Consider the following 143,643-nt stretch of genomic DNA (forward strand, 5'->3'; position numbering starts at 1 on the left):
GGATAGAAATAGCAGCAGCATGGCCATCCAACCAACACCATTCAATGTTGTTGTGCATAAGCTTTTGGAGTGGGACTGTGACCTCACTGCAGCGTGGGATAAATTTTGACAGGTAGTTGGCCAAAAAACGCTGCAGACTTATCCGTGGGGGAAGGCATGTGTTGGATGGCCTGTTTATTGGTAGGATGTGACTTATCATCCTCTGAGGTTAGGAGATGGCAAACATATGGGACCTCTGTGACTCTGAAATTACACTTGTCAGGAATTTAACTTCATGTTGATTTCACTAATTCTAGAACCCAATTAACGAGTTCTTCTACCACTAACAACTGTCCGCTGTTCCCTTAGAACAGGTTTCATTCACCGGTACTTAGGCGGCCGTCTGGACTTATACTGGGGGTAGAAGAGGTTTACACAGATTCCCTAGGAGGACCGAAGTAAATTATGACAGCTAAAGAGCAGGTGACTGAAGCACAGTTAGTCCATCAGAAGGTTAGAATGTGGCTTTGAGAGCCGGAGGTGCGACTGAATGCTGGTGGAGTGGCTTGAGAGCAGGTAGTGTGGCTTGAGAGCCGGTGATGAGATGCGGCTTTGAGAGCCGGAGGTGCGGCTAAGAACCGGTAGTGTGGCTGGAGAGCCGGTGATGAGATGTGGCCTTGAGAGCCAGAGGTGCAGCTGAGAGCCGGTAGTGTGGCTCGAGAGCCAGGGGTGGGATGTGGCCTTGAGAGCTGAAGGTGCGGCTAAGTGCCAGTAGAGTGGCTGGAAAGCTGGTGGCGAGATGTGGCTTTGAGAGCCAGAGGTGCGGCTAAGTGCAGGTAGTGTGGCTGGAGAGCCGGTGGTGTGATGCAGCTTTGAGAGCCAAAGTTGCGGATAAGTGCCGGTAGTGTGGCTGGAGAGCCGGTGGTGAGATGCAGCTTTGAGAGCCGAAGGTGCGGCTAAGTGCCGCTAGTGTGGCTGGAGAGCCGGTGGTGAGATGCGACTTTGAGAGCTGGTAATGTGGCTAGAGAGCCGGTGGTGAGATGCAGCTTTGAGAGCCGGAGGTGCGGCTGAGAGCCGGTAGTGTGGCAGGTGAGGCGGTGGTATGATGCAGCTTTGAGAGCCGAAGGTGCGGCTAAATGCCGGTGAAAGCCGGAAAGAGGAGATCCACTTGAAACAACTGGTTCAGGAAAACACACGAACCACGCAGCAAAACTGGGAGAACTCACAGGAAACGCTGAGTCTAGCAACAGGAACCGGAAGGGCATGTACATAGATGCTATAGCCGGCAAAGCCATGAGGACGCTGCCTGGTATAAAAAGGGTGAGGAATCAATCAGCTTAATGGACTATCATCCTGTGTTCACAGTAACCCGTGACATTGTCCGGTGTCTAGGTTGCCTAGAAACCGGTGGTGCAGTTCGCACATGGGAGGCAGATGTGGACACGATGTCCGCAGTGTCAGAGAGTGAGAAGTCGTGCTGGCGACTTGTAACACTGTGGAAATTGACAGTAGACCGTGGTGACAGTTCAAGCCCAGATGATGTAAAGAGAGCCATGGGTACCATAGGCGTAAGTGTGGAGCAACATGTGTACTCCATAATACATGGGAAGTTGTCAGTAAATGACATGTGGACAGCACTGCACGTAGCATACCAAGATGGAGGTCTCGTGAGGAGGATAAATTTAAGATGTATATTATACAATACCAAGTTATGTGAATGCAGCAGTATGAGTGATTACATTGACAAAATTATGTCAGTTTCTCAGCAACTAATGTCTATTGGAATGCTAGTAGATGATGAATAGTGTTGCTGCAGAACTTAATGCCTGAATTTGACTTCCTAGTTGTTGCATGGGAGGCAAACACAGCAAAGGTAACCACAGACACAGTCAGAGCAAAGGGCCTGATTCAGACCCACTCGCGAGCGGCTGTCCGCTCGCAAGTGGGTTGATGTTCTGCACTGAGCATGCGCACGACGGAGGGAGCTCCGTCGTGCGCATGCGCCAGACGCGATGAGCGAAGGACTTTCCTTCACTCGTTGTGTCTGATCAAAGGGGGCGTGCTGTCGATGTTGATTGACAGCACGCCCCCTTTGGTGGGCGTGCCGGGGGCGTGCCTTCCTGACGGGGGCGTTCCTAAGGGAACGCCTACCGTCAGAAGCCGGCCCACTGACATCACTAGTGATGTCAGTGGGAGTGATTTTGGCTCTGATAGAGCCAAAATCACTCCGGGCCTTGCGGTTGAAAACCTCAACCGCAGGCTCCGGCTCGCAGTTTCGATGGTCGCAATGGTCAAGACCATCGCGGCCATCAAACTGCACGCTCGTATAGGCTGTGGGTGGTGACCCACAGCTATACGAGCGTCCAGGAGGACGCTCCATAGTTATGGAGGACGGCCCTCATTCAGAGTGTGCGCTCTGCTCAGAGCGTACGGCTCTGAATGAGGGCCAAAGTTACAAGTTCCAAGAACATATGCCCAGTGAATCAAGTGATGAGACTTCTGCATTACATATAAAAAGTAAAAAATTCAGAAACTTTAAAATCAAGTGCTACAATTGTAATAAGAAAGGCCACAGAGCAATACATTGCAAGCAAAATAATGTGAATCCTCAGTCTTGAGTGTTGCAGGTAACCGCAGAAGATATTGTTGGTATATCGATTCAGGTGAAATGTGGCATTTCAGCTGCAATAAGGAGTGGTTCACTACATTAACCAAATGTAATCCTATCACAATCAAAGGGATTGGCAATAAAGTCCATACAGCTACAAAAGTTATTATTATTATTGTTTATTTATATGCTTCCACAAGTGTTCCGCAGCGCCTTACAAAGTACATAACCAAAAATGTGACTAACAGTACAATACAAATACAATGGAGGACAAGGACATGTATAATATACATTGCTACATTGGTGACCATAACAGCCAAATAGGCAACAGAGCATAAGCAACCAAGTGTTAGGTGCCCTAGTGGGGAGTAAGAAGTAGATGAAAATAAAGTAAGGAGAAGCACAAGAGGGTAGAGGGCCCTGCTGGGAATACCTTACATTCTAAAGGGGAGGTGCAGACAAACAGGCATGACACAGATGGGGTAGACAGGGAGGAGGGAGCATGGAATAGCAGGTTAGGATGAGAGCTGGAATGCTTTGATGAAGTAATGGGTCTTGAAAGCCCATTTGAAGGATTGTAGTGAGGTGGAGAGTCTGATGGGGAGAGGGAGAGAGTTCCAAAGGTGGGGAGCAGCGCTGGCAAAATCTTGGAGGTGGGAGTGGGAGAACGTAATCAGTTGGCATGAGAGGTGGCATGCATTTGTTGAATGAAGAGGGCGGGCAGGAGACTGAAGTGCGATGAGGTCGGTGATGTAAGTGGGAGAGGAATGTGTGAGGGCTTTGTAAGCGACTGTGAGAACCTTGAATTGGGTTCTGAAAGGGAAGAGGAGCCAGTGGAGGGCTTGTAGGAGAGGGTAGGCAGATGTAGAGCATTTGGAGAGAAAGATGAGTTCAGCGGCAGCATTGAGGGCAAACTTGAGAGGAGAGAGATGGGAGTTTGGTTGGCCAGAAAGGAGGAGGTTACAGTAGTTCAATCTGGAGATGACCAGTGAGTGTATTAGGGTCTTAGTAGCATCCTGGGTGAGAAAGGGTCTGATCCTGGAAATAATTTTGAGATGGAAACACCAGGACTGTGAGAGGTTCTGGTTATGTGGTTTGAAGGAGAGGGAGGAATCCAGGATAACTCCAAGACAGTGCACTTTGGGGCTAGAGGAAATAGTTGTGCCATCAATTGATAGAGAAATAATGGGAAGTGAGGTTATGTGGGAGGGTGGGAAGATGATCATCTCAGTCTTAGAGATATTAAGTTTAAGAAATTGCTGGGACATCCAGGAAGATATAGCAGAGAGACAGTTGGAGATACGAGTGAGTAGAAGGGGGAGAGGTCAGGGGAGGAAAGGTAGATCTGAGTATCATCAGCATAGAGATGATATTGGAGGTCAAAAGAGCTGATGAGTTCACCTAGAGAGGACTAAAGAGGGAGAATAGGAGTGGTCCAAGAACAGTACCTTGGGGAACACCTACTGTAAGAGAATGAGGGGGGGAAGAGGAGTCATGAGAGGAGACAGAGAAGGATCGGTCAGAGAGATAGGACAGCCAGGAGAGGGCAGTGTCACATAGACCACGGAAGTGAAGGATTTGCAGCAGTAGAGGGTGGTCAACAGTGTCAAAAGCAGCAGAAAGGTCAAGGAGAATGAGTAGAGAGTAGTGGCCTTTGGATTTGGAAGGGCAGTTTCAGTGGAGCAGTTTCAGTGGAGAAAGAACAATAAGTAACAATAAGTGAGGGCAGTTTCAGTGGAGCGGAGAGAATGGAAGCCAGACTGAAAAGGATCAAGGAGGGAGTGGGAGGAAAGAAAGGTGGTAAGGCGTTTGTAAGCAATATGCTCAAGGAGTTTGGAGGCAAAAGGGAGGAGAGAGATGGGCCAGTAGTCGGCGAGAGTGTTAGGATGAAGGGTAGGTTTCTTAAGAATGGGGGAGACAACAGCATGTTTGAATGCAGAAGGGACAGTGCAAGATGAGAGGGTGAGTTTGAGTAGCGGAGGAGACGTGAAGGGATAGAGTCAAGGGGGGTGGTGGAAGGAGGGGAGGACCGGATGAGGGCCATGACTTCCTCTCCAGATACAGGGGAGAAAGATGTCAGAGTATGTAAAATGGAAGGGGAGGGATGATCTGGTAAAGGAGGAGGTGTAGTGCTGGGGGACTGGTGGGATATGATGTCATGACGTATGGAGTCAATTTTAGATGTAAAGTAGGTAGCAAAGTCAAAGGCAGAGAGCAAGGAGGGAAGGCGAGGAGTGGGTGGGCAGAGGAGGGAGTTCAAGGTGGTGAAGAGACGCTGGGTATTTGAGAATTTGGATGAGATGAGGTGCTTGAAATATGATTGTTTAGAGAGGGAAAGGACAGCACTGTAGGATGAGAGCATAAATTTGATAAAGGAATTGTATTATGTGAAATAGAAGAGGGACCGATAGCACAAGGCCAATGCCCTGAGACAACGCACAGCCAGGTACATTACCAGTGGGGTGGTTTATTTAGTAGCAATGTCAATGTACAGTCATACTCACAGTTATGCATGCATAGAGTGGAGTTTGAGCAGAGCGGAGAATACAAGTCACCAGCCTGTGACTATGTGGCTAGAGGTACAGGATACAAGGGGTATCAGCTTGCTCTGAATCAGGGCCGTACTTCTGTTTTTTTAGAGCGGCCTCCATCTCGACCATCGGGCTTGTGACAATACCCTTGTGGTAGGGTCTCATTGCCGCAAGCCCCAGAGTGCTTTCGGCACTAACATAGCTGAAAGCACCCCCACTGACATCACTTGTGATGTCAGTGGGGCCGGCCCGAGACGGTAGGCGTTCACTCAACATCGACAGCACGTGTCATGACCATCGCGACCATCTTTTTGACCGCTCGCATAAGCTGTGGGTGGTCACCCACAGCTATGCAAGCGGCCTGGAGGCCGCTCCATTTTCAGGTAGGAGGGCCCTAATTCAGAGCGAGTGCTTTGGTCAGAGCGTCCGGTTCTGAATCAGGCCCTATGCCCCAGGTGTTTTTTTTTGTTTGCAGGTGCGTTTTTTACGTTTTTTTTAAAACATCACTTAACCATGCTTGCACCCATTTTCATGTACCCCAAATTTGCAGAGACTACTTATTTTATGCCTAAAAAAAACGCTAAATGCTATTCTTCACCACTTGTGCAAAAACACTAAATAGCAGCAATTGAGAGCATTTCAGCACCCCAAATGCTTTCAGAAGGGCTATTCGGGGGTTTCCATAGTGATCCCACATGTCAGTGCATCTTTTGGGGGGTGTCAAGCTGATTTCACCAAATCTGACAGCACTTTCCCCCTGTTTGAGTTTCGCGGGGACGGGTTTTCGCGTCCTTTGCAATTGAATAGGGCGAAAAGCGGAGACGAATGCAATACTTTTCCGGAGGCAAAACCAGCGATGATGGCGGACTTTTCGCCAGCAATTGAATACGGCCCATAGTGTTCAATAATGCTCCTCGGCTATCAGTGTTATCATGAGAGGAGGAGGTCGGCCCAGCTGGGAGAAAGCAGCAGGAGGGGGGAGAGAAGACATGATGGGATTAGAGGGATAATAATATATAATATGTGAGTATGAGGGGAGAGAAGACAAGGAGAGGTGTAGTGGGCAGTGCAATTGGCAGCTGGCACATGATTGGAGGAGAGCTAGTGTGTAGGCTTAACAGTAGCTGCAGCAGCCAGTGGCGTCATGAAGTGGGAGGGGAGTTGGTTGCTGGGCAAAGGCAAGGGTGGATCATGGAGGCACTTTCGCAGTGCCTGAGTGCAGGCACCAGTGCTGTGACTCGCCTAAGCAAGGCAGAGCGGAAGGGGTGAGGCACCTGTACCCACACCGCTCACTGACCAGCAGGAGACCAGCGGTGGGAGACCCTGGCCATGGGTGACCCAGCAGACACACCACAGACCATATGAAGGGACACTGAACAGGTCATGGTTTCTGCTGGACTATTGAAGTAGGTAAGCATAACAAAGTGAGGGGAAGCTGCATTCAACAAGCGGGAGGAGGGTAGATGGGTGGCATGGTAGCCAGGAGAGATTACAGGGGGTGAAATAAAGAAAGGAGAGTGTAGAAAGGAAAAATGCAGCAGAGTGCACATATAGAGAGGCAGAAGGGGGGCAGGAGGGGGCACAGATATGGGCATCGAGAGGCAGACTGGGACCCAGACAAAGGCAGAGAGAGGTAGAAGGGGTTACAGATAGAGGCACAGAAAGGCAGATGGGGACAATGTGGAGAATTAACTGCTGGGATATCCAGTGACACATGCCTGCTCTGCGTTTCAAATTCTAGCTTTTCTGTAATTTGTGTTTCTCTGTAAATATGACAAGCTTACTGGTACTTGAATTCCATAATCTGTAGCCTTTACTTTCATGGCAATAGCAAAGCATGATACACTTCATGGATTTGGAATCCAGCTCATGTCTACTTTATTTGGTATATGTACATAGGGATTACTTTCAAAAGTTCTGAGACGCTTTACCCTTGATTTTCTTCCTGACCACGCTTCAATAGGGGTTTCATTTATTAAGGCAACTGTGGGAGAATGATTCTTCAGGTAGACTGCTGTGGACATGGCTTCTGCCCAAAATTATTTGTTTAGGCCTGTATTCTTCAGCATACATCTTGCCTTCTCCACTAATGTGCGGTTTGCACGCTCACTTACACCATTTTGTTCAATGGTGTAGGTGGTGATCAATTGATGTTCAATTGCATATTTCTGTTCAGAAGAATTCCACCTCTCTGTTTAGATATTCTCCATCATTAGCAGCTCTCAGACTTTGATTTTCTACAAGTCTCTTGTAGTCTGCGATTTGCTTTACTACTTCTGACATCTCTTTGATGAAGTGAACGTGTGTCATTCTAGTGAAGTCATCAATGAATGTTATAAAGTATTTGTATCCACTTATTGACTTGACTTACATTGTATCACGCACATATGTATGTGTTGGATATTATGTGTGTGCAGGTGTTGGTATTGCAGAGTTATATAGATACACACCAGCAGATGACTCAAAATATGAATAGCCCAGTTACTTAACCAGTGGTGTTGGTTTATTGATACATGATACAGGGCCTTAGCTAGGGGTGTGCGACTGGTGCGGACGTGCAGTGCGCAGGGCTCTGTGGGCAGCACCATTGCCACCCCACAGCCCCTGCTTCTGGCTGGAGGTTGCCTGAAATGGCACCCTGCAACCAGTATTGCTGCATCAGAGCTGCCTGTAGTATCCATTGGATGCTACAGGCAGGCACCTTGTTATAATTGCAGCTGCAGGCACTGCAGTAGTACCTGTGCCTGTGGCCCTGCCCCATCTGCGAAACATCATGATGTCATGTGCAGAAGGGGGAGGGGCCAGCACAGGGCTGTCAGAGCCCTGGTTACGGCTTTGAGATGACAGTTATAGCCGTACTCACTGTTACATGCACACTGGTGATGGTCAGAGTTTGAGCGAAGCAGGGTTCTAAATAGCTCAACAGCCATTGAATGTATGCTTCTTGCAGGTAGTGGTGCAGGATGCTGGAACAATATTAATAACAGGTAATAACCAGGTCTCTCATATAAGGGCTAAGTAAGAGACTACTGTCTCCCACCATGTCACTCTTCACAGTAAAGACAAGATGACCACTGCAAATGCTCAGTAATGATCTTGGTGCCCATCTTGGAACAGCCCATGAAAGCTCCCTGGAGGGACAGGAAGTTGGAGTCTGATCAATAGCACACTCCTCTGTCAACGGTATGTACTAATTCAAGCGGTGCTTCAGCTCTTCTTGCCGATTTTGGAAATGGCTTATGGCTTTGTTTTCCTGTTAAACAGCTTTCACATTTGGGTTTCTCTGTATCAGTCACTGACATTCCTGTGACCATCCCATGCAGTAATTTATAAATACTGTCAAATCTTCTATGCCAGAGTTCTATTGACTATGACTTAGTTGCCATCATTTTGTAGCATTGTTGTGCATCAAGGACGTACAGTATAACTGACGGCATTGGATACCTGTTGCTATTAATGTCCCTTTTCTGTTCTGTACAATGCACCTTTCTTTGGCAAAATGAACTCTGGCCTCTTTGCTCTATGACACTGATGGCTATAAGCTTTGTTCCCATTTTTGCTACATAACGCACATTTTGGATTTCTGTAACTCTAGTTCTAGTCCCAATTTTCAAGTGGACTTTACATGTTCCAACTTTAGTAGCTGTAAGCACGTAATTTCCAATTCCTCTGATTGTAATAGGATCACATGCAGTTAACTTGGTGAATGACTCTTCATTGCAACTGAAATGCCTTGTAGCACCTGAATTGATATACCAACAATCCTTTCTGTAGCTGTGACACTCAGGGCTGTTTCATTGTTACTGTGGCATTTCTTATTTTGCATAGCATTCACATTTTTCTGCTTAGATTCAAATGCTTTGTGACCTATCTTATGACATCTATAGCACTTGTACTTTCATTTTCTGAGCTTCTCACTCTTTGTGTGTAAAGTTTTCTCAGCATTCAACTCACTAGGCATTTGTTATTGGAACTGCAGTAGCTTTGTTCTTACTGTGACTGTGGTTAACTTGGCTGTGTTTGCTTCCAATGATACAACTAGAAAGTAAACTCAGGCGTTAAGTTTTGTAGCATGACTGTAGCAATCTCTTCATCATGTACTTGAACTCTTACAGACATTAGTTGCTGTGAAATAGACAAAATTTTGTCAATGCAGTCACTCATACTGCGACAGACATATATTATACAATACATGTCTCAGATTAATACTACTCATCAGACCCCCATGCTGATATGCTGCCTGCAGTGCTACCCACATGTCACTCACTGACACTAGCATTTTTGATAAAGTACACGTGTTGCTCAACACGCAAACCAATCATACTCATGGTTCTCTCTATATCATCTGGGTTTGTATAAAAAATAGTGAATCTTCCCTTCCACAACCAGACAGCAGCCACAGATAGAGATGATTCCCAAACCTCCAATGAATATATAATGAAAAAAAAGGAATTAATCTATTGGAGCTATCCCTGTATACATGTATTGTTAAGAGACACATAAGTGAGCCCAAAGCAGGAGCGCTTCCATGTTAAAAGTCCAGCAGCATAGGTAGCAGCTGAGCATTGATATGTGTATTAACCCAAAATAGAATATAGGAGGGAATAATTTAGGGTGAGATACACTAAGCCTTTGAGAGTGACAAAGTGGAGAATGATAAAGTACCAACCAATCAGCTCCTGTCATTTTTCAAACACAGCCTGTAAACTGACAGTTAGGAGCTGATTGGTTGGTACTTTATCTCTCTCCACTTTACCAATCTCTAAGTCTTAGTGCATCATAGTGTAATACGTTTTTTTTATTACAGGAGAAAGGAAACAGGAGAAGTTAATTTGAAACTGCCTTAATCTCGTCTTCATGTTCAATAATTGTATATAAGGACTTACTGCCCGTGGTCACCATTAAAAAAAATCTTCCTCCCACTGAAAAGTATTAAGCACATTAGGGAGGTCTTTAGTGTCCTTAATACGAGAGCGATTATTAAGTATGAGAGGTTGTAAGTGGAAACCAATGAATTCCAAAAGATTTGCAGTTGTTGAATCCACCCCTGAAACAACTGGTCTTCCTGGGTGACGGACAGGATCTTTATGGAAATTTGGGAGGATGTATAAAACCAGAGACATGGATTCCTGATTTATCAGGAATTTTTGCTCCTTATCCTCTAAGGTACCCTGTCCCCCATATTGATCCACCTAATTCTGGAATGTCAATAAAATGTTATCAGTGGATGGTTTAGCACTCGGCATACTCACCTTGAAAAAGACCCCATAGTTGTTGGTGGTGGCGTATTCTATATGTGGCAGCGATCTCATGCAACGGCAATGACTACAGGTGGGTCTAACACAGGGCCTGATTCAGAACCGCTCGCAAGCGCTATGCGCTTGCAATCGGGTTGATGGTGGCCCAGTGCGCATGCGAACGGAGCCGGCTCCGTCGTGCGCATTCGCGAGACCCGGATAGCGGCGGGCAAACCGTCACTCCGGGTCTCGTACCAAAGGGGGCGTGCTGTCGATGTTGAGTGACAGCACGTCCCCTTTGGTGGGCGTGGCTGCCCAGACGGAGGCGTTCCCATGGGAACGCCTACCGTCTGGGGCCGGCCCCACTGACATCACAAGTGATGTCAGTGGGAGTGATTTGGGCTCTATTAGAGCCGAAAGCACTCTTGGGCTTGCGGCCATGAGACCCTACCACAAGGGCTCTTGTCGCAAGCCCGATGGTCTTGACTATCGCGACCATCATCATGGCCGCTCGCTATAGCTGTGGGTGGTCACCCACAGCTATGCGAGCGGTCAGGAGGCTGCTCTAAAATAACAGAAGGCTGGCCCTGATTCAGAGCGAGCGCTTTGTCACAGCGTCCGTCTCTGAATCAGGCCCACACTGCACTTGAAAGAACTGATCGTTGCCAGTTCTTACATCTAGCCGGCAATTGTTTGAATGTACCACCAGTTGGATACAGCTTTGCGTGCTATATATTGTGGATTTTAAAAGGATTACTTTTGGAATTGTTTTATCTGTTTCTTTGCTCCTATATTAAAAAACTTATTAAACTATAGGTTTTCCCTCCCGTTTTCTGTTTTGGGTTAACACATATCAGTGCTGAGCTGCTAACTATGCTGCTGGAATTTTCAAGTGAAAGAGCTCCTGCTTTGAGCTTGCTTATATGTTACCACGGAAATGTGTAGGAGGAGGTGTATTGTGGAGAATTACTCTTTGGTTTTTGTGGAAAGATTGAACATACCTCACTTAAGGAACGTGACTTTACTCAATTTATATTGCCTCTTAACCATACATGTATAGATGAATAGCACCTATAGATACATTACTTTTTTTTCATTACATTATCTGGGTTTGGACTGTCACCAGGATCCACTGTTACTTTCCACAAACTTTCACGCTTTAGTTGCATCTCCATATCAAACTTCCATATGGTTTCATTCTTTGCACCTTTAAGCAGACTTGCCTACCCTCCCGGAATGACTAGGAGGCTCTGGTAAATCTGGTGCTGCTCCCAGCCACAAGGAAAGGCATACAAGTTTCCGGCAGTGCCCCCCGTACCCTTCCCGAGTAAAGGGGGCGGGATGGACGGCTGATGATGAGATTTGTGCTTAATCACGCCATCGTAGCCACGCCCATGCTTTACAATGCTGTTATTATCAGCATTGTATAGCGGGGGTTCGGGCCAGCAAAGCAGAGCAGCAAAAATCCCTGGAAATAAGGAGCGGACGCCATTTTTCCCGAGTCCCACGCATGCGCAGTAGATTCTGGTATTAAGACAGAGGGTCTCATTCAGACCCGCTCGCGAGCGCAGGATGCTCGCAAGCGGGTCGATGGTACCAAAATGCGCATGCGCACGACGGAGGGAACTCCTTTGGTGGGCGTGCCGGGGGCGTGGCTGCCAGATGGAGGCGTTCCCATGGGAACACCTACCGTCTGGGTCCGGCCCCACTGACATCACTAGTGATGTCAGTGGGAGTGATTTTGGCTCTGGTAGAGCCAAAATCACTCCAGGGCTTGCGGCAGCGAAACCCTACCGCAGGGTCTCGTCGCAAGCCCGATGGTCTTGACCATCGCGACCATCATCATGGACGCTCGCATAAGCTGTGGGTGGTAACCCACAGCTATGTGAGCGTCCAAAAGGCAGCTCCAAATTTAACTAGGACGGCCCTGATTCAGAGCGAGCGCTCTGGTCAGAGCGTCCGGCTCTGAATCAGGGCCAGAATCCTCTGCTCTGCCAGAGAGGTGGGGGCCCAAAAAGAGGGAGCACACGGGCCCCTCCTCTCGTATGCACCTGTTTTAGAGATATCCATGTTTGAGCTCAGGTGGTTAAATCAAATTAAATTATGTACTAATTTAGTCACCTGTGCTCAAGCATGGACATCCTTAAAACCTGGACTGTTAGGGTGCCTTGAGGATTGTGGGCCTGATTCAGAGCCGGACGCAATTAGCGCTCGCTCGTCCAGAAAATAGGGGTGGCTATTCAAATCAACCGTTCGCTCTTTGCGGTCTGACGCCTCTAGGTCAGAACGAGCGAACCAAACTTGCGGTCGTTTTTTTTAAAAATACGCCCCCTGGCCGCTCCCATCCCACGTCATGTCCGCTATTTATTAGATTAATCGAGTACATCGACCAGGGTATGAACTGCTCGCTATTCTTGGGGTTGGTTTTTCCTACCACAATTTTGCGAGCAGTTCTGACTATAAAATAACCCAGTGACGTGGTCAATGATGCTGCTGTTTTAATTATGCACACCCATAAAACGCCCGTTTTGACCTTTAAGCATGCCTGCATTCGGATCTCCACTCCCCGTTTTCAAGCACCTTCCCCCGTTACCACCCACATATGCCTCTTTCTGTCACTCAAATTATCAGGCATTCGCTATTTTGCGAGCACATGAATTTCGACCGCACTGACTGGTTCGCGCATGCGTATAACGATCCGTACGCACGCGCAGTTGGGCAAACATCGCTAATAGCGAACGAGCGCCCGCTTACGAACGGCTCTGAATCAGGCCCTGAGTTTGGGAGCCTCTGGTGTACTTCATATTTCTTACTGACATTATTGTGCAGCTTCTGTGCACTAATTAGCTTCTCTGCTGACACAATGCACTGGAGACACTCTGGGCCTGATTCAGAGCCGTTCGTAAGCGGCCGCTCGTTCGCTCCCAGCGATGTTCGCACAACTGCGCATGCGTATGGGTTGTAATACGCATGCGCGAACCAATCATTGCGGTCGGAAATTGTGTGCTCGCAAAATAGCGAATGCCTGCTAATTTGAGTGACAGAATGAGGCGTTTGTGGGTGGTAACAGGGGAAGGTGCTTGAAAACGGGGAGTGGAGATCCGAACGCAGGCGTGCCTAACGATCAAAACGGGTGTTTTAAGGGTGTGCATAATTAACAAAGCAGCGTCATCGACCACGTCACTTGGTTGTCTTTTAGCCTGAACTGCTCGCATGATTGCGGAAGGAAAATCCTACCACAAGCACTGCGAGCAGTTCAGATGCCTTTCGATGTACTCGATTAATCTATTAAATAGCGGAGATGACGTAGGATGCGAGCGACCAGGGGGCGTTTTTTTTAAAAAAGCGAGCGCATGTTTCGTTCGCTCGATCAGACATAGAGGCGTCAACAGACCGCAAAGAGCGAGCGCTTTATTTAAATATCCGGCCTATTTTTCTGAACGAGCGAGCGCAAATAGCGTCCGGCTCTGAATCAGGCACTCTGTGCTGTCTTCAATCTGTGTTTATGTGACTGTGTGCTGCTGGGCGTTCTAGTAGCTTGGGGACCGTGTAACTTGCATTCCTATTCCTAGCATATAAACTGTTGGAATATGTGTGTACAGGTGGTGGTGGAATAACAGAGTTTGTGTACACACCAGCAGATGACCTGAGCAGAGGCGGGCTGGGCCGGGGGGCAGGGTGCCATGTGCCCCCCTGGCCGCAGCGCCATATACTGTCCTGGGCCGCAGGCAGTCTGTGTCTCTGTGACATAGCTACACCGCGCGTGTAGTGCTGACCAGACGGAGGGCCTGATTCAGGGCGGGCGCTTGTTTTTTTAGATGCGGCCTCTTGGCCGCTCGCATAGCTGTGGGTTACCACCCACAGCTATTGCAAGCGGCCATGATGATGGTCGCGATGGTCAAGACCATCGCGACCATCGGGCTTGCGACGAGACCCTGTGGTAGGGTCTCGTGGCTGCAAGCCCCAGAGAGCTTCTGGCTCAAATAGAGCCGGAAGCTCTCTCACTGACATCACTGGTGATGTCAGTGGGGCCGCCCACAAATGGCAGGCGTTCGCATGAGAACGTCTCCGTTTGTGAAACCACCCCCCGCCACGCCTACAAAATGGGGCGAGCTGTCAATCAACATCGACAGCCGCCCCTTTTGTAGTGAGTTCCTGAGCGAGTTCAGTCAGCACCACACAGTGACAAACACACAGCCGCCGGCGTCGACAGCTGTGTGTTTGTTTTAATTAGCAGCCAATGACAGTCTGTCAAACTCTCACTGACTGCTGCGCCCACTGCCGGAGCCGGGCTGGAGATCACTCATGAGCTCCATCTTCCGTCTCCTGCAGTGGGTCATGACGTCTCTCTTTTTTTATTACATGTGTGTCTACTGGGGGTGGACCACTACTGGGGGCACTACAAGGGAGGAACCACTACTGGGGGCACTACAAGGGGGGGGACCACTACAAGGGGGGACTACTACTAGGGGCACTACAAGGGGGGGACTACTACTATGGGCACTGCATCGGGGGACAACTACTGGCACTACAGGGGTGGGACCTCCACTGGGGGCACTACAAGGGGGGGGACTACTACTTCGGGCACTACAAAGGGAGGGGACTACTACTGGGGGCACTGCATGGGGGGGACCACTACTGGGGGCTCTATATAAAGGGCAATACTGGGGGTACTGCATAGGGGTGGGGGGGACTACAACTGGGGCCACTATTTAAAGGGCACTGCATAAGGGGTACCATTATTGGGGGCACTGCATGGGGGAAATGCTACTGGGGGCACTATATAAGGGGCACTGCATAGGGGGTACCACTAGTGGGGGACTGCATAGGGGGGACTGCAATAAGGGGCTTACTACTGCATAGGGAGCACTATATAAGGGGCTTACTACTGGGGGCACTGCATATGGGGGATCACTACTGGAGGCACTACTGGAGGCCTGCATAAGAGTAATAGCAGAGGGCCTGATTCATAGTTGTACGCAATTACGAATGTATACGGAGTGGAGTGACTGTCAATAAATCAGGGCCACTGTCTTGTACTTGCCCCCCATGCTAAAAGTTGCCAGCCAGTCCTGAGACACATGGAGCGGAGTGGAGTATACAGGTTACCAGCTGGTGACTGTGGACCTCATTCAGAGGCGGTCGCAAGAAGTGATCGCTCTATCTGAATGAGGGCGGGCGCTTCTTGTTTTTTGGTGCGGCCTCCTGGTCACAAGCTAAGCTGTGGGTTACCACCCACAGTTTAGCTAGCAACCAGGGTTATGGTCGCGATGGTGATCACCATCGCGACCATCGGGGCTTGCGACCAGACCCTAAGGTTGGGTCTGGGCACTCGCAAGCCCCAGGGAGCTTTCTGCTCTGATGGAGCAGGAAGCTCCCCACTGACATCACTGCTGATGTCAGTGCGGCCGCCCACAAAACGGTAGGCGTTCCTTAAGGAACGCCTCCGTTTTGGAAACCACCCCCCGGCCCGCCTACAAAAATGGGCGAGCTGTCAATCAACATCGACAGACGCCCCTTTTGTAGCGAGCTCCGGAGCGAGAGAGCTTCTCTCTCGCTCCGGGGCTTGCGCACACGCAGTGAGGCCGCTGCGCGTTCCCAGGGCTACCCATCGACCCGGTTGTGAGCACATCGGTGCTTGCGACCGGGTCTGAATGACCCCCTGTATGTGGCCTCAGTGCAGGATGCAATCGTTATGAGCGTCTCTGAAAAGGTTGGTAAGGCATTAATTGCGGGGTCTCTGAGGAGCTAAGGGGAAGACATTCGTCTCACACTAGCAATAGGTGCGTATCCTCGTGCAGTCGTTTCACAGTCTGTGCTGTACCTACATTGAACGATCAGTCATTCAGGGTAGGCAGCCTCCCTCATCCCCGAACCTGGCCAATCTGTCATTATTGGCAGATTGCCCAGCATGTTCGGGCAATGATAGATGTCAAAAAAGACGACCAGAGGGAGCGCGCATCGCTGGTCGTTTTCGACATTAAACTGCCCGATTTATGCTCAATTAACAAGCGATTGAACGATAATGATGTCGTTCAATCGCTTTGTTTAATCGTGTAGTGGATACCTGCCTTGACACAGTGACAATATGGCGCAGTGCATGCGCAGAACTGCAGATGGCAGCCATCTTGATAAGGAATTAAAGTCTACCTGGCAGAACCAGCATGAAGTATGCACAGTAGAACTTGACATAAATGACCCCTGCTAACATATAAAGCCATTAACAAGAACTATTCACTTTTTCCAAAATATCTCTCCACTCAACCCCTCCGCACTGCGCAGGGTCTGAAATATCTCATCCACGCTCATTACCTGCTCCCATTCCTGTGTATGGAACTTTTATCAGTCTGCACCAACATTGTGTAATTTCAGAGGTTGCTCCGGGTGGCACGGCAGCAGCAATACTGGCTGCAGGGTGCCGCTTCTGTGATCAAGCCACGAGAAGCAAAGCCCCAATGCGGCAGTTAATGCTTATTCCTGCTCGCAACCTGCGGATGGAAATAATCTCTAATTGCTGCCTTGGGGCTTCACGTTTGTTGATCTCAGGTCCCTAATCGAATAGCTTCGGCCATTTTAGCCAGAAGAGACGAGGCCGTGGCTATTGGAATCTGCCCCATAAATTGCTGAATGTCCTGGAACTGCGCAATGGGCAGGGGGAATTCTATTCCTGCGACTAGGGGCGATATTGCCAACTCTGGAGCTGGCAGTGAGGTAAACTTCAGAACAGGGTCCTCCTTTATCTGTGTCAGTTTGTTTTATTAGAGTGCAGGTGTGTATTAAGAGAGGAGGGGGCCCGTGTTCACTCCCCGTCCGGGGACCACTCCTCTCTCCCAGCTGCCGTCAGCAAACTGACAGCAGCAGTAGACTCCGGGCACTTAGAGTGTGCCTGGAGTATACTGCACATGCGCAGGTCACAGGGAAAATGGCGCTGCAGCCATTTTCCCGGTGATTTCCTACTGAGCTTGCGCAAAAAGGCGTAAAAATGGCCGCAGCAACCATTTTCCTGGCGTTTTGTGTAAGCGCTACTGCGTGGTATTTCGGAGATGGGTGCAGACCTGTTAGAGTGTGTGTATAAAAGAGAGAGAGAGACGTTATGTGTGTATGTAACTATAAAGCACAATATTCTAGTGCTATATTAAATAATTATATTAATAATAATGATAACTGGATTCCTAGCAGCCAGTCACATGCCCTATTGCTTCTGAACATCCTGACAGGAGTACTCTCTGCGCATGCGCACACGTCTCCTTTTCTTCTCCCTTCCGTCAATCAAGCGCATTCCACGCCTTCCAGGGGGCGGAGCCTCCTCTTTTGATTGACATCCTCTCTCCAACAGCTTCTCTGGGAACGTCATCGTAATGTTCTCTCGCAAGGTTAAGACACGCCCCCAGATGGGCGGATCCTTCCCTGTGCCTCCCCCCTCCTCCTCTGTGCTATGAAAAAAAAAACGAAGCCGTGACGTAGCCGCTGGACGAGAAGAGAGGGGCGGTGCGGCTGAGGACTGACAGCTCGGCCGGCCAATCGCGCCACTCGATGGCCCTGCTTGCTCCAATGGGAGTGTTGCGGCCGAGGCGGCGGGGCGGAGCTGCGGGCCGGTGCGCGGTGGCGGCGGGGGACTGTGAGGAGATCTGAGTGCGGCGGCGACGGAGTCACAGCAGTAATAATATAATAATATAATAGTGCCGGCGGGCGGCCGAGCGGCCTCCAATACTCCCTCGCACCGTCCTCGTCGCTGCCTGTCTCCCTCCCCCGGCCGCCTAGGCCTCGCCGGGCTGAGGGTACGGCCTGGACCGCGGCCTACAGGTGGGTGACGGGAGCCCGCCCGAGCCGCGGCACATCCCGGGGCGCCAGGCCGGAGAGACGACGCGGCCTCCTCCCAGAGCCCTCCAGGTAACTGTTCTCACGGGCAGCTCGGAGTGCAAGCTCTGCTGCCCAGTCTCCTTCCCATGCTGAGGATCTTGCTGATGTGTGATTATTACCCTCCTCACCGGTGCTGTTTACATTCCGGGATCTCCCCTCCCCCCAGCTCTGGGTCTGACAGCCCCCCCTCCCTCATTATCTCACCAGGCTAGATTGCAAGCTCTTCAGCCTAGTCTCCTTTTCCTGCTGGGGACATACATATGATGTGTGATTATTACCCTCCTCAGTCCTGGCCAGTGCTGTTTACTTTCAGTGATCTCTGTAGCTCGTCCTCACCAGGCTAGATTGCAAGCTCTTCAGCCCAGTCTCATTCTCCTGCTGAGGATATATTTGTTATGTGATTATACATCCCATCCTCCGTCTGCACTGTATACATTCCTGGATCTCCTTTCCTCCAGCTCTGGTGTCTGACAGAACCCCCTCAGGTCTGGTAACTTGTTCTCATCAGGCTAGATTGCAAGCTCTTCAGCCCAGTTTCATTCTCCTGCTGAGGATATATTTGTTATGTGATTATACATCCCAACCCCCGTCTGCACTGTATACATTCCTGGATCTCCTTTTTCTCCAGCTCTGGTGTCTGACAGTTCCCCCTCAGGTCTGGTAACTTGTTCTCATCAGGCTAGATTGCAAGCTCTTCAGCTCAGTTTGATTATCAGCTAAGGGTATATCTGATATGCGATTATAACCTTCTACCCATCACTGTTTACATTACCGTTCTCCGCCTGTGTCTGGCAGTCTCTCCTGAGGACCCTGTAGCTTGCTCGCTCGGCTAGATTGCAAGCTCTTATGGTTAGAACCTGACTTTCCAGTGCGCTGTAGCACATGTAGCACTGAGGGTAAAGCTGATGTTTGAGTCTAACCCCAGCACTGTTTATTTTCCTGTATCTCACTTCCTCCAGCACTCTTTGTCTGCCAGTCCCCTTTAGGATCCGAGCTCGCTCTCTTCAGGCTAGATTGTAAGCTCTTCTCTTGTTGAGGGTATAGCAGGTATGTGATTATAACCTTATAAACCCCCCCCCCCCCCCCTCTCAGCACTGTTTATATTCTCGGATGTTCCTTTCTATAGCTGAGGGTCTGCCAGTTGCCTTTAGGATTCTGTAAATTGCCCTCATCGTGTTAGATTGCAAGCTCTTCTGTTTGCAAGCTATTTTCCCAGTGCAGTGTAGCACACGCATCGCTGAGGATATAGTTGATGCAGTGTTATAACTCTCTCCACATCGCTGTTTACATTCCTCCATCTCCCCTCCTCCAGCTCTGGGTCGCCTGTCCTCTCCAGTCTCTTGGCATAGCTCACAATAATCAGGCTGATCGCAAGCTTCTCTGCCTAGAATGTAATTTTCTTGTTATGTGTGCATCGTGCATGACTGAGGATGTAGCGGGGAAGCTTGTAATCCCCATTCACAGCACTGTTTACATTCTTCTATCTGGTCTCCCCCATTTATCTGCCTGATGGAATTACTGGGACCTCTCATAAGGCTGAATGGTCAGTCCTTGGTTTCAGAGTCGCATTGTAGTACTGTGTGTAAGACATGCATTGCTTGGCATCTTGCAGAGATACTATTCTAACGTACCCCTCCCCCCAGCACTGTTTACATTCCTGTATCTCCCCTCCTCCTGTTCCTGGGCTGGGGGACTCATTGGCAGTAAATGATCCAGCCTCAATCAATGAGTCTGCACGACTCAGTCTCCTAAATCATCCCCTCTATGTCCTGGGACAGTACCTGCACAGGTGATGCTCTGTGTTTATCATTTCCTACCAGGTAGGTGGATTTTATTCTAGGGTGATGTGTTTAGGGGGTTAATATCAGATTCAGCCCGTTAGATGTACTGGCAGAGGTTGAACATGTTATGGAAGCGTTCTTGCCATAATACTGAGCAAGACAGGTTTCTTTCTGGGTAACTTGCACAAATATAGGTTTTGTGGTGTATCCAGAAATGCGCCTTTCACGCCTGATCAGAGTCCCTGCGGAGCAGCACTAGTAAACATGACCTTCTGTGGCCTGAGGTTATAATAGGCTGTGTTGCTTTGTCCGTGATCTTCTTTTTCCCTTGTACATTGTTTGACTCCCTGTTAGTTTAAAAACCATGGGGTGTTACATGTGCCTGTTCCAACACCTTAATTACCAGTATTTTTTTACCTGCATGAAGCAGTAGAAACAAGCCAAGTTCTTTAGGGTTTGCAGTATCAGAATTATGTTTGATTAGTCTGGCCGCTGCCTTCTAAATGGATTCTAGGGACTTAGGGGTCTATTTAGCCTATAATATTTGCGGTCTATCACTTGGACCAAATAGTTTTGTAGTGTACATGCAAAACTTGAGTATGAACCATGGCGGGACTGCAGCAGATGTCTCCATATCTTCTGCGGTCCCACAATTTCCGACAGCATTTGCAACCCCCATAGGTCTATGGCAGGCATGGGGAACCTCAGGCCCGGGGGCCTTATAAGGTCCCCGGAATTATTTGTCCTGGCCCTCGGAGCTTTTTTCTGCTAGCCTCATCTGGCTAGCACAGTGCCTAGAATGGCACACTGCAGCCAGAATCTAGGCAGCAGTGCCGGCTGGAGCGTCTTTAGGACGCTTCAGACAGTCACACCGATGGCCTTACAGCTCCCCGGAGCATCCTCAAGATTGCTGTAATCACTGGCAATTGTGGTCCCGCCCTGTGTGACATCACATGGAGTGGGCGTGTCATGCACCGTCCCCGCACATAATCTTGTATATACCAAAAAGGCCCTCGGCAGAAAAAAGGTTCTCCACCCCTGGTCTATGGGAACTTTAATACTGTCAGATTTACCAAGCTCCGGAATACTTTGCATTCTCTTTTTAGATTGTGTTAGTCTGTTGTAACTTATGGGCTACTCTCCGCACAATTTTTTCGGGAGAAGGATCCGTAGAATCCCTCCCCTCTGGTACTTTGCTCCGACATGTACTGGCCGTCATCTGCACATGCTCATCTGGCCGAATTAGTAAGTAAAGCGATTACTTTATTTGTACTTCTCACCGGGTTGGCCTCCTATCGGAGCCCTTGTAACGGCGACTCAGTAGTAATACATTTAGGTGAATAAGGAGTCGTTATTGCCGTAAATTGCTGCAGTAAGGAATCCTTTATTATCAGGGGCCGGCGGCATCTATTAATAAATATGCCCCGATTCTGACTAGCAACGAGAGAATTGCACGAGTCCATGCGGGAGATTGTGAGTGCATGTGTATAAGTTTCTGCTGTACTTTGTGTGAGGTACGAACGTGTTCTGGAGAGAGACGGCCGCTGAAGGGGTAGTTGGGTAAGCAGTGTAAGAACTGGATAGGACGGTGTACTGACATGCGAGAAAATTCTCAAAAGTAAGAAACTTTTGATAATGTTTTCATTAATTCTAGGAGAATTTCTGAAGGCGGTTTTATGTGTTTCCTTTTGCTTTCAAAGGCCCCCTTACCTCGATTTCCGTTTAACACCCACAACCATGTCATTGTCATCATTGTAAAGTGCTGTGGCGTATGCAGGCGCTCTATAAGTAACGGTAATAATTTCCTATTTGTGATGTTTGTGGTTGATGTCGAGAAGAAAGAGTAACTGGAACCATTCTGATCAGGGACTGTTCTCAGGGTGTTCTTGAAATGTGGGATTGCCCAATCAGGGCAGGGTGTGGAGATCTGAGATACCTGGCGAATTGGGAGCTTTGCTTAGTGTGCAACGAGGTGACTAGATAAAGACGGAGGATGATAGATTGACCGTAAAAAGATCAACAATCAATTGGTCGACATGGGAAAGGTCGACACAAAAATGGTCAACTATTTTTTTTATTTTTTTTTTTGTGTTCGGTACTTACCAGAGGGTTAGGCTTTAGGAAGGACGGTCAGGGTTAGTCACTTACCCAACGGTTAGGTATAGGCATTTACCCCGACCGTTAAGGTTAGGTACTAGGAAGGATGTTAGAAATGAGAAGACCAGGCGTAAGGGTAATTAAGGAATGTCTTGTGGGAGATTACAACAATGCGCACAGGGGAGAAGGTGAATATATGGGTACCTGTACTCCAAAACAGGTAGGAGCGAAAGTAAAGGAATAAACAGGTGAGAGGACTGTGATCGTCTTGCTTGGGGAGAATATGGTTTCAACCCTGTCTGGTTCCGGGCCTGGAGGGTCGGCTGGAGTGGAGACCACCCTGTGGAAGGGCTGCTGGTGAGGCCGTGTCTGATTGTGTGACCAGCGGTTGTGTTATTGGCTGAGGTTGAGGTGGTTTGAGAGGAAGAGGTCATGGCTGGAGGTTAGCATGTTACAGACAGAGCATGCATCCCATACAGCACATTTAAAGGGTCTTCAAAGTGGCGGAAGACTAATTCTGTTTCTCTATAATGCACTGATTCAGAACTGAGAGGGAGAGAAGCTAATTGTACGATTACAGGTATCTTATTTTGTTAAGACGGGTCATTTAATTCTTCTAGTTCCCTACTGACAGATCCATGTTATTCAAGGCCTACAGAATTGTACAGTACATCTATCCTCCGTGCGCTACAAGTCGTGTTACACATACCGCGTGAGCCCTGTGCAACTCTGTAGCGCTGAGCGTATTTTTGTGCGAATTTTCCTTTCAAATGAGTCTGATTCGCAGAGTGATGTGAATAGGAGAACAGGACGCACATGCGGCTTCTGCTGATTAAAATGATATGCGTCATGCCTATATTCCGTGTGCGGGTGTATCTGCATGCGAAACGCTGCGTTACGGTGTTAGTGGCTGTGACGCTGTAACGTAGCATTTCGCATGCAGGTAGAACTGCAGCCGCACACAGAATATAGGCAGCAGCACATCATTCTAATCAGCAGAAGCTGCTTGTGAGTCCTAGCCCCATAACTCTGCGTATAAGACGCATTTTAAAGGGAAAAAGTTGCAGGGAAATACGCCCAGCGCACCTGAAGCACGCCATGGCATGTTTAACGCGCAAGCAGGCTAGATGTATGTGGACACATCTGTAGTCACTAAATCCATCCTATTAGCAAACGTTTTAACTCTTCTCTGTACTGGATTGGCAAATCTGTTGGTAAATCTCTGCCTTTCGGTCTTTTAACACTAGGGGCCTGATTCAGACCCACTCGCGAGCGGCTGTCCGCTCGCAAGTGGGTCGATGTTATGCACTGAGCATGCGCACGACGGAGGGAGCTCCGTCGTGCGCATGCGCCAGACGCGACGAGCGAAGGAAAGTCCTTCGCTCGTTGTGTCCGATCAAAGGGGGCGTGCTGTCAATGTTGATTGACAGCACGCCCCCTTTGGTGGGCGTGCCGGGGGCGTGCCTCCCTGACGGGGGCGTTCCCACGGGAACGCCTCCCGTCAGAAGCCGGCCCACTGACATCACTAGTGATGTCAGTGGGAGTGATTTTGGCTCTGATAGAGCCAAAATCACTCCGGAGCTTGCGGTTGAAAACCTCAACCGCAGGCTCCGGCTCGCAATTTCGATGGTCGCGATGGTCTCGACCATCGCGGCCATCAAAAAGCACGCTCGTATAGCCTGTGGGTGGTGACCCACAGCTATACGAGCGTCCAGGAGGACGCTCCATGAAAATGGAGCCCAGCCCTCATTCAGAGCGTGCGCTCTGCTCAGAGCGTACGGCTCTGAATGAGGGCCTAGGTTTGTTGTGCAAGTACGTTGCGGCTCAAACAGGAAAAGTCCATTTCTGTTTTGCTTTTTACTTTAAGCGATATTAATTATACGTTTCAGTGGCCCACGTTTTATTATGTGGCATCGTATTCCCCCGACACAAATGTATACAGTGTTTTTATGCAATCATAGCGTTGCAAAAACATTTTTGAGTCTATTCCTACAAAGGATGGAAGTTCTGAATGCTCTTCTTTGGTTCCTCGGTAAAAGATATTTGAATACTTGAAGTTGTGCCATAAGAAATGCCCCTGGCAACTGCGATTAAATTCACTTCAGTATTTTGTTTAAGCTTGCAATATTCATGTATTATCCAGCTGTTCAGTAACCTGAGAATAGCCAATATTATGCGGGAGCAGGAGAAATGTTTAGAAAGACAGGGGCTCCTTTTTAAATTGTATTAGATCTCTGTAAAGTCCCGGACATGCTGCGTAGTAGGTGCCATACCTGTGTTTCATGCTGCTATTTATAGTGTGGGGCATAGTATTGGGCAGCACCAGTGGTGTAGTGCTTAGCACAGTCCTGAGGCCTTGAGTTCAATTTCCGCCCAAGGCCTTATCTGTCTAGAGCAGGGGTCTTCGACCTTGGCCCTCCAGCTGCTGTGGAACTACACATCCCAGCTTGCACTGCCATAGTTTTAGCATGCTGTTATATCAAAAAGGTGGCAGTGCACGCTGGGATGTGTAGTTCCACAACAGCTGGTGGGCCAAGGTTGAAGACCCCTGGTCTAGAGTTTGGATGTTCTCCCCGCGTTTGCGTAGCTTTCCCCTGGGTGCTCCGTTTTCTTCCCACATACCAAAAACACACTGGTAGGTTAATTGGCTTCTGATAAAAAAAAAAATTAACGTGTGTGTGTGTGTGTGTGTACATGTGGTAGGGAATATAGTGGTCTATGTACTAAGGCCCTCATTCAGAGCCACTCGCTATTTGCGGTCGTTCGTTCAGAAAAAGGGGGTGGCTATTCAAATGAACCGTTCGCTCTTTGCGGTCTGTTGCCGCCTCCATGTCTGAACGAGCGAGCAAAACATACGCTCGTTTATTTGATAAAAACGCCCCCTGGCCGCTCGCATCATACGTCATGTCCGCTATTTATTAGATTAATCGAGTACATCGAACAGCGTATGAACTGCTCGCTATTCTTGTGGTTGGTTTTTTCAACCACAATATTGCGAGCAGTTCTGACTATAAAATAACCCAGTGACGTGGTGAATGACGCTGCTGTATTAATTATGCACACCCATAAAACGCCCGTTTTGACCTTTAAGCACGCCTGCGTTCGGATCTCCACTCCCCATTTTCAAACACCTTCCCCTGTTACCACCCACATACGCCTCATTCTGTCACTCAAAATAGCAGGCATTCGCTATATTGCGAGCACATGAATTTCGGCCGCACTGACTGGTTCGCGCATGCGTATAACGATCCGTACGCATGCGCAGATGTGCGAACATCGCTCGGAACGAGCGTACTGCCGCTAGCGAGTGGCTCTGAATGAGGGCCTAAGTCATGGAGATAAAGTACCAACCAATCGGCTCCTGTCATTTTTCAAACACCTCTTGTAAAGTGACAGGAGTTGGTTGGTACTTTATCTCTCTCCAAGGCTCAGTACCTGGACCCAATAGAGGGCCTGATTCAGAGATGGGCGCTAATGCAATTTTTATGCAGATTCAGCGATTGTTTGCCATTGTGTATGCATCGCCGTGCACATGCGCAAAGGCAGCTCTGCGATCGCACTTGCCGCGGAGACCCAACGCAGAGTGATTGACAGGAAGTGAGCGTTTGGGGGTGTTGGCGGGGGGGTGGCAGGCAACATGGAGGCGCTCCTGGCCATTTGTACGCCGTTACATTGGCGTTAATAAATAAGCCACTGCGATTGCATACGCAGCATGATGGCTCCCTGCGTGTCAGTAATGGTGTTCGAGTTTGCGGCCGGTCAGACCAGCCGCAAAGGGCAAAATGGGCGCTCGATGTTACCGATGTTTACGCTGGTAAGCGACGGCCTTACGTAGGTAAGGCACTAGGCGTCCGTATGCACGGATAAACATTTGAACCATAAGCATATTTTTGCAGCTGCGTTCAGTACGATATCGCAGCTGCAAATGCATTAGCCTCCATCTCTGAATCATGCCCGGAGTGCAAGCGCTTCCGGGGCAGCGACTGATGTGGATGTCTGATATATTCTCCAACTTAAGTGGTTTTAGTCGGACTTAATTAATTGAATAGCTCCAGAAACTCCTTCCCGGGGCTATTCCACATCGCGCTTAGTAATAAAACCCAGGGAGAGCATATTCTTCACACCAGATTATTACTTGAGCCTCTGTTCCTCCAGATTTGATCAGATATTTCGTGCTCCCCCTGTTAAGTTCTCCTGTGTACATATTGGGCAGTATTCGATTGTATCGCCCCCCTACGCACCCGACAGAAGCTATTTAATTGTTGCTTCTGTCAGGCACGATCAGCTGCCGGCGCACCATTTCAGCTCGCAGCCCCAGGGGGGTGCGAGTTGAAATGGGCGAAAAGTGACCTGTTTTGGGCACCCAAACAGCACTTTTCGCGATCACGCCCAGCACTTTGGTCGGGGGCAGCCATTTTACGCGGCTAAACACGACATCTTTGGGCGCGATCAACGCGAAAATCTGTAACACTAGGATAGCGCCCCGCTATCTCCCGTCACTTTAGACGGGAGATCGGGCGTGCTCTAACAATTGAATACCACCCCTAGTGTTATATACAGAAGATGTGTCCATCTGTAGCAGCGCATGTAAAAATCTGCTCTAAAGTCATTTCACCTTATCAGACCTGCAATATAAAACCTTTTATTATGTGTTCTAGAAGCCACGTTTCCTCTCTATCTCCTAAGGTTCATTTCCATATTGAAAAATGTATTTTTGCTTGTGTGTGTTGGTTCTTCTATACCACATTAAGAAGTGCATCATGGACCTATTTAGTACAAAAATCGAAATTCTTGAATTCACATCACTCTAGATGAGCTTGAAAAGTGACAGACATCTTATGATGATTTTAATTAATTTTTCTCTTCGTTTTCCTTTGTCATGTGCTTACCTTGCGCTTTTGGCACATTATTTAAATTTGTTCTATTTTTAATTAACTTTTCAAGCTTTTTATCCAACATGACACCCTCCCGCTTCCACCCCAAGTAGCAAATCTGTGGAGGAGAAGTGATGGGGATAACCCCCGTTTCGGAGCATTCACCCCTCCCATGATTGCTGTAGTTTTTATTGTCCCAATGTGGGCAATTGGGAGCTGGTCAGTTTCTTAAAACAACGGGGCTCCCCTTTTACTGGTTGAGTCCACAGGCATTACCTCCTATTATAGGCGGTGATTCCCCGTAAGCTCTGGACCCCTGCCGTGCTGCTAATTGGGGAATACATGTCATTTTAGGTTTCTGGGTTTTTTCCGTTAATGCTCTGTGGCTATATGCACTGAATTATTGTCATTGACCTTCTATGAATGAGATGATGATGATTATTATTAGTGCATAAAGAATGTTTTCAGGACTAGACAGATTGAAAGTCAATAGCTTGGGCCAGAATGTGAGCCAGCAATGATTAGAAATGATTTGCAGAGTTCACAGGTTTGATTTAGTTTAGGGGCGAGTGGGGCGAAGTGCACATATGAAGGCAGCACCTCGTCTCGCCCCATCTCATACCAGACTTGCAGATTTTTGTTGCTTCTCAGCCAAGGCAGTGGGCTCACTCACAATTTTGCCTAAGAACACAGCCATGAATACAGAATGGTACCAACACATCCTCCAAGAGCAACTTCTCCCAACCGTTCAAGAACAGTTTGGTGATGAACAATTCCCTTTCCAGCATGATTGAGCACCTTGCCATAAGGCAAAAGTGATAACTAAGTGATTCAGGGAACAAAACATCAAAATTTTGGGTCCATGGCCAGGAAACTCCCCAGACCTTAATCCCATTGAGAACTTGTGGTCAATCCTCGGGTGGACAAACAAAACCCCACAAATTCTAACAAACTCCAAGCATTGATTAGGTAAGAATGTGCGGCCATCAGTCAGTATGTGGCCCAGAAGCTGAGTGATAGCATGCCAGGACGAATTGCCGAGGTCTTGAAAAAGAAGGGTCAACCCTGCAAATATTAACTCTTTGCATAAACTTAATGTAATTGTCACTAAAAGCCTTTGACACTTATGAAATGCCTGTAATTATATGACAGTATACCATAGTAACATCTGACAAAAAGGTCTAAAAACACTGAAGCAGCAAACTTTGTGAAAACCAATACTTGTGTAATTCTCAGAGCTTTTGGCCATGGCTGTACTGGCAATATACAAATGACCTGGTTTAGCAATGTCTGTGTGGGCCAGAAAACAACTGCAATACCCAATATCCAATCGGAATCATTCAGGTACATATAACCGCTGGATCGGGTCCAATTTGGCTTGCCACGTGTTGGGCCAGACTGGACATTGATCTGGCCACTCAGCACTTGGGTCAAGTATTTGGCCAGTTCAGAAGGATACAAAAACCTTAGTCTAAGTGCATGGATCTCTGTATGAGACCTCATTAACCCTATTGTTGCTAAGCGTGACTCCGGCTATCTGTTTCCTATGCTGCCCCAGGCACGGTGTGACAGTCCCTGTTGTTTAAATGATGATTATTCAACATCTGGAGACACTGGGGGCAATTCAATTCAGAGTGCTGTTTGGGTGACAAAATGATTTCTTCTCGCACCCATGTGAGGATGCTGGGAGTAATCCAACTAAAGTGCCGGCCGCGAGGCTGTTCTCTCCCTCGTGGCCGGCGCTTTAGTCAGAAAATGCCAGTTCTCGCGACTAAACATCCAGGTTAAGTCACAAGAACCGGCATTCTCTGACTTAAGTAATTGTAGTCGGACTAAACTGCGAGGTGAATTGAATAGTTCTGGGACCAACTTCCCAGCGACAGTCACCTGGCTCCAAATTGATTCGCCCCTGTTCCATTAGGCTCAATGAAGAACGGAGGAAAAAAATATCTCAGCAGCAATTAAGCGAAAACTGGCATTCTGACCTCCGCATATAAACCCCTGGGGTAACTAGTGTTACTGGTTTTTTTTTTTCCCTGTAGGTATATTTTACTGGATTGTGATCCATATAGGTGCAGATGGGTGCTAGAGGATTAGTAGGTTAATTATATGTTCACTTTCAAGGAACGCCAGACTCAAAATGATTTAACGATAAACTGACAACGGACGTGTGCATTCGTATCCAGACTTGTTGCTGGAACACTTTTAATATTTTACTTTTCTTGTATCTGCCAATCCTATAACCCAGCTGGTTTGCAGTTTGCATAATCCTCACCCCTGAAACATTTGGCACAGCCTTGGTACTGTGTTCAGAGCTGACATGTAGTACCAATAAATTGATGCAGGCATCTATGAAGCATACTGTTATTTCTGCCAGTGCTCTCATATAACCGATGGGTTTAAGTCTTTCAGCACCTAGAAACTTACTCTGCACTTGTATTTATTAATGCTGAAGGGAGTTGCCAGGCCACCTTCTTGACTTGGATAGCCCAAAGTATCACTTACAGACTTGGAAACTGATGCAGAGTGATATTCATGTTGGTGTAGTTCATCTTGCATGAATTTAGTTGGCGGATGCCTGTAAAACTAGTTGCACGCCATGTATGCACCTGTACGGATTTTCACAAATCTGGCACTTGGCGTTGCGAAGAGGGAAGGAGCATTCTAGCGTGGCAGAGTAACAAGGGCGCGTACGCACAATTGCGAACACATGCATAAGGACACAAACTCATACGGCTGAGAAAGCCGTATTATTTTCAGGTGGTCGGGCAGGTGTGAATAGCGAATGATGATGACTGTTATTGCCATTAGCCAATCACCTGATATTGGCTGTTTGAGAACTCACAGCTGACTCTATAGCGCTTGCTTTGTTGCTTGGGTATGTTTTGTGCTTTTGAGTGTATGTATAACCAGATGATTATTGTTTTTTTTTTTTCTTGTTTTTGAGATGGGTTGTTTTCTTTTTCTGATGTATTATAAGTTATCGAGGTCTTATAGCGAATGGGTATTGTCAACAAATGGCTATAAAGTTGAGTACCTCTAGGGCCCAAATCATCAGAGAAAGTAGATTTAGTAACTTTGTTGTTATTTAAGCCCCTTTCATACTTTGGCGTACCCTCATTTTATTCAGCCACAAGAGCTCTGCAGAACGTGTATAATTACTGTAGCGTAACGGCGGCTGAAGTTCAACTTTTTTACCACGTTGCTTATAAAAATGATTTGCGTTCCCACCACATCCGCTTTCCGGCATTTCCTTTCCGTCGCCCTGTGTGAAATAAAAATCCTAACCGGTAAATTCACCGTCTTCTGTGAGACTGATCCCTTGAAAAGTCGTTTTTTTTTTTTTTTTTTTTTTATATATATATTTTTGTGTTTGATGGTGTTGCCAGTTTAAGTATTATTCAGTTCTCAGTGTTTCCACTTATGACCTCATTCACTTTTCTAGTACAAATGGAATGATTGCTTTTTGTAGCGCTCTGCCTTCGGTTCCTACAACCACAGAAAGATCACGCCATTGACGGCGAATAGATTGTGAGAGGACGAGACTGTGTGTACGAGCTCTGATGGTAACGATGTGTTGGTTATAACTGTATGACAGAGGAAGGGGGGATCATGGATGTATTAATGAAGGCTGTATCTAAAATGGGACAATTGTAACATGCCGAGCTCCATTCAGTGTGCTACTTGGGAAAAAAGTGGGTGTGCTTTTGAAACCAGATTGTTCCAAATAAATTTGTAATTCTCTCCCGTACTTTTTATAATGCACCCTTGTAGTTTTATGGTGGTTTTTGTTGTAAAAAAGTGTTTTCAGTGAGAGAAGGGCTCCACATTTACAGCCTTGCAGTGACTTGGGGGTCTTCAACCTTGGCCCTCCAGCTGCTGTGGAACTACACATCCCAGCATGCACTGCCACCTTTTTGATATAACAGCTTGCTAAAACTATATCAGTGCATGCTGGGATGTGTAGTTCCATAGCAACTGGAGGGCCAAGGTTTGAAGACCCCTGTACTAAGCCATGGAGAGAGATAAAGTGCCAACCAATCAGCATGAAGCCCACCTGCAGCGTCGCACAAAACAGCGAGAATGTCGCCTATCAGCCTGGCGTGCAGATTTTATATACTCCCAGTATTGGCAGTGTGTTATTTTAGTGTTTAGGTGCCAATTAGTCATTTTGAAGGTTGGGTTGATACAAGTAGTGCACTCCACAATCAAACTTGATGAAAGCAACCAATTTTGTCTGAAACACTAAAGTCTTAGTTTTTTTTTAGCAGTATGAAGCACAATGGCACAGTGGTCTGCATCATATAAACCAAGACCCCTATCTGTGTGGAGTTTGTATTTGCTTCCTGCATTTGAAGCAGTTTTTTTTTTTTCCACCCTCCAAACACAAAGGGGTCGATCCAATTAGCCGCAAAGGGTGCGAGTTGCCGTTGCAACGGCGTTAAAACGCTGGCAACGGACCAGCATCTCGCACCCTTCGCGGCCCGCTCTGAGCCCAAACACGCAGCTCTGTGGGGCTGCGAACAAAATTCAGCGCATTCGGGCTGCCGTAAAGTGCGCCCACTGCTACGATGACTCGTGCTGTTGAGATCATCGCGGCTAATTGGATCGACCCCATACAATTAGGCTGACTGGCTTCTACAGGCCCGCTTCCACCGCTGGTCTTACCCATACCGCATGGGGTTTGAATAACTATTTAAACAAAATGGGCCACAAATAGCAGCTTGTTTGGACACGCAAAGACCGCCAGTATGGAAAGCCATGATGTCAGTCAGAATGAATGGTCAGTACAGTTGGACGATAAATGCAGCTACGGTGTAATAGTGTTCACTCTAGGTCGTATTAAGGGCACTTCTGGGCGTGACCGAAACGGGGATGTGGCCACAAAAAAAGGGGACGTGCCCGGCACTGACTGACATGCCGGGCCGCCTTCAAGCTCTCCTGTCTCTGTGAACAGATGCCAGGCACAAACGCCCAGCATCTATTGACCAGTGGTGATCGCAGCACCGCTATTTTCCCACCTGCGGGACACTGCGGCCTGCGGGTGGAGTCGGCACCCGGCAGGTTGTTTTAGCGCAGCGCCGCCAAAATGGCAAGGCGCATTCTGTCCTTTTGAAATCTGTCAGGGCGCAGCGCCCCGCTAAAACAGCCTAGCGGGAACGCTATGTATGTGGTCATCAGTCAGTGGTGCCCTGTTGCGTCCAGACGTTGTGCCAGTACACCGAGTGGGGCTGGGATTGTCTTTGTGTGTGTGTGTGTCCCCAAATCTGATGGCGTCCGCTGGATCTCTCTGTATGGTCACCTTTTATTAGCCCGTGTTTCTAGTGTGTCCTGAAGATTACTCTATGTTAACTCAATGTCTTTAAAACGTCTAGAAAAAAATGTCTTGATATTTAAAATTATACTTCAAGAAAATGATACCAGGACTGTCATTTAGCTGATCTATTTTTCAGGCGGTACAATAGAGGCCAGAGGTCAGTGTTTGTGTGCGATGAGCATTCAGCCAATAGGAATGATTCTTTCCGAGCGTTTCCTCTGACTAATGACTGCAAACAATCGCTTCATGGATTGTGTTCCCGACAGACTTTTGATTACATTACTTCCTGTGTGCTCTCTGTAATGTCAGGACCCCTAACCCCCCCCCCCCCTCTCCCTGCCCCCCTTTCCCAACACACAGGAAAGCAGCAGTATATGGTAATAACTGCAAGGCCAGACTAATGCCTCTCTGCTCAGCTCTCTGTAATGTCCTTCCGGCATCATCTGCCTGTTTCCTCTATAATACATTGAGTGTACCAGCAATAGCGTTTGTGATCCCTTCTCTCTTCATTCAAACCTACATGTGATTTTGAGATTTAGGCCGATCTAACAGGGTCTAGACGCTACCCAACCCTGAATTAGTGTATCTAGCCTATATAAGAGCTGCTGTGTTTTTTTTTTTGTTTTGTTTTTTCAGATTAGACGTGGACTGGTCCTTCTGTAGAAGTGCAACATTATGTCCTCCATCTTGCCCTTCACCCCGCCGGTGGTGAAACGCCTCCTGGGATGGAAGAAGTCGGCCAGCGGCACCAGCGGAGCCGGCGGCGGGGAGCAGAACGGCCAGGAAGAGAAGTGGTGCGAGAAGGCCGTGAAGAGCTTGGTGAAAAAACTGAAGAAAACGGGGCAGCTCGACGAGCTGGAGAAAGCGATCACAACGCAGAACTGCAACACGAAATGCGTCACCATCCCCAGGTATGTGCCTGGGTCGTGTCCTGCATTGGTGATGGGTTCTGTATGTGCAGATGGTGGCACGGGCCACGAGTCCTAACTTGTATTACATCACTAACCTCCGCGGTCGCTGACCTCTGTACATGAACTGTAGCGTTATAGACAACCTATAGAAGGAATGAGGAGGTATTCTGTAATTACCGGTATGTGAGTGGTCATGCAGGGGCATTATAAACTTGCTCTTTGTGTCTCAGTGCAGACCTGTCCTAAAAGTGACCCGTCGCCCGTTAAGCTTTCTTGTAAATGGATGGGCTGCGTAGCTCGGCCTGCAGAATGGCCTCCTCCCAGGTTATGTGTGTGACAGATCTACACGAGGTGTTTGTTAGGCTGAGCTCCATCCATTACTGGATATTCAGTGAGTTATTATTATATATGGTGCCACAAGGGGTCCGCAGTACCGTACAGAAACAGAATGAACGAAACAAGAAACCTGCTTTTGAGAGCTTGCAGTCTAAATGGGAGGGGCAGACAGACAGGGGTGACACAGGGGGGATGGGACAGCTAGTAAGGAGCACAGAGCATTGGCTTAGCATGCGAGCTGGAAGGCTGTGATGAAGAAGTGGATCTTGAGAGCCTGTTTCAGGCTTTATAGAGAGGGGGGAAGAGTCTGATAGCTGATCAGCACACCTGGGAACCTTTGGGGGCTAGAGTCTGATAGATGATCAGCACACCTGGGAATCTTTGGGGGGAGAGTCTGATAGATGATCAGCACACCTGGGAACCTTTGGGGGCTAGAGTCTGATAGCTGATCAGCACACCTGGGAATCTTTGGGGGGAGAGTCTGATAGCTGATCAGCACACCTGGGAATCTTTGGGGGGAGAGTCTGATAGCTGATCAGCACACCTGGGAATCTTTGGGGGGAGAGTCTGATAGCTGATCAGCACACCTGGGAATCTTTGGGGGGAGAGTCTGATAGCTGATCAGCACACCTGGGAATCTTTGGGGGGAGAGTCTGATAGCTGATCAGCACACCTGGGAATCTTTGGGGGGAGAGTCTGATAGCTGATCAGCACACCTGGGAATCTTTGGGGGGAGAGTCTGATAGCTGATCAGCACACCTGGGAATCTTTGGGGGGAGAGTCTGATAGCTGATCAGCACACCTGGGAATCTTTGGGGGGAGAGTCTGATAGCTGATCAGCACACCTGGGAATCTTTGGGGGGAGAGTCTGATAGCTGATCAGCACACCTGGGAATCTTTGGGGGGAGAGTCTGATAGCTGATCAGCACACCTGGGAATCTTTGGGGGGAGAGTCTGATAGCTGATCAGCACACCTGGGAATCTTTGGGGTCTTTGGGGGGAGAGTCTGATAGCTGATCAGCAGACCCTGGGAAGCTTTGTGTCGTTAAATGTCAGCTATAATATGGACAAAGGCAGAACCGCCAGCACAAGAACAAATGTATGTCCGACAATCCCCTGCACCACAGGAGGCCAATTACATAAGCACATTAAGGTTTGTCACAGAAAGCAAGTTGACCTATTTTTGGTAAGGGGTCGCGCTATAAATTGTAGTCTGTCTTTATTTCCTTGGTCAACACTTCAGTGTAATCTCAGTACTGCAAACAGTTGAGTGATATTTGTGTAACCTGCCTTACATTTGGGCTGATGTGCGTCCTCTCAGCGCCTGCCATGTACATAACCACCTTGTTTAATACAGACTTTCTTAATAATGACTTTTATTTTCATTTGGGGGGGGGGGGGGGGGTGTCGTGTCTATTTCTATACTAGATTGTGATTACAGGTCATGTACATCTTGCCAGTTCTCAGCATTCTGTTCCATCTGATTTTTAATTTTTTCTGTCTTGTGGCCTTTATAATGCATTGAGACAGGATAATATTGGCACCTGACGCCCTTTTTTACCTGTAATTCCTCTAGGACTGCGAAGAGACACTGGGGGAGATGCATCAAGCCTCGGGAAGAGATCAAGTGAGGGAGTTGCCCATGTCAACCAGTCAGATTATCCAGCACAGCCTGTGAAATGACAGCTAGAAGCTGATTGGTTGTCTTGTGCAACTTCTCCACTGTGTCTCTCTCCGAGGCTTGATACATTTCCCCCTGTATGCTTTCCCTTTGATGTGCTTTTTATACGTTACGCTGTACTTGGTCCTCTTTTCTTTGCATGATGACCACCTACTATTAATGATGACCACCTAATACTGCCGGTGACCTACTGCTACTCGTTATCAAAAGAAACTAATTTCGCCTTCTGGCCTGAGATTCATGGGCAGGGAATTATTTTCCTTTCCATCTGCACAACATCGTTAAAGAAAAACAGTTGTGAATATATAAACTGATCCAATTATCCATCCAGTATGTGTTCTGGTTGTGCAAAGTGAAATCCTTTCCCACAAAGCATTGTCGGCAGTTAGAATGTGGACAGCATAATGCCGACACGGTACTAATACTATATAAAACATTCTAACCACGCTGGCAGTATGTCTTTTAAACATGCTGCTTTACCATCCCGTTTACATGCTATACTGCCGGAAAAGGTGAAATGCTTTAGCTTGCATCAGTGCCGAATGCTGTCCAAATTCTTAACTGCCGAAATTGCAAATGTCGACATAAGGTACCAAACCCCCGCACAGCACATGGGCAGATCTGGGAAAAATTTTACTAAAATGTCTGAATGATTCCTTTTTCTAACTTGTATGTTTTTCTTCAATTCTTAATGACAGCCATGATGTTGGTGGCCTTTGTAAGTTGGGTAAAGGCAATTAAATATAAAGCACCCCCCTTCTCCCCGGATGGTATAATGCAGCTTCTCCTCTTTTAAATTGTCTGAGCTGCCCATGATTAATGTAAGTCGGTGTGTGCAGCAAGGAGGCCGAGTGAAGGAAGTCGCGCCAGGCGTAATGCCCTCTACGGCCATGGTTTGGCAGGGATTCTGTGATGTAGTATTGGCTTGTGCTCGGTTCCCGTACTGTGAAAGAACCCAATAGAAACGGAATGGGACTCAAGCCTGGAAGGTCCCAGTGAGTGGTCTCCATTCACCCACATCCATTGCAATTGAGGGAACTGCCGTCATCTGCATGTTGAAGCTCCTATGGGTGGATGCTGTCATTTACTTCTCACACAGATTAGGGCTGGCAGGAATGTTGCTACAAACGGCAAAGTTCTCTCTTTTCCGCGGCGTGTTCTGGTGTTTAGCGTGGAGACGTTTTGCGGTTACTCTGCATCTTGCATGTGGCAGCATGACTCCTGTGTGCGTGGCCGTATCACCGTAACACTGGCAGCATTGGAGCAACGGGCACCTCTGTGGGGCTTCTCTTTGTCTTGTCAGCCTGCTGATATCTTGTATTGTTGCCTGTGTGTATTGCTCTGTATTGGTGCCGGTAGGTCATTAGTGTCTGGCTGTGTCTTTATACTCGTGGCTTTAGATCTTGCGGCCCTGTTTGTTATTTTGTACGTGCTCTCGAGATTCAGGGTTTATGCAAAGCTAGAAGACGTAGGAAGGGGATTAAATTATTGGCGATATGCGGCAGAACATCAGCGCGATGCTTTGCTGCGCACATACTGTCCTGTTACGGTGCCACTGACATTGCATGTTTTCCTACGCACTTCTGTGTGGCTAAACTTGTGATGTGGCTGGACACAATGTGCCATTCCAGGGCAGCACATCGCATCCTTCGTGTTAAATTCTGTGCATAAAGTGTTGAACATCTAGATGTATTCATGGCTGTTGTTTTGTATTGATCAATAGAAAGTATCTTTGTGTCTCGGACCATAAAGCTCCTATTCGTAGTCTGCTCTCTCGCACAGCTGTGGCCGAGCCACAAGAGCTTATGGCGGAATAGGGATGTAAGGGGAATAACGGGAGGTAACGGAGTAGATTAGGGCCTTTTTATTCATGGCAGGTTTATGAAACCATTGACTTTAATAAAGACCTTTCTGTCTGGTCCGCTTTGATTTGAAAGGGTAACGCTACTCAAATATGACATTGCCCAGTGAAGATCAACACGGCGAGTTCTGCAACTTACTGGAATATCTCCCGATACGCGAAGCGAAACTTCTGCTCGAAATCCTCTGTTGAAGTCTCAGAACTGCGCCTCTGGCTGATAGACGGGTTGCGAATACATTTTACTTTTATTAGCAACAACCAAAACCATCAGTGGGCGGCATAGTTTGCGATTCCGCAACTTGTGAGCACTTGCATGGATTTTATCGTGCACATAGCTTAAGCCGGGTAAACACTAGATAATGTATCGGTCATTTTGGGCCAAATTGGAACAACATATCGTCCACATCGTCCAGTGTACGCAGTTTTGCGTGCTCCCGTACGGCGTTCCTCACATCTTCTCATCTGCTGTATTGCACGGCAGGTGAAAAGATATCTTTAATGCTTTTGGGCAAAGCGTGAAGTGTATACGCCCAACTGGACGACCAGGTAATATGTCGTTCCGATCTGGGCTCTGAAGACGCCACCTCGGCCACTCCCATAGCCTCCATTTTCTTTTCTTACAGTCAGCTCATCGCATGCTGTTTTCCAGAAATCATTAAGATGCGAAATGCGGTCCTAATACCGACTGCAGGGATTCCAGCGCTTAGAATGCCAGCGCTGAAATTCCGACACCTGTCAGAATCCTGGTGCCAGAATCCCGACAGTAAGTATTTGGGTCAGGGGGAGGGTTGGGGTAGGGTTAGGCACTAGGCAGATGGTTGGGGTTAGGCACTAAGGGGGGAGGGTTAGGTTTAGGGTGCGGAAGGGGGGGGGTTGGTTTAGGCACGAGGGAGGGAGAGGGGGAGGATTAGGATACTGACCGACAGGTGTCTGTATCCTAACCCTGTCAGGATGCCGGCGTCGGCATTTTGTCCTCCGGGGTCCCGAGTGCCGGCATCCCTTACCCAGCCCGGAAACTCCATAGCGTCATTTGCACATCGTCTAGTGCAGTGGTGTCAAACTCTGGCCCTTCAGCTTTTGTGGGACTACATATCCCAGAATGCCCTGCCACACTTTTAGAATGTCCTAATAGCAAAACTGTGGCACTGCATCCTGGGATGTGTAGTTCCACTGCAGCTGGAGGGCCCGAGTTTGACACCACTGGTCTAGTGTGTACCCAGCTTTACTGTAGCATGATCTACGCAGTATGCACAGAGATTCCCAGAATATCTTCTCCCCATCTCATTCCTGCTCGTTAGGAAGTGGTGTAATCCTGCAAATATATATATTCTGTTTTGGAATAACTATTTTATATTTTTTATTTTACTATCCCTTTATTCTCTTAATACTTGAAGCTTTGACAAAGGCTGCTAGAACTCCATTCCCCCCCCCACATACATATTCCCTCCCATGTACGCAGCCATAGGTCTCAGTTGAGGGGATCATTAGCCGCCTCTGCGCTGTAACTCTCACTGTATTGTATGTAGCATTGCTGGTGACAGTAGCGTCTACCCGTATAACACACGCCGGTGGTTTACACCCACATAACCGGACTGTGGCTTTCTTTTGGTGACCTACTGACACAGATTTATATTCTTATGTCTAAGCAGGCAAACATCACTTCATTTACTGACTGATTACCATGGTTACTTTTATGTGTTAAGAGCAATACTCCGAAATGACTGTGATAACTATTTGTAGGTTATTTAGAGGTCTACAATGTATAGGCAAACAGACTTGCAGTGTACAATAAGTACATGTAGCATCCTATGTAATAATGCCACAAATACAGAGACAAGGCGTGACTATTATCGGACACAGGCCTTTATGAGGTATATTTACTAAAGCTTCTAAAACAGACAAGCGATGTTGTTTCCCATAGCAACCAATAGATCCTAGATATCATTTCTCTATTGTGTTCTAGAAAACGATAGAAATAATCTAATAATAATTTAGATATTTCTGTTAACACTGTTGTTGTTTACAAACAAGATATGTTCCGATAACTGTGTGTAACTATCCGGTGATCAGGGGCAGGTTTATGGTGACAAATCTTTCCACAACTTTCTAAAAAAAAATAATAATAAAAAATAAATATATATATTTATATAATGTGTGTGTGCAAAGGAAGATCACAGCACCAATTTATTACAAAACCTCTCAACTGATAATTACGGATCACTTCCATATATAGTACCTTGTTAATCTTATATAATATGCATGTATGTATGTATAGAGCACCCCCCCCCCCCCCCCCCCAATAATATGGGTGGCAGCTCAACCAGAAAAAATGTATCAGTGCTGATCTGTTACATAGGAAAAATGCTAGTTATTGTAACTGGTACTGAGCGCCTCACGTGTTGATAAGAATTTATATATGTATATTTCCAATATCGCCTATAAAAAAAGTTTTCAGTGCAAAACCTAAAGTGCCAAATGTATCAATAAAGTGCCAATTAAAATAAAGTGCAATGTGCAAACACTCTAATAAAAAAAAAAAATATTTTATAATAAATTAACATGTGTACTCTTAATACAGTGTGTACCCAGCTTATAAATATGTGCAAAAATCAGCAATCCATACAATGCATGTAAATATATAAAAAAACACAATGTTTATTTAACACAAATACACTATCCTAGTCACATAGGAATAGTCTATCTAAAATTCATAACAAACATACATATACAGGAAAAATTATTTTAAAAACCAAAATATAAAAATGAGGATAAAATTGCATATCTGGTTATACAATTGGTAAGTTCATGAAAGGGTAGAGAGCAGGAGCATCTTACACGGACGAAACGCGTTGGATGCTCCTGCTCTCTACTTTTTCATGAACTTACCAATTGTATGACCAGATAAGCAATTTTATCCTCATTTTTATTTTTTGGTTTTTAAAATAATTTTTCCTGTATATATCTAATTTTTATCAGCACATGAGGCACTCTGTACCTGTTCCAGTTAATATATATATATATATATATATATATTTTTTTTTCCCCCTTTAGGCTGACCACAAATGTCTCCTGTAGATGCTTACAAACCAGTACGAAAAAATAAGTCATGTATGTGACTATTAATTGAAAGTGATCATTTTCTAAAAAAACAGATAAGTAACAGAAGCAGAAGACCAGATTGGTATGCAGTTGGGAAGCCGGCGGACGTAATCCAGACGGCCGGCTTCCCGACTGCTTTATCCTGGCAAGAGTTAAATGACAGGCGTCTAAATCTAGATGCCTGTCATTTTACCGACGCCGGGAGACCGGCTCCTGGCTTCCCGTTCGAAGTGATGCCGAGCGCGGACAGCCGCGGGGGAGGGAGGAGGGGAATAGGTTTAGGGCTCCCAGGGGGGACTTAGGGTTAGGCACCCCCCGGGAGGTTAGGTTTAGGCTAGGGGAATAGGGGGTTAGGGTTAGGCACACCACCGGGAGGTTAGGCTAGGGGGAGGGTTAAGCACCTTTTCCCCCCCGGGAGGTTAGGTTTAGGCTAGGGGAATGGAGGGTTAGGGTTAGGCACCCCCGGGGGGACTTGGGGTTAGGCAGCGGGAAAGGGGGGGATTAGGTTTAGACATTTAGAGGGGGGATTAGGGTCAGGCACTGGGGGGAAGGTTAGGGTTAGGCACCCCTTAGGAGGGTTAGGGTTGGGAATTAGGTTAGTGAATACTTACCTTACGGATGATCGGGATTTTCACCCATGTCGGGCAGCCACTGTCGGGATTCTAACTGCGCTTGGTAAATGGAATAGGTTTCTATGTGCTATGATTAGAGTATGAACTAAGATTTGAACTAAAGATTTTTCTGAATTTGGTTGTTTTACGTATTTGCCACAAGGGGGAGTAACGATTTCAGCTTTGCGCAGCGCTGTACTGAGAATGAGTATCTGGCAGGGACTGCTGGCCCTTGTAGTACCATATGGGGGATCATGGGGGTACCGCCTTGTAAGTTTGCTCTCCATTTTACAAACACATGAATGTATAACCTGGTATAGGGATCCATTCTCTGCAAAACACCATAAAGTGGAGCACAGCTTATCACATATTTACAAACTTGTGTGACGAAGACGTACAGTATATGTTATATATACATGCAGAACGCTAGCTTTTATATTTTCTTCATAATTGGGTGCGAGGAGGGGGGGAGGGGAGAGGTCTGTGCAAGTGTATACACCAGTCATCTGCCCAATGTGTTGGGCTTGACAGCTTAACTGGGCGGGCATTTAAATTGCCCCCACCAGTTGAGCTGTAAATCACCACCAGGTCCCTGCGGCGAGTGTACGGGCAATCGTCGGGTCACCCGTACACACCAGCAGATGACCGATTATGTCTGGACGACATCATATACAGACATATGCGCTGTACACACACCGGCGATGGGCGATAGATCCATCGGTGTGTACCCAGCTTTACACTCTCGTGCAACACGCCAAGCTCAATTTTAGATAAGCTATCTGTAGGTCCACTCATACGCTGAGACCATAACATCCCCACACAGATCGGGCCCTGGTCAGATTTGAACCTATGCATTTCAGCAGTGCTGACCATCGTGCCATAAAACAGGGACATGGAAGGTGAACCACATAAAAGCCAAGCGTAATAGTTATTTTATGTTCTCTGGATGCGTTGGGGGATGTTTGGGAGTGAGAAGCTCCTGTTACCCAGTCAGGAAATCTGAGAGACAGTCACTCCGATAAAATTATAATTAAAGCTGTTCCTGTCTGTCTGTTAATTACACTTGGCATTTCTCCTAAAAAGTACAGTATATGTTTGCCGTCTCAGGTTGTGTAATCATGCCTGTTATCTCTGTTTGATTTGTGGCTGCACAAATATTTGATAAAATGCTGGGGGGTCAGCTACAATCCAGAGATTTAACAAGGTTCTAAAGCTTTTGGATCATATGGACCTTTTCATTTTGTGTTTATAGGTATAAATGTCCTCTAAGTGAAAGAACCTCATGGACATGAGGCACAGTTCCCTAGGAACCACTGACCTCAGTGAGGCACGAGGCACATTTTCCCAGCAAATGCTGACCACTCCGAGGCACGGTTCCCTAGGATACGCTGACCACACTAAGGCATGAGGCACAGTTCCCTAGGAACCACTGACCTCACTGAGGCACAGTTCCCAATCGGGTTGGGTACGGGATGCTGTCGCTCGAGATACCGGCTGTCGCTCGAGCATCCCGACAGGGTTATCATACCGACACTTGTTGTTCGATATGCTAACCCTCCCCCTCTACCTACCCTATCACTCCATCCCCAGTGCCTAAACCTAACCTCCCCCCTTAGTGCCTAACCATAACTCTCCCTCTAGTGCCTAACCCTTCAACCTAACCCTCACTCCCAACCCCGCTACTTTTCTTTGATATCTCGGTGTTCGGGATTCCGGCTCGGGTAATGTAAATGTCGGGATGCCAAACGTATCCCTTTCCAAACAACCTGTGATCTCACTGAGGCACGAGGCACAGCTGATTAGGAACCAGTGGTTTCACTGAGGCGTGAGGCTCTATTCGTTAATAATCAAAATGCACAGTGCAGGGTATAATGCTTGTTCGGGAGATACTTTTCCTGTGGGCTCATTGGAAACTACAACTTTAAATCCAAGGTGATTCTCAGTGAAGGAATGTTGCGTTTTATTCATAGGATTATTTCCTAGCATGTGCTATTAGTTACTTACATTTCAGAATAGAAAGTCCTATTAAATATTCAGGCACACAAGAATGGGGCACCGATTTAATTTAAACACGAAAGCGATGTACAGCGATGAACTATTCAACCTGCACACACCAGTCTGGCCTATTAATACACACGACTAGAAGGTTTTATTCCGTTTATTAAATCAACATCTACAAAACATACGCAGGTATGAGCTAAACAGAAACACGCTGTGCGTGCAGTGCTAATCCTTTTCACTGATATTATCTAAGGTCTCTTACCTTGTACAGGGCTAAAATATAGCTGGCCTCCGAAGGTGCAGGGGTTATCGTTATGTAATGATGTAGTGTCTGATCCTGGAAGCTGCAGCGTCTGCCTGTGTATCTGTTACCGGTATTGCTTCTGCAACTATATGCAAACGTCTGTACAAGCCCTTCCGGGTGTGCCGCCGGTCGTCTTTGGCGCAACCATCGGTCACACCTTAGAAGCTTTGCACCGGCACCCCATGCGAGGTGCAGTTTGTCTGTCAGAGTATGGCCTCTAATATGAACGATTATTGCGATTTAGAGGTTAGCACCGGCGGCTGTCTGTCCTGGGTGCCGACGGAACTGTCGCTCTGTTCGGGCGTGATAGCTGTCAGCGCCAGCATTTCTGCTCGCCCCTTCCTTTAGACGGGTGTAGCCTTTTTACGCGGCTAAACCAAGTCTAATTAGGCACGACAAGCTTGATAATGAATGGGCGACCAAAAAAACAATTGAATTACGACATTGGATGCTCATTAATTAGAGCGCCTTAAAAAAACTATTGAATCGCCCCCTTTATTCATTGGTTGGAATCCTGTCTGATCTTTATATAATGCAGGGGTTCACAGTCCTCAAATGCCACCAACAGGCCAGGTTTTTGGTTTTCTTGGCTCATGCACAGGTGAAATCTATTTTGCCGGGTCATGAGATTGGCGCTTAATTGTCTAGCACTCCTCAGAACGGTTCAACCAATAATAAACTGTTTCCAGCACCTGGTGTGATTGGCTGGCTGTAAGGGGAGCACAGGGGCCCCCCTAACTTTTTTTTTTTTTAAATATCTTTTTATTGAACAGCAATAAAACAATTATACATTGCACAATCCAAGAATTAGAGAAAATAAAATTGTCTGATAAACGACTAGTCTGTTTCTTGGAACAAACAATATACAAACTACTGTTAATCTTTTCAAACTTTTTTGGAAAATAGTACAAATATAGATTGAAATTATGTCAAAGTACAAAGAAACAAAGTACTTGAATATAATATAATGTAGAAAATTACAAATACTGTATAAAAAATCAATATAGTACACCGTATAGAAATGCCAGTAAATATACAATCAATGTCACTCAAACTATGCAACTTATAGAGCCAGTGTAAGCAGCAATTGAATTTTGAGTTAACCAATTATCACATCAACTTCGGTATATCAGTCAATCGTTGCGTCAATATAATCTACATCAATGCAGAATTACATTAGAAAAAAAAAAAAAAGGGGGGGAGAGTTAGAATAAAATGATAAAAGAAACAGAAGAAAGAAAGGTGAAATAGAAATAGAGGGTGAATCACTGACAGAAGGTGAGAGATACCTTGTCTGGGGGGATTCACAGAGAGCTACATATAAATAGCACAAATAGGGGCATTTTAAGTGATATTTCTTAGCATAAACCATTCCGTGTGATCAAAGACTTTCCATATGTTATTCTGAATCTGGACCGGTAAACATTGTATGTATGGTTCCCATTTTTTGGAAAAAATCCGTACCCCTCTTTCGATGTTAAAGATAGCCATACGTCTCTCCGCATAAATAACCTCCAGCAGCGCAATTTTCCATTCCATTAGTGTAGGTGCTGATTTTGAGATCCAGTAATTAAGGATAAGTTGTTTAGCTACTGTAACCATGACTCTCAGAGCAGGTTTCCATGGGCCCAAGGAGGACTCAGACTCCCATATTGAAAATTCTGCGAAAATAAGAGCTGCCGCATTTTTGGACAATTTAAGATGTATCGTATTATTTAGATAACACAAAATTTTATTCCAAAATCTATGGATCTTTCTGCAGTACCAGAGGTTATGCGAGAGAGAGGCATTAGAGCAGTCACATTTCACACAATTTCCCTCCTCCAGTGGCACAAAATGTCTCAGTTGGGCCGGAGACATATATGTACGATTTAAAATTCTAAGATGAATTTCTTGATGTCTCGCTGACTTAAGGCAGGGTAAAACACAATCCAGATTCGCAACAAATGGCTCCAAGTCACATAATTCGGGTATCTCTGTGTGCCAAGCTTCCGCAACTGGTGCCCAAGCATGTATAGGAATTTCAATCAGGTATTTATATAAATGAGCTATTCTGAATTTGGTTGAGCGACATAAGAGTAGAATGCGACCCATTGTATCTGTGTTAATTGAGATCCATAAAGGATTATCTAAGGATTGAATGAAATGACGTACTTGTAGAAACATAAAAAATTGTGTACGAGGGATGTCATATTTATCCTGTAATTGTACAAAGGAGAGCAAATTGCCACCCGGATCAAATACATCTTTGATGGACATGATTCCCTTTTGATTCCACATTTTAAAAAGAGGAATGTCAAGTGAAGGGGGAAAACAGGGATTACCCCATAAGGGGATGTACGGGGATGAAAAAGGATTTTTCCCCAAATGTGTATTAACCTTCAACCACGTAGTGTAAGTGTCCCAGAATAAAATATTAGAACGAAATATCTTAGGAATGTGTATTTTAGGGGTGTGTAACAAGGCTGCTGGGGCATATGGGTGAAATAATGCTTCCTCCAAGTCAGGATTAGTATAGTGATCGGTATGTAATAACCAATCAGTTATATATCGGAATATGGCAGCTTTTGCAAATGCAGAGATGCTTGGGATGCTCAGCCCTCCATTTTTTTTCAATAGGTAAGCTCGGGAACGCGGCATTCTGGGTTTCTTGTACTGCCAAATGAATTTAAAAAAGATCTGCGTAAACTTCAGTACATCCACTCTTGTTAAAGTAATGGGTAAAGTTTGTAAAAGATAGGCTAGTTTCGGGAACACCACACTCTTTATTACAGTTACTCGTCCGAGTAGAGAGAGTTTAAGATCTTTCCAATTCTGGAGTTGGGAGTTTAATCTATTTAGCAATGGAGAGAAATTAAAAGCATATAGAGAGGATAATTGAGCTGGTATAAATATACCTAAGTATTTTAATTTATGTGTTGCAATTGTGAAAAGAGAGGCTATGTGGGGATGTGTAGCTAAAAAAGTAGCTGCATCAATAGGGAGCAACTCAGATTTACTCACATTGATCCGATAACCTGCAAATGATCCAAATGTGGTAATTAGATCCAGAAGTGTAGGGATGGATCGTAGGGGATCAGATATAAAAAGCATCATATCGTCTGCAAATAAAGACAATTTACATGTTTGGTTTCTGATAGTAATACCCTTTACCTCCGTTTCCTGTCTTATTGCTATTGCCAATGGCTCTAGCGCAATTGCAAACAAAAGTGGAGAAAGCGGGCAACCCTGTCTCGTCCCTCTCTGTGTACAGAATACAGGTGATAAATATCTATTAGTGAGAATCTGAGTAAGGGGAGAAGTATATAAGGATCGTATGATCTCAACAAAAAGGGCGGGCATACCAAACCGACGCAGAGATTCAAACAGGTGATCCCAGGTTACCAGATCAAACGCTTTTTCTGCGTCTAAAGACAACAAGAACCTGGGATCACCCGTCTCGCCCATATGCAGAGACTGCAGCACCGTAAGGACTTTCCTAATGTTTGTGACAGAATTTCTGCCACAAATAAACCCGGTTTGGTCCGGGTGTATGATAGACGGGAGAATCAACTTCAACCGCTCTGCTAAAATTTTTGTCAATAATTTATAGTCTACGTTAAGTAGAGAAATGGGTCTATATGATGAAGGCAAAAGGGGGTCTCTGCCTGACTTCGGCAGAACTTTTATAATGGCCGAATTAAAATAGTGAGGGATTATTTTACTATCCATTATGGAGTTAAATACATTAGTTAAAGTCTCTGTGATTTGGGGACGTAATATTTTGAAAAACTCCCCACTCAGACCATCTGGGCCTGGGGCCTTGAACGTCTTGAGAGATTTAACAGCCTGATCTACCTCTTCATGTGTAATTTTGCCAATCAATATATCAGCCTGTGCAGATGAAATCTGTGGCATGGTGTGTGATTCCCAAAAAGCCTCCTTTTTAGTGATATCTATTGGGTCTTGGGAATAGAGGTTTTGGTAGTAACGGAAAAAGATATTCGCGATATCTTTGCCATTGAATTGTATGGCAGAGCTTTCATCTTTGAGAGCTGCAATATTATTATGTGGCTTGGTACCTCTCAGCATGTTTGATAGGAGTCGGCTAGGTTTGTTGCCGTATCGAAAGAAATGTAATTTACCTGAGTATACATATTTATCATCCATTTGAGTGAGGATTTGATCAAAGTGTAACCTGCACTCACCATATGCGGCTCTAGTCACCGGTGAGGATGAAGCTCTTAGAGCTTGAAATGCGGATGTTAAGGCCGTCTGTGCAGATCTATAAGTGGCGTCCTGTTCAGCCTTATATTTTGTCATAAAGGAGATAATTTCCCCCCTAATCACCGCCTTAGCAGTTTGCCAATATAAACCTGGGTTATCTTTATGTATTTGGTTGTTCATTTCGTAATTGGCCCAAGCAGACTCTAGCATTGACTTAAATTTAAGGGATGAGGCTAATTTTGCCGGAAATCGCCATTGGGAGTATGAACCCAAAAGGAATTTCCCCTGTACATCCACCCACACCGGCGCATGATCCGAAATAGCTATAGTTTCAATCGATGTATCGATAATCATTGGGGATATTGAGTTAGATAAGTAAAAATAATCAAGCCTAGAAAAGGCGTTATGAGTGGCTGAGTAGTACGTGTATTCCAGATCAGTGGGGTGTCTCATTCTCCACACATCTAATAAATTCAATTCTTTGGCTATATAATTTAAACCTATTTTTGGTTGTTTGGGGGAGGAATGAGAGAAAGTTTTCCTATCTAAGGTTGGGGAAGCGACCAGATTGAAATCACCCCCTAATATAATCTTAGAATCTGCAAAAGAATATAATTTGTTAATCAATCCTAAGAAAAAAGATTTATCATATATATTGGGACCATAGACATTACACAAACAATATCTAGTGCCGTCTAGCGTGACATCCATAAGAATGTATCGGCCCTCTTGGTCTACATCAGAGGAGTGAATATCGAATTGAATACCCTTGCGTATTAGGATTACCACTCCACGTGACTTAGAACCAAATGATGATGACGCCAGTACCTGGTGGTGCAGTGTGTTTAGCTTGGCGTGTTCTGTGGGAGTTAAATGAGTCTCCTGTAAATAAGTGATATCGGATTTAAGCTTATTAAGATATGTCAATATGCGCTTTCTTTTCACTGGTGAGTGAATCACCCTGACATTCCAGGTGCAAAACCTAAGGTGGGAATGCATCACAAGGTGTGGAAATTAGGTAATGCAAATAGTAAAAAAGTGTAGTATAAATGTTAATATACTCCCCATAATACCGGTTGGTGTTAGGTAGGTTCATAATAATATGAATGTCGGCTCTAGTATAAGTCATAAATAAGCTATGAAGGGCATGAGCTTCGTGATTCATACAGTATAAAGAAACAAATAAACAAATGGACATAGACATAAAAAGAAAATAAAGAAAGACGCTGATATGCAGAGATTGCGAATCAAATGCAAACATATAACCAAAACTATAGTCATTGATCTCAGCCTATTGAAAAGGAAAAAAAAAAAGACAATAGTCTTAATAATAACTATAAAGCAACATCACAAGTATATATGTAATTATAATCCTAAATCAGACTATAAACATATTTTTGAAGAAAAGGGTAGAACCTGGTAAAGGCATCAAAATAGGTATGGGACATCTTCCCGTAATCAATCATTCTGGTCCATCGTGGAGGGGTCCGAGGACTCTTTTACTTCGTTAAGGAAAGCCTGGGCGTCAGCAACTTCTGTGAAATCTTTAGGGCCTTGAGATGAGAAAATGCGAAGTCTAGCTGGGAATAAGAGCGCGAAGCGAGTCCCTGATTGGATGAGCTGAGAGCAGACAGGGGACATATTTCTGCGTGCTCTGGCAACCTCCGCGGAGTAGTCCTGGAACAAGAGGATACGTTGGCCATCCCACTGAAGAGGGCCCTTTTGTCGAGCAGTTGACCATATCAGATCCTTGTGACGAAAATTTAAGCACTTGAAGATAACAGCTCTAGGGCGTGAGATGTTAGAATCGCGAAAAGGACCTAATCTATGTGCTCGTTCTATCTCAAAATTATTCAGTTCAGCCGAGATGCCGAGTAGCTCAGGGAGATCGGTTTGAAGAAATTTAGTGAGATCGTTGCCTTTAATCGTTTCCTTAAGACCCAGAAGTCGCAGGTTGTTGCGTCTGGACCTATTTTCCAGATCGTCTACCTTGGATAGTAATTGTTGTTGTGTGGTCGACATGGTAGCAACTTGTTGTTTTAGTTCCGAAAGTTCATGAAAGTTGACTCCGATCCTGTTTTCATTTTCACGCACTTGTTGTGAGACAGAGGACATTTGCGTCTTAATATCCGCCAGTGCCCCCATGAATTTATCCGCTTGGTTTTGCAGTAGTGGTTCCACTGTTTCTTTAATGGCTCTAACTATCTCTGCATATGAGAGAGGAGCAGGAACCGGGCCCATTGTGTTATGGGTAGTAGCGGGTTCGGAACTATGTGTATGTGGCATGTTTTCCACAGAGTCTGTAGGTTGATCTGTACGTTTGCTACTACCCCTGGCTCGATTTGCCTTGGGGGTGGGCTGTGGAGCCATGAACTTATCCATGTAGAGATTGGTCTTAATTTTCACCAGGTTATGATAATACTGAGGAGTGTGTTGCTTAGAAATGGCTGTGATCACAGACAGGAGATCCTTTACATTTCAAATAATTGTGAAGTAACTTGGAAAATAGGGCTGGAGCACCATCTGGTGGTAGAAGCTGGCACTGTAACTATTCCCCAGAGTAAAGGATATGTACATAAATATTGCCAAATTTATCATCAGCTATAGCTGGGGATTCAAAAGAAGTATAGAGTTGCAAGACTTCTGTTTATAAGCAGCTGTACGTTCTCCAGTATAGGGCTTTAACTGGTAACACACAGTACCTTGTCTCCTGTATATGCAGTGTCTGCAAAATGGCGCCGTCTGTAAAAGGACCTTGAAAGGAGCCAGCGTCTGCCTTCTGCAATTATGATATGCGGTCGCGGGGACCCGTCCAGCGGCGTCCCCGTGTGTTCCCCTTGCTGCTCGCACCCACCAGCTGACTGTCTGTGAGCCAGCGTCGCGGGGTTTGGCAGTGGACCAGGCGCGATGCAGGAGGCGGGAGGCGAGGGCCGGAATCCAGCACCACGCACCGCGTCTGCAGTAGGCCGCGAGGTCCGGCAGCCCGAGTCCGGGAACCAGGATCCCGCTAGGCGATGGGAACACCCGCCTTGGGGGCAGAGATGGCTTGTGGCGGTAGGAGAGCCAAGAAGCACCGCGCACGGCCGGAGGGACTGGATCAGCAGGCTCAGTCGTAACGGAGCCCCGACTCCATGCAGCTTTCCTCCTCGGCTTCCAGGCCACGCCCCCGGGGCCCCCCTAACTTTGACAAGACACCAGTAGAGCTGAATTAAGCTTCTTGTACTGATGAAAACAAATAAACAAAATTGTGATGCTCCATTCATGTCGGTGTCCTTATTAATTCAGTGGGGTTTCTGTGTGTCGCTCACAATGAAAGGAATGGACCATTGACAGAAATGAGCAGGAACCAGCACATGGCTGGTGTAAATGCTTTTGCTAACCTCGAGTGGGTATATACACAATGCGCTCCGTATAGAGATGAATGAACTGTTTCAAACTTGTGGACTGGAATGGTGCTAGTAGCCTTCACAAAACGCACGCAGGCGCGAGAATGAACGCAAATGAGTATTGACACATTAGAATGGGTTTCATGATGTAACAAGAAGTTTTAATTTGTACACTCTGGAAATAGTCGGAGTGTTAGCCACTCAGTGTGACCTCTTAATAAAGGATTAGTACTATAAACAATAAACCTCTGCACTAAATGAAACAGCAGCAGCTAACATCTAAGGCAGGGTCACCTGTCCACCAGCAAAGCACATGACAACCCAATAGTAGTGTTAGCGTGTCCTTGGGATACTTCTCAGACCACTCAGTCTATTCAAAAGAAGAAGGAAACCATTAGTGTGTAGGCCCGTCGTCAATTTGGAGGTATACCGGGACATTCATGCCTTCTCACATTCAGTATTCTTGTATATTACTGTACCAAATACTCCACTGGTCACTGTAATACAAGAGAAAAATGCTCCTCATTGTGTAAAACATAATGTTTGGAAAAAAATTGCAAATAGCACATTTTAACCTACTACTAATGATTTTAAAACAAAACACGTTTGTAGTGTTCATTCCAGGGTCTATTAAGGGTGGCCATCGATAGTTGGCAACCATCGTCGGTTACCTATTGCACGGAGCTCAGCCCGACAGCACTGGAAATCCCGATCGTGGATAGGTAAGTATCTACTAACCTAACCCCCCTAACCCTAACCCTCCTTAGGGGTGCCTAACCCTAACTTCCACCCCAAGTGCCTAACCCTAATCCCCCCTCTAAGTGCCTAACCCCTAACCACCCCCTTCCCCGCTGCCTAAACCTAAGTCCCCCGGGGGGTGCCTAACCCTCCTGGGGGGGTGCCTAACCCTAAGTCCCCCCCGGGAGCCCTAAACCTAACCCTCCCCCCCCCCCCCCCTGCAGCTGTCCGCTCGCGGCGCCCGGCATCGCTACGATCGGGATGCCGGGCGCCGGTCTCCCGGCGTCGGGGAAATGCGGGCGTCTACATCTAGACACCCGGCATTTCACCCTTGCCGGGAAATGACAGTCGGGAAGCCGGCTGCCGGTGTTTAGGCAGTCGGATTCCCGATTGCTTCCCCTGAAATGCGGCGTGGACTTGTGTCACTATCCCTTTTCCAGCACACTAGGGGGCGTACCTGGCATCTATTCACCCAGTGGTGAGTGTTCATGCACAAGTTTTACCTCACCCCCAGCGGGACACTGTGGCCTGCGGATGGGACACGGAGAGGAGCGGCGGGCCCACTGATGTCAGTGTGGGATGAGCAGGGCACCTCCATAAGGGCGTGGTGCATTTTAGTATTTTCAAATCCGACAGGGTGCGGTGCCCCACCGAAACAGCCTAGCATGAACGCTACATTTGGGTTTCTGTATTTTTTTTGTGGCCTATACTGTTCTCTCCCTATGAATCGGACACTCCTAATTTACAGTAATAAGGTCAGTGTAACTTTATTGAAGTTACATGAGCCCTGATTTTATGTTAGATGTAAACATTAAGAGCTTTCAGTGACCACACAAGAGCTTCTATAAAGGTATTGCTATCTGTATGCCACCTGTGTGGTGCCGTTAGGTTTTTGTCCCACCTCCTAATCTGCTTCAAAAACTCTGCTACCAAGTCGTAATCGCAGCACCTTGGGGGCAGGATCTGGTAGCAGGATGTAGGCATGAGAACGCAGTCACAGCCTGCTGGCTGGCTTCCTGTTATGTAGGGATAGCAGACAATTATGCCTAGCCTATGCTTTAACCTGTACTTGATGCAATTAAGCAATGACATTTTAGGTGTTAGTGACCTTTACACACAGTGCCAGTGCGCTGTTCTTCATAGCATTCTCCTTACACCTTGATGGAGAAATACTCTTTATTCTTTGCGGTTTTAAGGTTTTTTTTTTTTTTTTTTTTTTCTTTTTTTCGTACCTTATCTACCTTACAGCTGCGATTATGTTACAGAATACAAATAGCAAGCAAAGAAGATTACTCTTATAAATGTTACTTGCACCCTTTTCCTGGAATAGTTTCTGTGTTGTACGTATCTTATATTACCTTTTTTTTTGTTTTACAGTGTTCTTTGCATATAGATTTTGTATTTGCTAGTTTTGGCTGATGTACCACACACACACACATGCGTAAGACCCTAGAGGTACATGTAACGCAGGCTACTGATAAATTGTGCCCATGTAATGATAACAGGACACACACGCAGCACAGGGCTCTGTGGCGGTGATGACTTGCTTTAGTCGGACATTTAGTGCCGTTATACTCTGCTGGGGTGACGTAAGGTGACTTATTTTACTGCTAAAGATTTTATGGTAAGTGAGTGTTCCAGGGAGCTGGCCCTGAACACATTATACTGGAGGAATACCATCTGCCATAGAATCCCTATATTATATCTGTCGGTGGTCTCCTCGGATGCAATGTAGAACGCAAGTGCTGGCTATCTTCTTGATCGGCCTTGTTATTGATAGGAATGATTATTGCTGTCTATATGACTTTGGTAGTGGCTGTATTACTATGTGCGCGGACATTGAACAATGCCTACACTCTGCTCCTTTTAGACAGACTGGAAATCTGATATACCAAACCTGTTAAAGACTCGTACCCCCCCGCCTACCCCCCTTTCTTTGGGGGCAGAACCCTACAGCGTGTGTCCGGGGGGGGTCTGTTGCCCTGTGTTTCTCTGCTCCGCTATATGTCATTTCCTCCATGCAGTCACCTGAACTATGTCTGGCAGTTGGCACCGTTACCCCCCCCGTCCCCCTCGTTATCCTAAATTGAGTGGCCGCCAGCCGAGCTCTGTCCTGGTCTTACTGTGATTTACGTGACGCCATGACGTGTGTTTTGTCACTCATAGTCCGCTTACATTGGGGAGGGGCTCTGTGTGTCACCTACACCATTGTTGTAATCCATCACACCTCCGCACCTGTATGTTCATCTTCCGACATGGTCATAGCTTACTTCCAATCACTCCTCCCTCCATGTAACCCCCCTCTTCCTTTACACTAACGATGCCGATCTTTGTGTCTTATATGTGAAGGAAGTGCTCTGTACATTTCTCCCATGTTTTGACATCATGGTAAAAAAACCAAATAACCATGCTTCCATGTTCACATCAATTTTTGTTTTTCAATTTATGCACAGCACTTGCTCTGAAATTTGGGGACTGAGTACACCAAATACCATAGATCAGTGGGATACCACAGCCCTTTACAGCTTCTCTGAACAAACCAGGTGACTATTTTGCACTCTGTCGCATAGAGCTCTCGGGGTGGGGGTGGGGGGAGAGGTTCTGGAGGGGGGGGGGGTGGGGGTCTTCCGCTGTATCGCAGGATGCTTCTTCTCAAATACATTTTAACAGCGCTTAACAAATACCTTCTGGATGTTACTTTTTGTGTTTCCTTTTTATTTCATTTACTCGCTGATGTTTTGACCAACGAAATGTTAATTTTTTTTAAGGTGTACCTGTCGCCCCCGCACAGTGGAGGCCTTGCTGCCCGGGGCCCGACCAGTGTCACTCTCAGCTGGGCTGTGATCTAGTGACGTCACCAGAAGCGCGAGGCATTCCTGTGCCTCGGTGACGTCATTTGCTTGTGAATAATCGGGCTACTTCCATTGTGTGTAGGCAAGAAGTACACTTTAATTCCGTTTTACATCAGGATGCTCATGAACCGTACAAACAGATTCCCCCTCCCCATAGTCTCAGAAGCTATTACTCAGCCCGCCATCCCATGATTCTTTTTGTCAGCCATTTTGTATTGAGGATTCAAGCGAATTACAGTCAAACGTTTCATGCTCTAAACACTACTAGTTTTATCTCTTTGGTTTGTGTTTAAGTTTTTTTTTTGTTCTTTTTTTTTTTTTTCATTTTTCGTCTCTTATTTTGTTCACTTCACAACCATTTACATCTGCATTTGCTTATGTACATATGCAGTTAGTCTTATGTGGTCCAAGTGTTTCAAAATAGATCTATAGGGGACTTCAATATCAATCTGGATTAGACTGCTTTTATGTTAATTTGTTTTATCCCCCCCCCCCCCCCCTAATGCTTTACCTTGCTGCACCTTCTGGCTGATAGTCCTGCCTGCTTCCATGCCAGTGTGTAATCCTCTGAGAGGTGTTGAGCGTAGGACCCCTCTAACATAGAGCGGATGTGGGGGGTTGATATAAGAACGGTGAATTATTACTACCCTGTGGACGGTGCTGCCGGGCAATCTGCTGCCGGCTCCTGTACAATAGGAGAAGTGTCAGTGTCTTGCTTTATGTCTTGCTTACGTCTGTTCTCCAGTGCTGCAGTCTCTCTTTGCATGATGATCCGGCTTCTTTGTACGCTTTAATATAAAACTCCGTTGCTGCCGCGCATATCTCTCTTTCCAGCGTATGTTACTTTTTATTATTCTTCCTCTCAACTAATTTTCCTTTTGCCAGGTGTGTGTGTGGAGGGGAGGGGGTCTATTTATCCCCACACCCCTGTCCCTCTTTATTCTTGGCGAATGTGAAGTAGTGCCGCTGCTTCTGTGCGCTTCGTACGATGTGATCATCTTCTATCTGGACCTCTGTGCTTATACCCGTTTAATATTATGATGTCCATAAAACTTTCTCTTTCTTTTTTTTTTTTTTTTTCTCTTTTTTTTTTAATATCCCTTCTTGTGATGTCCAGGTCACTCGATGGCCGCCTGCAGGTCTCTCACCGTAAAGGGTTACCGCACGTGATATACTGCCGACTCTGGCGCTGGCCAGATCTTCACAGTCACCACGAACTGAAAGCCATCGAGAATTGTGAATATGCTTTTAATCTTAAAAAGGATGAAGTATGTGTGAACCCTTATCACTATCAGAGAGTGGAGACTCCAGGTAAGTTGACGCGTGTCCCGGGGATAGGGAGGTATGAAGTGATGATTGTAAGAGATATCTGGGGTGCAATGGACATGCGCAGCGTTCTCCAGGAACGCCATACCGGGTTCTTAGTCTGCTACCTATAGTGTGTAACATTGGCCTGGACTCCCAAGTATCCTCCTCAGCCTCACCCTGGGGGAGATGTACTAAGTTTTGGAGAGAGAAAGTACCAACCAGTCAGCTCTTGCTTCGGCTGTGTTTGAAGAATGACAGGAGCTGATTGGTACTTTCTCTCTCTCCAAAACTAAGTACATCTCCCCCTCTGAGTATTATCGCATTTCCCATGTATTATACATAATTATGGAAAACTGATCATTATTTTTTATTATTATTACCAGTTATTTATACAGCGCACATATATTCCGCAGCGCTTTCCGGAGAATATTTGGCCTTTCACATCAGTCCCTGCCCCAGTGGAGCTTACAATCTATATTCCCTATCACATGTACACACACATACACACTAGGGGTAATTTGTGTTGGGAGCCAAGTAACCTACCAGTATATTTTTGGAGTGTGGGAGGAAACCGGAGCACCCGGAGGAAACCCACGCAAGCACAGGGAGAATATACAAACTCCACACAGTTAGGGCCGTAGTGGGAATCTAACCAACGACCTCAGTGCTGTGAGGCAGCAATGCTAACCATTACACCGTCTGTGCTGCCTTACCATTTATTTGCTTATACATGGCACAAATGGCGCTTCCTGTGCTCATCCTATTTTCAAACCGCGCGTATTGTTCAGTCGGTTTGTGCAGTTTAAATATATTGTCCATCCAACCGTTTCTGGTTCTACCCAACCATAACCTTATCAGTCTGTCTGGTAGGGAAGCTCTGATAAGGTGTTCAAACCAGCCCCCTATATCAGGGTGCCTGGAGGACTGTATTTGGGAACCACTAACAGGACAGGTTTTACAAATATCCATGACTGAGGTACAAATTAATTTACCTGTGCTCGCTCAATGACATCCTTAAAACCTGGAGCGTTAAGGTGCCTTGAGGACCCGAGTCGGGAACTGCCCTATCTGATTCATTGCAGTGTGTGTGTGTGTGTGTGTGTGTGTGAGTGAAGCTGGACAAACTGTATTTGTCTCCACAGTAAAGTTGCAGCCATAGTTCAGGTTCCAGTGAATGAAGTCGCCATGACACCGCAATCGGTGGATTATTTGCATGACTATAATATTGTGTTTGGCTAAATAAATACAGCACCATCACTTTTTGTGTTACGGCGGCTTTCCAGTTCCTGTTTTAAAGCGGCCCCGTCTCTTGCACACAACCATCTGCAAATTAAACCGATGCCTCCAACAGAAATTGTGTATGTACTATGTATGACAGTTATGGGGATGCATCTAACTCCTCTCTCCATGTCTGTGCGAGGCCGGGCGTCCTGTGCAACTGTGACTATTCCTAAGTATTAATGAGACCAGGCACAGCCCAAGGACGGTAGGAGCTCGCTCACTCAAACAGTGACCAGAAGCTGCCGGCTTTATGGTACATTGACGGAATGATCTTCAGTTTATTCCCGCTGGAACTTCTGTCCTGCCAACAGCTCATATATACGCTGTGTCCAAGGCATTATGGTCCGGAGGGGGAAGGGGTTATAGAGGGGTTTTCTACAGTAGGTTTTTCTAAACTGCATGTCGGGTACACGTTCATAATTATTACTCTCCCTTTGTGGTAAAATAACGTTAGATACATTACTACGTTTCTGTCCTTACCTGTCAGTGCCTGGGTTTCTGTATACCATCATATAGGACCGATCTGTTCCTGTATTACTAGACCCTGATTATGGGGGTGCTGGCTGCACTAAGGACAGGCTTTATTAGTTATGCTACCACTGTAATAACCGTACACATCCCTGCACCTTATGGTTACATATCGCATTTCCCCCCTGTAGTGTTACCCCCGGTGTTAGTGCCGCGACACACAGAGATCCTGACAGAACTTCCTCCACTTGATGACTATACGCATTCCATTCCGGAGAACACTAACTTCCCTGCGGGAATAGAGCCCCAGAGCAACTATATACCAGGTACGTGCTCGGCTCTCGGAGGTCTGCTAGAAGCTGTTTGTCTTTACCTAGATTTGTGCTAAACTCAAATTGATGCCCCGAGTGTCGCTCCCTGCAGTCACTGTGATGAGCCCCGCTAAACTATAGAATGACTGGGTCATGTTGTGCGCTCTGTAGGGAAATACTTTTATTGTGATTTATGTGCTGTCTTGTTGAAATCACGTCCGCTACATGTAACACTACACGTACCGCCAGCAATTACTACACAACATACATGTAACGCTACATCGGTGATCGTACCGACAGCAGTCACTACACAACATACATGTAACGCTACATCTGTGATCATAACGACAGCAGTCACTACACAACATACATGTAACGCTACATCTATGATCGTACCGCCAGCAGTCACTACACAACATACATGTAATGCTACATCTGTGATCGTACTGCCAGCAGTCACTACACAACATACATGTAACGCTACATCTGTGATCGTACTGCCAGCAGTCACTACACAACATACATGTAACGCTACATCTGTGATCGTACTGCCAGCAATCACTACACAACATACATGTAACGCTACATCTGTGATCGTACTGCCAGCAGTCACTACACAACATACATGTAACACTACATCGGTGATCGTACCGACAGCAGTCACTACACAACATACATGTAACGCTACATCGGTGATCGTACCGACAGCAGTCACTACACAACATACATGTAACGCTACATCTGTGATCGTACCGCCAGCAGTCACTACACAACATACATGTAACGCTACATCTGTGATCGTACCGCCAGCAGTCACTACACAACATACATGTGACGCTACATCTGTGATCGTACCGACAGCAGTCACTACACAACATACATGTAACGCTACATCTGTGATCGTACTGCCAGCAATCACTACACAACATACATGTAACGCTACATCTGTGATCGTACTGCCAGCAGTCACTACACAACATACATGTAACGCTACATCTGTGATCGTACTGCCAGCAGTCACTACACAACATACATGTAACGCTACATCGGTGATCGTACCGACAGCAGTCACTACACAACATACATGTAACGCTACATCGGTGATCGTACCGCCAGCAGTCACTACACAACATACATGTAACGCTACATCTGTGATCGTACCGCCAGCAGTCACTACACAACATACATGTAACGCTACATCTGTGATCGTACCGCCAGCAGTCACTACACAACATACATGTAACGCTACATCTGTGATCGTACCGACAGCAGTCACTACACAACATACATGTAACGCTACATCTGTGATCGTACTGCCAGCAATCACTACACAACATACATGTACCACTACACGTATCACCAGCAGTCACTACACAACATCCATGTAATGCTATATTGGTGATCATACTGCCAGCAATCACTAGACAGCACACATGTACCACTACACGTATCACCAGCAATCACTACACAACGTACATGTAACGCTACATTGGTGATTGTACTTCCAGCAATCGCTACACAACATACATGTAACGCTACACGTACTGCCAACAATCACTACACAACATACATGTAACGCTACACGTACTGTCAGCAATCACTACACAACATGTGTAACGCTACATTGGTGATCGTACTGCCAGCAATCACTTCACAACATACATGTAACACTACACGTACTGCCAGCAATCACTTCACAACATACATGTAACACTACACGTACTGCCAGCAATCACTACACAACATATATGTAATGCTACATCGGTGATCATACTGCCACCAATCACTACACAACATATATGTGTAACACTACATCGGTGATTGTACACTACACAATTACTACACAACATACAGTGCATCCGGAAAGTATTCAAAACGCTTCACTTTTTCCACATTTTGTTATGTTACAGCCTTATTCCACAATGGAATAAATTCATTTTTGACCTCAAATTCTACACACAATACCCCATAATGACAACGTGTAAAAAGTTTTTTTGAGATTTTTGCAAATTTAATTTAAAAAAAGAAAACTAAGAAATCACACTTACATAAGTATTCACAACCTTTGCTCAATACTTTGTTGATGCACCTTTGGCAGCAATTACAGCCTCAAGCCTTTTTGAATATGATGCCACAAGCTTGGCACACCTATCTTTGGGCAGTTTCGCCCATTCCCCTTTGCAGCACCTCTCAAGCTCCATCAGGTTGGATGGGAAGTGTCGGTGCACAGCCATTTTCAGATCTCTCCAGAGATGTTCAATCAGATTCAAGTCTGGGAACTCGCTGGGCCACTCAAGGACATTCACAGAGCTGTCCTGAAGCCACTCCTTTGATATCTTGGCTGTGTGCTTAGGGTCGTTGTCCTGCTGAAAGATGAACCGTCGCCCCAGTCTGAGGTCAAGAGCGCTCTGGAGCCTCTTTTCATCCAGGATGTCTCTGTACATTGCTGCCTTCATCTTTCCCTCTATCCTGACTAGTCTCCCAGTTCCTGCTGCTGAAAAACATCCCCACAGCATGATGCTGCCACCACCATGATTCACTGTAGGGATGGTATTGGCCTGGTGATGAGCGGTGTCTGGATTCCTACAAACATAACGCCTAGCATTCACGCCAAAGAGTTCAATCTTTGTCTCATCATAGTCTGAGAGTCCTTCAGGTGCATTTTGGCAAACTCCAGGTGGGCTGCCATGTGCTCTTTACTAAGGAGTGGCTTCCGTCTGGCTACTCTACCATACAGGCCTGATTGGTGGATTACTGCAGAGATGGTTGTCCTTCTGGAAGGTTCTCCTTTCTCCACAGAGGAATGCTGTAGCTCTGACAGAGTGACCATCGGGTTCGTGGTCACCTCCCTGACTAGGGCCCTTCTCCCCCGATCACTCAGTTTAGATGGCCGGCCAAATCTAAGAAGAGCCCTGGTGGTTCCGAACTTTTTCCATTTACGGATGACTGAGGCCACTGTGCTCATTGGGACCTTCAAAGCAGCAGATATTTTTCTGTACCCTTCCCCAGATTTGTGCCTCGAGACAATCCTGTCTCGGAGGTCTACAGACAATTCCTTGGACTTCATGCTTGGTTTGTGCCCTGACATGCACTGTCAAGTGTGTGGGATCTTATATAGACAGGTGTATGCCTTTCAAAATCATGTCCAATCAACTAAATTTACCAAATAGTGGACTCCAAATAAGCTGTAGGAACATCTCAAGGATGATCAGTGGAAACAGGATGCACCTGAGCTCAATTTTGAGCTTCATGGCAAAGGCTGTGAATACTTATGTACATGTGATTTCTTAGTGTGTTTTTTTTTTTTTTTTTATTACATTTGCAAAAATCTCAATAAAAAAACTTTTTACACGTTGTCATTATGGGGTATTGTGTGTAGAATTTTTAAGATAAAAATGAATTTATTCCATTTTGGAATAAGGTTGTAACATAACAAAATGTGGAAAAAGTGAAGCGTTGTGAATACTTTCCGGATGCACTGTATATTTAACACTAATGGGCCTATTCATCATCACAGATATCTCCTAATTACCTTCCTCTCCCGTAATGGCCGCTGTCCCCATACACTAGTATCACAGATCTCTTGCTTACCTTCCTCTGGCGGAATGTCCCGCTGTCCCCATACACTAGTATCACAGATATCTCCTACTTGCCTTCCTCTCCCGGAATGTCCCGCTGTCCCCATACACTAGTATCACAGACATCTCCTACTTACCTTCCTCTCCCGGAATGGCCAGTTGTCCCCATACACTAGTATCATAGATATCTCCTGCTTACCTTCCTCTCCCGGAATGTCCCGCTGTCCCCATACACTAGTATCACAGACATCTCCTACTTGCCTTCCTCTCCCGGAATGGCCAGTTGTCCCCATACGCTAGTATCACAGATATCTCCTGCTTACCTTCCTCTCCCGGAATGGCCGGCTGTCCCCATACGCTAGTATGGGGACAGTATTCATCAAGCTCCGAAAATATAATAATTTTGGAGTCTGACTGTGGGAGCATTCGCCATCTTAAGATGGTGTAACCTCCTGCTCCGGCATGGCAACCCGCTTCTAACCTATGGAAAGAAGGTCCGGGATGCGAAGAGAGATCCTTTCGGATCCCTCCGCCCCTGTCCAGCTCTTTCCCCAGGTCGCGCATGCGTACTCCCGTCACTGCTCCGACGGGAGCACTGAAAGGATTCGCTGCTCTGAAAAGGAGCAGTGAAGCCGCTCGTGGGGGCAGCTGATATCGCATCAGCTGTCACCGCGCCGGAGCAATGATGAATTGCTCCGGCAGCTGCGGCCAGTCAGGATATTAATTATCGGGGTCCGTTCGGACCCCGATAATTAACACGATGAATAGGCCCGTATATCACTGCTGTTACTGCCAGCAATGGCTCCAGCTCCACAACATAGACCTGTAATTGTGTGTATTATGAAGCCGCATTTCCTACAGCTACACTATAAAACACTGTAAAATGTCACATTTATGTCTAATTTGTCCATTGTGGATTTATTTATAATGAACGCTACTTAGAAACCCCCCCACAAATAAGAGGTTCTGACCTCTATGGAATAATAAAGCTGCCAGCACTATAATGTGAGCACATCTCCTGTTTATTCATATACTGGGCCTATAGCTCATCGTATACTCAGCGCTTCTCCACTGTTTCTGTAGAAACGCCACCTCCAGGATATATTAGTGAAGATGGGGAGACGAGCGACCAGCAACTTAACCAAAGCATGGACACAGGTATGAAATGCTCTTTATGATCTTTTTTTTTGGGGGGGGGGGGGGGGTCTCAGAACAGTAAGGAGTGGGTCGTCATATTGCATCAAAGCGTGTTATAATGACGGTAATTCTAAAATCCAAGACACTTACAATGGAATGAACTAGTGACCCAACTTGGTTTTCACTTTAAAATTATTGCCGCTTTGAATCTAACGGCTAAACCGCCAAATCCTCGCTGCTGTCTGCAAGTCGCAGGCTGTTAGTTACCCCACGTATCCCTTGTGCAAATGTCAATGTTTACTGTCTAGGTTGTTTATTTCCACCCTCTCCTCGTATCCCTAATCGTCCTGTATGTAATGATTTCCTGCGTGACGTGATCTCATCATTGGGCTAATTAACCTGCGTATGAACACATCCATAATAATTAAGTAAAATAAAAATGATTTAATCTGCAAATTTGTTTGTACCAGGAATATTACCTACCCCCATGCAGATATTGGTCAGAGGTGGCTTGCGGCTCCTGCCATATGATTTTATGTATTGCCGCAGTGCTGTAACCTGCACGTGTGCTGGGAATGACAGCCATGACTCTCTCCTAAGGTCAGATACTGGCCTATCGCAGGGCGCTGGGTAGAACATACTGTATAAGAGTACTTTGTTGCAGTCCGCACAGGTAATCTGTGACTTTTTTTCTGTACAGGGTCACCAGCCGAGCTATCTCCTAGTACACTCTCTCCAGTCAATCACAGCCTGGGTAAGTCAGATGCTCCTTCATTGTGTGCCAGACTCGTACTGGCTGTACATGGTATCTCCTCTCCCTAATATCCGTGCAGGTTTTCGGTATCGCCACTAGAGGGCATTACTTCAATACATAACTATATTATATTTAGTACTGCACAGGGGGTGAGTGGCATGACCTATAGCAGGAGATGTTTTTAACAGTAGTCTGCTCCATTTGTATAGTGTTTCTTTGATAGAGCTAGTCAATTAGCCCAGAGAGCTCACTATTTAGTACTGTCCCGTTGGTTTTCTGCCTTATTGAAGTATGATAGTCAAGTTATACAGTGCAATAGTTTGGCCTTTATTTTCCTGATTAAGCACAAATGGGTCTGCATGTTATTAATGATAACGTTCCAGATACCTCCCGCACCCCTGCGTATCTGGAAAGATTACGGACGGGGCCATGCAGTCCGCCATTCAGTCGGCTGTGAATGTTAGACAATGACCTGTAAGACTTTGCGTCTTGTCCTGTATTATTACGCCTTCATGCTTGTTGAGCGCTCTGTCCATTTAAAATTATCATTTGTTTCTTACAAATGCTTATAGTACAAGCAGAGCCTCGGGTAACTGTAACAGAAAGGAGCTATGAGCAAGGGTATTCTCAGACCATATATGACCTGTCTTGGTGCCTCATTCAGAGCCGGACGCTATTTGCGGTCGTTCGTTCAAAAAAAAAGGGGTGTATATTCAAATGAACCGTTCGCTCTTTGCGGTCTGTTCACGCCTCTGTCTGAACGAGCGAGCAAAACTTGCGGTCGAAATTTTGAAAAATACGCCCCCTTGCCGCTCGCACCATACGTCATGTCCGCTATTTATTTGATTAATCGAGTACATCGAACAGCGTATGAACTGCTCGCTATTCTTGTGGTTGGTTTTTCCTACCACTATATTGCGAGCAGTTCTGACTATAAAACAACCAGGTGACGTGGTCAATGACGCTGCTGTTTTAATTATGCACACCCATAAAACGCCCGTTTTGACCTTTAAGCACGCCTGCGTTCTGAATTCCACTCCCCGTTTTCAAGCACCCTCCCCTATTACCACCCACATACGCCTCATCCTGTCACTCAAAATAGCAGGCATTCGCTATTTAGCTAACTAACGATTTTCGGCCGCACTGACTGGTTCGCGCATGTGTATTACATACCGTACGCATGCGCAGATGCGCGAACATCGCTCGGAACGAACGAGCGGCCGCTTATGAGCGGCTCTGAATCAGGCCCTTGGTGCCGTTGATCTAGTGATAAAGTAATAAGTGCTAAACAGACATAGAAAGTCATAGAGAGAGAGAATAAAATGTAAGCAGAGATATAAATACGTACTGTACGCCAATTAAAGGTGGTAGTGGCTGCGTTTCAGCTGAAGGATAGTTCCAAGCAGATTCTCAGATTAAGCCCCCCCCCCCCCCACAAAATATGAAGATCTGTGTCTGCTCATTGGTGTCATTCACTGATTCCTAATGACCATAGTGGAAGACTTCACACCTTGTACTTATTCCAGGCGTATGCTGTGGTGAGGAGTCCGGTGTGGGTTGTCTGTGATCTCCGTCAGAGCGTGGGACTTGTTATGTAGTATTATATATTCTCATTGCTGGACAGTGGAAAGGGAGAGTGTGTGTGGCTTTTACCCTGTAGCCGCCTATTGATGATTCTGTTTCTGTCCCGTCCCCGTCCCCCTGCAGATTTGCAGCCTGTTACTTACTCTGAACCGGCCTTCTGGTGTTCAATAGCTTACTACGAGCTGAACCAGCGAGTGGGGGAAACCTTTCACGCGTCACAACCTTCGCTCACAGTCGACGGCTTCACAGATCCATCGAACTCCGAGAGATTCTGTTTAGGTTTACTGTCGAATGTGAACCGGAACGCCACCGTGGAAATGACCAGGCGCCATATAGGTACAGTAATAGTACTGGGGGGGAGCCGATATTTGTCTGAGTCGGCCATGCCTCTGACACATTCTTCTCTTTATGCAGGAAGAGGAGTGCGGTTGTATTACATTGGGGGAGAGGTCTTTGCCGAGTGCCTAAGCGATAGTGCTATTTTTGTCCAGAGTCCAAATTGTAACCAGCGGTATGGTTGGCATCCGGCAACTGTATGTAAGATTCCGCCAGGTGAGTCTCCTTTTGTGGTTTCTGTCTCTTCATCTGTGTTACCCCGCTTCCAGCCCTCCCAGTCTCGTCCCTATTGTCTTTCTGCTGTTCTCTGTGCCGTCCTCTTAGTGGTCGCTCTAGGATTTATTTCGGACAGGGTGCTGATAACCGAGCGTGACACATTTTTATTTTGAAGGCCAAATTTTTTTATCCAATGCTTCGCTAAAGCTACACAATGCACAGCACATATGTTCTCTGTATCTAGTTATTATACACACATGTGCCCCTAGTGTATTATATAAACCCCACATACATGTATAACACCCGAGAGCTATACAGAGACGTAATAGTGTCCCCCGTAGCTGAAGCTGTTATAGCTCTTAGGAGTTTTAAAAAAGAAAAAGTTTTGCAAAGGGTTCAGTGGTTCCTCTCTTCTTGGGGAGGGATAACCACAGTTGCAAAAGTCTATCCTGCTCACTGCTAGTTAAGCTGGGTACACACTATACTATGTATCACACAATATATCGTTCTGACGCGGATCGGAAAGTTATATCATACACATCGTATAATGCGTACACCCGATCAGTCATTCCCGGGTGTCGTTCATTGCTGTCCTGCACATCAGATGGGACGATGCAATGAACAATGTGGTATAGTTACATGCAGCATGTAACGATACATTGCGCCGTCCTACGCCGAATCGTGCAGGGAGTACAGCACTCTGCCATGGATCATCAGTCACCGTATCACTGCTTCGCACACCGTCTTATGCCGTTTACCCAGCTTTACACTTCCACATATCTCTGCTCGGTTTTCCTTGTTTATAAGAAAGGTGTGCAGGAAAATGAGCGCAGATTGCCTACTGTAATAAGCGGTAATGTGCAGGAAAATGAGCGCAGATTGCCTACTGTAATAAGCGGTAATGTGCAGGAAAATGAGCGCAGATTGCCTACTGTAATAAGCGGTAATGTGCAGGAAAATGAGCGCAGATTGCCTACTGTAATAAGCGGTAATGTGCAGGAAAATGAGCGCAGATTGCCTACTGTAATAAGCGGTAATGTGCAGGAAAATGAGCGCAGATTGCCTACTGTAATAAGCGGTAATGTGCAGGAAAATGAGCGCAGATTGCCTACTGTAATAAGCGGTAATGTGCAGGAAAACGAGCGCAGATTGCCTACTGTAATAAGCGGTAATGTGCAGGAAAATGAGCGCAGATTGCCTACTGTAATAAGCGGTAATGTGCAGGAAAATGAGCGCAGATTGCCTACTGTAATAAGCGGTAATGTGCAGGAAAAGGAGCGCAGATTGCCTACTGTAATAAGCGGTAACGTGCAGGGAAATGAGCGTAGATTGCCTACTGTAATAAGCGGTAATGTGCAGGAAAAGGAGCGCAGATTACCTACTGTAATAAGCGGTAATGTGCAGGAAAAGGAGCGCAGATTGCCTACTGTAATAAGCGGTAATGTGCAGGAAAATGAGCGCAGATTGCCTACTGTAATAAGCGGTAATGTGCAGGGAAATGAGCGCAGATTGCCTACTGTAATAAGCGGTAATGTGCAGGGAAATGAGCGCAGATTGCCTACTGTAATAAGCGGTAATGTGCAGGGAAATGAGCGCAGATTGCCTACTGTAATAAGCGGTAATGTGCAGCAAAATGAGCGCAGATTGCCTACTGTAATAAGCGGTAATGTGCAGCAAAATGAGCGCAGATTGCCTACTGTAATAAGCGGTAACCTGCAGCAAAATGAGCGCAGATTGCCTACTGTAATAAGCGGTAATGTGCAGGAAAATGAGCGCAGATTGCCTACTGTAATAAGCGGTAACGTGCAGGAAAATGAGCGCAGATTGCCTACTGTAATAAGCGGTAATGTGCAGGAAAATGAGCGCAGATTGCCTACTGTAATAAGCGGTAATGTGCAGGAAAATGAGCGCAGATTGCCTACTGTAATAAGCGGTAATGTGCAGGAAAATGAGCGCAGATTGCCTACTGTAATATGCGGTAATGTGCAGGAAAAGGAGCGCAGATTGCCTACTGTAATAAGCGGTAATGTACAGGAAAATGAGCGCAGATTGCCTACTGTAATATGCGGTAATGTGCAGGAAAAGGAGCGCAGATTGCCTACTGTAATAAGCGGTAATGTGCAGGAAAAGGAGCGCAGATTGCCTACTGTAATAAGCGGTAATGTGCAGGAAAATGAGCGCAGATTGCCTACTGTAATAAGCGGTAATGTGCAGGAAAAGGAGCGCAGATTGCCTACTGTAATAACCGGTAATGTGCAGGAAAAGGAGCGCAGATTGCCTACTGTAATAAGCGGTAATGTGCAGGAAAAGGAGCAGATTGCCTACTGTAATAAGCGGTAATGTGCAGGAAAAGGAGCAGATTGCCTACTGTAATAAGCGGTAATGTGCAGGAAAAGGAGCGCAGATTGCCTACTGTAATAAGCGGTAATGTGCAGGAAAATGAGCGCAGATTGCCTACTGTAATAAGCGGTAATGTGCAGGAAAATGAGCGCAGATTGCCTACTGTAATAAGCGGTAATGTGCAGGAAAAGGAGCCCAGATTGCCTACTGTAATAAGCGGTAATGTGCAGGAAAAGGAGCCCAGATTGCCTACTGTAATAAGCGGTAATGTGCAGGAAAATGAGCCCAGATTGCCTACTGTAATAAGCGGTAACGTGCAGGAAAATGAGCGCAGATTGCCTACTGTAATAAGCGGTAACGTGCAGGGAAATGAGCGCAGATTGCCTACTGTAATAAGCGGTAATGTGCAGGGAAATGAGCGCAGATTGCCTACTGTAATAAGCGGTAATGTGCAGGAAAAGGAGCGCAGATTGCCTACTGTAATAAGCGGTAATGTGCAGGAAAAGGAGCGCAGATTGCCTACTGTAATAAGCGGTAATGTGCAGGAAAAGGAGCGCAGATTGCCTACTGTAATAAGCGGTAACGTGCAGGAAAAGGAGCGCAGATTGCCTACTGTAATAAGCGGTAATGTGCAGGAAAATGAGCGCAGATTGCCTACTGTAATAAGCGGTAATGTGCAGGAAAATGAGCGCAGATTGCCTACTGTAATAAGCGGTAACGTGCAGGGAAATGAGCGCAGATTGCCTACTGTAATAAGCGGTAATGTGCAGGGAAATGAGCCCAGATTGCCTACTGTAATAAGCGGTAATGTGCAGGAAAATGAGCGTAGATTGCCTACTGTAATAAGCGGTAATGTGCAGGAAAAGGAGCCCAGATTGCCTACTGTAATAAGCGGTAATGTGCAGGAAAATGAGCACAGATTGCCTACTGTAATAAGCGGTAATGTGCAGGGAAATGAGCGTAGATTGCCTACTGTAATAAGCGGTAACGTGCAGGAAAATGAGCGTAGATTGCCTACTGTAATAAGCGGTAATGTGCAGGAAAAGGAGCCCAGATTGCCTACTGTAATAAGCGGTAATGTGCAGGAAAAGGAGCGCAGATTGCCTACTGTAATAAGCGGTAATGTGCAGGAAAAGGAGCGCAGATTGCCTACTGTAATAAGCGGTAATGTGCAGGAAAAGGAGCGCAGATTGCCTACTGTAATAAGCGGTAATGTGCAGGAAAATGAGCGTAGATTGCCTACTGTAATAAGCGGTAATGTGCAGGAAAAGGAGCCCAGATTGCCTACTGTAATAAGCGGTAATGTGCAGGAAAAGGAGCGCAGATTGCCTACTGTAGTAAGCGGTAATGTGCAGGAAAATGAGCGCAGATTGCCTACTGTAATAAGCGGTAACGTGCAGGAAAATGAGCGCAGATTGCCTACTGTAATAAGCGGTAATGTGCAGGAATATTAGCAGATATGGTAATGCATCACGCCTCCTGTGCATTACTTAACCGAGCAGCGTCGTTTTTTCTTTCCAACGCAGCGTCTGTTAATCTGTGTACTACCGCCTGCTGCAGTGATCCGTGGGGTCCCGCAGCCGGCGCCGCAGTTTATAAGAAGAGGTCAGGTGCCCTGGCTCTGGGTGTCACCTGACAGTCTGACTACTCTGCTTCCCATCTGAGCTAAGCTCCGATCACTGTAGTTGCGGAATGGGGCGGGCTGGCGGCTGGGCGGCCCTGTTTAGTATATATACATAAAGAAACACCCACAATTGTGCACTGACCCAGTGGAGCGTACAGTCTATAGGAGTCTGTTTACTAAGCCTTGGACGGAGATAAAGTACCACCCAATCAGCTCCTAACTGTCATGTCACAAGCTGTGTTTGAAAATGACAGGAGCTGATTGGCTGGTACTTTATCTCTGTTCACTTTAACTCAAGCCAAGGCTTAGTAAATGCTATATTCCCAAACTCACAGACAGGCACAATCACATTAACCTACCATTATGTATGTTGGTTGTGGGAGGAAACATTGAGAGAACATACAAACACCACAGACGTAGTGCCCAGGGTGGATTAGAAATGACGCAGCAGTGCTAACCACCAAGCCACTGTGCTGTTCTATATATGTGCTGCTTTTGCTGAGTTGGTTACATGTAGGGTTATGGTTCATCACTTTTATGACTAATGATTCTTTTGGTCAAGAAAATATCAGCCGGCTTTTTAGTCTGACAATCACTTATCTATATTGGGGTTAATACTTCCACTATTTATAGACTAGTTGGAACTGGGGAATTGGCTCTGACTGATTATTTATTTTGTTTGTTGATGATTTGTTTTGTAAATATGACTTAGATAGAGAACCACGTCTGCATCCACCATGGGGCTTCTGCCGCCTGAATTGTCCGTATTGGCCTCTTTCTCTTCTGCGTCAGAGTAACTTTCTTATAGACGTCACTTTATCTCTTGTGCCAGAAATGCTGCTGTTTTATATTTGTAACACTGAAATGAGTAATGGCTGGTCTGATTATGTCATATTTATATGTCTATACCGGCATAACAATGTGGCCATTATTAGGGAACCAACAAGCTGGTATATGTCCATACTGTATATTCACTGTACACTTTTCATGTGCTCTCAGACTCTACGTAGTACTCCTACTATCTGTTAAAGTCTCTTCTCCTTGCCTCACCTTGCCGCCCCTCCTCCTCTTCTCTCCTCGCCGCCCCTCCTCCTCCTCCTTCTCTCCTCGCCGCCCCTCCTCCTCCTCCTTCTCTCCTCGCCGCCCCTCCTCCTCTTCTCTCCTCGCCACCCCTCCTCCTCCTCCTCTTCTCTCCTCGCCGCCCCTCCTCCTCTTCTCTCCTCGCCGCCCCTCCTCCGCTTCTCTCCTCGCCGCCCCTCCATCTCTTCTCTCCTCGCCGCCCTTCCTCCTCTTCTCTCCTCGCCGCCCCTCCTCCTCTTTTCTCCTCGCCGCCCCTCCTCCTCTTTTCTCCTCGCCGCCCCTCCTCCTCTTTCTCCTCGCCGCCCCTCCTCCTCTTTTCTCCTCGCCGCCCCTCCTCCTCTTTTCTCCTCGCCGCCCCTCCTCCTCTTTTCTCCTCGCCGCCCCTCCTCCTCTTTTCTCCTCGCCGCTCCTCCTCCTCTTTTCTCCTCGCCGACCCTCCTCCTCTTTTCTCCTCGCCGACCCTCCTCCTCTTTTCTCCTCGCCGACCCTCTTCCTCTTTTCTCCTCGCCGACCCTCTTCCTCTTTTCTCCTCGCCGACCCTCCTCCTCTTTTCTCCTCGCCGACCCTCCTCCTCTTTTCTCCTCGCCGACCCTCTTCCTCTTTTCTCCTCGCCGACCCTCCTCCTCTTTTCTCCTCGCCGCCCCTCCTCTTTTCTCCTCGCCGCCCCTCCTCCTCTTTTCTCCTCCCCTCCTCCTCTTTTCTCCTCGCCGCCCCTCCTCCTCTTTTCTCCTCGCCGCCCCTCCTCTTTTCTCCTCGCCGCCCCTCCTCCTCTTTTCTCCTCGCCGCCCCTCCTCCTCTTTTCTCCTCGCCGCCCCTCCTCCTCTTTTCTCCTCGCCGCCCCTCCTCCTCTTTTCTCCTCGCCGCCCCTCCTCCTCTTTTCTCCTCGCCGCCCCTCCTCCTCTTTTCTCCTCGCCGCCCCTCTTCCTCTTTTCTCCTCGCCGACCCTCTTCCTCTTTTCTCCTCGCCGACCCTCCTCCTCTTTTCTCCTCGCCGACCCTCCTCCTCTTTTCTCCTCGCCGACCCTCTTCCTCTTTTCTCCTCGCCGACCCTCCTCCTCTTTTCTCCTCGCCGCCCCTCCTCCTCTTTTCTCCTCGCCAACCCTCCTCCTCTTTTCTCCTCCCCTCCTCCTCTTTTCTCCTCCCCCTCCTCTTTTCTCCTCGCCGCCCCTCCTCCTCTTTTCTCCTCGCCGCCCCTCCTCCTCCTTCTCTCCTCGCCGCCCCTCCTCCTCCTCTACTCCTCGCCGATCCTCCTCCTCCTTTTCTCTCCTTGCCGCCCCTCCTCCTCCTTTTCTCTCCTCGCCGCTCCTCCTTTTCTCTCCTCGCCGCCCCTCCTCCTCCTCCTCCTCCTTTTCTCTCCTCGCCGCCCCTCCTCTTCCTCCTCCTCCTCCTCCTCCTTTTCTCTCCTCGCCGCCCCTCCTCCTCCTTTTCTCTCCTCGCCACCCCTCCTCCTCCCCCCCTCCTCCTCCTCTTCTCTCCTCGACGCCCCTCCTCCTCCCCCTCCTCCTCCTTTTCCTCTTCTCTCCTCGCCGTCCCCCCTCCTCCTTTTCTCTCCACGCCACCCCTCCTCCTCCTTTTCTCTCCACGCCACCCCTCCTCCTCCACCCCCTCCTCCTTTTCTCTCCTCGCCGCCCCTCCTCCTCCTCCTTTTCTCTCCTCGCCGCCCCTCCTCCTCCCCCTCCTTCTCCTCTTCTCTCCTCGTCCTTTTCTCTCCTTGCCGCCCCTCCTCCTTTTCTCTCCTCGCCATCCCTCCTCCTCCTTTTCTCTCCTCGCCGTCCCTCCTCCTCCTTTTCTCTCCTCGCCGTCCCTCCTCCTCCTTTTCTCTCCTCGCCGTCCCTCCTCCTCCTTTTCTCTCCTCGCCGTCCCTCCTCCTCCTTTTCTCTCCGCGCCGTCCCTCCTCCTCCTTTTCTCTCCTCGCCGTCCCTCCTCCTCCTTTTCTCTCCGCGCCGTCCCTCCTCCTCCTTTTCTCTCCGCGCCGTCCCTCCTCCTCCTTTTCTCTCCGCGCCTCCCCTCTTCCTCCTCCTTTTCTCACCTTACCGCCTCTCCGCCTCCTTTTCTGTCCTTGCCGCCCCTCCGTATCCTCGTCTCTCCTTGACTCACCTTGCTGCCCCCTTACTTACTCACCACCCCCGCCATCACCACAACCCTGCCTCACCTTAGCCACTGCTCCTCCTTTCCTCTCGTTGCTGCCCCTTTACCCACTCTCTCACCCCCCACCACCACCCTGCCTCACCTTGCCGTCCCTCCTCCGCCACACCTTTACCTGCTCTCGCCCTGCCTCTTTCATAGCAGTCCACCTAAAAAGTTTCACTTGCACTAAACCTCTGTTTGTACCTCTTGATGATACAGGATGTAACCTGAAGATTTTTAATAACCAAGAGTTTGCTGCCCTCCTTGCTCAGTCTGTGAACCAGGGATTTGAAGCAGTTTACCAACTAACCAGAATGTGCACCATCAGAATGAGCTTTGTAAAAGGCTGGGGTGCCGAATACAGGTACATAAAGTTATCATGTGTTTGTATGGAATCCTGTCTGTCCAGCACAGAGCCGTTTGTATTGTGTGCTTCCCGTTCTATTTCCATGTTCAGCTCGTGTGAGCCTGTTACTGAGCGTTGCCAGCTGGAGAGAGAGGCCTCAGGATCACGCCTAGTGTACAGATGTGTCCTCACACACTATGGTCACAGTCACGCCAAAGAGCCCTTGCCACTCTGCTGCCGCCAGTCTCTTTTTTGCTCAAATGTGCTTAGTCGCACAAATTAAACAATCGAATGCGACAAAACCGCTTTAGTCTGCACTGATTAATTTTACGTGCGAACCTTGTACTTTTGTGCGTGAATGAGTCTGAATCCGTAGAGGAAGCGCTACGATGCGGTGCCCGCGGCTTTTTTTCACGACAATTATCTGCGACTTTGTACACATTTAGAAGTAATCCCTGTGCGGTTATAGTCGCAGTCCGGCTTCTCTGGTACAGATTGAGGGGTGTTTCGCTGTGTCTGCGGTGCGAATAAGACACAAATTTAAAGAGAACGTTGCTAGGTTACGCTGCTCGGCGCGACTCGCTTGCTGAGGGCGTCTCGCCCCTAGGTGTATGAGGACACATCATTGGTGTAAGTCACCATTTCTTTATAAAAAAGCGAATGATTTAATGTTGCATAATCTCAGTGGCCGCTTTATAGCGACAGTTACACTTTGCACCAGTTGGCTTCTGTCTCTTCATATCACCCAATAATTGGCTATTACAGTTGTCATTAATCCTCATTGTGCAGAGCTGAATCCTAATCTTACACTGCAATGAGAGGGTTGAACAGCTTTGGTAGGGCAGGGTGAATAGGTGAGTTTTGGAGTTTGGACTGATCCTGCCAAGGGAGAATGTTACTTAGATTAGGGGCAGCATGGGAGTAGTCCTTTGGGGGTGGAGCGGGGAGCAGGATCCCAGGAAACGCTGTGAGCTCACTGGCCAACTTTACGGCTCCCGTATTTGAATTTTGGACCCCTCCGGAGCCGCCAATGGTAGCGTGCAATTTGTGCAATTTGCAGAAGGCCCCATTGCTTGTTTAATAAGGAAATTGTTGTTGGCAATGATTGCTATGAACCCCCGTGTACAGTCATCGACCACACATTAGCTCCCCTGTGCTAAGCGGCTGTGTTCTCTATTGCAGGCGACAAACTGTTACAAGCACTCCCTGTTGGATCGAGCTTCACCTGAATGGACCTTTGCAATGGTTGGACAAAGTGTTGACTCAGATGGGTTCTCCCTCAGTCCGATGCTCCAGCATGTCCTAATGGGTCCCCTTCCTTTGTTCCGTACGCAGGTTCAATCTCCTGGCAACAGACTTAATACAGCTCGTCTGTCATAGTATTTGTGTGTGGTCCCCATGAACTGTTTACAATCCAAAAACAAAAAAAGAAAATCAAATACTGAGAAACAGCACTTGAGGTCCCATCACCTAAAAGCACCTTTGTTGGATAATGTTTCCGATACCATAGAGGGAAGTGCAGCGTGAAGTCACTCCTTACTGGGAAGGGATGTTTTTAAAGGACGTTTAATGTATTATTGGGCATATAACGGAGTGTCCGAATGGTTTAACAATAACATGAGTAGTCTTTACAACATACGTGTCTTGTATAGTTTAATGTGTTTTGCAGTTATACATTTTTTTTTAGATCCCCCAAGTAGGGTTTGTCTGCTTCCTTATTTTTAGTTGTTCCGAAATCAATCATGGGTTAAGTTTTGTTGTCTCCCCCCCCCAAATTATTATTATCCCCCAACGAACATATCTGTATTTTTTTTTGCCTATTTTATAAGTTGCCCTAATAACGACGCATCCGCTTGCTCATGTTCCATACTCCGTTTAGTGTTTCTTTGCAGCCGTATAGACCGAACACCGTGTCTCTGGTGCCGTCACACTCTCAATGACGGTCAGGGATGATGTTTTTAGTAAAAAAGTTTAATTTTTTTTTTTTTTTTTTATGATACAGACATGATGCACTTGTCAGTTTACAGTCCCAACACTTCAGGTCATGTAATATGAGACAACACAATGTTGCTTTTTACATTACAATCTATAGAGGAGGATGTAGGGTTTTTTTTTTTTAAGTGCATGTTATTGTGAACCCTTGGACACTACAAAATGATTTTAGAATTATATTCTACAGATGTCTGAGCTTAGGGACGGGCGGGGCGAAAGGTCGTGTAGAAAAGGGTACTCGGAATTATAATTGTACACGTTACTAACATACAGTACTTGTTCTATAGCCGTCTGTCATTTTTTTATTAGAAAAAAAAATGAGAGATCGCCGTTCTCGTCTCTTCCAAACCCCCCCTCCCGGTATATCGATTACACTAGTCGTGTACTTTGTAAGTACAGCTAGTGAAACGGTTTCGCTCTCAGAACAAAATGGTGGCCAGCGTTAGTGTTACCATTAGGCTAACAATGGATTTTTTTACACTGTTTTGTCCGTCTCCCCTCCCAACAGGCCATATTTTGAGGGTTCCCTCTTAAGGGAAACGTTGGCGTAAGTACTGACGAAATGAATTTATCCACCTGTGCATGACTAAGGAAATCCTGAAACCATGTCCTGTTACGGGCACTTGACAACCGGCGCTGAGAATCCCTGCTGTAGTGCATATACGCATTCCCAAAAAACACTGTTTTGATGGTAAAAAGAAAAACGACCATAAAACCGTAATTGGCAAAGCATTTAACATTTGTGAGCTAGTTTTACCAGTAGATTGGTGTATTGGTAGAACTCGTGAGCTTGACATAAGCTTTGTGCGTGTTGCATTTGCCGAATATGTGAATACACTAATAAAAGGTTTCATTCTCACACACGGTGACATTTATTTATTTTTGTTTTGTTTCTTAACATTTGGGTAGGTAACGACATCCATTTATCTTGTAGAACAGGTTCGAACCCATTTGCAGGACCTCTAAGACATTTCTACATAAAACCACAAGAATCGAAGTTTCTTTTTCAACCCAACTGCTAAATAATGACGTGTGATTGTGTGTGTGTGTGTGAGAGTGTGTGTGTGTGTGAGTGTGTGTGTGTGTGAGTGTGTGTGTGTGTGTGAGTGTGTGTGTGTGTGAGAGTGTGTGTGTGTGTGAGAGTGTGTGTGTGTGTGAGAGTGTGTGTGTGTGTGAGAGTGTGTGTGTGTGTGAGAGTGTGTGTGTGTGTGAGAGTGTGTGTGTGTGTGAGAGTGTGTGTGTGTGTGAGAGTGTGTGTGTGTGTGAGAGTGTGTGTGTGTGTGAGAGTGTGTGTGTGTGTGAGAGTGTGTGTGTGTGTGAGAGTGTGTGTGTGTGTGAGAGTGTGTGTGTGTGTGAGAGTGTGTGTGTGTGTGAGAGTGTGTGTGTGTGTGAGAGTGTGTGTGTGTGTGAGAGTGTGTGTGTGTGTGAGAGTGTGTGTGTGTGTGAGAGTGTGTGTGTGTGTGAGAGTGTGTGTGTGTGTGAGAGTGTGTGTGTGTGTGAGAGTGTGTGTGTGTGTGAGAGTGTGTGTGTGTGTGAGAGTGTGTGTGTGTGTGAGAGTGTGTGTGTGTGTGAGAGTGTGTGTGTGTGTGAGAGTGTGTGAGAGTGTGAGAGTGTGTGAGAGTGTGTGTGTGTGTGAGAGTGTGTGTGTGTGTGAGAGTGTGTGTGTGTGTGAGAGTGTGTGTGTGTGTGAGAGTGTGTGTGTGTGTGAGAGTGTGTGTGTGTGTGAGAGTGTGTGTGTGTGTGAGAGTGTGTGTGTGTGTGAGAGTGTGTGTGTGTGTGAGAGTGTGTGTGTGTGTGAGAGTGTGTGTGTGTGTGAGAGTGTGTGTGTGTGTGAGAGTGTGTGTGTGTGTGAGAGTGTGTGTGTGTGTGAGAGTGTGTGTGTGTGTGAGAGTGTGTGTGTGTGAGAGAGTGTGTGTGTGTGAGAGAGTGTGTGTGTGTGAGAGAGTGTGTGTGTGTGAGAGAGTGTGTGTGTGTGAGAGAGTGTGTGTGTGTGAGAGAGTGTGTGTGTGTGAGAGAGTGTGTGTGTGTGAGAGAGTGTGTGTGTGTGAGAGAGTGTGTGTGTGTGAGAGAGTGTGTGTGTGTGAGAGAGTGTGTGTGTGTGAGAGAGTGTGTGTGTGTGAGAGAGTGTGTGTGTGTGAGAGAGTGTGTGTGTGTGAGAGAGTGTGTGTGTGTGAGAGAGTGTGTGTGTGTGAGAGAGTGTGTGTGTGTGAGAGAGTGTGTGTGTGTGAGAGAGTGTGTGTGTGTGAGAGAGTGTGTGTGTGTGAGAGAGTGTGTGTGTGTGAGAGAGTGTGTGTGTGTGAGAGAGAGTGTGTGTGTGAGAGTGTGTGCGCGCGTGCGTGAGAGAGTGTGTGTGTGTGTGTGAGAGATAGATAGATAGATATATATATCTATCTATCTATCTATCTGAGAGAGAGATAGAGAGATATATATATATATATCTCTATCTCCCAAAAGTGACATCTAGGATTCTAGCCACCAGTGACTATTAGAAAATAGACTGACGTAGTATTGCTTTCATGGAGTGATACCTTGGAGAGACCTCACTGCAGTCTGACTTATTTTTGCTCCAGAACTCTTGTTTTCTTTCAAATAAATCTACACAATGTCCCCTGGGGTGTCTGGTATTCATGTAGGACTCCATCTCTGATGAAACCCTGGCAATGTACCAACAATGCAAGAACATCATAGCGGCAACAGTCAAGATCATGTGGTGTGGCTGGGTAGGAGAGAGAGATAGGAGAGAGATTGGGAGATTTACTTTTGCAACTGAAGCTTGGGGACGTTGGGCCTTAAGAAAGTAAGGACTCCAACTTTTGGAATGACTTAGTTTAAAGTCCAGCCCTCTGCATGTTTTGAATAAACTTAAGTCCTCAAACATCAATGGACTGAAATGTAAGGCACAGAGGACCAAAATTCACCAAGCGTGATGTACGAGACTGATAAATAGAAAGTAGTCCCTTTAAGCTATTGTGCAAGCTGCTGCATCATGTTGGCTCAGGTTTGTTTTGTTGAATAATGATGTTCAATCTGTAATGTAGAATTTATAAATGGAACCCCCCCCCACTAATGTATATCTCTACAATTACAGCACAGTGGGCAAAGTTATTCAAAAGTCAGTCCTAGCATTATTAAATAAATCTAGAACCAAGCACATTACCCTGGGCTGTCAGTGTCCCAAATGTAGCCATTCAGGTGTTTCATAGAGTTGGGACAATCCATTCACAGAGCGCAGTCCCATCACTAGTACTAGGTGAGCCTGGAGCAGGTACTTGGCAGTCATTCAGGGGTAGTGCTGCGGTCTATGGTAACGTGGGACGAGGAGGAAGGTTGGCATGGGTAACGAGTTCCGATGCAGTAATATTGTGCTCTTGTATATTTCCAGTGGAAATAGATTGGAAAGCCCTAAAAGTTATTTTGTATTGAAAGCATAATTTAATGAGGAAACAAAGCGATATCTGTAGGAGACAGGAAAATAATGTATGAGACAAAAGTTTATTTTTGCAGCAGCTCTGTGGAAAGTATAGGTGACGATATAAGATTTCATTGCCGCAATCACACGTTCAACGAAATTCGGTGAGCGCTACAGGCTGATTACCCTTTCCAGGACCTACAGCTTGCACCTGGCTGACACATTTAGCTGGTTCATAGTACTAATAAGCAAATCCGCCAGGTTGCGTGAACGGAAAAACCGCAGGAAAGTAAATGCTTCAGTGTTTATTTCAGTGGGGTTCTCAAAGGAGCTCCCCAAAAATGGATGCATACAGCAAGGAGCGCGTCTATCCGGTATTAGTAACTTTAATTATATGGTGCCAAAAAGTGTTTGCAGCAGCATAGCTGGTAATCGTAGAAACATTTCTCAGGAAGAGAGTATCAGTGCATGAGTACAATAGGCAATGCCAAGCTATAACAATTACATAGCATAAGCATCAAACGTTACTATAGCACTACACACGGGCTAGGACAGATAACGGGAAAAGGTTGGGCAAGTCGCCTGAGCTAGCTGGAGCATAGAGTGGGCAAGTTACTGGCAGGGATCCATTCAGTACTTTGCGACCTTGTACCCACATGCAGAGCTGGGGGCCTGGGTACTGGAGGAGGCCTGCCCAAATACTGGAGGCATGGCCACACCTATGCGCTGCAAAGAGACATGGCGTGTGCTATGGCACTACACTATATATTATAGCACACACATAATAAGGGGAATGGGAGAATTGGGGCAAATCTGCAGGGCTAGAGGAGAAAAGTATTGAGGTTTGAGGAGGGCTTGAATGTTTTAGGGGAGAGGGTCTCGCTAGGTGAGGAGTTTGAACTTGATGCTGAGGGGAACTGGGAGCCAGTAAAGCAGCTGGCAGTAGTGGAGGCAGAAGCCAGATAGGGGGAGAGGAAAATGAGATGAGCAGCAGCATTACCAATATAATATACTGGGGTGAGAAGAGAGAGGAGAAAGTAAATCTAAGCAGGAATTGTTTGCCTACAACAGCGATCTGCTTGTGCTCAGCATCTGTACAGCACACGTGCAGATATTCTGCCAGCTCGCAGTGACAGGCTGTGGCCATGAGGGGGCGGTGGCCCTGATTTCTGGTTCCTGCTTAAGCCGTTTGGGGGGTGGCATCAGTCAGAGTCCCAACAAACGAGGGTGTCGGCACCGTACTGGGAGGCATTAAGATTATTGCACAGTAGCTGCGTCCAAAGACTCGGCTACTGTGCAATAGCGTACAACGCTGAGTCAGGCCCCATGGACCCTTCCACGCTCCAAAAATCCAGAAACATCATCAACGTAACCAAAGGTCTCAGGAATGATGGGTTACACTGTCGCTGGGGGTATCCCTCCCACCTTCTGATCATTTATACGGATGTTCCACCGGCAAGAGTTTCCCCAGGACTCTTGTAAGATAATCTAGGACATTTCCACTGGATACACGTATCTTAATTAAAACATACATTGGATATGTCATATATCGTGTAAAGAGAACTTTTTGTCAGCATTTAATTTTTTTTTTTTTTTTTTAATTTTCCTTATTTATCGCTAAGCAGCTTTTTTTTTTTGTTTTTGACAGCAAATAAAGGCTTTTATGTTATTTCTATACTTGCTTACTAATGGCCTGATACAGAGGCGCATGCAAATGGATGCTAACGAGAAATGGCGGCTCTTCCTTCGCCTGTATACGGATTTGGCCACATCTACGTCACGCTACTCCTATCCATCTGCTTGTGGCAGTAGCCGCCATTGCTATCATTATTGCATTTGCACCAACCCTTTACGTGTTGCAAGAGATCAGTCTGAAATCGGGCGGATCTCCACATATGCGCACCTCTGAATAGCCGGCACATCTCTCTCCGTGCCCGTAGCACACTTATCCTAAGTGCAAACGCCCCTTTTCCCAGTTACACCCACTCAGCCGCAGTTGTCATGGCTGAAGTATGCCGGCTTCTACGCATGCGCAATTGCTAACAAATGCAAAGCGGCCTGCACGCAACTCGGAGTATGTCCCTATATGATGATTACATTTCTAAGCTAGAGATCTTTATTTTCTAATTAACGTGTGCAAAAGGCTACACTTAAAGCAGTGGCGTATCTATAATGGGTGCAGTGTGTGTGGGGCCCCCGGGTCTAGGGGGGCCCCGCACGGCACATCCTGCACCCATATTAGTTTAAACTCACATGTCCGTGGTCCCGCGTCGGGTGTCAGCGCTGCTCAGAACACCGGAAAATTACAGCCGCGTCCATTTTTCAGGTGTTCTCCTCATGCACAGTAGTGCCAGGAGTCTACTATTGCTCCGATAGCTGGCTAGCCGCGGCAGTCGGCTGCCGGCCTCTGGGGAGAGAGGAGGGGGCCCCGCACGGGGAGTGCACACGGGCCCCCTCTCTTAAAACGTCTCTGACATAAAGCCATGTATACGGGCAGCACAATGGTTAGCATTGCTGCCTCACATGTCTGGGGTCATGCGTTCAATTCTCCACCAAGGCGCTATCTGATCCGTATTTGCCTAGATTACTGCCGTGTGATCCGGTTTTATTATTAGCATCCTTCCTTTATATAGCGCCACAAGGGGGTCGGCAGTGCCTTACAAAACATGCTGGTAAGTTATTTAGCTTTTGACCATAATTAGCCAGTGTGTGCAGGCACCTGTGTATTAGGAAATGTAAAGCCCCAATGGGGGAAGGGATGATGTGAATGGCAAATATTCTAATAATACCATTGGGCACTGGCTCCTAGTAATATATGATGTATACAACAGACATACTATATAGACCTACTATCCGGGCTGGTTGACACTTAGGGGTATATTTACTAAAGTGAGAGCTTTTAGAAGTGGAGATGTTGCCCATAGCAACCAATCAGATTCTACTTAACATTTAACTAGCATCTTCTAGAAGATAATTGCTAGACTCTGATTGGATACTATGGGTAACATCTCCACTTCTAAAATTCTCACTTTAGTAAATATACCCCTTATAGCTGTATAATACAGTGATTACCATGGCAGAGTGTGTTTTATTCTGTAAGGCCCTGCTAGGTCTATAATACCAGGTGTATACAAGAGTAGTAACTACTACAACTATGTAATGACACTATGGATTATAAGACCCTCTCCACACACTTCTCAAAGGCGATCCACAATATAATCCATAATAAGCAAACAGGCTTCGTGCTGAGCAAGTCCTCACCTATAAATATTAGACGAGCATTGGTCAGACAGCGCATGAAGTGGCGAGGTCTCCGTGGGACGTTGTCAGCATCCCGACAGTCAGTATGGCGTCGGTAGAAATATAGACAGGATGCTGATGACCAAAATACCAATAGCGGCTTACCGACTGTCAGAATACCGACAGATTGCAGAGGTAAGTATTAGGGTTAGGCTGCGTGAGGGGAGGATTAGGGTAAGGGTTATAATACAGAAATCTGCCGGGGTTCTGACTGTCACTATCCCGTACCCAACCCATCTCTTTAAATGCCGCAAAAACATATGAATCCAACGTAATCGGTAACGCCGGAAGCCCGAAAGGAGGACATCCCGACAGCGGCTCGTAAGTATGCTAACCCTCCCCCGTCCGGCCCCCTAACCCTCCCTTGGTGATGCCTAACCCTAAGTGTCCCCAGGGGGTGCCTAAAACTTTAACCCCCCCCATTCCCACACCCTAAACCTAGCCCTCCCGGGGGGGTGCCTAAACCTAACCTCCACCCAGGGGTGCATAAACCTAACCCACCCGCGGCTACAACTTAACTATCCTCGGCTTACCTCGTTCGGGTTGCCGTCCTTCAGGATTTCGGTGTGGGGCTAAAGATAGACGTCGACATCAATATTTAGTCCCGGATCGGCCTTCCGACGGGCGGTAAATTAACAGCATCCCCAATCCAACAAATGGAATTTCCTTTGTATGATCACAATTTGCTGCTAGTGTATATACAATCATACCTCACACCAGTCAGACTACAGAAAGAACAATTTGAGCCTGACCATTGCTGCAGAGGCAGAAGTCTGCCACCTACTATGGGCACAGCCATAACATAAGAGCCTGCTGCTTCCCCCCACCCCCCTCTGTGTACAGGTAGTTATTTCGTTCCTCACTACTTCCTCCTAATTCTGGGGTGGGCATAAGTGGCCCTCCAGCTGCTGTGGAACTACACATCCCAGCATGCCCTGCCACTGTTTTTAGCATGACCTAATAGCAGGGGCGTATCTATAATGGGTGCAGGGTGTGCGGGGCACACGGGACCCTGGATTCAGGGGGCCCCGCACTGCACACCCTGCAACCATAGTATTACTTACCTCTCCGGGGTCCCACGTCGGTGCGGGGGTCTGGCGCTGTAAAAACTACTGGAAAATGGCCGCCGTGGCCATTTTCCCGGTGACCTGCTCATACTCTATAGACTCTGGGCGCACTCTAGTGCCCAGAGCCTATAACTCCGCCGCTGGTCGCCCACAGCTCAGTGCGCTGCCGGCCGCCGGACAGAGAGGAGGGGGCCTGTGTTGGAGACTGCACACGGGCCCCCTCCTCTCTAGAAATACCCCTGCCTAATAGCAAATATCTGGCAGGGCATGCTGGGATGTGTAGTGCCACAGCAGCTGGAGGGCTGCTGATTGGCCACCCCTGTAAATTCCTTGAAACCCAAACTTTATATTTTCATGACCGTGCACATATACATCTCAGGGAAATACTATTGTACAGTAGGAATCCCATAGTGCTATAGAGAGCAGCACACAACAGTTACACTAATCTCGGGTGCGCAGGGCCTGATTCAGAACCGCTCGCACGATGTGTGTGCAAATTGTGTAAGCAGAGCTACCGCCCAGAAATGCATTAGCGCGCCCAGTATTTCTTACAGCGCGATCACATAGTGTATGCAGACACCCACCAGCCTGTTTTAAGACGCCCACTTGTGCACATCATGTCCAGGAAGTGTATGAAACCATCGGTACATCGGATGCGATCGCAGCGCTTGACCATACCCTGCCGCAAGCACTTCGAGCACTTCACTGTAAAAACAAGCCAGGTCTGAATGAGCTCCAGAGTGCAAATATCACCTATCATAAGAGATTTAGGGTTTTTGTGCCCATAAAGGAAGCAAAGGACATTTTGTGAGCGCCGACATTTAAATGACTATTTGCCATAAAAAAACGCCAGTAAATTGGCTTTTGTATGAGACATTGCTCAGAGTGGGAGCTCATTACCCATCTGTATTAATGTGGTAACTATTGCTATTTAATTAAAGGACACAAACTAATATTTATGGGTGCACAATTTAATAAATGTATTATTGGGGTTAAGCTACAAAATTGATCTATTAGGCGGCCAATATAGTACATAATAAATAGTAAAGGGTCCAATATTTGTATATTAAATAACAGGGGCAATAATATTTTAATGTTAATTGGGGCATATTAATGATGGAAGCACCAAATATATTGCACACTTGTAGCGTTATAAGGGCCTGATTCAGAGCCGGACGCTATTTGCGCTCGCTCGTTCAGAAAAAGGGGCTGGCTATTTAAATGAACCGTTCGCTCTTTGCGGTCTGTTCACGCCTCTATGTCTGAACGAGCGAACAAAACATTCGAACATAATTTTGAAAAAAACGCCCCCTGGCCGCTCGCATCATACGTCATGTCCGCTATTTATTAGATTAATCGAGTACATCGAAAGGCGTCTGAACTGCTCGCTATTCTTGTGGTTGGTTTTTCCTACCACAATCATGCGAGCAGTGCTGACTATAAAACAACCAAGTGACGCGGTCAATGACGCTGCTTTGTTAATTATGCACACCCTTAAAACGCCAATTTTGAGCTTTAAGCAAGCCTGCGGTCGGATCTCCACTCCCCGTTTTCAAGCACCTTCCCCTGTTACCACTTAAAAACGCCTTATTCTGTCACTCAAAATAGGAGGCATTCGCTAGTTAGCGAGCACACGATTTTCGGCCGCACTGACTGGTTCGCGCATGCGTATTAAAATCCGTACGCATGCGCAGTTGTGCGAACATCGGTAGGAACGAACGAGCTGCCGCTTACGAGCGGCTCTGAATCAGGCCCTAAGTGCCTCCATCATTACTTACTGAGCCATTTGTTCCCATATGACCTATGAAGCCCAATATCAGCAAAGAAAGTCCTTCATGTAGACCCAGCCACAACATTAAAACTTCAGTCTAGCTGATCTTCCAGTAGTAAAGTGATAGCTGGCTAAAATAGAAATTATTTAGCGGAAACATAGATGGAACAAATGCCGGCAAGTGTAGTTGGCAGGATAGGATCACTAACATTGCATTTAAGGGTAACATTTCAATTGAATTACAGCAACAAATTGTCTGACTTGCATTGCTATGGGTCTAGACAGGGCTGCCATCAGAAACCTTCCCCCCACCAGCCCGGAGGTATGCTGCGGAGGTGGGTGGAGCTACTTTGGGGGTGGGGCATCAATTGGTGCATAACCAATTTAAAAATTCTCAAAGTTTGGGCTGTGAGGCAGTTGTTAGAGATGGCTGGTTGGACTGGGGTGGCGCAAAGGACAGAGAAGGCCGGCTGGCTGCCTGGCTAGACTAGGGGGTGGGGGTGCAGGGAAGACGGGCTGGACTGGGGCAGGGAAGCCAGGTTGGCTGGACTAGAAGATAGGCTGGACTAGGGGAGGTGTGGACTGGGGAAGGGAGGTCCCCATTTCCCGTCACTCTGTGGGTGTGACCATGCGTCACGCCCCCATTGCACATAACTTTGGTCACGCATTATGCCCCCATTGTCCATCACACACCCATTGCACATCACTTTGGGGGCATGGTCACGCATCATGCCCAATGACCATCCTGAAGCTGTCCATCCACCAAGAAAGGTTAATAGAGATCAATCTATCAATACTTGGGTCATCCATTCTACTAAACTCGTCCACCGATAGCAAAATGTACAGCGTGCGGCATACCAAAATTTGAGACATATGAAAAAAAGGGACCAGTGAAGACATTGGGATCATAGATAGTTACAAGGGTATACACTAGAGATGTGCGCCGACCCCTGTGTATTGGTTTTGGTTCTAATTAGTCATCAGGTTTTGGTTTTGGCACCGGTGAATCATCGGCACACCTCAGAGATTTATGCAAGTCTCCCCGTTTTTTTTTTTTTTAAATGGCAATGATATTAAAGTCTAAACCAAGCCATGGAGGCTGTGGGGGTGGTGATGCATACCACCTCTTGTCCTGTGATGCTGCAGCTGGCCCTGTGTCTGTGGGCTCAGCCGCTGGCTACGGATCTGGTCCATGCACTCAGTGACCAGTCTGCCGGGCTGCACTTGGAAGATACAGTGGAGTATTGGGTCATGTACAGCTGCGACCTACTCCACTCACTGAGGCAGAGACTGCAGTGGTAGAGGTGTATTGCTGTGCTGTGTTGGGTCACAACCAGCCATGACCTCCTCTGCTCCTTTGAAGCGGGGCTGTGTTAATACTGGCCTTGGCTAGCCGGCTTCTTCCTGAGGTGCTTCTGAGTTAGGTGGTGTGGTGTAGCATGTTGAAGGGCATATCACGGGTTGGGTAGATTCATCTATCGAATAGGATAGTGATGGCATTAAGGGGATGTAGGTGCAGGACTCATTATAAAGCCAATGGCTTCAGGCCCCTAAATAACGGTGGACCCTGGTGCACCGCCACTAGTTCCGTCCCTGCCTATTTCCATGAAAATTGCTCTCTTTCTACTTCAGGGTCCATAGGGTATCCACAGGATACCTTGGGGTATAGGTGTGACGTCAGTCGCTGGGCACCATAGAGTTAAGCTTTTCAGCCTCCCAGGATGCACTAGGGTCCCCCTCCTATACCCCGCCCCCGAGCCAAGGCACCTCAGTTTAGTTTGGTGCCTGGCCGGAGTCGGGTGCACCTGTTGGAGTGGGGGCTAGAAGAGCCCCTGAAGCTTTTTCTTCATGCAGCTGTGGCTGCACATCTGGATGAACAGCATGGACAGTCAGTCCTGACATCCATGCTGTCTTCTCTACACCCGGCCGGTACCAGAACGCCGGTACTGATCCGGGGATGCTGGTGGGCATCTGGGGTCACAGCTAGCGGTGACCCCAGATGTTCCGGACCATGGCCGGATTCAAGGGGGACAGAGGTAAGCAGCGGGGTCCCGCGGTGGGTCCCCGCTGATCACATGGTCCTAAGTCCCCAGGCAGGGGGCTCCCTGGGGACTGGCTGCAGCGTGGAGCCAGGCGACCAACCTGCGCTTCCACTACCCCCTGGGACAGCGGACCGCAGCAGAGCGGTAGCACTGTGGCGTCCCAGGGGTTAAATGCATGCCAGGGGAGCGCGCCTTCCCTGTCTCACAGCCGGCGCCTCCCCCGCTGCACACAGCCCTCTCTGCACTGTGCTGACTGGCCCTGTGTCAGCGCTCCTCCCCCAGGCCAGCCTCCTCTCTGCTCCTCGGCGGCCATCTTCTCCAACGCATGGTGAACGCTGCTGGAAGCACTGGACGGAAGCATCGTGGTCTGGGTCCCCCCGCATACCTCTCCTCCGCTGTGGTCAGGTCTGTGTATGCAGCGCTGTGTCCTACCAGGCCCTGTGTCTGTGTAGTTGAGTGATCAGCGCTGTTAGTGCAGGAATTGATTTTCTTTGCGTTGTATGTGACTGTGCTAGCGCTGCCTGTAACTTTTCTTCTCTAAACTGTCAGCTTTATTACTGTACCTGTTCTTTCTGCTAAGCCCTTGCGGTGGGTGCGGTGCTGCAGGGTGGTCTCTCGCCTATTTAATATATAATTGGTGAGAGGGGTCACATACGTGGTGCCATCATGTCTGAAAGTGATTTTCCCCTCCGGCTACAGTGTACCACGTGTAAAGTACCGTTAGCGGAGGGGGAGGGTAGCACGGAGGGCCTTTGCCGGCAGTGTTTGTCCATGGCGCGGCCTCTTACGGTTACAGCACCGGTACAGGAGCCGCCCTGGGCTTGTTTCGCTCAGGCGCTAACAGCTTTAGTGGGCCAGTTAGCTCCGCAGCCCGCGTTTACTCCGATGGGTTTGTCCCAGCAGTCTGTGGTGTCGTCACCCATGCAGGGTTTCCCACGACAATTGGCGGTACCCCACAGTCTCCCTATTTCCCCGCTCCCGGTTTCTCAGGAGCCAGCGTGGGTTAACTCCCTGACGAGTTCTGTACAGCACTTGTCGGATGTATTGCAAGGGGAGTCTGTGATGCGGCCTCATAAACGGCCGGTGGCGTCTCTGTCCGCTCCTTATGAGGATGACGAAGGGACGTCTGATGATGGGGAGATTCTGGATCCTTACGATCAGGAACCTCTCCATACTAAGGACGCTGATGCTAAGTCCAAAGTATATATTCCTGGACTTATTCGGGCGGTCCGCACAGCCTTGGTGATTGAGGACGAAGTTCCCCCAGCGGCTAAGTCTAAATATGCCTTTTTCAAAGATGTGAAGGGCGATGCCACAGTCTTTCCTCTTTCGGGTCAGTTGGTGGACCATTTAGATGAGGCGTGGAAACAGCCTGGCAAAAGATACCAGCCGCAGAGACGCCTGGCGGTGGCTTATCCGTTCGCGGATAATTATTTTGCTAAGTGGGAATCCCCTCCACAGGTGGATTCTCACGTGACCCGTCTTGTCCGTAGTGCCACATTGCCGATGCCATCCATGTCCTCCCTTAAGGATGCTACGGACCGCAAGGTGGAAATCTGCCTGAAGTCCGCTTATTCCCTTGCGGGGGGGGGGGCAGCACGGCCGGCTATGGCCATTTGCTGGGTTGCCAGAGCGATGGAGCGCTGGGCGGATTCATTAGAGGCTTCTTTTGATTCCGACTGTCCGGCCGAACAGGCGGAGTTGATTGGCAATCTCCGTGATTCGGCCACTTACATCAACGAGGCGGCTCTAGACATTAGTACTCTGGTGTCTAGAATTTCTTCAGCAGCGGTAGCTGCTCGTCGCACCTTGTGGCTGCGATCCTGGAAGGCGGACACAGATTCCAAGAAGGGTCTGGAAGCCTTGCCGTTTACCGGAGAAGTTCTCTTCGGTCCGGATCTGGATAAGATTGTGGCCACGCTGGCGGCAGCCAAATCGGCTTGTCTCCCGTCGGCCGCTGCTCCTTCTGGTTCTGGACCATCGTCCTTTCGGTCATCTAGGGCCCAGGGCAGGCCCAAACCACAGTCGTTTCCTCGACAGGCTGGTCCTAAGAAATCGGCCAAGCCCCGGAAGCAGGCATGGAGTACCAGACGTCCGGCCCCCAAACCAGTTGACAAGCCTGCGGCCTGACGGTCCGGGCCTCCCTTTGGGGGATCCCAGGGTGGGAGGCCGCCTGCTACAGTTCGCCCAGTGTTGGTCGACCACTACGACAGACACTTGGGTTCTGGAGGTGGTTTCCCACGGATACGCCCTCTCCTTCCGGCACAGACCCCCGGCTTGATTCTTCACCACGGGTCTACCATCAGACCGGAACAAGGCTACGGAGCTGCGGAAGGTATTGCACACTATGCTCCAGGCTGGAGTTATAGTGCCTGTTCCATTCTCCCAGAGGGGCCAGGGTTTCTATCCAAATCTATTTTTGGTTCAGAAACCCAATGGGTCATATCGTCCGATTCTCAACCTCAAAGCACTCAACAAGTCTTTGCGGGTCCCGAAGTTTCGGATGGAGACCCTACGGTCCATCATTCTGGCGCTGGAACCTGGGGACTACATGGTGTCATTGGACATACAGGACGCTTACCTGCATGTCCCTATTCTTTTGCGCCATCAACAGTTCCTCCGGTTTGCAATCCGCAGCGACCACTTCCAGTTTCGGGCGTTACCTTTTGGCCTGGCGACAGCACCACGTGTTTTCACCAAGGTGATGGCGGTCATGGCGGCTTCTCTGCGGCTGCAGGGAGTCCGCATGTTGCCGTACTTGGACGACCTGTTATTGGTGGCAGGATCTCCAGAACTCCTGTTACACCACTTGGACCTGACCATTGCACTGCTGCAACGGCACGGCTGGCTAATCAACTGGCAGAAGTCCACTCTAATCCCGTCTCGGAGGATTCTGCATCTTGGAGCCTTATTGGACTCGGGACAGCAAAGGATCTTTGTGACGGAGGACAAGATCTCTGCTTTACAGTCAAGGGTGCGCAGTTGTCTGCACAGCCGCCGGGTGTCCTTACACTCGGCGATGAGGTTACTGGGCTCCATGGTGTCGGTGTTCGACATGGTGGAATACGCCCAGTTTCACTCCAGACCTCTGCAGCACCTGATCCTGTCCAAGTGGGCTGCCTCAGTCTCTGAAGTTCCAGACGATTGTGCTCACCCCGGAGGTTCGCCTGTCCCTTGCGTGGTGGTTAAAGACGACCCACCTCAACAAGGGACGTCCGTTCTGGGTTCCAAATTGGGTCCTGTTGACAATGGACGCCAGTCTTCGGGGCTGGGGAGCAGTTTCGGGTCCACACTTGTTCCAGGGCAGGTGGACGCCGACAGAAGCGGAGCTTCCAATAAATATCTTGGAACTCCGTGCGGTCTTCAATGCTCTCCAGCAGGCACAGCGGTTTCTCCAGGGTCACCCGGTGCAGGTCCAGTCGGACAACGCTACCACCATGGCCTACATAAACAGGCAAGGAGGAACTCGCAGTCGGGCGGCTCTCGTAGAGGTCTCTCGGATCCTGGTTTGGGCGGAGCGCAATCTTCCGGCCATATCAGCGGTCTTCATCCCGGGAGTGCTAAATTGGGAGGCGGACTTTCTAAGTCGCCAGGACGTTCATCCGGGGGAATGGTCCCTGCACCCGGACGTTTTTCAACTACTGGTGGACAGGTGGGGTCTTCCAGAAATCGACCTCATGGCGTCCCGGCACAACAACAAGTTGCCGGTGTACGGGTCTCGCACAAGAGACGAAGGGGCGTCTCTGGTGGATGCTCTGTCCGTCCGGTGGACGTTCCAGTTCGCATACCTGTTCCCTCCGGTCTCCCTTCTTCCACGGGTAATCCGGAAATTCAAACAGGAAGGAGGGACGCTCCTGTTGATAGCTCCCGCGTGGCCCAGACGGCACTGGTTCTCAGACCTTCAGGGTCTGTCCGTGGACAGTCCTCTGCGGTTGCCGCTACGACCGGACCTTCTGTCTCAGGGTCCTTGCCTTCACCCGGACCTGACTCGGCTGTCTTTGACGGCGTGGCTGTTGAGACGGCCATGCTGAGGTCCCGGGGGTTTTCCGGCTCTGTGGTGCGTACCATGTTACGAGCTCGGAAACCGTCTTCCGCGTGGATATACCATCGCGTGTGGCATACGTTCTTCCAGTGGTGTCGACCGAGAGGTTATGCACCGCGGGAGTTTCGTCTGTCTCGGATTCTCGCCTTCCTGCAAGCGGGACTAGATCATGGGCTTTGCCTTGCTTCTTTGAAGGTACAGGTTTCGGCCCTATCTGTCTGGTTTCACCGTAGGATTGCTACAATCCCGGATGTGCGCACCTTTATGCAAGGTGTTCTCCGTATTCAGCCGCCCTTTGTTCCACCTGTGGCGCCTTGGGATTTGGCTGTGGTCCTGAGGGCTCTCCAAGGACCGCCATTTGAACCACTGGGCTCAGTGGATATTAAATGGCTAACAGCTAAGACTGTTTTCCTTCTGGCCATTGCTTCGGCCAGACGTGTTTCTGAGTTAGGGGCTCTTTCTTGTAGACCCCCTTTCTTGGTTTTTCATGGGAACAGGGCAGTGCTCCGCACTCGGCCCGAGTTTCTTCCCAAAGTTGTTTCCCAGTTTCATGTTAACGAGGAAATAGTTGTTCCGGCCTTTAACTCACCGGGTCTTTCCGTGGGTGAGGCCTCTTTGGATGTTGTGCGGGCCTTAAGGACTTATGTTGACCGCACTTCTTCGTTTAGGAAGTCGGACGCTTTGTTTGTCCTCTATGGCTTCCGTAAAAAGGGTTGGCCTGCTTCAAAGCAAACTTTGGCAGCCTGGATCCGTATGGCTATTTCTGAAGCTTATCTTCATGAAGGCCTACCGGTCCCTCCTTCTCTGAAGGCTCATTCCACTAGGTCTGTGGGTCCTTCGTGGGCAGCTCGACGTGGTGCCTCGGCAGTTCAGATCTGCAAGGCTGCTACGTGGTCCTCTGTCCATACCTTCGTGAGGTATTACAGGTTTGACACCTTCGCCTCTCAGGATGCTTCCTTCGGGCGGCGGATTCTCCTTTCTGCACAGGAGCGTCCCCACCCTTAAAGGATACTGCTTTGGGACATCCCCAAGGTATCCTGTGGATACCCTATGGACCCTGAAGTAGAAAATATGAGATATGGTAAGAACTTACCCTTGTTATCTCTATTTCTACGAAGTCCTTAGGGTTCCACAGGACTCCCGCCCTGTCGCACCTGTGCTGCAGATGGGCTTTGCTCTGGTCACCGGTTTTCCGTCTCCCTCTGGTGAGAATGTGATTCTTGTATGTGTCCAGATCTTTTTTCTCTCTCTTCCTTCTCCTCCTCCGGCCTATGGCTTGATAACTAACTGAGGTGCCTTGGCTCGGGGGCGGGGTATAGGAGGGGGACCCTAGTGCATCCTGGGAGGCTGAAAAGCTTAACTCTATGGTGCCCAGCGACTGACGTCACACCTATACCCCAAGGTATCCTGTGGAACCCTATGGACTTCGTAGAAATAGAGATAACAAGGGTAAGTTCTTACCATATCTCATATTATTTGAAGAAAGCTTTTCAGGATCTTGATTCAGAATGTAGAAAGAGGTATAGATTTGAAGCTGAAGAAGTAATTTCATAGGGCTTCTGCTTCTGAATAAGCCTCGATTAAAGGTTTTCGTAATGAAAATATTTTCTTTAACGCTTCAATAATACCTGGTCATGTTTGAGTTATTGGGCGAAGAGCTTCCATTCTTGCTGTACACCTGAAGTCACTTGAGCCATGGAAGGAATCTCCAACTTCTTCTTTCAAAATTTGCCATCGCTCAGGGCACGAACTGAAAAGGACATATAAACGATTAGCAAACCTAAAAACCGTTGTGACACCTGGACAGCGCGATGCACGGTTTCTTCACGTGTTCTGCATGCTCTCGCAGAAATGGGTCGTAATGTGAAACCAGGTCCAGCAGACCGAAGACATTTCCATTGTTCAAGTCACCCATCTGTTGAGAGCTTCCACTGAGTGCCATATTCCTTGATGCCAAATACAAGGTCACATCTGTAGTCTGTAATGTAACACAGCAAACGTTTCAGTTTCCATTTCCAGACTTCTTCGTATATCAGAGTCCAGTCCTTGTCCTCTTAAGAGACATCTGCAGTGTTCTCCAGCTCCAGTAATGCTGTTTGTGCTGGATACTCTTGTCATGTTCTGGCAGTCTATTGTATAGCTCAGCGGTGGGGAACGTCCAGGCCGTATAAGGCTCGCAACATCATTTGGCCTGGCCCCATCCATAACTGCAACGCAGCGGGTGAACAGCGGGGCCAGGCTGGTTACATCAGTGTGGCTGTTACTATGGCAGCGCAGCGGGTGTATAGGGGTGTCATTAGCGGGGCTGGGCTGGTTACATCAGTGTGGCTGTTACTATGGCAGCACAGCGGGTGTACAGGGATGTCATCAGTGGGGCCAGGCTGGTTACGGGTGTACAGGGGTGTCCGCAGTGAGGTCAGGCTGGTTACATCAGTGTGGCTGTTACTATGGCAGCACAGCGGGTGTACAGGGATGTCATCAGTGGGGCCAGGCTGGTTACATCAGTGTGGCTGTTACTATGGCAGTGCAGCGGGTGTAGAGGGATGTCATCAGTGGGGCCGGGCTGGTTACATCAGTGTGGCTGTTACTATGGCAGTGCAGTGGGTGTAGAGGGGTGTCATCAGTGGGGCCGGGCTGGTTACATCAGTGTGGCTGTTACTATGACAGTGCAGCGGGTGTACAGCGATGTCATCAGTGGGGCCAGGCTGGTTACATCAGTGTGGCTGTTATTATGGCAGTGCAGCGGGTGTACAGGGATGTCATCAGCGGGGCCGAGCTGGTTACATCAGTGTGGCTGTTACTATGGCAATGCGGCGGGTGTACAGGGGTGTCATCAGTGGGGTCAGGCTGGTTACGGGTGTACAGTGGTGTCATCAGTGGGGCTGGGCTGGTTACATCAGTGTGGCTGTTATTATGGCAGTGCAGCGGGTGTACAGGGATGTCATCAGCGGGGCCGAGCTGGTTACATCAGTGTGGCTGTTATTATGGCAGTGCAGCGGGTGTACAGGGATGTCATCAGCGGGGCCGAGCTGGTTACATCAATGTCGCTGTTACTATGGCAGCGCAGTGGGTGTACAGGGGTGTCATCATTGGGGTCAGGCTGGTCACGGGTGTACAGGGGTGTCATCAGCGGGGCTGGGCTGGTTACATCAGTGTGGCTGTTACTATGGCAATGCAGCGGGTGTACAGTGGTGTCATCAGCGGGGTCAGGCTGGTTACATCAGTGTGGCTGTTACTATGGCAGTGCAGCGGGTGTACAGGGGTGTCATCAGTGGGGCCAGGCTGGTTACATCAGTGTGGCTGTTATTATGGCAGTGCAGCGGGTGTACAGTGGTGTCATCAGCGGGGCCGGGCTGGTTACATCAGTGTGGCTGTTACTATGGCAATGCAGCGGGTGTACAGGGGTGTCATCAGTGGCGTCAGGCTGGTTACGGGTGTACAGGGGTGTCATCAGTGGGGCTGGGCTGGTTACATCAGTGTGGCTGTTACTATGGCAGCGCAGTGGGTGTACAGGGGTGTCATCATTGGGGTCAGGCTGGTCACGGGTGTACAGGGGTGTCATCAGCGGGGCTGGGCTGGTTACATCAGTGTGGCTGTTACTATGGCAATGCAGCGGGTGTACAGTGGTGTCATCAGCGGGGTCAGGCTGGTTACATCAGTGTGGCTGTTACTGTGGCAGTGCAGCGGGTGTAGAGGGATGTCATTAGCGGGGCCGGGCTGGTTACATCAGTGTGGCTGTTACTATGGCAGTGCAGCGGGTGTACAGGGATGTCATCAGCGGGGCCGGGCTGGTTACATCAGTGTGGCTGTTACTGTGGCAGTGCAGCGGGTGTACAGGGGTGTCGTCAGCGGGGCCGGGCTGGTTACATCGGTGCTGGTGAGAGGACCCCAGGGCTGCCCATCCACCTTGCCTGTCACATGGCCAGGAACCATCGGGGCTGCTCCTCCAGACTGTCTGCCCCTCTTCTCTGCCTGGCGATATACAGCCTCCCCCTCCCCTTGGCTGCCGAAGCCAACCAAAGTAGTGAGATGGTGGGGGGTGAGATGTGCTGCTTACATGACGGGACAGAGACACGTCAGTTGCTTGTCTGCCTGTACTGCAGTGACTCAGAGGATAGTCGGTGCCATCACATTAGGGATGAGTTCATTCAGTGTTTGACTAAATATAGCAGGCTTATTTTTAAGTTGATAATTTTGTATGGCCCGCAAATGATGTTATAAATATCCATATGGCCCTTGGCAGAAATAAGGTTCCCCAGCCCTGGTATAGCTGATGCCACTGTGAGGGACCAAATCCTTCTTTCCTGCAGATAAAGGATGGAGGCCTTGCTGTGGTCCAAAGCAAATGCTGCAATACGTATAATGCATGTCTCCTAATGCTCCATCTACGCCAGTCATACGGCAGACGCAGTGACACAGGGTACTGGATATGCTGGGCAGCGACTATAACCGCACAGGAATAAAGGGGGGCATCCACTACACGATTTTAGCAGGCGATTGAACGATAACAACGTCGTTATCGTTCAATCGTTTATAAATCGTGCAGTGTTTGGTCGTTAACGATCAACAATGCGCGCTCCCGCTGGTCGTTTGATCGTCTCGTCATTCGACCGAACATGCAGGTCAATTTCACTTGATCTATTAAAGATAGTTTGCAAATCGTTCAGACTGAAAGATAAAATTTCAAGAGAAAAAATCATGGGAAAATCGTTTAGAGATTGGACAGGGAGTAGATCGTCGTGTGGATGTGCCCCTTTAGTTTCAAACGTGTACAAAAGTTGCAGAAGAAGGACAACAGAATTTGGCGTGATGGGCCTTGAGTCCCGGCTGCAGTCTGGGGTCCGGGGAGCCTTGCTAGTTAGTGTGCTCAGTGTCGACATTGAGCGCACACACCTCAGGCTGTGGGTGGGGTATAGGGGGCAGGAGCGGAGCATCCTGGGATTGGATAAGCTTTGCTGTTGGTCCGGTCCTCCTATTACCCTCTTCCAGATACTGATTGCACTAAATGGGTCACATGTGAGGCAGAGAGAGACAGCAGCCTACAAAAGCCTGAGCTGCCCTGAGGCAGAGACAGACAGAGAGCAGCAGCCAGGAGGGAGCAGAGCAGTTACCATATACAGGTAATCATTGGGTCACCATCACCATTGGATGGCTGCAAAAATCGGAATGCCACCATTGAATGGTAGAAATACTAGTAGTGAAAGAAAAACATTGATGGCCTGTAACCATTGGCCAATGATGTGCCAGTAACGCAGCTTACTTCTGTAGTGACCGCAGCTTATCATGCTCTCTTACATGTGTGTGTTATGTTTCCTAGGTTACTGACTCAATATGGCTGAGACAGTGGAGCAGCAGGTAACTATGTGGTGTGACCCTCACTACTGTGTAGGTAAAGTTGGGGAATGGTAACATGTAGGAGCATATTTATAACTGGTGCAGGGTGTGTGGTGTATATGGGCTCCTGGGTCCATGGGGGACCCACTCCACACACCCTGCACCCATGTTTTAATACTTGCCCTTCTGAAGTCCTGCGTCGGGCTGTATTGCTGGACAAAACACCTGAAAAGTGTCTGCTGTGGCCATTTTTCTGACGTGTGCATGTGCACTAAGGAAACTGCTGGGAAAATGGTGGTTGTGCCACTCTACTGGTGACCTGTGCATACATGGTAGACTTTGGGCACACTCTATTACTTTACTGCTGTGGTGATGTGACCGGCTGTTGGGGAGAGAGGAGGGGGCTGTGGACAGGGAATGCACACAGGCCCCCTCAAGACGCCTCTGGTAAAATGCATGCCTGTAAATGTAGTGACGTACCCTGCATTGAGTCCTGCCCTAAACAGGTGTCCCCTCCAATATCCCCCTTGTGGGTCCTCGCCAGTCTACCAGATATTTACATTGCATATTCGGGGATGTAAAACTTGTTTTCTTAATGCCCTATGTAGTTATATATGTTATCCTGTAGACCACAGGTTCTCAAATTTGGTCCTCAGGACCCCAACAGTGCATGTTTTCCAGGTCTCCTCACAGAATCACAAGTGAAATAATTAGCTCCACCTGTGGCTCTTTTACAATGTCAGTGAGTAATAAATAACCTGTGCACCTACTGGGTGACCTGGAAAATGTGACCTGTGTGGGGTCCTGAGGACTGAGTTTGAGAACCACTGCTCTAGACCAGTTCCCCAAATTCTGCCATTACAGTCCAGGTTTTAAGGATATCCTTGCTTGAGTACAGGTGACTTAATGCCTCAGTCAATTTGATTTAACAAGCTGGAAACAAGCAAGGATATCCTTAGTACCTGGACTGTAATGGTGGAGGCTGGGAAACTCTGCTCTAAACCATAACTTTACTGCGGTTTGAGTGTTTTAACCTAAGTACAGGGTGATATTTTATCTTCATCCAGAGTAAAGCCCTGTACACACTGGACAATTTATATTTTATTTGTTTGTGAACGATAACATCGTTGATTGATATATCATCCAGTGTGTATGCACTAAACGATGCGCGCGCTCCTGTGGGTCATTAACTATATCCCCAGTCTGCACATGCAGCTCAATCTGGGGCTATTGGTAATGATGCCAAGCTGTCTAATGCACCCTAAGCCCCTCTCCCCAGGTGTAGCCTTCTGATCTGTTAATGGAAGAACCCGGTGGCAGTGTTGTACTAATTGTGGCTGTTTCTCCTACAGAACGTTGTGGTGAGGTTGATTAACCTCCCCTTGGTGAGCTCCACTTATGATCTGGTGTCTTCTGCCTATATCACCACCAAAGACCACCACCCCTACTTGAAATCTGTGTGCGACGTTGCTGAGAAAAGTGTGAAGAGCATCACGTCGGTGGCTCTGACTAACGCCATGCCGATCCTGCACAGGCTGGGGCCCCAGAGTACGTCTTGTCACTTCCCTCTGATTCTGCTTCTCATAACTATTTGACTGTTACATCCAGTCTGTTATCGCATGCGTCATGGATGTCCCTGTGCTTTCACACACTCTGAATAGACCCCTCAGTATATGACGGCCCAGTACAGTGCTTCCCAATCTCCTTCCTCAGGGAGCAGTAACAGTGCATGTTGTCCATGTTTCCTAGTAGCAGGTGCACAGGTGTAGTCATTACTCAATGACACATTTTAAAAGATCCACATGTGGAGTTAATTTCACTTGTGATTCTGTGAGGAGAACTGGAAAAGATGCACTGTTAGTGCTTCCTGAGGAATGAGTTTGGGAAAACACTGGCCTAATATGTCCTTTTAACATACAAATAAATACTCTATTCTGCTTGTCACCCAGTTGCTGAGAATAATTTCTTAAACATTGTAATTTACTTATCGCTGTGGATTTAGTTGGTGTAGAAGTAATTCACAGATTGGCAGTGTTGTATGTTTTTTAAAGTAAAGCCAGTGCTTGACCAGACATAATGGGATAGATGTATGAAGCCCAGAAACGGTATCAGCGCACGGTAAGTGCGCTGATACCGTTTCTCCCCGATGTATGATCGGGGGTCTGGGCGGTAAATGACAGGGGCGCTATGCGCCCCTGTCATCATCGGCGCTGCTATCTACAAGATAGCAGCGCCGACAGCCTGGGCTATGTACGAACAGTCAGATTGTCTGACCGGCCGGCTGTAGCTGTCGTTATCGACAGCTACAGCCTGGCGTTAGCCTATACCCACAGCAGGGACAGCGCTGTCCCTGCTGTGGCGGCTACCGGCTCCAGGGCTGCACGCACGGATCTCGCGATACTTGCGAGATCCCGCGCATGCTCATTGGAGCCGGCCGGGCCTGACACTGGCACTAGGCTGATGCGATGTGGTCTGTAGCGGGTAGCGCCGGAGGGGGGAGTTAACGCTCCTCCTCTCCGCCGGTGAGATGTTCACACATCTCACCGGTAGTGCTTCCTTTTTCGCCTCGGTAAAGAGGCGAAGCAGGAAGCGTTATAGCGGCACTTAACGTGCCGCTATAATGCATCTACCCCAATGTGTCATGCTATGCACTGCACAAGCCAGCTTGCATGCCCTTAACATTTAACCTACTTCCTATGCTAGTTGCTGTCTATTTTAGACATTCACGTGGTGCTTTCACCTTGAACCTGGCACACGTGTTACAATGTACTGTTACCTCAGAATGACTGGATTTATATAATCTATATATATAACTGAATTTATTTTTATATATTTTCTTTTAGTTGTTCTGGCTAACAACATTGCCTGTGTAGGATTGGATAAGATTGAGGTGAAGCTGCCCATTCTCTATCAGCCCACTGACAAGGTAAGCGTACAGCCCAACAGCTAGAACTTAACCACTTTTTTTTAATTTTTTTGGCAAAACCAGCAGGATTCTGGCCAGGATTTGAATCCCGGGATTGGTGACTCCAGCTCTGGGATTTCCGGTATCACGGTGCAATGTTAAAATCAGCCAGGCAGCAAAATATAGCAGCCTGTTGGTCTCAAGGAGCAGGACACACAGTAGTGACGTCACGCCAGCAGCTACAGCCGCCATCATGTGTGCCAGCCCTCACTGGTGGGTTGCCAGGCAACAGCTGATGCGATCTGGCTCACCAGAGACCAGCTGCAGCTCTACCCGCACTCTGCATTTTGATTGAACAACTCAATGCCAGGATTAAAAAAACTGCCTGGAATTGGCCTCCCTAATTGCCGGTTCTGCAGGGGAGTCTGAGGAGATCCGTTCTGCATACGTGTAGCCCAGATTTCCTCTTCAAAAACACTGCGGGGTGGTACAGTCGCTTGTCAGCTGAAGCACAGTTGCCTGCATTTGTATCCCATGTGACCACGCCCGTTAAGTGGCTAATATCCTAAAAATAGGAACCTGCATTACACAGATGTGTTGTGTAAATAGTCTTCTCTGCAGTATTTCTTCTTCCTCCTCTAGGTGGTCTCCAATGTCTCTGAGGCCGTTCTTGGTGCAAAGGATGCTGTTGTACAGAGTATCTCGGGAGTAGTTAGTAAAACCAAGGGAGCTGTGCAGGACGGTGTAGAGATGACTAAGGCTGTTGTACATGGCGGCATTAGCACTGTTCTGGGGAGCCGTGTGGCGCAGACTGTGAGCGGCCATGTCGATACTGCGCTGACCAAGTCTGAAATTCTCCTGGAACATTACCTGCCGCCAACTGAGGAAGAGTTGGGTAAGCTGAAACTGATGTGAGCAGTACATTCATGGTAGATGGCATTCCTGCTAGGCTGTATTGGCGCGGTGCCACACTCTGCCCTGTGTTTTAAATGCTAAAATGCGCTCTGCCCTTATGGCGGCACCTCGCTGATACGGAGGCCTGCTGCTGTCCCCACCTGCGGATCACAGTGAGACAGTCCCCGCCTGGTGAATAGATGCCATGCACTCCATCTTATCACTCTGCAGGGAGGACTTTGGGGCTGGCCAGCATCTGAGTGCTGAGCAAGACACCTGCAGTGACTAAAGGGGTACGTCTTAAGACCACGCCCCCTTCAAGGGGCCACACTCCCTTTTGGGCACATGCTTGTATTCACACCAGAAGCCCTGCCACTCTCCGGCCCTGGTGTGAACACTAGTAGAGACCCTGCATGTATTAACACTTGACCTACTGGAGTATAGATGTAACCATACAATTCTTACTGTGCCACTGGAAACCCGGCTTTAAATGAAGCTGTGTAATTGGATTCCCGTATTTCTAGAGTTGGTAGAGATGGTTTTTTTTTTTTTTTTTTTTTCCTTTTTCAGCCAAGGAAGCAACAAACACAGAGGGGTTTGAATCCGCAAACGAAAAGCCAACTTACTATGTTCGCTTGGGATCGCTCTCTACAAAGGCCTGTAAACGTGCTTATCGGCAAGCTCTAGCACAAATGAAGGATGCTAAAGGCAGAAGCCAGGAAGCCATCGCTCAGCTACAGAACACTGTTTATCTGGTTAGTTGTGGATGATATAACTTATTGCCATGAACAAAATGGCTGCCACCTGTCCAGTATGACTTCCTGCCCTACATATAACTTGATAGACTTCTAGATGTTGCTGCTTAGATAAACTAATAAAACGGGCCTGGCTAACCTGTGGCTGAAGCTGTGAAACTACAAGTGCCAGCATACCCTCCCACCAATCCGGTAACTCATACTGGGACTTGAAGTGTCACATCAGCTGGCGAGCCACAGGTTGGCCAGGTCTGATCTAGAATCCTGATCTCAAGGTGAGGGATGACGCCCTTTTAAAGGCTTTTCTTATCTTTTAGATTGAATTTGCAAGAAAGAACATGAGTAGCGCCAATCAGAAAATCCATGATGCACAAAATAAGATGTACAACACATGGGTAGAATGGACAAAGAGTACAGGACAGCGAGCTAGTGGTGAGACTGACAGTGCTGAGGTAAGCTTCTGTAACTACAGTATGGTATAAATGCTGTCTGCTAATTACTGAATAGATGAATCATAAAATGATGATCTAACATGTGACCTGTTTCACAGCAAATTGAATCTCGCACTCTGACTATTGCCTGGAATTTGACTCGACAACTGCAAACCACATGTCTGTCCCTGGTGATCAGTGTTCAGGGCCTTCCGCAAAACATCCAGAGCAAAGCTGAAACCGTCAGCGCCATGGCAACCGATGTCTATCAGAACTTCCGTACTGCTGCCTCCTTCAGAGAAATGTCTGATGGACCCTTAACCGCTAGTAAGGAGCAACTCACTAAAATGAAGACTTCTCTGGATGAGGTGATGGATTACTTGGTGAACAACACTCCACTAAATTGGCTGGTAGGTCCTTTCTACCCCCAGGTGGCCGGCTGCCCACATGGGGAGCAAGAAGCTGATGTGTCGGACTCCGCTAACAGGGAGGACTAAATCGTGCTTCAGTCTACAAAGTCACTTTGCTACAGCCCACTTCAGTGTATTTGGTACAATGTCTAATGCAGCTTTACTGTCACTTTTCCTCTGAGGCACTGACTGAGACTTGGGACCTTTAGCATGTTAGGTGCTGGCTTTACACAAATGCTGCCTAATGAAACCTGTATTTATTATGTCTAATCCACCACACAATGTCCATTATATTATGCACTTTTGTATCCTTAATAAATATATTCTCACTAACTGTCTGTTTATGATGAAGCTTTCTATTAATGTCTAACAGTTAACTTGGTTTCTTCAATAACTCTTATGTTACTGTGGTTAAATACCCCTCCCAAGTACTGCAGACTTCCTGTGCAGTGCTATGGCTAATGAGCACACAATTCTGTGAATTAGCAGCTCCACCATTTTGCGAGTGACAGCAATCTCATTCTGTGAGTGCTGAATCTGCAGGTAACCACATGGTGTGATGGCATACCATATCTGTATTGCGTCAGCCTTAATGGTAATTTCATTGCATTTTGAAGCTTGAGTGGCAGAAAATCAATAGGTTTTGTGAATTTTCAGATCATGTCTAAGCAGCTTTAATGGGACATATGAAACTAAGGGTTTTTTGTCTATAGAATTTCATACTTTAAAAAAAGTTATTAAATATCCGGGTTTGGATGAGCAAACCGGGCTACATGCAGGGGAGAAGGGCCACAAAATGGTACTCTAATGCAGGTGGAAGAGGGGACAGCACACAGGAGGCTGGTTTGGGAGGTGCAGAGTGCGAGATGGCTGTAGTCGTGTGGGGTAGCAGAATCAGCAGTGGTGCAGAGCAGTGGAAGTGGTGCAGTGCAAAGGGGCATCAGTGGTAGTAGGTATACAGCTGAGAAAATCAAATATATGTCAGATGGACTAATGCAGCAGTGAGATCTACGAATCTATGCTAAAACTTGAATGTGTGTATATAAAAAAAAAAAAAAAAAAAAACCATCCCCGGGCTTTGGAGCTCCAGTACTGGTTGTGCTAAATACAGGAGACAAACAACATAGTGGTCCCCTGTATTAAGCACAACCAGCACCAGGCTTTTGAGAACCTGTCGTGGTTGCCAAAATATGGGGACAGGGCTTCCCGGCGTCGTCTTGCTTCAGCTGGTCTTCTCTCCAGCCGACGGACGGAGCTTGCATTGGCTCTATTTAATCCAGCCGAGGGGGTGGGACGATGACATCTCGAGCCGTGATTGGCTTGTGGTGGCCATATTTGAATTTCAAAAAATGGTGCCTCAGCACGCTCAGTTCTCACCATTGAATTCAATGGTGAGAACCGCTCATTGGCTGATAGGCGAGCCTTCTGCCTATCAGCCAATGAGCGCTCCGCACTGGTTCGAATGAAAGCCAGGGGAGCCCTTTCACTGGGCCCCCCCAGCCGCAGCAGGGCGTCTATGGCCCTCTGCAGGTGTCGCCTCCAATGATGTCACGAGCTGTGACTGGCTCGTGGTGGCCATCTTTCAAAATCAAAGATGGCTGTCGCGAGCTGTGATTGTGCCCTTATAATATACACACCGAGCTACCTGCCTGATATAGACATATAGACACACACAGACATAGACAGATACATATAAACATTATTGCTTACTTCAGAGGCAGCAGAAGGGGTGGAGCTTAATTACAGGCCGTGGCAGGCAGCTCTGATTAAAAAAAACGCAGTTTATCTTGGAAGGGGACAGTATGGGGGGGGCCCTGGGATGATTGCCCCTGTCGCCCTCCCTATAATCTGGCCCTGTGTGTATGAGCTTCTATGGGAGCGGCATGTCGGGCTGACAAATATTAAACTGAACATAAGATGCGGCCTCAGATCCCGACCGTTGCAAAAGCGTTAAAAGATGTTTATTGGCTAACACCCCTGCATAAACACCTTCACAATTGTGTTGGCCCATTCGTCCAATATCAGGTGATCAGGCCAAGGACTGTACCCAGCTTAACACTGGGGCCTTACCATAAAGTACAATTTTGTGCTGCCAATTGGGCTGTAAGGAGTTGATGTAATAGGGTGACATCTGCAATAACATAGTCAGGTGCATAAATATTGGGACATTGACAGAATTTTCATATTTTGGCCTCTATTCACCACCACAATGGCTTTGCAATGAAACAAACAAGATGTGCTTTAACTGCAGACTTTCAATTTTAATTTGAGGGTAAATACATCCAAATCAGATGAACGGTGTAGGAATTACAACGGTTTCTATATGTGCCTCCCACTTTTTAAGGGGCCAAAAGTAATGGGACACACTAAACAATCCTAAATCTAACTTTCACTTTTTAATACTTTGTTGCAAATCCTTTGCAGGCAATTACAGCCTGAAGTCTGGAACGCATAGACATCACCAGACACTGGGTTTCATCCCTGGTGATGCTCTGCCAGGCCTCTACTGCAAATGTCTTCAGTTCCTGCTTGTTCTTGGGGCATTTTCCCTTCAGTTTTGTCTTCATCCAATGAAATGCATGCTCAATCGGATTCAGGTCAGGAGATTGACTTGGCCATTGCATAACATTCCACTTTTTAGCCTTAAAAAAAACTCTTTGGTTGCTTTTGCAGTATGCTTCGGGTCATTGTCCATCTGCACTGTGAAGCACCGTCCAATGAGTTCTGAAGCATTTGACTGAATATGAGCATATAATATTGCCCGAAACACTTCAGAATTCATTCTGCTGCTTTTGTCAGCTGTCACATCATCAATAAATACAAGGGAACAAGTTCCATTGGCAGCCATATATGCCCACGCCATGACACTACCACCACCATGCTTCACTGATGAGGTGGTATGTTTTGGCTCATGAGCAGGTCCTTTCCTTCTCCATACTCTTCTTTTCCTATCACTCTGGTACAATATGATCTTTGTCTCATCTGTCCATAGGATGTTGTTCCAGAACTGTAATGGCTTTTTTATATGTTGTTTGGCAAACTCTAATCTGGTCTTCCTGTTTTTGTGGCTAACCAATGGTTTACATCTTGTGGTGAACCCTCCTATATTCAGTCTTGTGAAGTCTTCTCTTGATTGTTGACTTTGACACCTATACACCTACTTCCTGGAGTGTGTTCTTGATTTGGCCAACTGTTGTGAAGGGGTTTTTCTTCACCAGGGAAATAATTCTTCTGTCATCCACCACAGTTGTCTTCCGGGTCTTTTGATGTTGCTGAGCTCTCCGGTGCATTCTTTCTAAGAATGTTCCAAACAGTTGATTTGGTCACACCTAATGTTTTTGCTATCTCTCTGATGGGTTTGTTTTGATTTTTCAGCCGAATGATGGCTTGCTTCATTGATAGTGACAGCTCTTTGGATCTCATATTGAGAGTCGACAGCAACTGATTCCAAATGCAAATGTCACACCTAGAATCAACTCCAGTCCTTTTACCTGCTTAATTGATAATGAAATAATGAGGGAATAGCCCACACCTGTCCATGAAATAGCTTTTGAGTTGATAGTCCCATTACTTTTGGCCCCTTAAAAAGTGGGAGACACATATAGAAACCGTTGTAATTCCTACACCGTTCACCTGATTTGGATGTAATTACCCTCAAATTAAATCTGAAGGTCTGCAGTTAAAGGACATCTTGTTTGTTTCATTTCAAAGCCATTGTGGTGGTGAATAGAGGCCAAAATATGAAAATTCTGTCAAGGTCCCAATTATTTATGCACCTGACTGTATAAACAAAACAATGTTTGCTTTTTGCCTTTTTAAATTATTGCAGCTTTTAATCTGTAGCTAATTATGCCCAAAATGCCCTGTTTCACACAAGTCTACCATGGACCCAGGGCCGGATTAAGGGCCAAATGGAGGCGTTCCCATGTGAAATGTTAAGCATGTACAGGTTATTTAATAAAAGCGGATATCCATGCTTGCCGACATTCTGGCTGCTCCCTCCGTGAGGGAGCAGCCAGGTCGGCATAGCCAGGGGGGTAGCTAGGCATTGGAGGGCGTGGCTGGGGATATTGTCCAACATTAGGGGTGAAGCCGGGGCGTGCTGAAGCAATTGTCATTTTGGACCCACCCCACTACGCAATGCCAAGATTATCGGCATTGTGAAGCAGGGACATGATGTGAATCGCATCATCGACCGCCCCCCAACCCCCTACTGCGGGGGTTTGTATGGGAATTGCGAGGGGGCCACGCCAACTAGGAAACTTGGCTGCTTTTCCGGGGGGCAAGTATGGGAATATCTCATATAAATATTACTTTAAACTTATAAACATTACACATGTATAATATATAACACAGAAGAAATCAACAATAAAAAAAACAGAAAATGTGGGAATAAAAGTTTCCTGGTTAACTTCGATCAACAAGAATATCGGCCAGTCTTAAGCCGCGTACACACTGGCCGATATTGTGAACGATAACGATATCTTTCATCGCCTGAACACGCAGGCCAACCTGACGTTATCGTGAGGTTGTGCATGTTCAGGGATGCTGCCCATGACGGCACTGAATTATATCGTTAACGACATTGAGCCTGGCTGACATATCAGCCGTTCAACTGAAGGCCTATATATCGTGTGTGCATCGGCCAGCGTGTACAGGCAATATGTCTGCGAACAACGACGTTCACAGACATATTGCATCGGTTGTGCAGCACAGCCGATGCCCAATATATCTGCAGATATAATGGTGCATTGTGCTGTGTGTACGGGCGGTCAGCCGACCACCCGTATACTTGCTGCATGGGCTGGTGGTAATTGACAGCTCAACTGGGCAGGCGCATGTAAATGACTACCCAGTTATGACGTCAATCACGACGAATGGGGCAGTCTGTATGCAGAACATATGTTCTGCAGATATATCGATAAGGTATGTACCCAACTTTAGAGGTCTAGGTACTAAGGGTCTATTTACTAAGCCTTGGAAAGAGATAAAGTGGACGGAGATAAAGTACCAGCTACTGTCATTTTTCAAACACAACCTGTGACATGACAGTTAGGAGCTGGTTGGCTGTTACTTTATCTCCTTCCAAGGCTTAGTAAATAGACCCCTCAGCCTTGGAAAGTGATAAAGTAGATGGAGATTAAAAACTACCAATCAGCTCCTAACTGTCACTTTATTGGCTGTGGGGTCTATTTACTAACACTCCACTTTCCATGGAGTTAATGCCCCTCCTGCTCTGCCAGCTACTGCAGCTGTTACTAAAAAAGCAGAGTTATGGGTAAAATTTATCCTTGTTAACTCTTTCTTCGAAGTCCATAGGGAGACAATGAGGTGTAGGTTGGGACTTGGAGACACCAACAGCAAAGCTTTTTCAATGCCAGGTTGCTCCGGTCCTTCCCCCTATACACCGCCCACAGCATGAGGGCAACTCAGTTTTGTTAACAAGCCCAAGGCAGGAGCAGGATAGTAGAGAATGAAGACTGGTACACTGAGGAATCACACTCTAACACAGAGAAGGAAACAAGTGACCAAGATAAGTGTCAGGGCGGGTTCCCGGTGAACCCTATGGACTTCGAAGAAAGAGAGTTAACAAGGGTAAGTTTTACAGAACTCTCCTTTTCTTCTTCAGAGTCAATAGGGAGACAATGGGGATGTCCCAAAGCAGTTGTTCTTGGACGGGGACGCTCCTGAGCTGAGAGAACCTGATGCCCGAAGGAAGCATCCTGAGAGGCAAATGTATCAAAGGCATAGACCTAAGAAAGGTGTAGACAGAAGACCACGTAACCGCCTTGCATAGTTGTTCAGCAGAGGCGCCACGGAGGACTGCCCACGAGAGACCCACAGAGCGAGTAGAATGAGCAAATACTATAGCCGGAACAGGAAGGCCAGTCTGCGTGTAAATCTGTGAGATAGTCATGCAAATCCATCTGGCCAGAGTCTGTTTGTTACTTGGCCATCCCTCCTTATGGAATCCATATAAGATGAATAGGGAGTCTGATTTCCTGATGCAACTAGTACGGTCCACGTAGATCTTCAGAGCACGGACCACGTCCAAAGAAGCCTCACCTTCCGAGAAGTCTGGTGATTAAAAGGCCGGAACCACAATTTCCTCATTAAGGTGAAAACGAGTAACCACCTTGGGAAAGAAGCCAGGGTGTGTTCCAAGAACAGCCATATCATGATTAAAGATCAAAAACAGGGAGCAACATGAAAGCGCCCTAAATCCGATACAGATGCTATAGCCTGAAGAGTCTTTTGCAGTGAGCCTCACCTGCTGAGAGGTCTGGTGATTGAAAGGCTGGAACCACAATTTCCTTTAAAGATGGGAGTACCAATGGCATCTGGGCCAAGCCGGAGCCACCAACTGGACTGTGCTCCCTTCCTGTTTGAACTTCTGAAGAACCCGAGCAAGGATGTAGACTAAAGGGAAGAGGTACACCAAATGGAAGGGCCACCTCACGGAATATGCATCCACGAAGGCTGCATTGGGGTCCCTTGTTCTGGTTCCATACACTGGGAGTTTGTGGTTGTGTCATGAGGTCCACATCTGGTAGACCCCATTTGTCCACCAGGAGCTGAAAGACTTCTGGATGTAGAGACCACTCCCCTGCATGCACATTGAGATGGCTGAAAAAATCTGCTTACCAATTGTGAATTCTTGGGATAAACACTGCAGAGATAGCTATAAGATGGCGTTCGGCCCATGTGAGAATGCGGAACACTTCTGCCATCGCTGTCTGACTTAGACTGCCTCCTTGGTGATTGAGGTAGGCCACTGCCATGGCGTTATCAGACTGCACTTGTACTGTCCTGCCGTGAAGAATATCCTGATCCAGGGTGAGAGCTCTGTAGATGGCTCGGAGTATCAGGACATTGATAGGAAAGATTGCCTTGGCTGGAGTCCGTGTCCTTGGAAGGAGTGCTTGCCAGCCACTGCACCCCACCTGAGGAGGCTTGCATCTGTGGTTAGGAGTACCCAGTCCGGGATCCAAAAGGGGCGCCCTTTGTTCAAGTGGGATGGCTGTAGCCACCAGGTTAGGGACAGGTGAACCTCCAGGGAGAGGCCCATCATCTGGGATCTGAGCAGATGAGGGAACCTGTTCCACCTGGAGAGAATCAGGTGTTGTAGGGGCCTGGAGTGAAACTGAGCAAACTCTACCATGTCGAAGGTGGATACCATGGATCCCAGGATCTGTATTGCAGAGTGAATTGACACACGGCGACTGTGTAGTAGTCTGCACATTCATTGCTGTAATACCGAGATTTTTTCTGCTGTTAGGAAGGTTCCTGAAAGTCTAGGAGGGATCCCAGATGTACCATTCTTTGAGAAGGCATCATGGAAGACTTTTTACAGTTGATCAGCCAACCATGCATTTGTAGAAAGGTAATGGTTACCTGTAGATGGCATTGAAGAATTTCCAGGGAGCTGGCCAACAGCAAGAGATTGTAGAAGTATGGGAGCAGTCTGATCCCTTGACGACAAAGGTAGGCCGCTATAACGGTCATGATCTTGGTAAAGCCCAGAGGAGCCGTAGAAAGGCCAAACGGCAGAGCTTGAAATTGGTAATGTTGCATTAGTATAGCAAACTGGAGATATTGTTGATGAGAAGGCGCTATAGGTAAATGTAGGTAAGCGTCCTGAATGTCCAGAGACACCATAAAGTCCCCAGGCTCAATAGCCAGGACAATAGAGCACAGGGATTCCAAACAAAGCCTGGGCACCCTGATAAACTTGTTCAGCGACTTGAAGTTGAGGATAGGCCAATGAGACCCGTTGGCTTTCTGAAATAAGAAAAGGGTAGAATAATAGCCTTTCCCTCGCGGTGAGGAGGGAACCAGAATTATTACTCATGAGAGCAGTAAGGACTGAATGGCCTTTTGGAGCAGCAGGACCTTGCTTGGATCCGATGGAGGTCCTGTGCAAAAGAACTACTGGGTGGGGTGCCTCAGGAATGAGAGGGCATATCCGTGGGAGACCTCTTCTCTTACCCAAGCATCTGATGTGGTCAGACACAAGAACTCCAGGGAGAGGCCCACTCCATCAGGCTGTAGGCTTGTCCTCAGGTTTGGTAGGTGGACGTCTAGTAGCCCAGGTCTAGGCTTGGAGGCCTTAGTGGATGCCTAATGGCTTGGAAAGGATTGACCTTTAGCTTTTCTTTGAGGACAAAAGGATGACATCCAAGACTTTGCATTATATGCCGAGGGAAAGAATGTAATCTTGGAAGCTGCCAAGGTAGTCACAATTTTGTCCAATTCTGGTCCAAACAGGATCTCCACAGAATAAGGCATCTGCCTTCCATGAGTGAAGCCAAACAATACGGTGGGCTACTACGGAAGTGGCAAATGCCTTGGAAGCTAGGAGAGCAGTATCCAGAGCTGCTTTGCCTAAATAGGAAGCTGCATTTCTAATGTGAGATATGTAGGACAGCTACATATCTTCCAGGGCCTCTGCCCTACTCTCAATGGCTTTTTCACCCAGGCCGTAGCCCTAGCAGGACGAGTAATTGCTCCTGTAAGAAAGTATATAGATTTGAGACAAGCTTCAATTCTTCAATCCGTGGTCTCCTTTAAGGAGGTTTCAGTATGGATAGGTAAGATGGCATTCTTAACTAGACGTGTCACATGGGAATCTACTGCAGGGGGAACTTCCCATTTTTGTGTAATCAGTAGCTGGAAGAGGGTAATAGGAAGTTAAACATTTAGGCAGCTGAAATCTTTTACTGGGCATATTCCATGCCTCACTCATATGATCAGATAGCTGATCAGAGTGAGGAAACTCTGGTAAAAGTACCTTTTGTAGCTTAAATAGTGTCTCTTTTACCTTAGGAGCGGGTTCTGTCTCTTCTATTTGCAGGATAGATTTTACAGCTCTTACAAGTGCAGGTATATTCAACTTAGAGGGGGGCTCCTCCTCTCCCAAAGGGGCATCAGAGTGTGAGAGGTCTGAGGCCCTCATTCAGAGCCGTACGCTCTGAGCAGAGCGCACGCTCTGAATGAGGGCCGCCCTCCATAAAAATGGAGTGTCCTCCTGGACGCTCGTATAGCTGTGGGTCACCACCCACAGCCTATACGAGCGTGCAGTTTGATGGCCGCGATGGTCGTGACCATCGCGACCATCGAAACTGCGAGCCGGAGCCTGCGGTTGAGGTTTTCAACCGCAAGCCCCGGAGTGATTTTGGCTCTATCAGAGCCAAAATCACTCCCACTGACATCACTAGTGATGTCAGTGGGCCGGCTTCTGACGGGAGGCGTTCCCGTGGGAACGCCCCTGTCAGGGAGGCACGCCCCTGGCACGCCCACCAAAGGGGGCGTGCTGTCAATCAACATCGACAGCACGCCCCCTTTGATCAGACACAACGAGCGAAGGAAAGTCCTTCGCTCGTCGCGTCTGGCGCATGCGCACGACGGAGCTCCCGCCGTCGTGCGCATGCGCAGAGCACAACATCGACCCACTTGCGAGCGGACAGCCGCTTGCGAGTGGGTCTGAATCAGGCCCTGAGTCTTCTGCCTCCCCAGATGATAAATCAGAATCTGATACCTGTGTGGACTGGGAAGATAACACAGCACGCTTAGTAGATTTAATAGGTAAGGGTCTCTCCTTTTGTAGCATTTGTTGAAAAGCTGTAGATGTATTGACCAAACTCTGCAAAAAACGTGTCTACCCATGGGGGAGGCAAACGATTTGTAGGGAGTACCTGCTGTGGCCATCCCATAGGGGGAGCTACCACAGGGACCGTTAGATGGTCCACAATTTTTGCCAGCACCTGTGAAAAGGTAGCCCAGGGTGGGTCCTGAGTAGAGGACACCGGGGCTGATGGGCCTGGGCAGGGCCGGATTGAGGGCCACATGGGCCTGGAGCTGAAAATGACCAAGGGCCTATTATGAGAGGCAGAGAAGGTGTGACCTGTGCTATGTGGGTGTGTCCAGTGCCATGTGGACGTGTACACCTCTATACTCTCCCCCCAATGTCTCCCTAAATATATAAAAGAAAAAAAATGCTTCATTTTGTGAGGTAAATAGAAATACAATTTTACTACTTGTGATTTATGGCTGACCGTGTGGAGAGCAGATGGCCAGTCAACATCATGTTGTCATGGGCCTATTTTTATGTGGAGGCCTGGAGCTGTAGCTCCATCCGCCCCATTGTTAATCTGGCCCTGGGCCTGGGGCAGTATAACAAGATGCACAAAGACCATCCTGAATAAGGTCCTCTGAAGCTAAGCACACAATCTGGCACAGTGCAGTGAGCAACTCAGATGTATGTGCAATATGGCACAGTGTAGTGTGCCACAACAATGTATAGTATAGTGATAGCCCTCACAAATATAGGGAGATGTGAGGTACAATGAACCCCCCTATACCTTAGTATGCCAGGGTTATATTGGAATAAAGAGAAAGGTATAAGCTGACAGTTATGGAAAAAAGGAAACAGACAGCAGCGCTAGCACAAGTCACATACAATGCAGAATATACAATATAACTGCAGTGGGCACGAAAATCAACTACACCGACCGCAGTGGCTGGTAGGCTATAGCGCTGTATAACCTGGCCCTTGGGAGAGGTATACAGGGAGACTGGAACCAGCGTTCCCAGTGATGTAAATGCAAAAATGGCTGCCGTGAGTCTCAGAGGGGTTGGAGGGTGAGGGAGGAGCAGCAAGCCCGCAGTGGAATGGCGCCCTGAACTAGGGGAGGGGCCGCAGGGAGAGCGCCTTCTCCCCTGTGCTGACATTAACCACCGGGTCCACTGGCCTTAAATTGTGCCCGGCGCCAGTGTTTGTATTGCCCTGGTGGTCTAGTGGAGTCCTGGACATACTGGTGTCCACATCAGCGCCTCCGGCCTGTCTCCCAAGACCGGAGGGCAAGACTGCGCATTAGACGCGGGTCCCCACAAGCGGGAATCCGTCTTACCTGTCCCCTTGAGTCCCGGCTGCAGTCTGGGGTCCAGGGAGCCTTGCTAGCTAGTGTGCTCAATGTCGACATTGAGCGCACACACCTCAGGCTGTGGGTGGGGTATAGGGGGCAGGACCGGAGCATCCTGGGATTGGATAAGCTTTGCTGCTGGTCCGGTCCTCCTATTACCCTCTTCCAGCTACTGATTGCACTAAATGGGTCACATGTGAGGTAGAGAGAGACAGCAGCCTACAAAAGCCTGAGCTGCCCTGAGGCAGAGACAGACAGAGAACAGCAGCCAGGAGGGAGCAGAGGCATTTACAATATACAGGTAGTCATTGGGTCACCATCACCATTGGGTGGCTGCAAAAATTGGAATGCCACCCTTGAATGGTAGAAATACTAGTAGTGAAAGAAAAACATTGATGGCCTGTTACCATTGGCCAATGATGTGCCAGTAACGCAGCTTACTTCTGTAGTGACCGCAGTTTATCATGCTCTCTTACATGTGTGTTATGTTTCCTAGGTTACTGACTCAATATGGCTGAGACAGTGGAGCAGCAGGTAACTATGTGGTGTGACCCTCACTACTGTGTAGGTAAAGCTGGGGAATGGTAACCTGCAGGGGCATATTTATAATGGGTGCAGGGTGTGTGGTGCATACGGGCTCCTGGGTCCTTGGGGCACCCACTCCACACACTCTGCACCCATGTTTTAATACATATCTCTCCAAAGTCCCATGTTGGGCTGTAGCGCTGGACAAAATGCCTGGAAAGTGGCCGCTGTGGCTATTTTTCCAGTGTTGTGTGCATGCGCACTAAGGAAACTGCTGGGAAAATGGCGGTCGTGCCATTTTACCGGTGACCTGCGCATGCACAGTAGACACAGTATTGCCTTACTGCTGCAGTGACGCGACCGGCTGCTGGGGAGAGAGGAGGGGGCCCCGGATGGGGAATGCCCACAAGCCCCTCTGCCCCCCTCAAGATGCCACTGGTAACATGCATGCCTGTAGATGTAGTCACATGCCTAAACAGGTGTCCCCTCCAGCTGTTCTTCACCAGTCTACCAAATATTTACACTGCATATTCGGGGATGTAAGACTTGTTTACTTAATGCCCTATGTAGTTAATTATGTTATCCTCTAGTCCAGGTTCCCAAATTCTACCATTACAGTCCAGGTTTCAAGGATATCCATGCTTGAGCACAGGTGACTTAATACTGTACCTCAGTCAATTTGATTTAACAAGCTGGAAACAAGCATGAATATCCTTAGAACCTGGACTGTAATGGTGGAGTCTGGGAAACTCTGTTCTAAACCATAACTTTACTACAGTTTGAGTATTTTAACCTAAGTACAGGGTGGTATTTTATCTTTATCCAGAGTAAAGCCCTGTACACACTGGACAATTTATTTTACATTTTTTTAAAACTATAACATCGTTGATCGATATTTCGTTCAAATCGTCCAGTATATGTATGCACTAAACGATGCACACTCCTGCGGGTCATTAACAATATCCCAAGTCTGCACATGCCGCTCAATCTGGGGGTATTGGTAATTATGCCATGCTGTCTAATGCACCCTGAGCCCCTCTCCCCAGGTGTAGCCTTCTGGTCTGTTAATGGAAGAACCCGGTGGCAGTGTTGTACTAATTGTGGCTGTTTCTCCTACAGAACGTTGTGGTGAGGTTGATTAACCTCCCCTTGGTGAGCTCCACTTATGATCTGGTGTCTTCTGCCTATATCACCACCAAAGACCACCATCCCTACTTGAAATCTGTGTGCGACGTTGCTGAGAAAAGTGTGAAGAGCATCACATCGGTGGCTGTGACTAACGCCATGCCGATCCTGCACAGGCTGGGGCCCCAGAGTACGACTTGTCACTTCCCTCTGATTCTGCTTCTCATAACTATCTGACTGTTACATCCAGTCTGTTATCGCATGCGTCATGGACGTCCCTGAACTTTCACACTCTGAATAGACCTCTCAGTATATGACGGCCCAGTACAGTGCTTCCCAAACTCCTTCCTCAGGGAGCAGTAACAGTGCATGTTGTCCATGTTTCCTAGTAGCAGGTGCAAAGGTGTAGTCATTACTCAATGACTCATTTGAAAAGATCCACATGTGGATTTAATTATTTCACTTGTGATTCTGTGAGGAGAACTGGAAAAGATGCACTGTTAGTGCTTCCTGAGGAATGAGTTTGGGAAAACACTGGCCTAATATGTCCTTAAACATACAAATACATACTCTATTCTGCTTGTCACCCAGTTGCTGAGAATAATTTCTTAAACATTGTAATTTACTTATAATGGGAAGCGCACTGGATTTAGTTGGTGTAGAAGTAATTCACAGATTGGCAGTGTTGTATGTTTTAAAGTAGATCCAGTGGTTAACCAGACATAATGGGGGATATGTATCAACAGCTTTTTACATTAAAAAAAAGAATGGTTTTCAAATTTTTTACTAGATAAGTTTTGAGGAAATGTATCAATGTTTATTTAAATTTTTTATTTTTTTTTAATTAATTTTTTTTTTTTTTTTTTTCCTGGCGGTAATTGTATTCCAACACCACTGATTGTGAAGTAAGCTATTATTGCTAATTAGGTGAAACTTATGAAATTTAAATCCGTAGTACTTGAATGAATATATAAATATATATATTTATTTTTTTTTGTTCATTTTTGAAAAAATATTGAACTTTTATAAAATAATTTTAATGATTACAAAAAACTACAATTTGCTATAAAATGGGTCCACAAATAAGGTTCTAACAAGTACTACACATACCTGTCTTATAGGTGTGTGTGTGTGCGCATCAAAAGATTCCTTTATTTTGATGAACCACTAGAATTCCGCTAGTCACTTATGCAGAACGCCACCTACTGTGCATGTCCAAAACTCAGCATACGCAGTAATTTTTTTTTTTTTCTTCGGAACATGAAAAAATCATTTATGTGGTTTTTCCATTATCTAATCCTAATGCAAAAATTATTACAATTCAGGGGGTTTATCACTTTTCCATTTTTGGTGAAAACATGATAAATATGACTATAAAAAAAGCGAAAAGATACACGATGTCTGAAAAGTAACATTATTTTTTCACATTTGTCATGCTATGCACAGCACAAGCCAGCTTGCATCCCCCTAACAACTAGCATAGGAAGTGGGTTAAATGTTGTGTATTTTAGACACTCACTTGGTGCTTTCACCTTTAACCTGGCACACTAGTTACAATGTACTGTTACCTCAGAATGACCGGATTTATCTAATTTAATTTCTTTTTTTTTAAGTTGTTCTGGCTAACAACATTGCCTGTGTAGGATTGGATAAGATTGAGGTGAAGCTGCCCATTCTCTATCAGCCCACTGACAAGGTAAGCGTACAGCCCAACAGCTAGAACTTAACCACTTTTTTTTATTTATTTTTCTGGCAAAACCAGCAGGATTCTGGCCAGGATTTGAATCCTGGGATTGGTGACTCCAGCCCTGGGATTCCCAGTATCACGGTGCAATGTTAAAATCAGCCAGGCAGCAAAATATAGCAGCCTGTTGGTCTCTAGCAGCAGGACACACAGTAGGGATGTCACGCCAGCAGCTACAGCCGCCATCATGTGTATGCCAGCTCTCCTTTGCTGGACCTGATGCGATCTGGCTCACCAGAGACCAGCTGCAGCTCTCCCCGCACTCTGCATTTTGATTGAACAACTCAATCCCGGGATTAAAAAAACTGCCTGGAATTGGCCTCCCTAATTGCCGGTTCTGCAGGGGAGTCTGAGGAGATCTGTTGTGCATATGTGTTTAACAGATTTCCTCTCCATAAACACAGTGGGGTGGTACAGTCACATCTTGTCCCATGCGACCACGCCCGTTAAGTGGGTAATATCCTAAAAATAGGAACCTGCATTACACAGATGTGTTGTGTAAATAGTCTTCCCTGCAGTATTTCTTCTTCCTCCTCTAGGTGGTCTCCAATGTCTCTGAGGCCATTCTTGGTGCAAAGGATGCTGTTGTACAGAGTATCTCAGGAGTAGTTGGTAAAACCAAGGGAGCTGTGCAGGACGGTGTAGAGATGACTAAGGCTGTTGTACATGGTGGCATTAGCACTGTTCTGGGGAGCCGTGTGGCGCAGACTGTGAGCGGCCATGTCGATACTGCGCTGACCAAGTCTGAAATTCTCCTGGAACATTACCTGCCGCCAACTGAGGAAGAGTTGGGTAAGCTGAAACTGATGTGAGCAGTACATTCATGGTAGATGGCATTCCTGCTAGGCTGTATTGACATGGTGCCGCACTCTGCCCCATACCTCCCAACATGACCCTCTCCAGGAGGGACACGATGGTCTGGTCCTGGACTTCCCTGGTAAGAGGTGGGGCTGCAGCACAGTTCAAAAGTCAAATAGGGGAGCCTCACCAACTGTCATTTCACACACTGCCAAACATCACTGGCTGGGACTCACTGGCAGTTAGTGTGACTCCCCTATTTGAAGTTTGGACTGCGCTACTGCCCCACCTCTGGAGCCGCCACCAATCATAAGTGACCAGGGAAGTCCAGGACCAGAGCATTGTGTCCCTCCTGGAGAGGGTCATGTTGGGAGGTATGCTGCCCTGTGTTTTAAATGCTAAAATGCGCTCTGCCCTTATGGCTGCACCTCGCTGATACGGAGGCCTGCTGCTGTCCCCACCTGCGGATCACAGTGAGACAGTCCTTGCCTGGTGAATAGATGCCATGCACTCCATCTTATCACTCTGCAGGGAGGGCTTTGGGGCTGGCCAGCATCTGAGTGCTGAGCAAGCCCCCTGCAGTGACTAAATGGGGGTACGTCTTAAGGCCACGCCCCCTTCAAGTGGCCACGCTCCCTTTTGGGCACATGCTTGTATTCACACCATAAGCCATGCCGCTCTCCGGCCATACAATTCTTACTGTGCCACTGGGAACCCAGCTTTAAATGAAGCCGTGTAATTGGATTCCCGTATTTCTAGAGTTGGTATATTTGTTGTTGTTTTTTTTTTTTTATTTCAGCCAAGGAAGCAACTAACACAGAGGGGTTTGAATCAGCAACCGAAAAGCCAACTTACTATGTTCGCTTGGGATCGCTCTCTACAAAGGCCTGTAAACGTGCTTATCGGCAAGCTCTAGCACAAATGAAGGATGCTAAAGGCAGAAGCCAGGAAGCCATCGCTCAGCTACAGAACACTGTTTATCTGGTTAGTTGTGGATGATATAACTTATTGCCATGAACAAAATGGCTGCCACCTGTCCAGTATGACTTCCTGCCCTACATATAACTTGAAAGACTTCTAGATGTTGCTGCTTAGATAAACTAATAAAATGGGCCTGGCTAACCTGTGGCTGAAGCTGTGAAACTACAAGTGCCAACATACCCTCCCAACCAATCCGGTAACTCATACTGGGACTTGAAGTGTCACATCAGCTGGCGAGCCACAGGTTGGCCAGGTCTGATCTAGAATCCTGATCTCAAGGTGAGGGATGGCGCCCTTTTAAAGGCTTTTCTTATGTTCTTTCTTGCAAATTCAATCTAAAAGATGAGTAGCGCCAATCAGAAAATCCATGATGCACAAAATAAGATGTACAACACATGGGTAGAATGGACAAAGAGTACAGGACAGCGAGCAAGTGGTGAGACTGACAGTGCTGAGGTAAGCTTCTGTAACTACAGTATGGTATAAATGCTGTCTGCTAATTACTGAATAGATGAATCATAAAATGATTATGATCTAACATGTGACCTGTTTCACAGCAAATTGAATCTCGCACTCTGACTATTGCCTGGAATTTGACTCGACAACTGCAAACCACATGTCTGTCCCTGGTGATCAGTGTACAGGGCCTTCCTCAAAACATCCAGGGCAAAGCTGAAACAGTCAGCGTCATGGCAACCGATGTCTATCAGAACTTCCGTACTGCTGCCTCCTTCAGAGAAATGTCTGATGGACCCTTAACCGCTAGTAAGGAGCAACTCACTAAAATGAAGACTTCTCTGGATGAGGTGATGAATTACTTGGTGAACAACACTCCACTAAATTGGCTGGTAGGTCCTTTCTACCCCCAGGTGGCCGGCTGCCCACATGGGGAGCAAGAAGCTGATGTGTCGGACTCCGCTAACAGGGAGGACTAAATCGTGCTTCAGTCTACAAAGTCACTTTGCTACAGCCCACTTCAGTGTATTTGGTACAATGTCTAATGCAGCTTTACTGTCACTTTTCCTCTGAGGCACTGACTGTGACTTGGGACCTTTAGCATGTTAGGTGCTGGCTTTACACAAATGCTGACTAATGAAACCTGTATTTATTATGTCTAATCCACCACACAATGTCCATTATATTTTGCACTTTTGTATCCTTAATAAATATATTCTCACTAACTGTCTGTTTATGATGAAGCTTTTAATCCCAATTCTATTAATGTCTAACAGTTAACTTGGTTTCTTCAATAACTCTTATGTTACTGTGGTTAAATACCCCTCCCAAGTACTGCAGACTTTCTGTGCAGTGCTATGGTCAATGAGCACACAATTCTGTGAATTAGCAGCTCCACCATTTTGCGAGTGACAGCAATCTCATTCTGTGAGTGCTGAATCTGCAGGTAACCACATGGTGTGATGGCATACCATATCTGTATTGCGCAAGGACCATGTCCATTAAGGCGTCAGCCTTAATGATCGTAATTTCATTGCTTTTTGAAGCTTGAGTGGCAGAAAATCAATAGGTTTTGTGAATTTTCAGATCATGTCTAAGCAGCTTTAATGGGACATATGAAACTGTAAGGGTTTTTTGTCTATAGAATTTCATAACTTTTTTAAAAAATGTATTAAATATCAGGGTTTGGATGAGCAAACCGGGCTACATGCAGGGGAGAAGGGCCACAAAATGGTACTCTAATGCAGGTGGAAGAGGGGACAGGAGGCTGGTTTGGGAGGTGCAGAGTGCGAGATGGCTATAGTCGTGTGGGGTAGCAGAATCAGCAGTAGTGCAGTGCAAAGGGGGCATCAGTGGTAGTGGGTATACAGCTGAGAAAAATCAAGTCAAATGGACTAATGCAGCAGTGAGATCTACGCATCTATGCTAAAAATTGAATGTGTTAAAAAAAAATAAAAATAAAACCATCCCCCGGGCTTTGGAGCTCCAGTACTGGTTGTGCTAAATACAGGAGACAAACGACATAGTGGTCCCCCTGTATTAAGCACAACCAGCATCGGGCTTTTGATAACCTGTCCTGGTTGCCAAAATATGGGGACAAATGACATAGGGGTCCCCCATATTTAGTGCAACCAGCACAGGGCTCTGAGCCGGTCCTGGAAGTACAGGGGGAAAAAATGTATAGGGACCCCCTGTATTTCCCAGCACCGGACTCTGTCTAGCGGGGGGTGATGCCACAGCCAGGGGAGCCCTTTCACCGGGCCCCCAGCCGGATAATCACCCCTGACCACTAGTCAGCCCAGGCTGGGGAGTCAGGGAGACCCCCCCCAATAAAGGGGTCTCCCTCATCAAGGCACCCCAGGCTGATTATGTAAAGTGTGGTGCATAAGAAAATATAAATAGTCTTTTGCAGTAGTACTACAGGTCCCAACAAGCCTCCCCAGCATGCTGGTACTTGGAGAACCACAAGTACCAGCAGGCGGGGTATTAAGGGTGTGCTGGCACCTATAGTACCCCTGCAAAAGAAATATTAAAATCAAAACAGTTTTTTTTTTTTTTCAATTTTCCTTTTTTATTTATACTGCACCTTCACCTAGATGGCGACTGCCTTTAAGCTCTTTTGCACGGCCGCCCAGCCAGGGCTTCCCGGCGTCTTCTTGCGTCAGCTGGTCTTCTCTCCAGCCGACAGACGGAGCTTGCGCTGGCTCTATTTAATCCAGCTTTTATAGAAACCGTTGTAATTCCTACACCGTTCACCTGATTTGGATGTAATTACCCTCAAATTAAATCTGAAAGTCTGCAGTTAAAGCACATCTTGTTTGTTTCATTTCAAAGCCATTGTGGTGAATAGAGGCCAAAATATGAAAATTCTGTCAATGTCCCGATTATTTATGCACCTGACTGTATAAGCAAAACAATGTTTGCTTTTTGCCTTTTTAAATTATTGCAGCTTTTAATCTGTAGCTAATTGTGCCCAAATTGCCCTGTTTCACACAAGTCCACCATGGACCCAGGGCCGGATTAAGGGCCAAATGGAGGCGTTCCCATGTGAAATGTTAAGCATGTACAGGTTATTTAATAAAAGCAGATATCCATGCTTGCTGACATTCCGTGAGGGAGCAGCCAGGTCGGCAGCTAGGCATTGGAGGGCGTGGCTGGGGATATTATCCAACATTAGGGGTGGAGCTGGGGCGTGCTGAAGCAATTGTCATTTTGGACCCACCCCACTACACAATGCCAAGATTATCAGCATTGTGAGCAGGGACATGATGTGAATCGCATCATCGCCCCCCCGCCCCCCAACCCCTTACTGCGGGGGTTTGTATGGGAATTGCGAGGGGGCCACGCCAACTAGGAAACTTGACTGCTTTTCCAGGGGGCAAGTATGGGGATATCTCATATAAATATTACCTTAAACTTATAAACATTACACATGTAGAATATATAACACAGAAGAAATCAACATTCTAATAAAAAAAACAGAAAAAGTGGGAATAAAAGTTTCCTGGTTAACTTCGATCAACAAGAATGAAGTCACAACATATGACAGAAGTGTGTGACAGCAACACCAGTCTTAAGCCGCGTACACACTGGCCGATATTGTGAACGATAACGATATATTTCATCGCCTGCACACGCAGGCCAACCTGACGTTATCGTGAGGTTGTGCATGTTCACGGATGCTGCCCATGACGGCACTGAATGATGTTAACGACATTGAGCCTGGCTGACATATCGGCCGTTCAACTGAAGGCCTACATATCGTGTGTGCGTGGGCCAGCGTGTTCAGGCAATATGTCTGCGAACAACGACGTTCACAGACATATTGCATCGGTTGTGCAGCACAGCCGATGCCCAATATATCTGCAGATATATTGGTGCATTGTGCTGTGGGTACGGGCGGTCAGCCGACCACCCATACACTTGCTGCATGGGCTGGTGGTAATTAACAGCTCAACTGGGCAGGCGCATGTAAATGACTACCCAGTTGTGACGTCAATCACGACGAATCGGGCAGTCTGTATGCAGAACATATATTCTGCACAGTCTGCAGATATATCAATGTACCCAACTTTAGGGGTCTAGGTACTAAGGGTCTATTTACTGAGCCTTGGAAAGAGATAAAGTGGACGGAGATAAAGTACCAGCCAACCAGCTACTGTCATTTTTCAAACACAGCCTGTGACATGACAGTTAGGAGCTGGTTGGCTGTTACTTTATCTCCGTCCAAGGCTTAGTAAATAGACCCCTCAGCCCTGGAAAGTGATAAAGTAGATGGAGATTAAAAACTACCAATCAGCTCCTAACTGTCACTTTATTGGCTGTGGGGTCTATTTACTAACACTCCACTTTTCATGGAGTAAATGCCCCTCCTGCTCTGCCGGCTACTGCAGCTGTTACTAAAAAAGCAGAGTTATGGGTAAAATTTATCCTTGTTAACTCTTTCTTTGAAGTCCATAGGGAGACAATGAGGTGTAGGTGGGACTTGGAGACACCAACAGCAAAGCTTTTTCAATCCCAGGTTGCTCCGGTCCTTCCCCCTATACACCGCCCACAGCATGAGGGCAACTCAGTTTTGTTAACAAGCCCAAGGCAGGAGCAGGATAGGAGAGAATGAAGACTGGTACACTGAGGAATCGCACTCTAACACAGAGAAGGAAACAAGTGACCAAGATAAGTGTCAGGGCGGGTTCCCGGTGAACCCTATGGACTTCGAAGAAAGAGAGTTAACAAGGGTAAGTTTTGCAGAACTCGCTTTTCTTCTTCAGAGTCAATAGGGAGACAATGGGGATGTCCCAAAGCAGTTGTTCTTGGACGGGGACGCTCCTGAGCTGAGAGAACCTGACACCCGAAGGAAGCATCCTGAGAGGCAAATGTATCAAAGGCATAGACCTAAGAAAGGTGTGGACAGAAGACCATGTAACCGCCTTGCATAGTTGTTCAGCAGAGGCGCCACGGAGGGCTGCCCACAAGAGACCCACAGAGGAAGGCCGGTCTGCGTGTAAATCTGTGAGATAGTCATGCGAATCCATCTGGCCAGAGTCTGTTTATTACTTGGCCATCCCTTCTTATGGAATCCATATAAGATGAATAGGGAGTCTGATTTCCTGATGCAACTAGTACGGGCCACGTAGATCTTCAGAGCACGGACCACGTCCAAAGAAGCCTCACCTTCCGAGAAGTCTGGTGATTGAAAGGCCGGAACCACAATTTCCTCATTAAGGTGAAAACGAGTAACCACCTTGGGAAAGAAGCCAGGGTGTGTTCCAAGAACAGCCATATCCTGATTAAAGATCAAAAAGAGGGAGCAACATGAAAGCGCCCTAAATCCGATACCCTACGGACAGATGCTATAGCCAGAAGAGTCTTTTGCAGTGAGCCTCACCTGCTGAGAGGTCTGGTGATTGAAAGGCTGGAACCACAATTTCCTTTTAAAGATGGGAGTACCAATGGCATCTGGGCCAAGCCGGAGCCACCAACTGGACTGTGCCCCCTTCCTGTTTGAACTTCTGAAGAACCCGAGCAAGGATGTAGACTAAAGGGAAGAGGTACACCAAATGGAAGGGCCACCTCACGGAATATGCATCCACGAAGGCTGCATTGGGGTCCCTTGTTCTGGTTCCATACACTGGGAGTTTGTGGTTGTGTCATGAGGTCCACATCTGGTAGACCCCATTTGTCCACCAGGAGCTGAAAGACTTCTGGATGTAGAGACCACTCCCCTGCATGCACATTGAGATGGCTGAAAAAATCTGCTTACCAATTGTGAATTCTTGGGATAAACACTGCAGAGATAGCTATAAGATGGCGTTCGGCCCATGTGAGAATGCGGAACACTTCTGCCATCGCTGTCTGACTTAGACTGCCTCCTTGGTGATTGAGGTAGGCCACTGCCATGGCGTTATCAGACTGCACTTGTACTGTCCTGCCGTGAAGAATATCCTGATCCAGGGTGAGAGCTCTGTAGATGGCTCAGAGTATCAGGACATTGATAGGAAAGATTGCCTTGGCTGGAGTCCGTGTCCTTGGAAGGAGTGCTTGCCAGCCACTGCACCCCACCTGAGGAGGCTTGCATCTGTGGTTAGGAGTACCCAGTCCGGGATCCAAAAGGGGCGCCCTTTGTTCAAGTGGGATGGCTGTAGCCACCAGGTTAGGGACAGGTGAACCTCCAGGGAGAGGCCCATCATCTGGGATCTGAGCAGATGAGGGAACCTGTTCCACCTGGAGAGAATCAGGTGTTGTAGGGGCCTGGAGTGAAACTGAGCAAACTCTACCATGTCGAAGGTGGATACCATGGATCCCAGGATCTGTATTGCAGAGTGAATTGACACACGGCGACTGTGTAGTAGTCTGCACATTCATTGCTGTAATACCGAGATTTTTTCTGCTGTTAGGAAGGTTCCTGAAAGTCTAGGAGGGATCCCAGATGTACCATTCTTTGAGAAGGCATCATGGAAGACTTTTTACAGTTGATCAGCCAACCATGCATTTGTAGAAAGGTAATGGTTACCTGTAGATGGCATTGAAGAATTTCCAGGGAGCTGGCCAACAGCAAGAGATTGTAGAAGTATGGGAGCAGTCTGATCCCTTGACGACAAAGGTAGGCCGCTATAACGGTCATGATCTTGGTAAAGCCCAGAGGAGCCGTAGAAAGGCCAAACGGCAGAGCTTGAAATTGGTAATGTTGCATTAGTATAGCAAACTGGAGATATTGTTGATGAGAAGGCGCTATAGGTAAATGTAGTTAAGCGTCCTGAATGTCCAGAGACACCATAAAGTCCCCAGGCTCAATAGCCAGGACAATAGAGCACAGGGATTCCAAACAAAGCCTGGGCACCCTGATAAACTTGTTCAGCGACTTGAAGTTGAGGATAGGCCAATGAGACCCGTTGGCTTTCTGAAATAAGAAAAGGGTAGAATAATAGCCTTTCCCTCGCGGTGAGGAGGGAACCAGAATTATTACTCATGAGAGCAGCCTTTTGGAGCAGCAGGACCTTGCTTGGATCCGATGGAGGTCCTGTGCAAAAGAACTACTGGGTGGGGTGCCTCAGGAATGAGAGGGCATATCCGTGGGAGACCTCTTCTCTTACCCAAGCGTCTGATGTGGTCAGACACAAGAACTCCAGGGAGAGGCCCACTCCATCAGGCTGTAGGCTTGTCCTCAGGTTTGGTAGGTGGACGTCTAGTAGCCCAGGTCTAGGCTTGGAGGCCTTAGTGGATGCCTAATGGCTTGGAAAGGATTAAACTTTAGCTTTTCTTTGAGGACAAAAGGATGACATCCAAGACTTTGCATTATATGCCGAGGGAAAGAATGTAATCTTGGAAGCTGCCAAGGTAGTCACAATTTTGTCCAATTCTGGTCCAAACAGGATCTCCACAGAATAAGGCATCTGCCTTCCATGAGTGAAGCCAAACAATACGGTGGGCTACTACGGAAGTGGCAAATGCCTTGGAAGCTAGGAGAGCAGTATCCAGAGCTGCTTTGCCTAAATAGGAAGCTGCATTTCTAATGTGAGATATGTAGGACAGCTACATATCTTCCAGGGCCTCTGCCCTACTCTCAATGGCTTTTTCACCCAGGCCGTAGCCCTAGCAGGACGAGTAATTGCTCCTGTAAGAAAGTATATAGATTTGAGACAAGCTTCAATTCTTCAATCCGTGGTCTCCTTTAAGGAGGTTTCAGTATGGATAGGTAAGATGGCATTCTTAACTAGACGTGTCACATGGGAATCTACTGCAGGGGGAACTTCCCATTTTTGTGTAATCAGTAGCTGGAAGAGGGTAATAGGAAGTTAAACATTTAGGCAGCTGAAATCTTTTACTGGGCATATTCCATGCCTCACTCATATGATCAGATAGCTGATCAGAGTGAGGAAACTCTGGCAAAAGTACCTTTTGTAGCTTAAATAGTGTCTCTTTTACCTTAGGAGCGGGTTCTGTCTCTTCTATTTGCAGGATAGATTTTACAGCTCTTACAAGTGCAGGTATATTCAACTTAGAGGGGGGCTCCTCCTCTCCCAAAGGGGCATCAGAGTGTGAGAGGTCTGAGGCCCTCATTCAGAGCCGTACGCTCTGAGCAGAGCGCACGCTCTGAATGAGGGCCGCCCTCCATAAAAATGGAGTGTCCTCCTGGACGCTCGTATAGCTGTGGGTCACCACCCACAGCCTATACGAGCGTGCAGTTTGATGGCCGCGATGGTCGTGACCATCGCGACCATCGAAACTGCGAGCCGGAGCCTGCGGTTGAGGTTTTCAACCGCAAGCCCCGGAGTGATTTTGGCTCTATCAGAGCCAAAATCACTCCCACTGACATCACTGGTGATGTCAGTGGGCCGGCTTCTGACGGGAGGCGTTCCCGTGGGAACGCCCCCGTCAGGGAGGCACGCCCCTGGCACGCCCACCAAAGGGGGCGTGCTGTCAATCAACATCGACAGCACGCCCCCTTTGATCAGACACAACGAGCGAAGGAAAGTCCTTCGCTCGTCGCGTCTGGCGCATGCGCACGACGGAGCTCCCGCCGTCGTGCGCATGCGCAGAGCACAACATCGACCCACTTGCGAGCGGACAGCCGCTTGCGAGTGGGTCTGAATCAGGCCCTGAGTCTTCTGCCTCCCCAGATGATAAATCAGAATCTGATACCTGTGTGGACTGGGAAGATAACACAGCACGCTTAGTAGATTTAATAGGTAAGGGTCTCTCCTTTTGTAGCATTTGTTGAAAAGCTGTAGATGTATTGACCAAACTCTGCAAAAAACGTGTCTACCCATGGGGGAGGCAAACGATTTGTAGGGAGTACCTGCTGTGGCCATCCCATAGGGGGAGCTACCACAGGGACCGTTAGATGGTCCACAATTTTTGCCAGCACCTGTGAAAAGGTAGCCCAGGGTGGGTCCTGAGTAGAGGACACCGGGCTGATGGGCCTGGGCAGGGCCGGATTGAGGGCCACATGGGTCTGGAGCTGAAAATGACCAAGGGCCTATTATGAGAGGCAGAGAAGGTGTGACCTGTGCTATGTGGGTGTGTCCAGTGCCATGTGGACGTGTACACCTCTATACTCTCCCCCCAATGTCTCCCTAAATATATAAAAGAAAAAAAATGCTTCATTTTGTGAGGTAAATAGAAATACAATTTTACTACTTGTGATTTATGGCTGACCGTGTGGAGAGCAGATGGCCAGTCAACATCATGTTGTCATGGGCCTATTTTTATGTGGAGGCCTGGAGCTGTAGCTCCATCCGCCCCATTGTTAATCTGGCCCTGGGCCTGGGGCAGTATAACAAGATGCACAAAGACCATCCTGAATAAGGTCCTCTGAAGCTAAGCACACAATCTGGCACAGTGCAGTGAGCAACTCAGATGTATGTGCAATATGGCACAGTGTAGTGTGCCACAACAATGTATAGTATAGTGATAGCCCTCACAAATATAGGGAGATGTGAGGTACAATGAACCCCCCTATACCTTAGTATGCCAGGGTTATATTGGAATAAAGAGAAAGGTATAAGCTGACAGTTATGGAAAAAAGGAAACAGACAGCAGCGCTAGCACAAGTCACATACAATGCAGAATATACAATATAACTGCAGTGGGCACGAAAATCAACTACACCGACCGCAGTGGCTGGTAGGATATAGCGCTGTATAACCTGGCCCTTGGGAGAGGTATACAGGGAGACTGGAACCAGCGTTCCCAGTGATGTAAATGCAGAAAATGGCTGTCGTGAGTCTCAGAGGGGTTGGAGGGTGAGGGAGGAGCAGCAAGCCCACAGTGGAATGGCGCCCTGAACTAGGGGAGGGGCCGCAGGGAGAGCGCCTTCTCCCCTGTGCTGACATTAACCACCGGGTCCACTGGCCTTAAATTGTGCCCGGCGCCAGTGTTTGTATTGCCCTGGTGGTCTAGTGGAGTCCTGGACATACTGGTGTCCACATCAGCGCCTCCGGCCTGTCTCCCAAGACCGGAGGGCAAGACTGCGCATTAGATGCGGGTCCCCACAAGCGGGAATCCGTCTTACCTGTCCCCTTGAGTCTCGGCTGCAGTCTGGGGTCCGGGGAGCCTTGCTAGCTAGTGTGCTCAATGTCGACATTGAGCGCACACACCTCAGGCTGTGGGTGGGGTATAGGGGGCAGGAGCGGAGCATCCTGGGATTGGATAAGCTTTGCTGCTGGTCCGGTCCTCCTATTACCCTCTTCCAGCTACTGATTGCACTAAATGGGTCACATGTGAGGCAGAGAGAGACAGCAGCCTACAAAAGCCTGAGCTGCCCTGAGGCAGAGACAGACAGAGAGCAGCAGCCAGGAGGGAGCAGAGGCATTTACAATATACAGGTAGTCATTGGGTCACCATCACCATTGGGTGGCTGCAAAATTTGGAATGCCACCCTTGAATGGTAGAAATACTAGTAGTGAAAGAAAAACATTGATGGCTTGTAACCATTGGCCAATGATGTGCCAGTAACGCAGCTTACTTCTGTAGTGACCGCAGTTTATCATGCTCTCTTACATGTGTGTGTTATGTTTCCTAGGTTACTGACTCAATATGGCTGAGACAGTGGAGCAGCAGGTAACTATATGGTGTGACCCTCACTACTGTGTAGGTAAAGCTGGGGAATGGTAACCTGCAGGGGCATATTTATAATGGGTGCAGGGTGTGTGGTGCATACGGGCTCCTGGGTCCTTGGGGCACCCACTCCACACACTCTGCACCCATGTTTTAATACATATCTCTCCAAAGTCCCATGTTGGGCTGTAGCGCTGGACAAAATGCCTGGAAAGTGGCCGCTGTGGCTATTTTTCCAGTGTTGTGTGCATGCGCACTAAGGAAACTGCTGGGAAAATGGCGGTCGTGCCATTTTACCGGTGACCTGCGCATGCACAGTAGACACAGTATTGCCTTACTGCTGCAGTGACGCGACTGGCTGCTGGGGAGAGAGGAGGGGGCCCCGGATGGGGAATGCCCACAAGCCCCTCTGCCCCCCTCAAGATGCCACTGGTAACATGCATGCCTGTAGATGTAGTCACATGCCTAAACAGGTGTCCCCTCCAGCTGTTCTTCACCAGTCTACCAAATATTTACACTGCATATTCGGGGATGTAAGACTTGTTTACTTAATGCCCTATGTAGTTAATTATGTTCTCCTCTAGTCCAGGTTCCCAAATTCTACCATTACAGTCCAGGTTTCAAGGATATCCATGCTTGAGCACAGGTGACTTAATACTGTACCTCAGTCAATTTGATTTAACAAGCTGGAAACAAGCATGAATATCCTTAGAACCTGGACTGTAATGGTGGAGTCTGGGAAACTCTGTTCTAAACCATAACTTTACTACAGTTTGAGTATTTTAACCTAAGTACAGGGTGGTATTTTATCTTTATCCAGAGTAAAGCCCTGTACACACTGGACAATTTATTTTAAATTTTTTTAAAACTATAACATCGTTGATCGATATTTCGTTCAAATCGTCCAGTATATGTATGCACTAAACGATGCACACTCCTGCGGGTCATTAACAATATCCCAAGTCTGCACATGCCGCTCAATCTGGGGGTATTGGTAATGATGCCATGCTGTCTAATGCACCCTGAGCCCCTCTCCCCAGGTGTAGCCTTCTGGTCTGTTAATGGAAGAACCCGGTGGCAGTGTTGTACTAATTGTGGCTGTTTCTCCTACAGAACGTTGTGGTGAGGTTGATTAACCTCCCCTTGGTGAGCTCCACTTATGATCTGGTGTCTTCTGCCTATATCACCACCAAAGACCACCATCCCTACTTGAAATCTGTGTGCGACGTTGCTGAGAAAAGTGTGAAGAGCATCACATCGGTGGCTGTGACTAATGCCATGCCGATCCTGCACAGGCTGGGGCCCCAGAGTACGTCTTGTCACTTCCCTCTGATTCTGCTTCTCATAACTATCTGACTGTTACATCCAGTCTGTTATCGCATGCGTCATGGACGTCCCTGTGCTTTCACACACTCTGAATAGACCTCTCAGTATATGACGGCCCAGTACAGTGCTTCCCAAACTCCTTCCTCAGGGAGCAGTAACAGTGCATGTTGTCCATGTTTCCTAGTAGCAGGTGCACAGGTGTAGTCATTACTCAATGACTCATTTGAAAAGATCCACATGTGGATTTAATTATTTCACTTGTGATTCTGTGAGGAGAACTGGAAAAGATGCACTGTTAGTGCTTCCTGAGGAATGAGTTTGGGAAAACACTGGCCTAATATGTCCTTTTAACATACAAATAAATACTCTATTCTGCTTGTCACCCAGTTGCTGAGAATAATTTCTTAAACATTGTAATTTACTTATAATGGGAAGCGCACTGGATTTAGTTGGTGTAGAAGTAATTCACAGATTGGCAGTGTTGTATGTTTTAAAGTAGATCCAGTGGTTAACCAGACATAATGGGGGATATGTATCAACAGCTTTTTACATTAAAAAAAAGAATGGTTTTCAAATTTTTTACTAGATAAGTTTTGAGGAAATGTATCAATGTTTATTTAAATTTTATTTTTTTTTAATTAATTTTTTTTTATTTTTTTTTCCTGGCGGTAATTGTATTCCAACACCACTGATTGTGAAGTAAGCTATTATTGCTAATTAGGTGAAACTTATGAAATTTAAATCCGTAGTACTTGAATGAATATATAAATATATATATTTATATTTTTTTGTTCATTCTTGAAAAAATATAGAACTTTTATAAAATAATTTTAATGATTACAAAAAACTACAATTTGCTATAAAATGGGTCCACAAATAAGGTTCTAACAAGTACTACACATACCTGTCTTATAGGTGTGTGTGTGTGTGTGCGCATCAAAAGATTCCTTTATTTTGATGAACCACTAGAATTCCGCTAGTCACTTATGCAGAACGCCACCTACTGTGCATGTCCAAAACTCAGCATACGCAGTAATTTTTTTTTTTTCTTCGGAACATGAAAAAATTAGGGGTGTGCACCGGCCACTTTTCGTGTTTTGGTTTTGGATCTGGATCTTTCTTCGTGTTTTGGATCTGGATTGGTTTTGCCAAAACCACCCTTCCGTGTTTTGGGTTCTGGGTTTTGTGTTTTGGATCTGTATTTTTTTTAAAAAAAGCATAAAAACAGCTAAAATCACAGAATTTGTTGGTTTCTCTGCTCCTATGCTATTATTAACCTCAATAACCTTAATTTCCACTCATTTCCAGTCTATTCTGAACACCTCACACCTCACAATAGTGTTTTCATGTCCAAAAGGTTGCACCGAGGTAGCTGGATGACTATGCTAAGCGACACGAGTGGGCGGCACAAACACGTGACCCATCTAGGAGTGACACTGCAGTGGCAGACAGGATGGCAGTTAGAAAAACTAGGCCCCAAACTGTACATAATGCAAAGAAAAAAAAGAAGTGCAAGATGGAATTGTCCTTGGGCCCTCCCACCCACCCTTATGTTGTATAAACAGGACATGCACACTTTAACAAACCAATCATTTCAGCGCCAGGGTCTGCCACACAACTGTGGCTGAAATGATTGGTTCGTTTGGGCCCCCACAAAACAAGCTGGCAATTAATCTGTCCCTGCACAAACTGGCTCTACGGAGGCAAGATGTCATCCTCATCCTCCTCATCCACCGATTCCTCACCCTCTTCAGTGTGTACATCCTCATCCTCACAGAGTATTAATTCGTCCCTGCTGGAACCACAGGTCCCTCTGTACGTTCTGGAGGCTGGTCTCCCTGGAAGAGTTGATAATTCATTTTATGAACATCATCTTCTCCACATTTTGTGGAAGCAACCTCCTACGCCTTTCGCTGACAAGGTTCCCGGCTGCACTAAACACTCATTCGGAGTACACACTGGAGGGGGGGCAACTCAGGTAAAATAGAGCCAGTTTGTACAGGGACCTCCAAATTGCTTCTTTTTCCTGCCAGTACAGGTACGGACTGTCTGACATGCCTACTTGGATGCTGTCACCGATGTAATCCTTTAACAGACAGACGCACGCTTGTCGCTGCTGCTTTGAGGATTCAAGTGCGGCTACAGCCCACACAATTCACAAAGACAGAAAAAAAAAAAGAATATTTTTATTCTTTGTGGAGCACACTTTGAGGTGTCATCACCCTTTAACAGACAGACGCACGCTTGTCGCTGCTGCTTTAAGGATGCAGGTGCGGCTACAGCCCACACATTTCACAAAGACCAAAAAAAAAAGAACAATATTTTAATTGTTTGTGTAGCACACTTTGAGGGTGTCACCACCCTTTAACAGACAGACGCACGCTTGTCGCTGCTGCTTTAAGGATGCAGGTGCGGCTACAGCCCACACAATTCACAAAGACAGAAAAAAGAACAATATTTTAATTGTTTGTGTAGCACACTTTGAGGGTGTCACCACCCTTTAACAGACAGACGCACGCTTGTCGCTGCTGCTTTAAGGATGCAGGTGCGGCTACAGCCCACACAATTCACAAAGACAGAAAAAAGAAGAAGAATATTTTAATTGTTTGTGTAGAACACTTTGAGGTGTCACCACCCTTTAACAGACAGACGCACGCTTGTCGCTGCTGCTTTGAGGATGCAGGTGGAATCTAGACGGGATTTGGAACCGAGGACACACTAACTCCATCAATTGTCTAAATCCCACTGCACTAATGTCGGATACCGGACGCACGTCTAACACCAACATAGCAGTCAAGGCCTCAGTTATACGTTTTGCTTCAGGATGACTGCTGTCGTACTTCATCCTCATCGCTAGGGACTGTTGGAGGGTCAATTGTTTAGTAAAAGTAGTGATGTTCCTACTTCCTCTCTGGGATGATGAACAACTCCCAGCAGCAGCAACAGCACTAGGAGGAAGAGGTTCTTGATCTTTCCCTATTTTATTTTTATCGGAGAAAGTTTGGTCCTCCATTTATGTTATATTGATATATATACGTGCGGCTAAAGCGCACACAAACACAGAAAATATTATTTTATTTTTGCTGGAGAGTAGTGCACTTTGTGGGTTACACCACCCTTTAAGAAATGAGCCAGCCGGCTCTTTACTTATGGGACACAGGCGCACGCTTGGCGCTGCTCCTTTGTTGATGCACGTGCAGCCACAGTGCACACAATTCACAAACACAGAAAATAATTTTTTTTTTGGTTTGGACTGGAGTGTACTTTCGGGGGTTACAGCACCCTTAACGGTCAAGCCAGCCGGCCCTTTACTTATGACACAGGCGCACGCTTGGCACTACTTTGTTGATGCACGTGCGGCTACTGCGCACACAATTCACAAACACAGAAAATAATTTTTTTTTTGGTTTGGACTGGAGTGTACTTTCGGGGGTTACAGCACCCTTAACGGTCAAGCCAGCCGGCCCTTTACTTATGACACAGGCGCACGCTTGGCACTACTTTGTTGATGCACGTGCGGCTACTGCGCACACAATTCACAAACACAGAAAATATATTATTTTTTTAGCACTTGGGGGGAGCACCCCTGATGGACAGAGCACCCCCTGGACAACACTGCAGCACTCCTTTAGGACTGGGACACTGCACAGGACTTTGGAGTGGACACAGCCCCTATGGAGAACTGACTGCACAACACAGTCCAGCCAGCCCCTATGGACTTTGAAGTAGTGGACACAGCCCCTATTAACAACAGCAGCACAGCACAACACAGCCAGCCCCTATGGACTTTGAAGTAGTGGACAACAGCAGCACTACACTACACTACACTACACTACACAGCCCTAACTCCCACCCTCCCTCTTCACTGTCCACAGCCGAGTGAGAAAATGGCGCCGACGTGGGTACCTTATATAGGATCCAAAACCCGCGAGACTCGGAAGGCGGGATGATGACGTTTTGCCTCGATTTCAGATCCGAGTCAGGCGGGAAAAGTCGAGCCTGATTCGGATCGGACTCGGATCGGGGGGGGCTCGGGGGGGTTCGGATTTCAGAAATCCGAACCCGCTCACCCCTAGAAAAAATCATTTATGTGGTTTTTCCATTATCTAATCCTAATGCAAAAATTATTACAATTCAGGGGGTTTATCACTTTTCCATTTTTGGTGAAAACATGATAAATATGACTATAAAAAAAGCGAAAAGATACACGATGTCTGAAAAGTAACATTATTTTTTCACATTTGTCATGCTATGCACAGCACAAGCCAGCTTGCATCCCCCTAACAACTAGCATAGGAAGTGGGTTAAATGTTGTGTATTTTAGACACTCACTTGGTGCTTTCACCTTTAACCTGGCACACTTGTTACAATGTACTGTTACCTCAGAATGACCGGATTTATCTAATTTAATTTCTTTTTTTTTAAGTTGTTCTGGCTAACAACATTGCCTGTGTAGGATTGGATAAGATTGAGGTGAAGCTGCCCATTCTCTATCAGCCCACTGACAAGGTAAGCGTACAGCCCAACAGCTAGAACTTAACCACTTTTTTTTATTTATTTTTCTGGCAAAACCAGCAGGATTCTGGCCAGGATTTGAATTCCGGGATTGGTGACTCCAGCCCTGGGATTCCCAGTATCACGGTGCAATGTTAAAATCAGCCAGGCTGCAAAATATAGCAGCCTGTTGGTCTCTAGCAGCAGGACACACAGTAGGGATGTCACGCCAGCAGCTACAGCCGCCATCATGTGTATGCCAGCTCTCCTTTGCTGGACCTGATGCGATCTGGCTCACCAGAGACCAGCTGCAGCTCTCCCCGCACTCTGCATTTTGATTGAACAACTCAATCCCGGGATTAAAAAAACTGCCTGGAATTGGCCTCCCTAATTGCCGGTTCTGCAGGGGAGTCTGAGGAGATCTGTTGTGCATATGTGTTTAACAGATTTCCTCTCCATAAACACAGTGGGGTGGTACAGTCACATCTTGTCCCATGCGACCACGCCCGTTAAGTGGGTAATATCCTAAAAATAGGAACCTGCATTACACAGATGTGTTGTGTAAATAGTCTTCCCTGCAGTATTTCTTCTTCCTCCTCTAGGTGGTCTCCAATGTCTCTGAGGCCGTTCTTGGTGCAAAGGATGCTGTTGTACAGAGTATCTCAGGAGTAGTTGGTAAAACCAAGGGAGCTGTGCAGGACGGTGTAGAGATGACTAAGGCTGTTGTACATGGTGGCATTAGCACTGTTCTGGGGAGCCGTGTGGCGCAGACTGTGAGCGGCCATGTCGATACTGCGCTGACCAAGTCTGAAATTCTCCTGGAACATTACCTGCCGCCAACTGAGGAAGAGTTGGGTAAGCTGAAACTGATGTGAGCAGTACATTCATGGTAGATGGCATTCCTGCTAGGCTGTATTGACATGGTGCCGCACTCTGCCCCATACCTCCCAACATGACCCTCTCCAGGAGGGACACGATGGTCTGGTCCTGGACTTCCCTGGTAAGAGGTGGGGCTGCAGCACAGTTCAAAAGTCAAATAGGGGAGCCTCACCAACTGTCATTTCACACACTGCCAAACATCACTGGCTTGGGACTCACTGGCAGTTAGTGTGACTCCCCTATTTGAAGTTTGGACTGCGCTACTGCCCCACCTCTGGAGCCGCCACCAATCATAAGTGACCAGGGAAGTCCAGGACCAGAGCATTGTGTCCCTCCTGGAGAGGGTCATGTTGGGAGGTATGCTGCCCTGTGTTTTAAATGCTAAAATGCGCTCTGCCCTTATGGCTGCACCTCGCTGATACGGAGGCATGCTGCTGTCCCCACCTGCGGATCACAGTGAGACAGTCCCCGCCTGGTGAATAGATGCCATGCACTCCATCTTATCACTCTGCAGGGAGGGCTTTGGGGCTGGCCAGCATCTGAGTGCTGAGCAAGCCCCCTGCAGTGACTAAATGGGGGTACGTCTTAAGGCCACGCCCCCTTCAAGTGGCCACGCTCCCTTTTGGGCACATGCTTGTATTCACACCATAAGCCATGCCGCTCTCCGGCCATACAATTCTTACTGTGCCACTGGGAACCCAGCTTTAAATGAAGCCGTGTAATTGGATTCCCGTATTTCTAGAGTTGGTATATGTTTTTTATTTTTTTTTTATTTTTTTTATTTCAGCCAAGGAAGCAACTAACACAGAGGGGTTTGAATCAGCAACCGAAAAGCCAACTTACTATGTTCGCTTGGGATCGCTCTCTACAAAGGCCTGTAAACGTGCTTATCGGCAAGCTCTAGCACAAATGAAGGATGCTAAAGGCAGAAGCCAGGAAGCCATCGCTCAGCTACAGAACACTGTTTATCTGGTTAGTTGTGGATGATATGACTTATTACCATGAACAAAATGGCCACCACCTATCCAGTATGACTTCCTGCCCTACATATAACTTGAAAGACTTCTAGATGTTGCTGCTTAGATAAACTAATAAAATGGGCCTGGCTAACCTGTGGCTGAAGCTGTGAAACTACAAGTGCCAAAATAACCTCCCAACCAATCCGGTAACTCATACTGGGACTTGAAGTGTCACATCAGCTGGCGAGCCACAGGTTGGCCAGGTCTGATCTAGAATCCTGATCTCAAGGTGAGGGATGACGCCCTTTTAAAGCCTTTTCTTATCTTTTAGATTGAATTTGCAAGAAAGAACATGAGTAGCGCCAATCAGAAAATCCATGATGCACAAAATAAGATGTACAACACATGGGTAGAATGGACAAAGAGTACAGGACAGCGAGCTAGTGGTGAGACTGACAGTGCTGAGGTAAGCTTCTGTAACTACAGTATGGTATAAATGCTGTCTGCTAATTACTGAATAGATGAATCATAAAATGATTATGATCTAACATGTGACCTGTTTCACAGCAAATTGAATCTCGCACTCTGACTATTGCCTGGAATTTGACGCGACAACTGCAAACCACATGTCTGTCCCTGGTGATCAGTGTACAGGGCCTTCCGCAAAACATCCAGAGCAAAGCTGAAACCGTCAGCGCCATGGCAACCGATGTCTATCAGAACTTCCGTACTGCTGCCTCCTTCAGAGAAATGTCTGATGGACCCTTAACCGCTAGTAAGGAGCAACTCACTAAAATGAAGACTTCTCTGGATGAGGTGATGAATTACTTGGTGAACAACACTCCACTAAATTGGCTGGTAGGTCCTTTCTACCCCCAGGTGGCCGGCTGCCCACATGGGGAGCAAGAAGCTGATGTGTCGGACTCCGCTAACAGGGAGGACTAAATCGTGCTTCAGTCTACAAAGTCACTTTGCTACAGCCCACTTCAGTGTATTTGGTACAATGTCTAATGCAGCTTTACTGTCACTTTTCCTCTGAGGCACTGACTGTGACTTGGGACCTTTAGCATGTTAGGTGCTGGCTTTACACAAATGCTGACTAATGAAACCTGTATTTATTATGTCTAATCCACCACACAATGTCCATTATATTTTGCACTTTTGTATCCTTAATAAATATATCCTCAATAACTGTCTGTTTATGATGAAGCTTTTAATCCCAATTCTATTAATGTCTAACAGTTAACTTGGTTTCTTCAATAACTCTTATGTTACTGTGGTTAAATACCCCTCCCAAGTACTGCAGACTTTCTGTGCAGTGCTATGGTCAATGAGCACACAATTCTGTGAATTAGCAGCTCCACCATTTTGCGAGTGACAGCAATCTCATTCTGTGAGTGCTGAATCTGCAGGTAACCACATGGTGTGATGGCATACCATATCTGTATTGCGCAAGGACCATGTCCATTAAGGCGTCAGCCTTAATGATCGTAATTTCATTGCTTTTTGAAGCTTGAGTGGCAGAAAATCAATAGGTTTTGTGAATTTTCAGATCATGTCTAAGCAGCTTTAATGGGACATATGAAACTGTAAGGGTTTTTTGTCTATAGAATTTCATAACTTTTTTAAAAAATTTATTAAATATCAGGGTTTGGATGAGCAAACCGGGCTACATGCAGGGGAGAAGGGCCACAAAATGGTACTCTAATGCAGGTGGAAGAGGGGACAGGAGGCTGGTTTGGGAGGTGCAGAGTGCGAGATGGCTATAGTCGTGTAGGGTAGCAGAATCAGCAGTAGTGCAGTGCAAAGGGGGCATCAGTGGTAGTGGGTATACAGCTGAGAAAAATCAAGTCAGATGGACTAATGCAGCAGTGAGATCTACGCATCTATGCTAAAAATTGAATGTGTTAAAAAAAATAAAATAAAACCATCCCCCGGGCTTTGGAGCTCCAGTACTGGTTGTGCTAAATACAGGAGACAAACGACATAGTGGTCCCCCTGTATTAAGCACAACCAGCACCGGGCTTTTGATAACCTGTCCTGGTTGCCAAAATATGGGGACAAATGACATAGGGGTCCCCCATATTTAGTGCAACCAGCACAGGGCTCTGAGCCGGTCCTGGAACTACAGGGGGAAAAAATGCATAGGGACCACCTGTATTTCCCCGCACCGGACTCTGTCTAGCGGGGGGTGATGCCACAGCCAGGGGAGCCCTTTCACCGGGCCCCCAGCCGGATAATCACCCCTGACCACTAGTCAGCCCAGGCTGGGGAGTCAGGGGGACCCCCCCAATAAAGGGGTCTCCCTCATTAAGGCACCCCAGGCTGATTATGTAAAGTGTGGTGCATAAGAAAATATAAATAGTCTTTTGCAGTAGTACTACAGGTCCCAACAAGCCTCCCCAGCATGCTGGTACTTGGAGAACCACAAGTACCAGCAGGCGGGGTATTAAGGGTGTGCTGGCACCTATAGTACCCCTGCAAAAGAAATATTAAAATCAAAACAGTTTTTTTTTTTTTTCAATTTTCCTTTTTTATTTATACTGCACCTTCACCTAGATGGCGACTGCCTTTAAGCTCTTTTGCACGGCCGCTCAGCCAGGGCTTCCCGGCGTCTTCTTGCGTCAGCTGGTCTTCTCGACAGACGGAGCTTGCGCTGGCTCTATTTAATCCAGCTTTTATAGAAACCGTTGTAATTCCTACACCGTTCACCTGATTTGGATGTAATTACCCTCAAATTAAATCTGAAAGTCTGCAGGTAAAGCACATCTTGTTTGTTTCATTTCAAAGCCATTGTGGTGAATAGAGGCCAAAATATGAAAATTCTGTCAATGTCCCAATTATTTATGCACCTGACTGTATAAGCAAAACAATGTTTGCTTTTTGCCTTTTTAAATTATTGCAGCTTTTAATCTGTAGCTAATTGTGCCCAAATTGCCCTGTTTCACACAAGTCCACCATGGACCCAGGGCCGGATTAAGGGCCAAATGGAGGCGTTCCCATGTGAAATGTTAAGCATGTACAGTTTATTTAATAAAACCAGATATCCATGCTTGCTGACATTCCGTGAGGGAGCAGCCAGGTCGGCAGCTAGGCATTGGAGGGCGTGGCTGGGGATATTATCCAACATTAGGGGTGGAGCTGGGGCGTGCTGAAGCAATTGTCATTTTGGACCCACCCCACTACACAATGCCAAGATTATCAGCATTGTGAGCAGGGACATGATGTGAATCGCATCATCGCCCCCCAACCCCTTACTGCGGGGGTTTGTATGGGAATTGCGAGGGGGCCACGCCAACTAGGAAACTTGACTGCTTTTCCAGGGGGCAAGTATGGGGATATCTCATATAAATATTACCTTAAACTTATAAACATTACACATGTAGAATATATAACACAGAAGAAATCAACATTCTAATAAAAAAAACAGAAAATGTGGGAATAAAAGTTTCCTGGTTAACTTCGATCAACAAGAATGAAGTCACAACATATGACAGAAGTGTGTGACAGCAACACCAGTCTTAAGCCGCGTACACACTGGCCGATATTGTGAACGATAACGATATCTTTCATCGCCTGAACACGCAGGCCAACCTGACGTTATCGTGAGGTTGTGCATGTTCAGGGATGCTGCCCATGACGGCACTGAATGATGTTAACGACATTGAGCCTGGCTGACATATCGGCCGTTCAACTGAAGGCCTATATATCGTGTGTGCGTGGGCCAGCATGTACAGGCAATATGTCTGCGAACAACGACGTTCACAGACATATTGCATCGGTTGTGCAGCACAGCCGATGCCCAATATATCTGCAGATATATTGGTGCATTGTGCTGTGGGTACGGGCGGTCAGCCGACCACCCATACACTTGCTGCATGGGCTGGTGGTAATTAACAGCTCAACTGGGCAGGCGCATGTAAATGACTACCCAGTTGTGACGTCAATCACGACGAATCGGGCAGTCTGTATGCAGAACATATATTCTGCACAGTCTGCAGATATATCAATGTACCCAACTTTAGGGGTCTAGGTACTAAGGGTCTATTTACTAAGCCTTGGAAAGAGATAAAGTGGACGGAGATAAAGTACCAGCCAACCAGCTACTGTCATTTTTCAAACACAGCCTGTGACATGACAGTTAGGAGCTGGTTGGCTGTTACTTTATCTCCGTCCAAGGCTTAGTAAATAGACCCCTCAGCCTTGGAAAGTGATAAAGTAGATGGAGATTAAAAACTACCAATCAGCTCCTAACTGTCACTTTATTGGCTGTGGGGTCTATTTACTAACACTCCACTTTTCATGGAGTAAATGCCCCTCCTGCTCTGCCGGCTACTGCAGCTGTTACTAAAAAAGCAGAGTTATGGGTAAAATTTATCCTTGTTAACTCTTTCTTTGAAGTCCATAGGGAGACAATGAGGTGTAGGTGGGACTTGGAGACACCAACAGCAAAGCTTTTTCAATCCCAGGTTGCTCCGGTCCTTCCCCCTATACACCGCCCACAGCATGAGGGCAACTCAGTTTTGTTAACCAGCCCAAGGCAGGAGCAGGATAGGAGAGAATGAAGACTGGTACACTGAGGAATCGCACTCTAACACAGAGAAGGAAACAAGTGACCAAGATAAGTGTCAGGGCGGGTTCCCGGTGAACCCTATGGACTTCGAAGAAAGAGAGTTAACAAGGGTAAGTTTTGCAGAACTCGCTTTTCTTCTTCAGAGTCAATAGGGAGACAATGGGGATGTCCCAAAGCAGTTGTTCTTGGACGGGGACGCTCCTGAGCTGAGAGAACCTGACGCCCGAAGGAAGCATCCTGAGAGGCAAATGTATCAAAGGCATAGACCTAAGAAAGGTGTGGACAGAAGACCATGTAACCGCCTTGCATAGTTGTTCAGCAGAGGCGCCACGGAGGGCTGCCCACAAGAGACCCACAGAGGAAGGCCGGTCTGCGTGTAAATCTGTGAGATAGTCATGCGAATCCATCTGGCCAGAGTCTGTTTATTACTTGGCCATCCCTTCTTATGGAATCCATATAAGATGAATAGGGAGTCTGATTTCCTGATGCAACTAGTACGGGCCACGTAGATCTTCAGAGCACGGACCACGTCCAAAGAAGCCTCACCTTCCGAGAAGTCTGGTGATTGAAAGGCCGGAACCACAATTTCCTCATTAAGGTGAAAAAGAGTAACCACCTTGGGAAAGAAGCCAGGGTGTGTTCCAAGAACAGCCATATCCTGATTAAAGATCAAAAAGAGGGAGCAACATGAAAGCGCCCTAAATCCGATACCCTACGGACAGATGCTATAGCCAGAAGAGTCTTTTGCAGTGAGCCTCACCTGCTGAGAGGTCTGGTGATTGAAAGGCTGGAACCACAATTTCCTTTTAAAGATGGGAGTACCAATGGCATCTGGGCCAAGCCGGAGCCACCAACTGGACTGTGCCCCCTTCCTGTTTGAACTTCTGAAGAACCCGAGCAAGGATGTAGACTAAAGGGAAGAGGTACACCAAATGGAAGGGCCACCTCACGGAATATGCATCCACGAAGGCTGCATTGGGGTCCCTTGTTCTGGTTCCATACACTGGGAGTTTGTGGTTGTGTCATGAGGTCCACATCTGGTAGACCCCATTTGTCCACCAGGAGCTGAAAGACTTCTGGATGTAGAGACCACTCCCCTGCATGCACATTGAGATGGCTGAAAAAATCTGCTTACCAATTGTGAATTCTTGGGATAAACACTGCAGAGATAGCTATAAGATGGCGTTCGGCCCATGTGAGAATGCGGAACACTTCTGCCATCGCTGTCTGACTTAGACTGCCTCCTTGGTGATTGAGGTAGGCCACTGCCATGGCGTTATCAGACTGCACTTGTACTGTCCTGCCGTGAAGAATATCCTGATCCAGGGTGAGAGCTCTGTAGATGGCTCGGAGTATCAGGACATTGATAGGAAAGATTGCCTTGGCTGGAGTCCGTGTCCTTGGAAGGAGTGCTTGCCAGCCACTGCACCCCACCTGAGGAGGCTTGCATCTGTGGTTAGGAGTACCCAGTCCGGGATCCAAAAGGGGCGCCCTTTGTTCAAGTGGGATGGCTGTAGCCACCAGGTTAGGGACAGGTGAACCTCCAGGGAGAGGCCCATCATCTGGGATCTGAGCAGATGAGGGAACCTGTTCCACCTGGAGAGAATCAGGTGTTGTAGGGGCCTGGAGTGAAACTGAGCAAACTCTACCATGTCGAAGGTGGATACCATGGATCCCAGGATCTGTATTGCAGAGTGAATTGACACACGGCGACTGTGTAGTAGTCTGCACATTCATTGCTGTAATACCGAGATTTTTTCTGCTGTTAGGAAGGTTCCTGAAAGTCTAGGAGGGATCCCAGATGTACCATTCTTTGAGAAGGCATCATGGAAGACTTTTTACAGTTGATCAGCCAACCATGCATTTGTAGAAAGGTAATGGTTACCTGTAGATGGCATTGAAGAATTTCCAGGGAGCTGGCCAACAGCAAGAGATTGTAGAAGTATGGGAGCAGTCTGATCCCTTGACGACAAAGGTAGGCCGCTATAACGGTCATGATCTTGGTAAAGCCCAGAGGAGCCGTAGAAAGGCCAAACGGCAGAGCTTGAAATTGGTAATGTTGCATTAGTATAGCAAACCGGAGATATTGTTGATGAGAAGGCGCTATAGGTAAATGTAGGCAAGCGTCCTGAATGTCCAGAGACACCATAAAGTCCCCAGGCTCAATAGCCAGGACAATAGAGCACAGGGATTCCCAACAAAGCCTGGGCACCCTGATAAACTTGTTCAGTGACTTGAAGTTGAGGATAGGCCAATGAGACCCGTTGGCTTTCTGAAATAAGAAAAGGGTAGAATAATAGCCTTTCCCTCGCGGTGAGGAGGGAACCAGAATTATTACTCATGAGAGCAGTAAGGACTGAATGGCCTTTTGGAGCAGCAGGACCTTGCTTGGATCCGATGGAGGTCCTGTGCAAAAGAACTACTGGGTGGGGTGCCTCAGGAATGAGAGGGCATATCCGTGGGAGACCTCTTCTCTTACCCAAGCGTCTGATGTGGTCAGACACAAGAACTCCAGGGAGAGGCCCACTCCATCAGGCTGTAGGCTTGTCCTCAGGTTTGGTAGGTGGACGTCTAGTAGCCCAGGTCTAGGCTTGGAGGCCTTAGTGGATGCCTAATGCCTTGGAAAGGATTGACCTTTAGCTTTTCTTTGAGGACAAAAGGATGACATCCAAGACTTTGCATTATATGCCGAGGGAAAGAATGTAATCTTGGAAGCTGCCAAGGTAGTCACAATTTTGTCCAATTCTGGTCCAAACAGGATCTCCACAGAATAAGGCATCTGCTTTCCATGAGAGAAGCCAAACAATACGGTGGGCTACTATGGAAGTGGGAGAACCGGAGCATCCTGGGATTGAAAAAGCTTTGCCGTTAGTGTCCGGTCCTCCAAGTCCCACCTACACCTCATTGTCTCCCTGTGGACTTCAAAGAAAGCGTTAAGGGCAAATTTCACCCATAACTCTTTTTGGAACAGCTGCAGTAGCCAGCTGCTGCTTCTCCCACAGCATCCCTGAACATGCACATCCTGATTATATCATCAGGTTGGCCTGTATGTTCATTCGATTAAAGAGATCATTCACAATATCGGCCAGTGTGTACATGGCTTAAGACTGGAAAACACTGAAAGGAACACAATATAATTAAGTTAGCGAATACACTTCCCCCGCTTATAATGGAACTATATTTCACAAACCAAAAAACCACTGTAGCTGGACAAAAAGGGTCTCCAACACCAGACTAGTTTTGTCGAGTAAGATTCCACTGTCAACGTAAAGCAGAACATATCTACTGAATGGCAATCATGTTAGCTAAATGATTATAGGACCCAGTAGCAGTTGCTACGTAGGGGCTGCAGTGCAGACAAAAAGCACCAGAGGGAGCCAGAGTACAGCAGCTACCTGCAAATGCTGCTTAATATTGCTGGGAGTCTGTGTACTTTCTACCTCAGCATTGCAACCACCACGGATAGGAACTCTATTACACATCCTGGTTTATTATTACACCCCCAGTGCTTTAATGTTCACTCCAATTGTTCTCTGCCCGGATTTGTTTCAAGTCAATTTTGAAATCTGAGACAATGAGGTGAGAGTCAATTGTTTCTTGGGGTGCCTTAACCAAATGTGTGCCCAAAAGGAGCTTAGCCTCAAATATGATAAGGGGCACCCAAACTGAATTGCTCTGTTGGCAGTCATTAATG

General features: G+C 47.3%; 4 protein-coding genes across 7 annotated transcripts; all 4 read left to right on the forward strand.

Annotated features, from left to right (window-relative positions):
- The first annotated feature begins 17,896 nt into the window (after positions 1-17,896).
- SMAD2 (SMAD family member 2) lies at positions 17,897-75,610 on the forward strand. Of its 2 annotated transcripts, XM_088476493.1 has the most exons (11): positions 17,897-18,245; positions 32,921-33,195; positions 53,872-53,961; positions 55,388-55,581; positions 57,519-57,653; positions 62,300-62,374; positions 63,054-63,107; positions 64,815-65,027; positions 65,106-65,243; positions 72,633-72,777; positions 73,942-75,610. In XM_088476493.1, exons 2-11 carry the CDS (start codon positions 32,960-32,962, stop codon positions 74,063-74,065), a joined length of 1,404 nt encoding a protein of 467 aa, XP_088332619.1. In that variant the 5' UTR covers positions 17,897-18,245; positions 32,921-32,959; the 3' UTR covers positions 74,066-75,610. The 2 variants fall into 2 exon arrangements, with proteins under 2 accessions (XP_088332619.1, XP_088332620.1); XM_088476494.1 differs by lacking the exon at positions 53,872-53,961 and having other exon boundaries at positions 17,898-18,245.
- Positions 75,611-95,438: 19,828 nt separating this feature from the next.
- On the forward strand, positions 95,439-101,445 carry LOC148519535 (perilipin-2-like). 2 transcript variants are annotated; one of them, XM_088476551.1, is made up of 8 exons: positions 95,439-95,502; positions 95,700-95,737; positions 97,069-97,264; positions 98,560-98,642; positions 99,264-99,516; positions 100,086-100,270; positions 100,588-100,722; positions 100,821-101,445. In XM_088476551.1, exons 2-8 carry the CDS (start codon positions 95,714-95,716, stop codon positions 101,196-101,198), a joined length of 1,254 nt encoding a protein of 417 aa, XP_088332677.1. In that variant the 5' UTR covers positions 95,439-95,502; positions 95,700-95,713; the 3' UTR covers positions 101,199-101,445. The 2 variants fall into 2 exon arrangements, with proteins under 2 accessions (XP_088332677.1, XP_088332676.1); XM_088476550.1 differs by having other exon boundaries at positions 95,484-95,502; positions 95,700-95,767.
- A 10,820-nt stretch (positions 101,446-112,265) lies between these two features.
- Positions 112,266-118,392, forward strand: LOC148519536 (perilipin-2-like). 2 transcript variants are annotated; one of them, XM_088476553.1, is made up of 8 exons: positions 112,266-112,334; positions 112,530-112,567; positions 113,678-113,873; positions 115,297-115,379; positions 115,967-116,219; positions 117,025-117,209; positions 117,549-117,662; positions 117,764-118,392. In XM_088476553.1, the coding sequence occupies exons 2-8, from the start codon at positions 112,544-112,546 to the stop codon at positions 118,139-118,141; spliced, it is 1,233 nt and encodes a 410-aa protein (XP_088332679.1). In that variant the 5' UTR covers positions 112,266-112,334; positions 112,530-112,543; the 3' UTR covers positions 118,142-118,392. The 2 variants fall into 2 exon arrangements, with proteins under 2 accessions (XP_088332679.1, XP_088332678.1); XM_088476552.1 differs by having other exon boundaries at positions 112,279-112,334; positions 112,530-112,597.
- A 9,023-nt stretch (positions 118,393-127,415) lies between these two features.
- On the forward strand, positions 127,416-136,568 carry LOC148519537 (perilipin-2-like). Its single transcript, XM_088476554.1, has 8 exons — positions 127,416-127,486; positions 127,684-127,721; positions 128,832-129,027; positions 133,471-133,553; positions 134,141-134,393; positions 135,205-135,389; positions 135,708-135,842; positions 135,944-136,568. The coding sequence occupies exons 2-8, from the start codon at positions 127,698-127,700 to the stop codon at positions 136,319-136,321; spliced, it is 1,254 nt and encodes a 417-aa protein (XP_088332680.1). The 5' UTR covers positions 127,416-127,486; positions 127,684-127,697; the 3' UTR covers positions 136,322-136,568.
- Positions 136,569-143,643: the final 7,075 nt, after the last annotated feature.

Source organism: Taudactylus pleione, unplaced genomic scaffold, assembly GCF_031769625.1.
Source record: "Taudactylus pleione unplaced genomic scaffold, aTauple2 ptg000189l, whole genome shotgun sequence".
NCBI lineage: Eukaryota > Metazoa > Chordata > Amphibia > Anura > Myobatrachidae > Taudactylus > Taudactylus pleione.

Excerpts from the sequence above, each read along its gene's own strand:
- SMAD2 (XM_088476493.1), top strand. The coding sequence starts at position 32,960 with ATGTCCTCCATCTTGCCCTTCACCCCGCCGGTGGTGAAACGCCTCCTG. Across the intron at positions 55,582-57,518 it reads TCAGAGAGTGGAGACTCCAG|TGTTACCCCCGGTGTTAGTG; the intron begins GTAAGTTGACGC and ends TCCCCCCTGTAG. Across the intron at positions 63,108-64,814 it reads TCCAGTCAATCACAGCCTGG|ATTTGCAGCCTGTTACTTAC; the intron begins GTAAGTCAGATG and ends GTCCCCCTGCAG.
- LOC148519535 (XM_088476550.1), top strand. The coding sequence starts at position 95,714 with ATGGCTGAGACAGTGGAGCAGCAGGTAACTATGTGGTGTGACCCTCAC. Across the intron at positions 99,517-100,085 it reads GCCAACTGAGGAAGAGTTGG|CCAAGGAAGCAACAAACACA; the intron begins GTAAGCTGAAAC and ends TTCCTTTTTCAG. Across the intron at positions 100,723-100,820 it reads GTGAGACTGACAGTGCTGAG|CAAATTGAATCTCGCACTCT; the intron begins GTAAGCTTCTGT and ends CCTGTTTCACAG.
- LOC148519536 (XM_088476552.1), top strand. The coding sequence starts at position 112,544 with ATGGCTGAGACAGTGGAGCAGCAGGTAACTATGTGGTGTGACCCTCAC. Across the intron at positions 116,220-117,024 it reads GCCAACTGAGGAAGAGTTGG|CCAAGGAAGCAACTAACACA; the intron begins GTAAGCTGAAAC and ends TTTTTATTTCAG. Across the intron at positions 117,663-117,763 it reads GTGAGACTGACAGTGCTGAG|CAAATTGAATCTCGCACTCT; the intron begins GTAAGCTTCTGT and ends CCTGTTTCACAG.
- LOC148519537 (XM_088476554.1), top strand. The coding sequence starts at position 127,698 with ATGGCTGAGACAGTGGAGCAGCAG. Across the intron at positions 133,554-134,140 it reads TCTATCAGCCCACTGACAAG|GTGGTCTCCAATGTCTCTGA; the intron begins GTAAGCGTACAG and ends TTCCTCCTCTAG. Across the intron at positions 135,843-135,943 it reads GTGAGACTGACAGTGCTGAG|CAAATTGAATCTCGCACTCT; the intron begins GTAAGCTTCTGT and ends CCTGTTTCACAG.